The 143,081-nt window shown below is 43.6% G+C and overlaps 8 protein-coding genes across 13 annotated transcripts; 6 read left to right on the forward strand and 2 right to left on the reverse strand.

The window, feature by feature from the left end:
* Positions 1-17,553: 17,553 nt before the first annotated feature.
* mmp15b (matrix metallopeptidase 15b) lies at positions 17,554-40,095 on the reverse strand. The gene is made up of 10 exons (XM_034529505.1): positions 39,280-40,095; positions 32,195-32,343; positions 31,741-31,863; positions 31,266-31,573; positions 29,260-29,421; positions 28,223-28,419; positions 24,123-24,261; positions 21,075-21,225; positions 20,342-20,460; positions 17,554-19,364 (listed from the first exon to the last, which is right to left on the reverse strand). Exons 1-10 carry the CDS (start codon positions 39,388-39,390, stop codon positions 18,850-18,852), a joined length of 1,974 nt encoding a protein of 657 aa, XP_034385396.1. The 5' UTR covers positions 39,391-40,095; the 3' UTR covers positions 17,554-18,849.
* Positions 40,096-43,148: 3,053 nt separating this feature from the next.
* Positions 43,149-51,416, forward strand: LOC117728722 (adhesion G-protein coupled receptor G5-like). Of its 3 annotated transcripts, XM_034529521.1 has the most exons (15): positions 43,149-43,240; positions 43,344-43,456; positions 43,740-43,803; positions 43,892-43,967; positions 44,206-44,347; positions 45,350-45,472; positions 46,925-47,041; positions 47,145-47,190; positions 47,366-47,460; positions 48,031-48,152; positions 48,449-48,717; positions 49,299-49,395; positions 49,667-49,796; positions 50,903-51,059; positions 51,206-51,416. In XM_034529521.1, the coding sequence occupies exons 3-15, from the start codon at positions 43,740-43,742 to the stop codon at positions 51,298-51,300; spliced, it is 1,533 nt and encodes a 510-aa protein (XP_034385412.1). In that variant the 5' UTR covers positions 43,149-43,240; positions 43,344-43,456; the 3' UTR covers positions 51,301-51,416. The 3 variants fall into 3 exon arrangements, with proteins under 3 accessions (XP_034385412.1, XP_034385414.1, XP_034385415.1); XM_034529523.1 differs by lacking the exon at positions 51,206-51,416 and having other exon boundaries at positions 49,667-49,863; positions 50,903-51,031; XM_034529524.1 differs by lacking the exons at positions 43,149-43,240; positions 43,892-43,967 and having other exon boundaries at positions 43,403-43,456.
* A 7,348-nt stretch (positions 51,417-58,764) lies between these two features.
* On the forward strand, positions 58,765-60,444 carry LOC117725994 (adhesion G-protein coupled receptor G2-like). 3 transcript variants are annotated; one of them, XM_034525971.1, is made up of 3 exons: positions 58,765-58,821; positions 59,347-59,737; positions 59,838-60,444. In XM_034525971.1, the coding sequence occupies exons 1-2, from the start codon at positions 58,787-58,789 to the stop codon at positions 59,732-59,734; spliced, it is 423 nt and encodes a 140-aa protein (XP_034381862.1). In that variant the 5' UTR covers positions 58,765-58,786; the 3' UTR covers positions 59,735-59,737; positions 59,838-60,444. The 3 variants fall into 3 exon arrangements, with proteins under 3 accessions (XP_034381862.1, XP_034381842.1, XP_034381853.1); XM_034525951.1 differs by having other exon boundaries at positions 59,347-59,675; positions 59,805-60,444; XM_034525962.1 differs by having other exon boundaries at positions 59,347-59,675.
* A 14,844-nt stretch (positions 60,445-75,288) lies between these two features.
* LOC117728759 (arylamine N-acetyltransferase, pineal gland isozyme NAT-10-like) lies at positions 75,289-77,592 on the forward strand. The gene is made up of 2 exons (XM_034529593.1): positions 75,289-75,412; positions 76,014-77,592. Exons 1-2 carry the CDS (start codon positions 75,364-75,366, stop codon positions 76,886-76,888), a joined length of 924 nt encoding a protein of 307 aa, XP_034385484.1. The 5' UTR covers positions 75,289-75,363; the 3' UTR covers positions 76,889-77,592.
* Positions 77,593-79,401: 1,809 nt separating this feature from the next.
* On the forward strand, positions 79,402-90,522 carry scg3 (secretogranin III). Of its 2 annotated transcripts, none has more exons than XM_034526777.1 (12): positions 79,402-79,670; positions 80,729-80,781; positions 80,958-81,000; positions 81,116-81,316; positions 82,378-82,520; positions 82,788-82,946; positions 83,038-83,266; positions 83,506-83,622; positions 86,099-86,182; positions 86,906-87,016; positions 87,766-87,855; positions 89,623-90,522. In XM_034526777.1, the coding sequence occupies exons 1-12, from the start codon at positions 79,568-79,570 to the stop codon at positions 89,739-89,741; spliced, it is 1,452 nt and encodes a 483-aa protein (XP_034382668.1). In that variant the 5' UTR covers positions 79,402-79,567; the 3' UTR covers positions 89,742-90,522. The 2 variants fall into 2 exon arrangements, with proteins under 2 accessions (XP_034382668.1, XP_034382658.1); XM_034526767.1 differs by having other exon boundaries at positions 79,444-79,670; positions 81,116-81,328; positions 89,623-90,519.
* A 129-nt stretch (positions 90,523-90,651) lies between these two features.
* lysmd2 (LysM, putative peptidoglycan-binding, domain containing 2) lies at positions 90,652-95,448 on the reverse strand. Its single transcript, XM_034529455.1, has 3 exons — positions 94,970-95,448; positions 94,050-94,366; positions 90,652-91,423 (listed from the first exon to the last, which is right to left on the reverse strand). The coding sequence occupies exons 1-3, from the start codon at positions 95,213-95,215 to the stop codon at positions 91,372-91,374; spliced, it is 615 nt and encodes a 204-aa protein (XP_034385346.1). The 5' UTR covers positions 95,216-95,448; the 3' UTR covers positions 90,652-91,371.
* A 10,181-nt stretch (positions 95,449-105,629) lies between these two features.
* On the forward strand, positions 105,630-119,707 carry tmod2 (tropomodulin 2). The gene is made up of 10 exons (XM_034561127.1): positions 105,630-105,756; positions 109,655-109,873; positions 111,079-111,235; positions 114,372-114,494; positions 114,825-114,893; positions 115,599-115,729; positions 115,815-115,922; positions 116,012-116,155; positions 116,989-117,133; positions 117,762-119,707. The coding sequence occupies exons 2-10, from the start codon at positions 109,748-109,750 to the stop codon at positions 117,791-117,793; spliced, it is 1,035 nt and encodes a 344-aa protein (XP_034417018.1). The 5' UTR covers positions 105,630-105,756; positions 109,655-109,747; the 3' UTR covers positions 117,794-119,707.
* A 3,578-nt stretch (positions 119,708-123,285) lies between these two features.
* On the forward strand, positions 123,286-132,154 carry leo1 (LEO1 homolog, Paf1/RNA polymerase II complex component). The gene is made up of 14 exons (XM_034529446.1): positions 123,286-123,465; positions 124,251-124,399; positions 126,035-126,330; positions 126,492-126,703; positions 127,000-127,104; positions 127,233-127,327; positions 127,580-127,737; positions 127,846-127,930; positions 128,013-128,107; positions 128,233-128,367; positions 129,569-129,704; positions 131,088-131,280; positions 131,394-131,491; positions 131,762-132,154. Exons 1-14 carry the CDS (start codon positions 123,408-123,410, stop codon positions 131,957-131,959), a joined length of 2,013 nt encoding a protein of 670 aa, XP_034385337.1. The 5' UTR covers positions 123,286-123,407; the 3' UTR covers positions 131,960-132,154.
* The last annotated feature ends 10,927 nt before the right edge of the window (positions 132,155-143,081 follow it).

Genomic DNA, 143,081 nt, shown 5'->3' on the forward strand with positions numbered 1-143,081 from the left:
ACATCGTGACATTTTCTTTTCTTGGTTTTCCTGCTGCCTCCGCAGCAAAATTCGCCACACCTTTTTTTTTTTTGCGTGAGCCTTTGGGGCTCAAAGACTCCAACGTTGCTTTTCAGGGAATCACTGTTCCCACTGCATTCGATCGTACGCAGATGGAGAAATTACGCACGACCAGAGAAAAGGTCATGCGGCAGACAGTGCGGTGTGCCTCTTATAGCCCGCTGTGGCCCCCGGGGGATCCCGGCTGGAACACAATTTCCCATGAATTGTCTCCGGTTTTGTGCAGTGGTTACAGAACACGACCCCTCGGTTCACGATGTATCCGGCCGGGGTCTAGCCGCATAACATTTAAATGGAATCTGTTCCCATTAAGTGAAAAGTACTTGGGGTGTGCATCATCCAGGAAGTAATTAATCCGCACCTACGCAGCTGCATGAGGAGAATAGATGAGGAGCAGACAGTCGGACGACTTGCACCGTAAATGACCCAATAAATCTACCGAACTGCCTACTGTCTGTGTCTGTGTGTGTGTGTGTGTGTGTCTGCATGTAAGTTAGTGGACAAAAAAGAGGTGGTTGCAAACTTCCTATCTGTCTGCATTCCTGAGCCAGATGAAATAACGAGACAGCAGCAAACAAATAGCAAACACATTTCATGCACCAGAGCATAAACCGGGGTGGCAGAGATGTTCTGGCTGCTCTCTTCTGATTTTCACAGCTGGTGCCGATGCATCCCTCCTTTTGTTTTAATTGTTCTCCGCTACATCTGATCCTAACTCTATTTGACTATCTTGAATTGGAATACAATGACATTTTTGCTCGTTTTTTTTTTTCGGAGGAGTTAGAGTCGGATTTTTCCAAATAATACTAGAATCTAATAGCTGGTGATATTGTATTTTTTCCAGAGGCTCGTAACGTTGCCGCCGAATGTATTTCAGCTAAAATGTTTTATTCTTGAGCCAAAAGGAGCCGGTGGCAAAGGGACTTTCATTACTGCAGTATTATCAGTCTCAAACTTCTCTGCTGCAGTTCTTCTTGTTCCTGATAGATCTCTGCTCTTAGCATCCACCTCACCCTCTCTGTTATGAAGGCTTCACTGTGTTTCACGTTTAGCCTGCCTCATAATAAATGTAAGACTCTTAATGAGTTGTCGTTTTTTTTTGTAAAGTAAATTACATTTTACTCTTACATTTTGTGTTGCTGCAGTAACGGATATCTTTGGACATGAGTCAGGCTTAGAGTTTCTCTCTGTGCTGAACTAATCATAATAATATTCTTTATTGTCCACAAAGGCAGGAAAGCTTGGCAAGAGAGCGAAAAAGCTTATCTTTTTTTTAAAATGTAATACTTGATGATTAGTATAGGAGCTCAGGTCAATGGGTACAGCTAACCCGAGACCAAAGAAGAAGTCCACAATTAGTGTGATATCTAGTAAACAAGGGGACAATATAATAATTCCCAATAGAAGTGTTTAAAACACACAGCGGTATTCTTCTTCAAAGTTAAACTGTACATGGCATTGCCCCGACTTGTTAGTGTTCCAGCTGAACAAAACACATCTTATGGATCGGTATTGCCCTGTTCGTAGCTGTCCTCCTGCAACGTGGCCTCAAGCGGGTCGCAAGGGCCAAAGTACGTATGAAGACTGGATATTTGATGATTTCAATTCATTTCAATTCAGTTTATTTTGTATAGCCCAATGTCACAAATTACAAATTTGCCTCAGAGGGCTTTACAATCTGTACACATACGACATCACTGACCTTTGACCTCACATCGTATCAGGAAAAACTCCCAAAAAATAACCTTTCACAGGGAAAAAAGTGAAGAAACCTTCAGGAGAGCAACAGAGCAACCCTCTCCCCGGATGGACAGATGCAATAGATGTCATGTGTACAGAATGAACAGCATTTACAAAGTTACAACACATTCAATATGACATGATGCCTTTGCTGGTATATTAATTCCTTCGGTTATTTACAATCCAGGCTGCAGTATTTCCTGACAATTGTAAATGTATCCTGTAACTCCATGTACTGTTCATTTAAATATGAGCCCTAATTAAGACTCTGACTTTACTTTCCAATTATTATTAGCCAGAGGAGTGGAACATAGTGAAGTCACGCCTTCGTAATAGAGAGGGGTAAGATGGATTTATCAGAAATAATGAGCTCCAAATGAACGGTAGTGATAGGAACATTGTACAGCCTGAAACATGAGCCTAATGTTGTCCCCCTGACTCACAGATATAAATGTTTTCAGCTGTTGAAAACGGTGGAAGCAAAAGCAACACGACCCTTTGCCCCGCGGCAACTGATATGGCGTACCGTCGCCACGGTAACACAATGTGACGTCACTCGTTTCCGCCCCAAATGTTGAAGTTTAGACAGAAGCAAGAAGCAAGACGGACACATTATTAAAGTCTGAATCTAAATGTAATGACAGACTTTCTATTTGCCCACTTTTTTTTTTTTTTTGCTGAAGCCGCAATCACCCCGACACCCACACCTGGCCGGCCTGTTCAACAGTCGTGCAGTGAGCCTGCAGACGGACAAGCAGCCATGCACTCAGCCCACTCAGCCAGTCAGGAGTGCACGTAGACGAAGCCATTGCCCGGGGCTGAGATGAGACGGAGGCTGGAATGCATGTAGAGGTGAGAGTCGGGCCAGACAAGAATCCTTTATTCTGAGGCAGACATGAGAGCAAGGCGCAGTAGCTGTAGACCAACAGAGGGTGTGTGTGTGAGTGTGTGTGTGTGTGTGTGTGTGTGTGTGTGTGTGTGTGTGTGTGTGTGTGTGTGTGTGTGTGTGTGTGTGTGTGTGTGTGTTTGCGGGGGAAGGGGTGGGGCTGAGAGGGGACTGATAGAGAAAATGAGTTGCAGACATCAAAACCAGCGAGGGACTTCTCTGAAGCAGGGTTTGGCTCAATATGATTTTTGTTCAATTAAGAGCCGGCAAATGTGAATTCAAAAAGCAACCTCCATTAACTTTCATTTCCAGTCGACAGGAACATTCCTCCAAGAGAATACAGTTTTTTGGGGAGCTATAATGTAATTTGCCATCTTAGACTTAACAATTTAAATGAAGCAAATTGAAACCGAACTGCCAGCCGGGAGCTTCGGGTCTCTCGCTTGCTCCCTGTCTCTGCCGCTGACTCGCGGCCTCCCCTTCTCTGCCTTTCATGTGTCCGTATCTTAACTTTGAGGGCGCTATCACAGGAATCCTTCTGGCCCCCTGGCGGGATCTGACAAAACGAAGACAGAACAGACTCGCCTCGACAGTGCGATGAATGAGCGGGAGTGATAGCGGGAGATGAAGCGAGCTGAGAAATGATTCTGAAAATGGGAGATGTAGAGGGAAGACAGTGAGCGCTTGACTGTTGCGAATGTGAAAGACTAAAGAAGAAGGCATTCTTTTAGAAAGAGGCCAATGGAAAAGCAGCCATATTTAATTCGCTACCTGTGGTATTAAGCTTCCCTAATTAGTTTGGATAACTTGCTTCAATCAGCATTAAGCAACGAGGCCGTGCTCCATATAACTACCATGTTATGGCAAGCAGAACTGTTTATGCTAATGTCTCTCAAAATAGAACCGTGCTCTCTGGAAGCCATTGCTTCAGAGAACAGGATGTTGGTACTTGGATCTATTTATGCTGAAAGTGCAATACTTCTTCCTGTGTGGTGCCTTCGTCCTCTCTCGATACAATCCAACATTTAAAAGGACGAGCGCGGCGTGAGTTAGATTAGAGCTTAGAGCCCTCTTTGTGTTTGAGCTTTAAGTCAGGAGCTTGAGTCAGGGGTGTGTGTGCGTGTGTGTGTGTGTGTGTATGTGTGGATGGGGGGGGGGGGGGGGGGGGGGATACCAGGTCTCTAGGGCTCTCCACTCAGCCCTCACACATCTTGAAAAAAACAACACCTGTGTCAGAATGTTGTTTGTTGATTTCAGCCTTGAAAGTGATTACCAAACTCGGCACCGTGGGCTCCAGCTCACTCTGCAGCTGGTTATTAGACTTCCTCACAAACAGACCCCCTTTTGCAGCTCGGATCGGCGGCCACCCCTCCTCCACTCCAGTGTTGAACGGCGGAGCCCCCCAGGGCTGTGTGCTCAGCCGCCCCCCCCCCCCGTTCGCGCTGTACACACACCACTGCTATCCCAAACATGAAGAGAACTCTGTTGGGAAGTCTTCAGAGGACACCGCCGTAATCGGCCCGATTACAAGCAACAATGAGCCTTCATCTAGAGAGGAAGTCAACGACCTTACAGAGTGGTGCTCGGAGAACAACCGACTGATCAGCGTCAGGGAAAGAATGATGACGAATCGTAGGTTCCTAGGAACCAGCATCACAAACAACCTAACACGATGGCAGGTGACGACCAAGCAAAGTGCCACCTGCCCATCAGGACCAAGTAAGCATTCACACCGGGAGTACTTTGGGGATGAGTGTGAGGAGCCGGGGGGGATCAAACCACCGATCTTCTGAAAGAGGGACGACCCGCTCTACTTTCTGAGCCACAGTCGCCCCTTAGAAACTGACATGTGATGTGCACGTGTTAAAAAACGGGAGGGCTCTCCGGCGGGTGATGAAAGAACATCGCTGGTACCCGTCTGCCGAGCATCGGGGATACTGGTGACAAGAGAAGAGCTCAAAGGATGTTAAAAACAAAACCCGGCAGCCACAACCTGTTTTACAGCGGCGCCGCCGTCTGGGAACAGATACACAAGCATCAGCTGCCGTGCCACCATGACTTCAGAGCAGCTTTGTTCCTCAGGCTGTGAGGCTTCAGTCTGCGCCATCGAATGGAGTTTAGATTCTTCTGTGTTTTCCCTTTTTTCGTGTGGAGCAAAACGTGAAAACAACCTGCATTTGTTTTAGCACAATCAAAAGTGGGCGTAACTCAGCGAGCACAGTTGTACATGACTTCTATCCTCCACTGGCACGTCTCTTCCTTTCAGGAGGAAGAGAAGGAGGGAGACGTGTATAAATTACAGCACAATCACGTGCCCTTTTGGGAATGAACCGTTTTAGTCAACTGACATCCAAACATCCTCGATATGATGGGTGTGCTGAGTTAGACAGTCTTTTACATATTTAACTGAACTGAGCTGAATAACACTCTCTTTACCATAAAATAACTTCATTTTACATTTACATATTTTGAGGCAAACAAGAAGCCCACACTGTGTTGTTTGTACAGGTTTGTTGATTAAACCAGATGCATTTAGTGAACTCGGGATATTTACAGGTGCTAAGAGGCGTATTTGGCTTTTTAACTTCCTACTGAAGCCTCCAGGTGTAAATCTTCTTATCAAACTCTTGGTAAGCATATGAACGAGTGTATTCACCAACATGTTTGACTGCAATATTCCTTGAAGTAATAGTGGATAACTTAAAGGACTTAATAAGGACTTAAAGAGCCATGGGAACTTGTTTCCTGTCCAACAGGGTTGTTTAACTCAGCTGCAGCTATTTATCCCATTGGAGTGCTCTCCTCCAGAGTCCTCGTCCGAAATGTCCTCAATGATTATTGATGTTGTTGATTCTGGATATAAATTATTTATATGCCTTTTTTTTTCTAAAGATGCAATATGATTACATTTCTTCCCTCAGCAGAAAAGGGGCAAAGGGACTTGGGAATCCACCTGGTTCGTAAAACGGTTCCCATTTCCTCACACACACACAGACACCCACACACACATGCACTTTCATTCCCGTCCTCCATTTGGCATCTGTCTGTTTCCTGCTGGTGAGTAGCACGCCTCACCATTCCTACTCCAGCTGCCTGGAAAACATGACGGCATCTCCAGAGCTTCTCCAGGACCAGGGGCTCCCCTCCTGCTGTGAGGCCCACTCACGCTGCCTCTCGCTAGACTCAGCTCCAGATGGCCCCGCCCTGATGGAGGCAAAGCTTCTCCTGATGAAGTTACTGTGTGTGTGTGTTTGTGTGTGTTTTGACTGCAATAAATACACTTATCATAGACACCCTCACAACAAAGCAACCATATAGACCTTAATAAAAACACTATTTGACATTTGACAGTGACTATGTAAGAACAAAGAGTAATACAAAGAGAGGAATACGAGGTTCCTGAGCAGTTTATCTATAATAATTATTATGTCTGGTCCATAAGGAGCTCTCTCTTTAGTACTTTAGTACTTACTCAGCAGTAAAAAGGATACATTACTGAACCTGCATTGCCCAGTTGGTTACCCAGCCCCACACACCCAAGGGCCCCAGAAGTCACAACTTTAGCTTTCTTTTTGGTGGTTTATGTTCATAAGTATGTATTTTTTAAAGTGACACATTCTACTTTTAGTTTATATTATGTGTTTGATCAAAACACCACAATCTAACACAACCTCACTAGAGAGCTGCGCTCACTAAATGCGGGGCTACTTGTGGTTCCTAGAGTCCTAAAAAGTAGGATGGGAGCCAGAGCCTTCATTTATCAAGCTCCTCTTTTATGGAACCAGCTTCCACTTTCAGTCCGGGAGGCAGACACAGTCACCTCATTCAAGAATAGACTTAAGACTTTCCTCTTTAATAGTGCTTATAGTTAGGGCTGAATCAGGTTTGCCCTGGTCGAGCCCCTTGATATGCTGCTATAGGCTTATAGGCTGCTGGGGGATGTTTTAGGATACAATGAGCACCTATCTCCTCTTCTCTCTCTCCTTATGGATGAATTTACATCTCTCCATTGCACCTTATTAACTCTGCTTCCTCCCCGGAGTCGTTGTGAGAGTTTTTCCTGATCCGATGTGAGGTCCTGGGACAGGGATGTCGTATATGTACAGATTGTAAAGCCCTCTGAGGCAAATTTGTAATTTGTGATATTGGGCTATACAAAATAAACTGAATTGATTTGAATTGAACCTGGGGCCAAATTCAAATCAATTCAGTTTATTTGAATTGAACCTGGGGCCTTGCCCTCGATGGACTGGCGGCCTGTCCAGGGTGTCCCCTGCCTTCGCCCTATGTCAGCTGGGATAGGCTCCAGCGCCCCCGTGACCCTAATGAGGATAAGCGGTATTGAAAATGGATGGATGGATGGATGAACCTGGGGCCAGGTAGTCGGCTGTGTGTACTGTGGCGGTAGAAGGAGCAAGATAGTTCACACTGGAGACTTTCAGGTAGGAGACCGCTGTTCATGTCCTGTGCTAAACATCGATATTATGTCACGTCGGCCAGTTACACGGTAGTCACGCAGTCGAATAAACGTCGACCTTAACTTCCTGTGAAGATGTTTTGAAGAGACGCCATGCATGCAACAAGCATATTGATAACCCGCCACAGGGAGCATCGCAGTTTGAATACGTGAATAATCATTACGGTATAAGTTACTCTAATTGAATTACTGATTTGAAAATAGTGATCTACTATAGTAACAAAATGGTCAAAGTAATCACACCACAGTGAAGAAGTGGCGTACAGTAATGCATCACTGGCCCACACAGCTCACCGGTACTCCTCTGTGGTCTCTGACACAGAGTACATCTACAGGGCTTTCTCTCACTGCAGTCACACACACATACACGACACACACACACAGCTAAAGATACACAAACACACACGCACACACACACACACTGATACACACGCCATTTGTCCCTTGTGCTGTTTTCCTCATTAACTTTATTACATCCCATAATTTAACGAGCTTTTCTCGCCAGTTGTTATGATGATAGGTGTAGCATCCACGTGAAGGCGGACCGCGCGGGGTTCTTCATTCTAATGCAGATTGTAAAAAGACACCCGGTTTATTGCACCACGGGGGGAGCTACATATCATAATAGAATACACGCACACAGCAGGTCTGCATTAAATCTCACCACCTCATCTGGCGTATAGCCTCAGCTTTGTAGTGCACATCAAGGCGCAAGCGCTGCACGTCAGCCAGCGAGTTGACGTAGGATGCAATAAAAGTTTAGAGACGGCAATATAAAGTCAGGAGAACATGATGAGCAGGTAAGTCTCCCGATGACTGCGCTGCGATTTCCCCGTGGACGCTCACGTGTGAGATGGATGAGAGAGAGTCTTTATTAGGCTGCAAGTGTTTCCCACGCTGAGACGTGGGTTCTGAATAGTATGCTCTGATGTCAGGGTGTAATAATGGAAAAGGCCTGAGGGAAAGGCAATACGCCCCCCCCCCCTCCGACGCAACGGAAAATGTTACATGAGCGCGTGAATATTCTGCATCGGAGATCCTCGCGCCGGCTGAGAAGCTCGCTCGCCACAGTTTCGACGACACTTTCCCAAAAAGAAGGTTTTGAACGGATTCTCGCAGGCAGAGGATCCCATTGAGCCGGAGCAGCGTCCGGCAGTCTGTCTGAGGTCAAGTGTTCTCAAGTCTACGAGTCATTGAGTTTCCTTTACGTTCTCTGAGTGAATTAGAGTTTGGCTACATCCTCCAGCGACACCAGGGTCAATTGGCGCCCTGCTGCGCGCGTGTATGTCTTGAGTTCCTCGTGCACCTGCATCTGTACATGTTCATTCTTGCATTCCGTGCATTGCTTGCGTGTCCAGATGGAGCTTGTGAGTACATGCAGGTGGTGTTTGTGGGTCAACGCTTGGAGGCCAGCTGGGCTTCATTAGCAGCTGAGTAGGCTAGACGTCTCCACACAGGGTCAACTACACGGGGGGGGCGGGACCTAGAATTTCACTCAGATATAATCTAATAAAGTCTAGTAAAAGTCCAAATTTAGACTTAAAAGTCACACAAATGGCAAAATGACTACATGAAACATAACTGAGGAATGACAGAAGAACATGACTTAAAAATAAGTACTACTACTACTACTCAGCAATGTGTTATGGTAAGTCAGGTCCTTACGGTCCTTAAGGTAGATAAGGACAGGTTATGTCTTGGTTTCTTGGTGACAGAAGAACTGCTCGAGGACTCCTGATAGATTAATGAGGCCATGGTGTGTTTCCCAGAGAGAGGGCGAAGGACTGGAGTAGCATGATCACTGATGGCTGGACACACAAACGAAAAGAGAGGCCCTTACGGACACTGAAGCAACCAGAAATTCAACGGGGAAAAGAAGTTACAGGCCTGACAACAAAGTCTGATTGACACACGGTCTTTGCCTATCACCAAAGGAGGCAAAAGAATAAAAACAATGAAAAAACAGTGACATTTTGTCAGTCTCATAAGATTTGAGGCTTATTCCAAATGATGAAACCCAAAATGCAACAACTGCTTGACGTACACCCACTTGTTCCTCGGCACGATGACAGTACCTGCTTCTGCTTCCCACTTTCATGTCCTCCCTGATTGTTTGGTCCCGCCCACCTGGTCAAGGGCTCGGCCTCACCTGTTTGAGAGTCGCTCCAGGTCCACAACGGTGGGCTGGTGGCTTTCAGTCGTCACCCCATAATGAATAACATGAGTTCTGGCTGTGAGCCCTGCTTTGTTACAGCCTGAAGAAGCCGGGCATAACCAGTATTACTGAAGCTATGACCTACACAGCTTTTTACAAGCATTGGGAGTATCGTGGTATTAAAGAAACTACAGAACATCGATTATCTCCACCTGTAAACCTGTTGTGCCGTGCAGGAGCAGGTCCACGCCCTGTGCTGTGCCGACATGTGCCAAAGCTGTAGCACCGGAACACACTGGGCCGAGCTCCACCACAGCTCCAGATGTTACCTCCACATTACCTCACTGCGAAACAATAAAAGTGAAGCAGGGAAGGGGGGATGTGACCGAGAGGATGATGGAGAAAAAAAAATGGAAATTGTGATTTTTATGGAGAAGAATTTATACACTCGTGTATAGTAAACATTATGAGCCTGGTTTACTGAGCCGTGTTGTTCGGCCACAGTGGACAATCAACACTTCACGTTCCATTCATGTTTTCTATTTGTTGTCTTAGTACGGTGACATGATGTGATCGTATGTGTCTTCTCTTTCTTTCCTGCGTCCCATTATCTGCTGCCTCAGATCAGCCCCAGCTCTGATTAAAGTTTCATCTAATCTAATCGGCTCATCTAAATAAGTTATGCCACACCTACCGTAAAGGAGGTCGTTTGCATTAACAGCACATTTACTCTTGTCCAAAGTCTATTTTACAAGTCCCCAAATTGCTACGCAATGCATGCATGGAGACTTTTTGCTGCTCCTTCGTGTCCAAAAGAGCCAGTTGAGGTGGTTTGAGAAGCCACGCCCCCTGCCACGCCCCCTGCCACTGCGACCTGACCCTGGATAAGCTCAAGAAAACAGGCGGAATCGAGGGCAGAATTTATTTATTTTTTAAATTTGAAAGAAAAGTGAGACCATGGTCAAGGGATCGAGGATTTAAAGAGTCATGAACTCACTCCGTGGCCTGTTCTACGAGTTCAACATCCCTCGGGTGTCTTTTGGCTATCTGGCTCAAGAAGCTGACACACAATAAGTGAATATATGATGTGAATTTGTGATAAGCGAATGTGAATCGATTTTTTTTCTTCTTTTTTTCCCGGCATTGCAGCTGAAAGAATTCGGCTCAAATATTGTCATACATACCATAATAATCCATCTGCAACATATTATTCATTCAACAGAATCTGTCGTGCTCCAGATGGGCAGAGATATCAGGTGATAACAGTCAGCGATTTATTGCCAGCCGTACCTTCTCCAGTTATTTAGTTGTGTAGCTTTCAGTCTGGATTATGAATTGAACTTCTTCGTATTTGTGTAATATCTTCTATTGATCCATGAACTGAGCGTTGCCCCCTGAAAGAAGCCATCCTCCGTCGTAGGACTGAAAACTCAGCGCTCACCCTGAAGTCACCTCGCTCACCCCAGCCTCGTAGCCCAGGCAACAGGTGTCTCTGACGAGCTGCGTTTATTAAAACCGCACGCCGACATGCTCCTCACACCACGAAGGACGTCAAATGGAGCACAAAGTGCGTTTCGAGGTGCATTGTACGTGGGCTTGGTTAACTAGATTAGTAATAATGTCCCTGAGTAAGAGACAGGACCTCAACCATATATATTTAACACTCAAATATATCGCACTTGTAATTTGCCTTAAAATAGCACTGGAAAATATTAGCAGTGGCTATCTCACAGCAAGAAGGGCCCGGGTTCGATCCCCAATCATTGGATAATGTAATGTAATATTAAATTGAGGTCATGTTGTTTTTTGATAAACGATGTTAATGCAGCGGGCCCCTTGTGATGGATCACAGTCATGTGATGCAGGGAAGTGTTTACTTCAGTGAGAACCGTCTATGTCATAAAGAGCATTGCCGTTCTGCAACACAACCAGAGTCATTTTCATTGGGACTACTTTTCTGATTCAAAGTTCCAATGATCACAAAGAACATTTAAAATCTCAACTAAACCATTTAAACTCCCGCCCAACAGGTGCACTTCTGTCAAAGTGTTCGGAAACAGGTGGTTCAGCTTCGCCATTTTCAGACCTCTTGCAGCTGAGTCATTAGCTGTAGCTGCTAGTGATTAACTTCCTCTCCGTGTGTGTGTGTGTGTGTGTGTGTGTGTGTGCGTGTGCGTGTGTGTGCGTGCGTGTGTGTGTAGTAGTGGAGCTAAAAGTGAGTTCATGTTCTCCTCAGAGTAGAGAGATGACTGCCAGTAATTATGCTCCTCCACAGGGCGTACCTGGTGATAACTGTAGCAGATAGATTTAACGATGCACTGGTCCTGGCTCAGACTTCACACACACAGCAGGAAAGCATTAAGAGCATGTAAACACAAAGCGCAAAGCAAGCAGACGCACTCGAACCGAGCGCACAGACACGCGGCGCGCTCCATTAAAGTGGTTTGTTTACAGAGGTCAGTGCACAGAGGTACGGCTGCCTGTTGACGCCGCGCCTGAAGCCTAGGTCGTCTTTCAGGAGACGTCCTCCTTCAGTGTCGCAACAGGCCAGACTCTTTCCTTCAGCGATCAATGAAAGGTTCCGGCACTAAAAAAGAAAGGTTAAACTCTTTAAGGAGCGGTAATGGCCATTACGGATCTTTTTAATCAATACATCTTATTAACAACGGAGCATTTTAGCGTCTTTCAGCTTGGTTTCGCTTCCACGGGACTGTTTTGGTTGACTCTCATCGGAGTGACTGTTGACAGAGTGTGTGTCTGTGAACGCGATGCACAGCTTCTGAGCGAACGGGCCGGTGGACAATGGACATGGTTTCCAGTGGATTACTTCTGTTACCGTCGGAACAGGTGGAACTTTTGGCCTGCTGATGGCACCGGGTGGGAAGTCAGATTTGAGGAACAAGGCGAAGGGATATTCTGGATTCCTTTAATTCAGTTCAACTCATTGAAATAATTGATTGACGAAAACCAGCAATCAACTGATTCAAGTATTGCCTGTGGATTTAAATCTTCATAAATGTTAATCCTCGCAAGATTTCTTAAGCCAGTTCTAATTATTAGTACTCGATACCGTTAAAGGTACCCAATACCACGCAGTATTGAAATGTTTCCTTCCTGTGCCCAGATCTAGAAATGACTATCTGTGTGGTTCTGTGTCCTTCGTTTTGAAACAGCGGTGGGGTTGGCCTCAGCAGCTACAATCAGTCTCAGTATGGCTATACTACATGCAGCGTTTGTGAAGAATAAATGCGACGGTGGTGGCATTTTATACAAAGGAATGCATTATGGGTATCCAATGAAGTAGAAAAAAGGTATCAAATGAAGTCCTCTATTGGTATCAGTTCACGGGTGCTGGTACTGGCATCGTGATGTATTTTAACGATACATTCCGTGTGTTCATGTGTGTCCGTGAGTGAGTGTGCACCTCTGTGTCTGTCCACGGCTACGAGCTCAATCCAAGCTTATTACCTGTTTTATGCTGCCATTGACCTGCCAGTTGAGTCCTCGGCCCCACTATTCCTGACCAGCCCCCTGGGTTCCAGACGGTGTGTTTGGCTAACGGGTAACGGAAATACCAGCGCGCCCTCTGCTGAGTACCTCTCGGACACTTTCACTGAATTAAAAAGTGCGCAAACAAAAAAAGTTTCCTCACCGTGTCTCTGGCCGCCGAACAGAGGCCGAGAGGTACTGGTGGTTGAGCCACGCACTCAACCCAGTTTGTGATGGTTTGCACAATCGCTGTTTGAACAGGACATGCCCAAATTCAGCAATTTTGATTATGCAAATGCTTGAAATCATACAGAAATTACATTTATAGTAGAGAAATATACATTAGTATTTTTATTTTCTCTGCCTCACCCTTTACCCTGACCACATGTGTGCTTGACTAGCAGCTAACAGAACTGCCAGTCGGCTACACATACTGCTGAGTGCATTGCTGCCATTGCTGCTCATTGAGTTTGTTTTTGTTTTTTGATTGTGTGAACTGTTTTACCAGTCTGGACCAGACAAACACCGTCTATTTTTCTTTCTCTCGTCCCAGTGACAAATACATTTTTCTTCGGGAAAAGCGTGCAGCCCTCGGAAAAGCTGCTCCATCAATGGATCACGAGGACTCGAATGAAGACAAACGCACCATCAGTTGGTCCAGTTACGCCTTGCGACGGGATGAGAGTAGGTGTCGCTTTGTTTTTTTTAAATCTTTGCCACAAAAACAGCTCATAAAAAGCTGCCGTCAGTCTGTAATTTTGGTGTTTGGATCAAATCCATAAAAATAAAGCCTTGCTTGTGAACAATGAATTTCCTCTCAACGTGATGACACGGCGGCCCCGTCGGCTTCCAGCAGGCTCTACGGGCAGCTCGCTAACTTCCTCCCCCGCTCATGTGGCTTCCTGGCAATCAGCCAGAGTCCTCTCTCTCCCCCAACCCCCCTCCCATTGGTCCATAAAGCCACTTCTGCTGCCTGTCCCGTGTGAGACAGGAAAGCAAGGCCCTATGGACAGTGACCTCACCGCAGGAAGAGAGTGGAGGGCGTGTGGACTGTAATCCACGCCCTCTTCAGATGGTTCACAAAGCACCGCTGCAACAAAAAAAAACAAGACTACTTTTAATGTTTTCAGGGCAATTTTTTAATGTGTACATGTCCAGCATGGCTTGTTAACACACTCAACTCGAGGTGAACACACAACAACACAAATGTATAAAATCTTACATTTTCTACAGGTAATCAAAAACAAAACACTAACAACCAATAAAAAAATTAAAAAAACGAATTGGAATGTTATTAACAAAATAAAATGTCCTATCAAGTTTGGAGATAAGAAATGCACAACATCAAATAATAAAAAAAAAGACAATTATCAAAGACACAAAAACTGTTTTGATAGACGGCTGCTTTTTTCATTATTATTATTTTTTATCTCTCTCATCCCAGTCAGGGAGGATGGTAGAGCTCAGCAAGTCCCTGGACCATCACCGTGGTAGTAATGAGGAGAGGCCAAGTTCCACTACGGTCTTCTCTCGGCTGTAGCTGCAGTTCGTGGGTGAGAACAGACTTCATGAAAGTCTGAAGCCGACCCGCTGCTCTCGCCCCAGTGGGGCCGAGCGACGACACAGATGCTAACAGTCGTTTGTCGGCCATCTTTTTGCTTTCGTGAGTGGTTGAGTTAGCAGAGTGGCGATTTAGAATGAGTGCTGTCATGAATGGTTGGGGAGTGGTGGTGGTGGAGGAGGAGGGAGGAGGGAGGAGGGGGGCGGGGGGCGGGGGGGGAGCCACAGAGCTGATGGAACCCAGTCCCCGTCGGGACGGATCTTTTTATTTTTTGATCTGTTCAGTTTGTCATTTTGTCATTTTTATTGATCTGTTCAGACTTTGCACAGGGCTGCTGCAACGGCTTTTTGAAGCTGGTTACTAAGGGATACGCAGTGACGAGGGGGGGGGGGGGGGGGGGGGGTTGAAACACACACACACACACACATACAAAAAGAAAAGTGCACGATGCTTCTGGAGAAAAAATTAAAACACCTCCCGTTTTAAGTGATTGTGGAGATTTTAACAGAGATGCTCATTAAGGTAAAAAGACAAAGGTATGAACGCCCGTGTTTGGAGCACCTAGGCTGACGGAGGGACACTCACACGTGCAGTGTTTACAGAAACACATCCTGAGACAGATGAAAGCTCAGCGATAGCTTGACCTCACCTAAACTTTGCAACGCGGCCCTGAACTTCAAAAGGAACATAACGTTAAAAAATAAGAAAACCTGACATCCTGCTGTCACGTCTGTAAACCTGACATCTACAGTGTGTTTCAGTGAATCCCTCCAGTGTTTAAACGTTGCTGAATAAGGAGGTGGATCTAAGAAAAGAAAAGAATGAAATGAAAATACAGGCTCTGCTGTGTGGGGCTGGACCTCGGCCTGGACTAGTTCCCTTCAGGGGAGGGAGACAATAACGTGTTTGTGTGCGCACTAGGTAGAGAGAAAGTAAGGGGAGGAGACCGAGAGATAGTGTTTGTGTGAGAGAGAGAGAGAGAGAGAGAGAGAGAGAGAGAGAGAGAGAGAGAGAGAAGGCCATTGTTGTTATTGTGACCCCCAGAGGGCTGGGACGGCGGTAAAGAGAGAAAGAGAGCGTGGGAGATTTACAGTCAGAACAAAACAGGCCTCGCTTATGGAGAGTAGAGCTGATTAACTGAACACCTCCACACACACACACACACACACACACTACACACACACACACACACACACACATCAATCAGCCTGGGCAGCTCTCCCTCAGAAACCTCTCAATAGTTCTCCTCCGCTCGATGTCCTTTAAGACGATGGGTGTGTGCCCCCCCCCCCCCGCCTCAGAGAATCCCTCAAACTGCTGAATGGCAGAAACTGGTGATTTCAGGAGTAAAGGACACTCTAGCTGCAATAGACTTTGAAGTAGTTAGCTCCCCTATGGGCTGGCTTGTGTGGAGAACAAGAGGAGTTGATGAACCAGAGCTCCACACACACACACACGCACACACACACACACACACACACACACACACCATGGTGCCCGGTGGACATTTTACTGAGCCTGTCCAGACACTGGGATGCCTTCGGCATCGACGTGTCGATTGGAAGGAATAGGACAGGAGAGGGTGAAGCACAGAGGGGTGGGGGTGCTTTTAACGCGGATGAGCTTCATCCGCCTTCCCCCGATGGCGAGGAGGTGAACGATGCACACGACCGCTATTGACCGGCCGCAGCGATCAATCAGCGGTCTTCTGGTGACGGCTCATTTTGCTCTTCCCCTTTCTTTCTTTTCCCCTTTTCAGTGAGATCGTCCTGTCAGCTTCCCCACTGTCCACGTAGAGGTACAGCCAGGGTGCCGCGTAAAAAAGCTGCTCCTGCTTCTGAGGACCGGCTGGACCCGATCCTCAGGCTTCTCATATTGTTCTGTGTTCTACTACGTTCTGTCTCCTCCTGGGGGACGAAGCTTCCTCTTTGGCTCGGGGCTGAAAGGAGAATGTGGGTCACATGGGCGGCTGCCAGTGGGATAGAGCCATCAAAGTCCTCTTTCTGTGTGTCTGTCTCTCTCTTCCACCCCTCCTTAGGTCAGCGTCCCCTCCCCCCCTCCCCCTTGTCTCAGCTGCAAAAGAAACCACAGTCCCCCCCCTCCCACTACATCTGTAACCTGATCTGGGTGAGCTGAGCCCCCCTATCCCCCGGTCAGATTGGCTGCTCACTTTTAAATTCCACATCATAAGCCTCCCCCCCCCCGCCCCCCCTCTTGTCTTTAAACTCAATTATCTCGCCTTTGATGAATATTTTTTTTCAAAACACAACTCTATGGGACAGCTCTGTTGTTTCCCCTTTACTATTATCTAACGGTGAAAGGACCATCTCGCAAAACAATATCTTGCTAATTGCCATAAGTTTCCATTCATTTCTGTACAGTACGAAAACCAGTGAGGAAACTCTAACATCCCGTTTAAGTTGTATCATCCAAATAATGAATTTTGACATTTTAATAATCTGTGTGATTTTCATGCTGGACAAAAAAAATAAAACGGAAACCAGGAAACATCGTGCGACCACTGATCGTAAAGAACCCCCCCCCCCCTATTGCGAGATGGAAAGGGAGTGGGGAGTGTTCTGGTTCTGGGAGTTCAAGGTTTAGTTTAGGGCTCGCTGGGGGAGGTTAACAGCATTTGCACACACCTGCTGTTTTTTAATAAAGAGGATTAGTCCGTGTTCACGTGAGCCTGCATGGCCCGAGCCATCATAGTAACAACACATGGGCCGCGGGTCTTCTGGAGGGTCTCTCAAACTGTCCTTTGACAGAACACCAGCAGTAAAAAGTCCATTAAACACGGCGCGGCACATTAGCTGCACATTCGCGGTGTTACATCCTGAAGTTAAAGGCCCTGACTTTGCTTTGTTTGGCCCTGGTTTTATGTCACACACACAAACACACACACACACACACACACACAGATGCAACGGATGCTCCCTCTCCCTTGCTATTTCACAGCGAGCCGACTTGAACCATTAGTCCGGCTCCCCTCGAGCACAGAGAAGAGGTGTCACTGTCGACAGAAAGCAAGAATTAGCCAGGTGAATAACGAGATCCCCTTTAACGTCTGAACCCTTTCAGCCAAAGAGGCCTTTAAACGCTTTCCAAATAAGGAAGAGAAAGGAGGTGAACCTATTGTCCTACTGTGTGAGGAGGAGATGAAGACGGAAGACACGGCAGTAATCTGAATTTAAAGGATCATTACTATTTATTACAACATTGGGCCTATTTGTATAGCCACGAGTTCTACTGTTATTATAACGGCATTTTAGGACGGAAAGCTCCGCCCAATGCTGAAACATCTGCCTATCAGCAGCTAGTAATGAACAGATTTTGTACAGCAATTTTTCCTTTTCCCAATCGAGGGTCAAAGAGAGTGTTGTACAGATCCTTAAGCCATATGAATACAATTGACTGGACTTCATCTAACTGGTCAGAAAAAAGTGAACATTTGTATTTCCAAACATGTCAAACTATTTCTATAAACAGACCCCCATGTGAGACGGATGGTCTAAACCACTTTATTTGAAGGTGACACTGTGTGGCTACAACTACGGCAAGTACAATGGGTCAAACTAAAACCAGGAAGCTGGTCTGTAAACTGAATAGGTAAAAAGTATACGTTTGGCTAACCCCGGGTTTTGTTTATAGATTCGAGGATCCACATCTTTCTGGCAACGTCTTCCCATTCCCAGATTTCAGCAATTAACCCGATCAGAAGAGTGTTATTATTAAAAATGAGAACATTACTTGAAACAAATAAGACCTACGTTGTAATAAACTGGGACTATCCTTTAAAACCAAAGCAGTGCCTGAACGGCAACAAACTCCACGTGACCAAAACCCTCTTCCTCTCTCACCCCCCTCCCATGGCCACGACACACTGCGCTGCAGAGCAAAGGGAAGAGGTATAGAAGAAGACTTTTGCTTTGAGTGCCCCCCCCCCCCCCCTCTCTCTCTCTCTCTCTCTCGGGTGTCTTCTTTTTTTTCTTGTTCTTGCAACGGTGACAGCATGAGCAGATGTCAGGTTATCGGCGAGGACAAAAGCCCCGACTGAGATTAGGAAGGAGGAAGGCGGTGCAGAGAGAATAGAACGGCCTTCCTAGTTTAGAAATAATAATAATAATAATAATAACAACAAAAAGTCACACGAAAACAGGAAAAAACAATGTGCAAACTTCTCTCATATAAATAGACTACAGTCAACGCATTGTAGAGCACCAGGGAGACAGGAGGAGGTTTAGGGTGGTGTGTGTGTGTGTGTGTGTAAGTAAGACATCACGCTTGCTTTTAGTCTGTGTGTGTCTGTGTGTGCGTGTATCAGTACTGTATTGAATCTACTACCATGTGTACTAAGAGCTGTGGGAGCGGCTGAGACGGATGGATCACTGTGAGGAGGCCTGGATTGGAGGGTGGGGATGGGGGAGGTGTCTATGGTCCGATTTAAGTTCAAAGTTCAGAGTCCCCATGAGTTCAAGGGGTCAGACCCAGTCTTGCAGCGAGCGCTTGCAGTGCACCAGCAGCCGTGGCGCCCCCTTGCTCTGCAGCGTGTTGATGATGGCGTAGATCAGTCCCAGGATGCACAGCACCAGGACAAGCGGGATGGTCACCATCAGGATGTTCATGGTCCGCTCCTCGCTGTCGTCGACCTTCAGCACCACGTCCACCTCGTTGGTGTCCTCCTCGCGGCCCTCGCGGTGGTCTTCGTCTTTGCCGTTGTCCGACCCCTTGCCCGTGTCCTTGTCTGTTGCGCCGCCGTCCGTCCCCTCGCGCTCTCTGCCCTTGTCTACGTCCGCGTCCGGGTTCACCGGCGGGCGGTTCAAGTCCGGTTGCTTGCGTCCTGCGTCCGCGTCCGTCTCTCTGTCTCTGTCGGGGTCCAGGTCCACGCTGCAGCCCATGAAGTCTCTCAGGATGGACTTGGGGTAGCCCGGTTCGCTCTTCATGCGGTGGTTGTCAAACTTCCAGTACTTGGAACCCTTGTAGAAGAAGGTGTACGCTGGAGAAGGCAAGGGCAGAGGAAGATGTCAGCCAACACAACAATCAGAAGTCATACCATTTAAATGAAATGGTTCTCGTCAGAGGAGAATATTGATACCACTCTCATTATGAATGAGCATGAAGACAGGAAACAGCTAGGGGACTAGCTTGAAACAGCCTTTTGTTTGCCAACAAGTCTAGTAGAACTCAAGTAAACTTTAGAGGTTCAGGTAAGCAGTTTGTTAGCAGTTAACTGTCCACTTGGTTCCAGTCTTCATGCTAAGCTACACTAACCAATTGCTTGCAGTAGCTTAATATTTACCATATCGATATGAGAGTAAATGGACTGTACTTTTATCTTTCTCGTCTTCCGGCCACTCAAAAAGCTTTAACACTACATTTCATCATTCACCCATTCATATACCTGCCCATCAGGACTAGCTAACCCTTCACACATATTCACACACCACAGGCACTTTGGGGTTATGTGTCTTGCCAAGGAAGACACGTAGTGAAGCCGGGGATCGAACCGCCGACTAGTGGAGCCGGGGATCGAACCGCCGACCCTCTGAAGGATAACCCTGCCCCACTGACCCAGTCGCCCCGCAGCAATCTTCTTCGAATGAGTCTATTTCTCAAAATATCAAACTATTCCTTTATTAATCCTGAATATTTTACTCAAAATTGTTTATTTATCTCAAATAATTAGCTGTTGAAATGAAAAAAATGAAAACGTAAAGTGTGTTCTCTGCTTGGAGACTGGATCGCACTCTGACCGAGCACAGCAAAGCTAAAAGCATTTCACATGTCGACTCAAATTCATACATATGCCGTCCCCACTCTCCCCCGATGATTGTGTGACCACACCCTAATTCTTTGTTACAGGCATGTCTCTGTCCAACCCCCCAACCTCCCCAGCCCCTCCTTGCCCTTTTCCAAGCACACACACACACACACACGCACACACAGAAAACCCCTCTTCCTGTCTCAGCTCACCGCCATCATCACTGAGGAAGGCCCCCTTGGGAGAGGAGGGCACCGACGACCCCCAGACGTTGATTGGTTTCGGGTAGCCTCGGTCGGCCAAGCGCGACTGCTCGTTGAAGCGCCAGTACCTGCAGAGAGCAGCGGAGAAGAGCATCATCTCTGTTTCACAGCCCTCCAAACAAACTGGACATGACAGGTCTCTAGGGGTGTGTACGACTGTATGGTTTACACTCGACATTCAAATCTGTTCGATGTGTAAATGCACCAGGGAACCTGAAGCAAGTCAGGTCCATAGCGTAACACTCATGGGGCAGTATTCATATGAACAGAAACTCCATAAAATGTATTATTAAAAAATACACATGAACATTCTTTAAAGCTACAAACTCAATATGTTCGTATTTTAGCGCGTTAGCATGCTAACACAGCACAGCTGAAGTGCAGCTGAGGCTTATTGGAATGTCATTGACCTGATGATGGAGCTAGATGAAAAGTAAAGTAGTCACTAAAAGTAAATGGTAAAATGGTAAATGGACTTGTACTTGGATAGTCTTCCGACCACTCAAAGTGCTTTAACACTACATGTCATCGTTCACCCAGAGACACTCAAGCCACACCGCTAGCAATGCTAACAAAAGACTGACTCCAGGGATAGCCAGTCAAACTAATGACCCACTAATGCATATACTGGTAGCGGGTGAATTAGAGGGCTTTGATGCTGACGGGTTGCAGGCTACATTACCAGTCTCCTTGGAAGAAGTACGTGTAGCCGGATGGCTCCCACCAGATGGCTGTGTCAATCCGGTCGTAGGGAATATCTTGACCGTAATCAACCAGCTCCATTGGATAGCCCTGTTCCAGGTTAGCCTCCCGGAAAAGCCAGAATTTATTTCCTGAGGAGAGGAGAGGAGAGAGGAGAGAGGAGAGAAGAGAAATGCTTAATGGTGCTTACATGGGTACATTCCCTATCCACCCCCACTCATAATAACCCTTATGGACTCTGGAAAATATTAGCACACACCATCACACTGTATATGTCAAGTGCTTGCTGGCACAAAATATGTTCAATAATTTAAGCAGAATGAGGGATTTAAAAAAAAAAGAAAAAGAGAACAATAATAACAATTAGAGAGGCCAGAACAGCATTTGTGCACTTGTAAATGATGTGAACGCAATAATGATTTGTTGGCAGGCAATCATAAAAACAGAAAGGCAGAGAAGGAACACACCACGGGCTGGAGTTTAGGTTGAGCTTGTAATTATCCATTAGGAGCAGTTTGTCTCATGTCAGGCTGGAAGGAAGGGTTTATTGTTTCTTACTGTGTCAGACAGGGGGACTCTGTTCCTGCTGGCACCACTACATCTCTGCTCTTGGCTTCAATCCGCACCCACCCTAGCCCCCCACGTCCACCCACCTCCGGGCCCCTTGCTCCTTGTTTAAAATGAAAGCAATGCTTCCCAGGACTCCTGGCGTGGACGGGCTCCTAATGTAAAATCCCATGACTTATTCCATGACTTTCCCAAACTGCAGCGCTTCAGCGACCTAAAGAGTTCTCATTACTGTGTAACTGCTGCTTTTTTTCTCCTGGGATGAACCAGTATGAGTCCTATTGCTATGAGACCGCGGGGTAACACAACAGCAGTGTGAGAGGAAAGGATGAATTCATTTCGGTCTGGATTACATCTTACAAAATAGATATTCCATATATGTGATGTCCAATTTCCTCTCATTTATCCCTGATTTCCTACAGTATGTTTCCTTTAGGCCTCCCACAGTACATAGTATGCCACGTTCAAACTTGCTTTCTTGGCAGTGGTTAAAGTGAACTCGGCAGTATGGACACCAGTTCTTGGTGACATCACCAGATCAGTAGGACTGAGGTGTCACACGGAGATGAGTACATTGTCGGTTTCTTGTATTGGGGCTTTTTATTTTTGGGAGGGGGATTTTTATCATCGGATTTTGCTCTCATTTGGCTTGCTAGCTGGCCCTAAGAACGCCAGAAAGAAAAAATGATTTGGTATTATTTGTTATTATTAAGCGGAAGTTCAGTCAGGAAGACTCTCTCCATGTGTCTGATATAAGATTATTGAGAATAAAAATGTTATGTTTATGTTCATTGTCTCTATTAACACCAAATGAATACGGAAAGAGTTATTTATTTGGTGTGTTGGGATTCAAAAAATATATTTGTTTAGAAGAGCTCATAAAGTGTTGAAGGAAATGTAAGGTGTGACAAAATAAGGCAATGTGAACAAACGGTATCTTCCCCCATATTCCGGTAGATACATAGTCTGTGATATTTGTGGGTGTCTGATTCAATGCCAAATGCATGCTGTGACAGTGTCTCAAAATCCGCTCCCAGAGCCTCAGCACCATTCTTGGCTAAGTCAAATAAAAAAATAAAACCTCTGCTTGAGAAAAGACTGCTGTCTTCACGCCGACAGAAACTGTCTGATTCGATTGGTCCATTCAAAGGTCTGCGTTCCCCCCTCCCCGCTTCTCTCGTGCACTCAGGACTGCCAGTCCTTCCTTCCTTTTATCCTTTCCTTCCTCTTCCATTTCTCTTGTTCTTTCTTTGCTAATGGCCTACAGCCAAGTGTCACACTGAGAGGCTTGCCGATGACATCATCCTCCTCCTCCTCCTCCTCCTCTTCCTCCTCCTCATCCTCCTCCTCCTCATCATCAACAGCTGCCTTAAGTCTGTAGCTCCGAGAGTCGAGCTGCATGAAAGAGCCGGTTCGTTCAACAAACTTTATCCACCGTTGTAAAAGACAAGCTGCCCTCAGTGACTCATGGGGCAAATAATGAGCTGTGCTAAAAGAGATTTATACTCTGCATGTAGAATACATTATGTTCGTTCTCATGGAGGTGTGTGTGTGTGTGTGTGGAGGGAGGGTTATCCTCAGCATAACCTGAAGGAGATGAAAACAAGTTCCAGAATCTGTTTTACTGTTGCAATATGAACGCATTAGGATATGATGGGATGAAATGACCACGGAGCGTCTGAATGTATTCATGCTGTAAAGAAGAAACCAGACGGCGGATGCTTCTCCATGCGGTGGAGGATGTTATACTTATGTCCCACATACTCGTGATGCAAACTCTGCACTACCAGAACATTGCAATATCTCATCTGATGAAGAGAGAAGCATTTTTCCACCAGAGCGAGATGACACGCTGCTACATACTGTACATGAGACGGCCTGACGTATGACAAAACCTGGACCGTGTGTTCTACCACAGCTTCCAGTGAGTCCAGCTGGGATGGAGGGTTGTGGGGGTTGTTTATACAACAGTATCTTTGTGTTTCTATATTTGAGAATGAAAAACATTATGCAACCAGAATCACCACCTTGTGGTTGTACGTCTCCAGTTATGCGGACCAGTGAAGTTGCAATTTACACCCATGTCTGTCCGAACTGTCATCGCTTTAACATTTTTATCATATTAGACATTTGAGTGAAATTGTCTTAATGAGCATATGGATGACTGAGCCAAAAGCGATTATGTGTGTTCGTGTGTCAGTTGAGCACAAATAACATTTTGAGAAGCAAGCATTGTTTTGAGTTTTATTTCGCAGGACATTTGCGGAGTTTTGCCTTTTGAGCGTGTGCATTTTTTGGATTTGTGTGTATTTTATATCAATTCAGAAATATGACAATTGCAAACGATGCGATACTTCTTCCCTCACCGAGAGTATAAAAGCTAACAGGTAAAGGTGGTGATACACAATCATTTTATCTCTAAAACACGGCAGGGAATTGTTATTAAAATGTTGCTGCTTACCTTTAAAAAAGACGAACCTGCCGTCGTGTCTCTCGTAGGCAGCGTCGATGTCTCCGGGCAGACCCCTCCAGAAGTGGCCGATGGGCATGGGGTAGTTATCCAGAACCCTGTTCCTGCGCACCCGCCAGAACCAACGGCCCTGAGGGGAAGGAACCGTCTGTTGAACACAGCTTGAAAGACCCATTGGTTCCTTTGTCTTTGTCAAAAACCCTCTGAACCCCAAAACCCACCGGTGGGATTGAAATGCACGTTGTTGTTCTTTTCAAACCGACGACATTGTTTATCCTGCCCACAAGCTGTGAAAACCGTCATTATTGTCAGATTTCTTTTAACATGACCATGTGTGATGAACGCAACCAAAACAAAGTTTCTTTCCTACAATGGTAACACTGTAGACTCTTGAAACAATATTGTATATTGTATATAGATTCCAGTGTTTGAAGAAATCCAACTTTTATCTTTTTGATGGAGTATTTCATGGTGACTGTGCTGTGCTGCACAAAAGACATGTTTGAGTTCTCGCTACTTCCAGCCATGGCTGTGCTCCTTCTATAGAGGTGCAGGACTTTTATGTTCCAGTGAAAATCAAGACCACAGAGAGCAAACTCCGACGGGAGCAAATAAACAGATTTAGAGGGTTAACTCCCGGGGCTGGAAGCCAAAGTAAACCAAATTCCCTAACAAGTTCAACACGCATAGCTTCATATCTTATTCTCAGTATATTGCTCTGAGGTCCGACGCTCGATGGTCATCGTGCCAAGCAGACTGCGACCCGCAGGATATCTAGACCAGAACGTACAATGAAGTAACAACAGCGGATCACTGACGGGCTAATAATAGCCGAGTCTCCGCTCTGGTGGCTTTATTGCACCGGATACCAGATAACTTTCTCAAAAGAACTGTTTTCAGTGTCAAGAAACTGGGGAAATCACTGGTGGCGCATGTCAACCCGGGCACAGAGCTCCTAGATCTGCTTTATATGCTGCGCACACACACGCAGGCAGACAGATTTACACCAGCGGCCCTCAGACTCATTCATAAGTGGTGAGTCAGGAGCCCTGCTCGTCCTGGATAATGTAACGGTGAAGCCCTCCGTGCTGCTTCTTTCTGGCAAGCACAGCCAGTTTTGTCCTTCACGCAGGACACTCTGACAGACAGGGCCTCTGGCAGACAGGGCCTCTGGCAGAGAGGGCGGTGCGGCGCGGCGCGGTGCGGGGCGATGCCGTGCCGTGCCGTGCCGTGCCGTGCCGTGCGGAGGCAGCTGAGTGAGGACGCGGAGCACGGATGAGCCGAAGCGCACGCCCTCCGTTTGTGTGGTCTGACAGCCGGCTCCTTTTGCGTTGGCCAGATTAAGAGTGAGTTGACCATATTAGTCCTCGGCAGAACGGAGCGGATCTCCGTGTGGGAGGGTTAATATTGAGCCCTGCTGGCTGTGTCTGTGTCCAGCCCTCTGCTGGGAAGAACTACCCAGAGCGAAGAAAAGAAATGACAGCGCCATTCTTCTTATAATGGACAGGGCTTTGTGGAGAAGAGACAGTGGTACTGCTCCCACTCACACATTACGCTGGTAAGTCTTTCTGCCGATGCAGAGCGAGAGCCGAGTAGAGCCATGTCTACCATTATTAATAAGTGCGGTTTCACAACAGTGCAGGCCTTGCAAATCTATATGAGGACAATTTGAATATGAATAGCGCAGTGGGAAATGAAAGTCCAGTGCTGACTGACAATAAAACAAAGGAATTAATAGCACTCAATGCTGACTGACCACGGGACTATCAAGAAGCCTTTATTGGCACTGTGCAGGCGCCGATACACAGCCAGCTCAGAATCATCTGCCACACTGGCACCTTCATGAGGCCGTACTTCAGGCAAAGCTGTGCTAACTAAATATTAAAATCTGCGCACTGACAAGCTCGCAAATGCAACGCTAACATGTTGATGTTTGGCAGGTTTAACTCAGGCAGCAATCTCTGGACGTATCTTAAAAGTTGCATTCTCTCTACCGAACAGCAGGGGGCGACTTCTCTGGTTACAAAAAGAAGTCTATGAGAAAATTATGCTTTTTCTCTCTTAATTTATTCCCTCAGTAAACATTGCAAACATGAGTTTATGGTCTCAATCTCTAGTTTCAAGTATTCTACAATACAGCATTATGTTCATTTAGTAAATGATTGTCCATTTGGAGGCAAATAGACCATAAAGCACAGTATGCTTTAGGGCGGGGCTACAAGGTGATTGACAGGTCGCTGCCGCAATCAGAATTGTATACAGTGTTTCAACATCACTCCACCGTATTCCAAATATGGTAACTTCCACTCATAGATAGTAAAACAACAACAACAACAACAACAACAACATGGCAGTGGCTGTAACCCAAGAAACCACCGAACTCGAGGCTTCAAATGCCAGTCCACAAACCAATGGGTGACGTCATGATGACTACGTCCACTTTTTGTATACAGTCCGTGGTTTAACCACGCTCACTGTCGTGCGTTAGCATGCTCACATTTGCTGAAGCAAAGGCCATTGGAAGACACAAGGGGCCGATTGGTCTGCCGATTGGTCCGCCGATTGGTCCGCCGATTGGTCCGCCTTCCCTCTGACCGGGTGGTCAGAGGGAAGGCGGACCAATCGGCCCCTTGCATCTGTATCCGTTTAAAAACCACCAGAGGGCAAGGAACTTTGGACACTGATTAACAATATCCAGACTCGCTTCATGACTGTGGACGAAACCCAAGAACATAGACATTACTGGCTGGGATACAACCCCAGAGCACAAATATAACTATTTGACAACATGCAGCACTTGTCCAGGCAGCCGTACGCCAAGTCTTATTACTACTGGCCAGAGTCAGAGACACTTCCAGTCCCAGATAGTAGATATTCATAGGCTGATCTCTGTGTGTCTCGACGGTCGGGCTCCGTTATATTTCACTCTTCGATAATACTAATGCAAACAGAAGCACCTGCATCAGATTGTTCATCAGCTCAAAGTAGTTTCATATTTCACTGCAGACACAGGCACGTCAGACTGGGATCCAGTTCAAGATGTGGCTGATAGCTTGATACTTGTGTTGTCTTCAGCTGTTTGAATCCCTACTGCTGCTGTTCCCTGTGAAATGTCCGATATCATGACAGCGTTTTATTTTCCTTTCCTTTCCTGGGTGTTCTTTGTCCAGCTCCGTCCAATAACTGCGCACCTCTTCAGCGGCCAGCGCTGCTGCCAACACTGGACACCTCCTCTGACCCTGAAACACGTCCTCACTTATCTCTGTGGAGCTGCACTATGTATAGAGCGTCGCCGCACCGATCCCGAAGAGGAGGAAGCACACAGGGAGTCAGGTGCTGCTGAACTTTCAGTTAATTCAACTTTTCGTATGACCACATTAACGTCTTGCATTATCGGCACCGCAGTCAGACAGGTAAGTCGCTAGAGCAGCCGGTTACAAAAAAAACAACAGCTTTTGGTGGTCCGGTCTGAGTCTAAAAGCCCGGGGCCATTTTCACTCCTAATCCATCCTTGATCGACACTGACTAGAAACCATTACCTACATGATAGGTGAAAGCACTTAGCATGTGAATAACAACATGTGACCACTTGACTGAGTTGCATAATATCAGAAGACCGTAAAGATTAAATAATGAATAGAAAACAGCTGAGAGCAACTTCAGCCAGCAGCAAATTTACTTGTACTGGCAAATGCCAACTAATGGCTCTGCTTCGGGCCTCATGAATGCCTTTGCGTGCGTCCAGGGGCTCTTTAATGCAAACACCTGACCACACTCCACCCTTTTAACAGCGTTCCGCCTCATAAAAGACACTGGCCCTGTTGGTTTACAATCCTCGAGGACCTGATTGAAAACAGGCCCCTTGTTGTGCACACGCCATTTGTTTCAAACTGGTTGTACAGAAAAGGATGACTAATTTATTGACACAGTTAAGCTGTCAGGACAGCTCCTCTGCTGGAAGCACCCTGAATTTCCAAGCAAAGACATGTAATAAACCACTGTGGAGGTCAACATACCTCTTCCAAAGTGTTATGCTTATAACTTAGAAGCTAGCAGGCGATGGCTAAAGTTAAAATCATGAAACCATTTACCTTGAAGACGAACATCTCTCCCCGGAGCACGGCGACCGTGTCAAAGTTCCCTTCACAGATGTTGGGTCCGTAGTGATCTGGTCTTTCGGTGGTCCTGGGGCGGTCAGGGTGCCGAGGAGGTGTCTGAGGCGGCCTGGGCTCCGGTCGACGGGGTGTCACGGTGGGCAGTGCCTGGGTGGGGCCGCCGCCTGGTTGACCTGCAGGGACAAAGGAACAAGAGCGGGGTTAACATGTTTCATCACATTACGCATAATGACAAGACATAATACTGGCTGAGGGAAAGAAGAGAGAAAATCGCACTAAAGCTTGCATGAATGAATAGCAAATTAATAATTCATGAAATTAACTTACGCTGTGGTTAGTATCAAAGTGTCAAAACTGCTTGAAGGAATAGTTAAACACTACATAAACAAATCTGTTTGTTTTCTTGCCAGGAGTGAGCTGAGAAGATTGAAACCACTCTCATATACAGTACATCTGGATACGGAGAGATACACACATGTGACGTTTAGCTTAGCTTTTTTAGGGCAAATGAAAAACACTCAATATACGAGTGTATGGAGATGGAGAGAGAGTCTGTAACCATAACAGTATAAAAGGCGTGATTTAGGAGGCGCTGGAACATTTACACAATCAAATTAATATTAATTTATGTACAGATTAAACGAGTAGGAAATACATGTGTAATTTAGTGAGCCTTAGAGGTATTGGTAAAAAAACACAATCCCCTGCTTTCAGTCTTTATGCTAAGCTAACTGTCTCCTTTCTGTAACTTCATATCTAACTGATTTGAGAAAGTTAAAACACGTTCTCGAGGCGTCCTACTATTGCTTTAATATTTCTGAAATACTCATATAAAATGGATTCCAAGATAAACCAAGTCAACCTATTGGTATTGGGATTTAGATCAAAATTAAAAGAAAAATGGTCTTTGACAGAGTGGTCATTTTGTTGTTGGAAAAAGTGCATGAAAAAAAGGTTTCCACACCACAGAGAGAGTAAAACACCTTTTAATGTCCATCCACTAAACACCCTACCATAAATCTGCTGTATGCCTCGATGGTCGTCCTCGGGCAACTGGAAGTTCTCCGTCTCCATCCATTGGTAAAAGGGAGCCATGATGGCCAGCGGGTTGTCGGAGTGCTCTAAACCCAGGGCGTGACCCAGCTCGTGGACCGCCACCAGGAAGAGGTCATTACCTGTGTGGACGAAGAAAAAAGACACATTTCTTTTACCCTTAATCTCTAAGAAAGGGGATAGCTCAAGTTTATTCAGAAGAAGAGAAAGAGAATACTTGTATCCCTCTGCATTAATACAGGTGTGTCTTATGAAAATCACTCATGGGACCACAGGGGAAGCAGGAAGTCCTAATAAATCCAATGTATAAGAATGGCTGCTCATTGTTCTCTCCCAGTTATGGTGCCAATACAACGATTACACTAACTGATATCAATCATTGTACTTTTCTAACACTGCCTACAAATCAAAAGATGCCGTTGTCCGCTACAACAACTGACAATGACAAGTCTGACACACAGCTGACAAACATATTCCCATGACTTCATCTCTGAAGTGACTTTGGGTTACTTCCCCTCAGTCAACACCTCTTTGTTGCCAAGCCCTGATCTCTGTGAACTTTGAACCTGCAACTTGTCACCTTGTCTGGCACGACGATCCGACCGGATCGGTCAGATTTGCGCTCGTGACATCAAGCTGTCAGGGGAACTGGGACCTGGTGATGTCACTGCTGTGTGTGCGAGGGGAAGTGGGGACGCTCTGGATGCCTGTCCTTGTGCATCTTCTCATTTGCAAAACACACACACACACACACACACACACACACATCTCCGCAGCCATCTGTAATTTCAGAGTCACATGAACGTCTCCGTGGCGTCCTGAGCCGCAGCCAACGCTCAAGGGGAGAAAACAGCAGAGGGCGAGGCAGAGTGCTGGAGATGGCCGAGGATGGGGGAGGAGAGGAGATAAAGAGTCCTTTGTAAAGGTAGCTGTGACAACCGCTCAGTTTAATGAACAAAAGCAGGCTTCAAAAGTCCCGGCGAAGTCAGAAGTTCAACCAGTGCAACTATTGTCATTTCTGACACACACACACACGCTTTGTCATTCAAGTCCCATTTTCAACTTCTAAAGGCATTGTTTGCTTGTTTACCACGTCTCCCCTCTCGTCCATCAGGGAACAATAATTTCCCAACCGGATTTTGTGATTGAAAGAAAGTAAAAATGCAGTTAAAACGAGGACGTCATTTGTGAAAAGATTGACTAATTAGATGTGTGTCCGACTCAGGATGCTGCTTTGCTTTGCTTTTGAGCTGTTTAAAGTAGCGCGGGGGCAACAAAGGGAGCGCTCTAAAAGGTCCCCCCAAGTGGAACACACTCCCACTTACTGTGGCATTCCTCCATCCCTGTGATCTGTCCTGCTACACATCCCACACAGCTGATCAAAGAGACACACACACACACACAGTTAATCTGTCTGTCCATGTCCGATGTGTGTGTGTGTAGAGATAACAGGGCAAGAAAGCCCATTGTTGCAACAAAATAAAAATCCCTCAGCGGGGTTGATGGGTGCACAGCAAGAGGAGGAACTCTGAAGACTTGATAAAAATGAAGATATTTTCTTAATCCTCACTGCTGCATATGATTAGCTTTGTGCTAGATATTGGTGTGAAGAGTTGTGATTGGGTTTTGTTCAGATGGGTTTGGGCAATGACTTCAGCAAACTGAAAACCTCAAAAGTATAAACATGTGCCAGGGCCGCTTGACGGATGGATCACAGAGTTAATGGATTAGTGCACGATTGAGAACCATAAAGAGGGTGGCTTTGAACCTGCACAGAGGTAAATGGGAGCCTGACAAATGGGAGATGATGTAGCTTTGGAACAACATGTTCTTCCCACTCGTTATGGTCTGCTTTCAGTGATTTTCCTTTGAAGCATTTGGCCGAGACAAAAGAAGAATGCCAATGTCTCAGAACAAATCCACAACGCGACAGGCTTTCCCAATCCCACCGACGGTGAGCGTTTACCTTGTATGTTCTGGTTTCCTATGGTCCATGGTTCATCCGAGTCAAAGTGGGTGTCCCCGCCCATTCCGGGTCCGGGGAAGTAGGCGTGAGCTAGGAAGCCTCCCTCCCCATCAAAAGGAGAGCTGTCTCCATGGAAACCCGAGGCGAAGAAGATCATGATGTCGGGCTCCTTCCGGCGTCCGTATTTGATCTCTTGGTAGGGAATCTCGTCGAAGGTCAATGGGGTCACCTTCGCCCAAATGTTGAATGCCCGACGGATGGCTTCGTATGAGTTGTACTCCCCGATCTTGGGAGTGTAGTTCTGGATGCTACGGGAACAAATAAGGGCAGAGGGTTGTTTTGCATGTTGTTTTGTGGATTCATAGACATCGAAGGAAATGAAAAACAAAAAAGCTGAATTTAATCAAATGATTACCAATTCTTCTTACAGTAGCTTCCTACAACTAGTAAGACCAGTAAAACGTATTTCTGTTACCTGTAAGTGAGGTGGCTCTTGTTCCATTTATGTCCCGTGAGGGCGTAGCGCTTCCGCCGCACGTTGGTTTTGATCTGGCCCCCAAACTTGTCGGGCACGCCACATCGGGGTCTCTTCATGGCGCTGAAGGAGTTAAAAGGAAATCAGCAGCGGGAAGGAGAAGAGATGAAGGGGGAACATGATGTTAAAAGCTCCCGTTGTGTTCTTTGTGCTGTTTAATTCAAAGCCGTGAGCCGCCTGGTGCCGCTAGCTCTCTTGATCCTGTTCCTCTGAAGGAACCCATCCCGTCCTAGTTGCTGCCACATTCTAGGCCAAATCATGCCGTGTGCTTTGCAAAAGTATCAATTTAACCAAAGTGTGTCGCCCAAAATGTGTTGCAGGACAGCGGTCCATAGTCCATGTTTTGATTTGTGTTTGTCTCATGAGTGGATGTAAGTGTTTAATTCATGCTAACCTGATGGTCTGAGGGTCCATCTGTCCAGTGACCTCCAGGCTGTAGAACTGCTGCATGTCGCTGATCGCATTGGACAGAATCTGAGCCGATCGCATGGTGGACATCTGTCTGCTGGCCTGGGGCAGGTAACCGTACATCCTCAGCCATGACTGGAGACGGGAGGGAAATCAGAGTCTGTTACAGAGTGCTCGTTAAAATATAATAAATAAATGTGATACTGAATCAGAGCTCACTATTATATTACTGAGGTTGACGGCATACAGACAGAAAGAATCCTCAATAAGCCTTTAATCCCACACAGATGTGATCAACTCTCAGAAGAAAGACACTTTTCACATGATCTAAAAGTTAATTATGACAAGAAAGCTGAAATAGGAATTATGGGAAATAGCGAATTGTTTTGTTGTTCCTTTAGTTTTTTACAGCTGAAATAAAATGTTCATGACGTGCCCTGGTGCTCAGAAGGACATCCGTTTCACTCCGAGGCCTTCTTTATCTCACTGTGTTCTGGGAGTGTGTAACTGGGGGGGGGGGGGGGGGGGGGCTAATGACAGACTTTAGGGAGAAAACGTGAAATCTAACCCAATCACAGATGATGCAAAGTACACCCCACCTGTTATGTGGAAACCTAATAGGACTCGAGCACGCACGCACGCACACACACACACACACACACACACACACACACACACACACACACACACACACACACACACACACACACACACACACACACACACACACAGGCCGAGCGCTTGCACATTGGGTAGTCTGAGACACTAGATAGGCCGACACATAGACACACGCCCTGAGACGCGCAACAGGGCGTGTGTCTGTGTGTGCAAGTGTGCTCACGCACATCCGTGTGTGCACTTCTCAAGTCTACGCCTGTCTTTCACAACGCAAAACACAGCTTGATAAGCTGTTTACCTATCACTCCTTAAACCCCATACTCAGGTCTGCTCAGTCCTTATTTCTTTCTCTCTCTATCTCACACACACACACACACACACACACACACACACACACACAAAGGGAGCTCATTTGCTATATGTGTGTCCCACACAAACAAAACGTCCCTACAGTCCAATGAAGATAACAAAGAGTGTCCCAGACCTTCGCCTCTCCTCTCTGAGTCCTCTGCGCTGTCTGCACTCCTTCAATAGGGCCGCATGTAATAAAACCCACAGATGAGAGAAAGGAACGTTAACGACACAGAGCTGCCGGCACAAAGTGACCCTCCCAGTTCGGTGATGTCAAACCTCTCCGCGTGTCCTACCTCTGCCATTCGAGCAGATTAGCGCACGTAACGCCTGATCAATCAATCACTGTCGATTGCTGAGCTCAGTCCGACAGACCCCTGACGGCGTCTCATCCATCATCATGATCATTGGGATCAATTACGGCAGGAGATGACTACTGTCAGCAATTAAATGTAAGGGCCTCTGTTGGAGGAGGTTGAGGATTTACATCAAAAGTTCTTCAGAGGACAGCGAAAAGTCGTACACATGCGCTAAAATAAAGCAAGTCTTGATATTCGTCTTCGCTTCTCGTTAAGTTAGAAAACATATTCCATCAAAATGCATCTTTCAAATAGCGAATAAATAAACGAAGCCGATGCAGAAATATATTTGTGTGCAGTGAAAACACGGCTAACTCAAAAGGCAGCGAGCAGGTGAGCCAAAACTCTTCACGTGAGAACCTCGTGTCTTTAGAGTCTCTCTCTTTCCGGCTGCTGGCCAACCGGGAGGTCGATGGTGCACGCAGAGCATCTGAGCCCCTCAGGCTGCGGAGAACTGAACACGTCTCCTCTGCAAAGACTGCTGCTGTGTGGTGTGCTCTCTGGGTCTGCTGCTCTCTGTGAGGCTTATTTCTAGATAGTAGCATGTGTTAATGTGCATATTGTACAGTGCAGAGCTCAAACACAACTCTTTGTACTATAACATGTGTTATGACATCACTATACCGTCCCATTATACTTCATGCTGTCCTTTTTGTACACACAAATACTTCACTTGGGTCACTTTAACCGCTGCTGGTCAATTTATATTAGAAGTCTTCTGCTGCTGCTGTCACATCTAGTTTTGCCCTGGGGACCAATTAAGAGTTATCTCATGTTGTTTGCATGTGATTAACAACCCTATTATTTCCTTATTTAGACGTTAGAGCGTTTAAAAAAACAACAAAAACTTCCGGATAGCATTTTAGCATTTTCTCCCTCGTCCCGCTCTCTCTCCCTTTCTGGCAGGGCCTGTGTCCGCTCTGTGAGGGAGTTTGTAGCAGGAGGAAGAGGAGGACAGACGGCTGAACTGGACGTGACTCTGACCCACCTCTGCCTTTAGGATAAGGAAGCACACACACACACATACACACACACAAACTGTCCAATGCAAACATACACTTTCTGACACACTATGTAAATAATCTCTCTCTCACACACACACACACACACACACACACACAGAGACGCACACAGGCAGGGGAAACAGGTGGCAGGGTTCACGAAACACTCTTCATCTTGAATAACTACTCTTTGGAAGCAGTATCGACCGCAAAAGACAAAACGTCTAAGCAGTATTTTTACGTCAGTTAGCGGTTCATGTTTAATCCTGCCTAAAGATTAAAAAAAACTAAAAACATCCAACCTCGTTAGACACTTAGGGACAAACAAGGGAGTTACATTGCAAATCCCATCAAAAGACCCTCTCCACATTGCAGCAGTGATAGCACTTGATGGAAAAGGGAAATGCCTTCATGTCCGTGTCCGTGGGCATACCCAAGGGGTTTGATGTTGTCTCTGCATACGTTGGGACAAGTATAACGAGTAACGCGCTGCATGCTGGGGTTAAGACGTATGACCGGCACACAAGCAGCAAAGCGCTTCAGTCTGGACACTCGCCTTCCCTCCTCGGCCGGCTGAATACAAAACAAGTCTCAGACAACAGCGGGAACAGGGGCCTCCTCTATTAAATCTTTCAAAGAGTCCTTGAGCTTACCTGCCAAGACCAGGCCCAGCAATATACAAGGAGTTGTAAAACCTGCCAGCAGTGTGTGTGTGTGTGTGTGTGTGTGTGTGTGTGTGTGTGTGTGTGTGTGTGTGTGTGTGTGTGTTTGTGTGTGTGTGTGTCCACCGCAATGTCAGCCAAGATACTAACAGAGCTTTTATTCCGAGGCTTGGTCTGCTGCCATCTCTCACCCCCCAAAAGTCCAACCAAGGAGGACAAATCAGTCAGGGGAGCAGCGCGAAAGACAGACAGGGGGAAGAGAAATGAATTTGTTCAGTTTGAATATTTCGTGAAGCATGCGCAGAGTTAGAGAGGCCCCCTGTCTTCTGCACGCAAAGGCAATACAGAGAGGGGGGGGGGGGGGGGGGGGGGGGGCACTTAGACGTCATTCTGCAGAAGCGTTTGAATTGACCAAAGCATATCACTAAATTCCCGATCACCCTTAATGCCACTAACCGCCCTCGCGGCATTCCCCTGCCCCATCCCGTTGGAGGCTGGAATGCGAAGGGACAGCACGCTGCAGATTACATGGATACAAAGAGGATAGGAGATTAAGAAAGTTTGCCCTGCTATGTGCAGCAGGAAGCTGCAGATGTGCCCCTCACCTCTCTGATACCATTCTGCTTTAGCTACTAATTGCTGTTGTACACTTTTTAAGATTCTTCTCCAGGTGCAGCCGGTCGTATCGCGACCACGTTTATTATCCAGTCGTCTTCCTCTCACAGCTCTCTCTCTCTCTCTCTTCTCGGACAAAAGGCTTCATTGTATTTCCTGGGTTGCCTTGGAGTCCCAGTGCACCAGCATGCCTGTGCACTGTCTGTGCAGTGTGTGTGTGTGTGTGTGTGTGTGCGTGTGTGTGTGTGTGACCCAACGAGAGAACAGCTGTCACATTCAGCTATCACATGCTGCACAGCTGAGACCAAACGCTGCCGTCCCCCCCCGCCCTGTCAGCTTCCTCCCTCCATCTCTGTCTCCCTTTTTCGCCACAGGTCTCTCTCTCTCTCTCTCTCTCTCTCTCTCTCCTTGGCCTCCTGCCTCGCCCCCGCCCCCCCTCATCCTTTTTATCCAGACAGAATGGGAGTCGAGCTCTAGGGCCGAGCCCTTCACACATGGCTTGAACTACATCTGAAGAACGGGGATCCGACTGAAAACTAGGCGTGACGACCTGTTTCCATATCGTCCAGTCGTGATTACAATTTCATTACGGGTGGGGAAGAGGGAATGGAGGGAGTTACGTCACAGCACGCCAGTGAGATGCCAGCATGGACGACTTTAGTCCTTGTGTGAAACATCTTGAACTTTTGGTAGCCGAAAACCACCTTGTATTAATGAAAATATGACATAAAAGAATAACATCATTACCACGGTAGCCAAACAAACCCCCACAGTGTCACATATTTTCTTCACCGCTGTCTCTAAAATAGATGCTTGAGCACATAACAATGTCGAACGGATATGAAAAATGTAGAATTCAAGGGTGCACTTTTGATGCTTGCTGTCCCAATTTTGAACAAGTTGCCGATTCCTCAAAATGGTTGCCATTGGCAACCCTTGCTGTTGAGCCCTATTTTTGGATGCTATGGTTGTTACCCAGAAGCTATAAGGTGAGCATACGTCACACAGCTTTTGTGCTAGCCATGCCAACGATGTGAGCCGGAGCTTTGGCGTGATCAAACCTTGAAGCTTTCTGCAAGCAATACAGTTTAAGATACGAGAACAAACGTTCAAAAACTGTCAACATTTTATTTAAAATATATAATTCAAGTAACGTCTCCCTTTTAAAAGTTGATGTGTCGGTGCGAACCATTTCACTGCATCATGCCCCTTTTTGACATTATTGTTATATCATTAAGATCACAATCCAAATCATATATAACGATAACTACTCCAAGGTAGCGCAGAGCGAAAAGAGACGGCAGGACAGTTTTGAAAAAAATTCACTGGTGTTGACTAAGGGGGGGGGGCTCAGCAGGCGTCTGCCAGAAGCCGCTTTAAATGCACAGTAGATTCTAGAGATTATGTTTATCGAACATCTGATGGCAAGTTAATTCAAATCATAATGCCTAATATTCGCTTATTCTCCGCTAAAATCAACAATATACAAGCCTCACACAGCTGTGAGCAAATGTTTCTCTCAAGACTCGAGGGACTTAATAAAAGCCGGGTCTCGCCCCTCGTAAAGATTAGTGGGCAGGTCGTGGAGATTCAATTAAATTCAGTTTATTTTGTACAGCCCAAAATCACAAATTACAAATTTGCCTCAGAGGGCTTTACAATCTGTACACATACCTGTCCCAGGACCTCACATCGGATCAGGAAAAACTCCCCCAAAAAAACAGAAAAAACCCTTTCAGATGAGCGGCCCGTCACACAGACGAGCAGTACGTACCTCTGGCAGCTGCTCGTGTCAACGCCATCGCTGTCTGTTGCTACTACACATTCAGATCAGCTGAACTTGTCAGATGGGAAGCGACAGGTGCTCAATACAATTTCCCACGAGGCAACACAACCACTACATCAACAACAACAACTCAGGTATAATAAAGTGACAGCTCGTGCAAACATGTACATTAGGCTTTTTAAAGGGAATAGTGTGCGGTGCCCTCTTTATGTGTTCCAGGCTTTGCAATTATGTTGGTTATTAAATAAATAGCTGTACAGTAAAGGTGGTGGGGGGGGACAATGTTTGTTATTGGCTTGATTTTAATGCAAGAATAGTCTTTAAAAAAGCTATACTGCACTGTGTGTCCAGGATGCAGTGCACTTGCAGAGATCCATGCTTGTAAGGAGTGTTTTGAATGTTTAATAGACAACATGGGCAATGCAACTGTTTCAGCTGACTCACACACCTTTAACAACAAGTGCTGAGGAATTTCTCAGCAGTCAACGCGTTGTGTAAACCCCCTTTTGTCTGACTAAGACATACACACACACACACACACACACACACACACACACTGCCCCTAACTACGATGTTGCAACCTGGCTGACAAGCAGGTCACCCCACCCCGGTCACTGGGTTAGAAGCAAGCACACCTCTAATGACCAGGTGGTCTGTATGTCTGTCTGTCGGTCTGTCTGTCAACGATCAGAAGCTCCACCAACAATTACCTTGTAGGCATAAATTCACCTCTCAACTTTCTTGAAACACAAACAAGTGTGCTGGATAATTGCTGGACGGGCGAACAAAAACATAAAAATGATGAGACGGGCTGGTAGAACTTGTTTGCTACTTTGGCACACTTGTGCAACTGTGTGCAGGTGTCCCTAATGGTCAGCGGGTCAGAGAAAAAGACATTCAACATAATTTTTGTCTGACAGGCCTTACTGTGTATTCTGATTCTGCTCTGTATTACGATGATCACTGAAAAGAAACCAGTTTGAGTCCAACTAGTTCACTGAAAACAGGTGCAATGAGTATGACAGGGTTTTTCTTTTTCACCAAAAAAGTTTGATAAACAAAACTATAATTTCTAGGACAAATTATCTATTATTTTTTAATGATGTGACAGGGGTGCCCAGCAGAAGGAAAACAAAACATATTCAATCAAACATATCAGATTACTGTGTAGTCAAATGAGTTTTTAAGGCTTGGATAAGGTCATATTATTACAGACGGTACACCTGCCAGTTGACTTTGCTCAACAACGTTTTGTGTTGTGTGTTCGGGGTCTCATAATAATAATAATAATAATAATAATGCATTAATAGTAGCATCATACATCGGATATTGATGGTCCTGCGTTAATTCTAATTGGACAGATCGACTCTGAAGCTGTGACACAGGTTTAAGCACCACCACTCCGTGTTTACCCGATTTCAAACGAGCCACGTGAAAAGAACCACGCGACTCTAAATAAACACAGCCGTAGCCTACCGGCCTATAGAATCATGTCTACAGTATAACACCAACCAGACGAATACCATAGGAGGTATGAACCCGGCCACCCGCTGCTTGGCACCGGGCTCTCGGCTCAATTCCGAAGCATTCCGGTGCATTTACGTTCCTGTTAAAGTCAGCGGGTCTGGGTTTAACTCAACATTAAGCAACAAGGTTGTGTTCTTGTTTTTTTGTTTTACCTCTGAGTTGAAGGTGCCGCCATCCTCCGCTCCCCGCGCCACGAGCGCGCACAGCCACAGCACGAGGAAAGTCCGTCTCCAGACGCAGCTGTTCCGCGAGGCGGACTCCATGGTCCCGGGGCGGAGGGGTTTGTTGGAGGGGGGGGGGCAGTTGGAGGGTGCCGTAAGATGTCTTCGAGGAGTTTTACTACTTTGTATGCGGTAAAAGCCCTAATTTTAAAAAAAGCTATACAAAAAACTACTATAATAGCACTCCCTAGCAAGAATGCTACGACAAGTGTTCAAAGGTGCGCGAGCGTCCTGGAAAAGAGCTCCATGCCGGTGTTACGGTCCGAGTTCGCTCATGTGTGAGCCCTCCGAGCGCGCGCGGTCTCACTTGTCTTCGCGTAGCCTGCCGTTATCCAGCGGGCCACCCAACAGTGGGTCATTTACTAACATGTTCGAGTCCCGTGAACAACGCCTGATGGTGTGCAGTTAAGATTCCACCCTGAGAAAGTTGTGAACTTCCGCCTAAAAACACTTGACAAAATGATGAGCCTAAAGTTGACCGAGTCCTTCTGGCAGAAGCTCCGTGCAGTGTCGTTGCTGTAAGCGAACGCGGCTGTTTTAGCTCGCGACCTCTCTTGTAAAAAACTAAATGTAAATATAAATATATTTGATGTGCCCTCTACGTCCAGTTGTACCTTTCCCCAGAGGAAGCTGATACTTAGCTCTAGTTGCTATCAGTCATGTCCCGGTTCAGCTCCGTGGTGTCGTCTCCCCTACCGGAGCAGGGCGGACTGCGGCTCCGCTGCTCCTGGTGTTTCGGCACCTTTTACGCTCCAACGTTGAGACGCTCGAGCGTCAAGTGTGACGGCACGACAACAAGGTGTCGGTGTCGGGACTTTCACAATAAAAGAGGCAGAGTACTCGTTCTGTGGGGGTCTGCAAATGGGAAACATAACGAATACAGCGCAGGTTTTTTTCCTCCCTAAAAAAAAATAGACATTTCCCTTTTTCAAATATTGTAGAGGTTCGAGGGGACAGCTCATGGAGCAAATAACCCGTTATGGATAAATGAATCAGTGGGGTAATATTTGACATAGTCAGTCACTGTGACTGCAAACCACATCTTTGTTTTTGGTTGAATTATAAAGTTTCTTTGCAGGTGCGATTACGTTTTGGCTCTTACTTTGAAGGCAACTCGTTTCCGGCATTGTGTTATCTTTCTTTGTCCGAGATGATGGAGCTGACCAACTACAATGCGCTATCAACTGGACGGATGGAGGTGGAAGTGGTGAGGGAGCACAAAGAAAGAGCCCGAGGCGGATGTCAGTCCCAGTTCCTCAGGCAGTGTCCTTTGCTCCCTCTCCGAGACCGGGGACATGTCTGTACAATGAGATCCCTATCAAGGGATCCGATCCACGTCAAAAAAGGGAAGTATTTGCCAAAGGGGCATGTTAATGGCTTCTAGAACCACGAATCGTATCCAGTCATCAACAAAAGGAGAAGGCTAGAGAGAGGGTCATGCATAATGGGTCAATGTGGTCTTAAGCCATCGCGATAGCGGGAGAAGTCATTATTTTCTAATCGTTCACTATTTATGCACTGACTGTTTCTTAGTATAGCAGGGAGGTGTGTGTTTTAAAGGGCTTCCTTATCTTTGTGGCCTGGGGTCAATACACAGTCTCCCTAACACACACACACACACACACACACACACACACACACACACACACACACAGAGGTCTCTGCTCAGCTCCTTGTTTTTAGAAGTTTGTACAAATGAACTTTTCTTTTAAGCAGTTCCACTTGGAATAGAGGAAAAAGAAATATATAGAAAATAAAAAGCTACAATAACTGACAAAGAAAGCGTGTGTTTTATCACCAATGGGTTTTCCAGTTAGTCACGAGGATCAGCACCTGCTGCGTGTGAGTCATGTTGCTTCAGCGCTCTCCTTGTATCCAGGTGAGCGGTGCGATGTGTTTGTCTCAGGTAGAATCAACCCCCCGGAGGCTAACATCAGTCAGCCCTTTCCCCCACACCGGTGACCTCAACTGTCTTGGCAACCAAGCAAACGTGGGGAAATGGGAAAAAACCATCCTGCTAGACTTCTGTAGCGTTTGTACCTGCATTTCATTGTTTTCCTGAGTAAGTAAACTAATATTTGTCCCTCATCATAACACAATAACCTAAAAAGACACCGACCAAGTAAGCGTTCCAGTAAGTATCACCGTTGGTTTTAATGCATGGATTACCTTACACTATTATGTTACAGATATGCTGCAATGTGCTTTAGTCGGACATATTTTCCCAAACTAACCGAATTCAATAATGCGATACATGACATTTGTAGTGTTAAAGTTAGGTATCTGCAATAGTGTTTGTCAACCCTGTCTTTTGCATTTGGCCACAAGTTCTCATCCATATCACACCTCACATCCTCCGTATGTTCTCTCTCGTGTCAGATGTCACACAGGAATGAGAAGAGTTTGAGGGAGAAAAAAAAAGATTCATGAAATTTGAAGGATGTGTGGTCAATGAAAAGTTATTCACTGTGTAACATTTTTTAGAAAAGTGAACGTCAGCGGACTGTTGATACATGTGTGGAACCGGTGTGCAACGTGATCTGTCATGCTCCGTCTTGTTTCGTTCTACTCTGTTCTGTTTTGTTCTGATCAAGTCTAGTCTTCTGTTTTGGCCACCTGGTAGGAAGGCCACCTGCATGCCAAACCAGTAAACCTGCTGATGGATAAAGCATAATGTGTAATACACACACACACACACACACACACATATGGAAGACATGCACAGCCCCGTAAACACATACGGGTCTGGACGAGAACCAAACAGGTGGCCTGAGGTTATATGATGAGAAAACCAGCTCCTAACACCAACCACCATCACTTCCTCATCAAATGAAATGTTCCTGACAGCGATGGAGCTCCAAAGTCTTCGATATAAATAATCACATGAATACATTGTGGGAAACACACAAGTGGAACAAATGAACTGTGAAATAATAATCAGCTTATTTCACAATAACGTCACCTTTTATTTAATCGTGTCAATGATAGTGTCAAAGACATTTTGACTCAACTAACTAGCTGCTGCTGTAGTTAAACACGCACAAACAAACACACACACACACAGACATGGAAATTAATCTTTCACAAACCACACGTGGCTGATTTAGAAAAGCTTTAGCATGGTTGTTGCTGGAGCTAACAGGAGCTAACAGGCTACATTTGGTAGCACTTCCTTCCAGGCTTTCAGGAAAAGAGGCCGGTGGCACTGATTGGCTGGAGGGTGGCGGTGACAACACCACTGTCATGAGAGGTGAGATAAAAAATAACATGTATCATTATGTAAACATTTGATAGTAATGAATTGAATATTAATGGTAGATGATCAATAATTGTTCATTCATTTATATATATTTATTTATTTATTTTTAACACAAATGAATCATATGATTATTTATTTAATCATTTCTTTTTGATTTATTACATTTTCAATATATCATTTTGGGATTTCTCTTGGTGCAAATAAAGTTAATGCATCGTTTTGGGTTGTGTTTATTTCTTCATGTGCTCCGTTATATAAAAGAGATAAAAAAAAGTATGGCAGTGAGAGCATGACTTGCAAAACAGATGCAGGTTTTCATTTGAAATGCAAACTTCTTGATCAGGCTGCCAGGAAAGACTACATTCAAATATGTGTTCCAGTTAGACATGTTTTGCAATTCACAACGTATCCAAATTGCAGAATGTAAGGCTTTTTTCCCCCAACTCTCGAGGCCTCGTTTCTCTTGTTTCTTGATGTGCTACTCCCCCCTTCTGGCGAGAGGAGTGACATGCAACCATAAACCAAGTGAAGTGCCAATCAACTGCAACGTTCACGATAAAGCAGCTTCTAAACAATTCTACGAGTTGGTGCTTCAAGTGCAGTGTTCAATGCCCATGTTCACAGGCTACAGAAGTGAGCGAGACAATCCGTATTTTTACCTTTCTGACTGCTACTTCCTCTTTTTTATTTCAATATGTCATTTACATGTTGTGTTTTTTCTCCACTTCCCATGAAGCTCTATAACTTCAGCAGGTTTCCTCACTTGCATTTGTGCTGTTGTCACAGCAGCTGTACGCTGCGTCTTCAGAAAAAAAATCATATGTACACAGACTCAGCGACATATAAAAGGTAGGCTTTGTTTCGATTCTCATATTGATGCTGATATTAGGACAAAGGAATATCTGTCGGTTGCTTAACTGTATGGAAATAAATGTAAACATACTTGTTGTAGTACCAGTTAAGATCAATGGTTGTGGTGGAAGAGTGTTTTTGTACTTCCCTCTGTGTCTGTGTGTAAGGCTTGAATACATGATATCAGAGAAGTTAAAGGTCATGTTTATTTATTTACCAGGCATTTATGGCAGGGATTTTTTTCTTATTTTTTCTAAATGAATTATCTTCCCTTCACAAGATGGAGTGGTGGCTACTCTGTTGGCTGGCCCTCTTCACTCGTGCTAATCCCAATAGAAAAAACGGTGAGATGCTACATTACGAGGTTTTTTTAATTCAATATGCTATTTTTGTATATCTTGAATATCAATACACCATTATTTTACTCTACAGATTTTTCGCAAACCACAAAATGTATGAAGGAAGTCAACGAAATTTTAAAAAATGGAAACGACAACGACGCTATTGAGTAAACATTTTCATTGTGTATGAAAGAATGCGTGTTGTGATTTTTGTTATGGGAGCATCTGTGTTTGTTTTAGTATTTCACCAGATACGTATACGTGGGTGTAAGAACCAAGGCAATGTGAAGCATTTGCCAAGGGTTTGGGTTAAGGCAACAGAATGAATTATTATATTGGTTTCAGGAAAAGAGTTGTAAATCAGAATGATGTACATGTTTGTAATTTCTTGTCCTTGTCCACAAGAGCCCTGAAGACCCTAGAAAAGACTCTAGAGGAAACGAATGTGTCCATGACTACAGACATGTCCCAGAGCCGTTTTGTGGTCCTCCTGCACAAACCCAATGGCCCCTCCAAAAGCTTTGACATTCATGCTAGTGGGAACAAGGTAAGGATGCAAGTAGCATGGCCCTATCGATGGCAATGTCCAGACTGACTGAAATATCTCCACAGCTCCTTGATGCCATGACATTTTGTCCAGACATGCACGCTTCCCAGATGAGGAACTCGAGTGAGTCTGCTGACCCCCTGATCTTTTCTCTAGCACCACCATCAAGTTGAAATGTTGGGCTTTTAGTTAAATATGCAGGCGCCAACCTCCGGTTCTGAAAAATGAATCCAATCCTTAAGTGCCTTAAACCTCCATTATTTCTGATAGCCAGCGGGGGGCGACTGCTCTGATTGTATAGACGTCAATGAGAAAATGACTCCACTTCTCTCTTGATTTATTTCCCTCAGAAAGCATTGTTTATGGTCTCAATCTCTAGTTTCAAGTCTTCTTCAATACAGCATGATGTTCATTTAGTAAATAATGTTCCATTGAGTCACACAGACCATAAAGCAGGGTATGCTTTAGGGCGGGGCTACAAGGTGATTGACAGGTTCGCTACCACAACATTTTAATTGTAACCTTAAAACAAAAGAACTGTTGTCCAGCATTGGTGATACTTAAAGCTCCACCCTCTCGTGTCACTACTGGCTGTAAACAAGCAAGATGGCAACGGCCAGATAACAAGATGGCGGCGGCCACGATGCAGAATGCAAACCAGTAGTCTACGCTGGTCGAGATCTATTGAAAACGTTTGCAATCAGCATTAAGTTGCCCATCCAAAAGAAAGACATCATCTCACGCAGTGTGCTTTTTTTCATGATAATTACAAGATCCCTCAAAAGCTCTCTGCGTCGACCGCTCCAAAGCAAGGTCAGGGGTCAGTGTCAGCTTTAGAAACCCAGATTGGTAGTGAGCATGTCTGCTGTGTTGAGCCAGCATTGTTGGACAATTGTAACTCTGTCTCTGCTTGTATCAATGTATCTGTGGGAGTTGCATTGTTCTGTTACAACTATTGACATGGAGGGTTTCCCTGTTTTTGTTTCTATGCCTCTGATGTAGGTAAAAGAAGGCAGTGCTTTCACCAACAGCAGCGTGAGGGTCCAAGTGCCGAGAGAGTTGGTCACAAACGACACCATTGTGTTCTCCATGATTACCTGGCCTGAAGCAAGGAGGGGCAATTTAGTAAGACAATCTGAGGACATATTCATTTTGCATTTTATTTACATTCTGAACTTAAATTAAAGGGCCACTCCTGGTGTTTGCACATTTTAGCCCACATGAGATGATTGGTTTAATGAATAAAGTGCAGGGTAACACTTTTTAAGTGAAAACCAAGGGACCCAAATTATCGATACTCCCTTGGTTCAACTTTAACCAGCAGTTTGTGCCATATATGTGAGTGCATGAACATGTCATGCACGTCCGTCATCGTTTTCATGCTCATATTAAGAAATGGTTGATTACTGGGTTTTTATTAGGATTTATTAAGAAGCAGCAGCCTGATCTCTTGTGTAAGCTAGATAACACACACAGTGTACAAACTCAAGTTATTGACTAAAATGTCATCATAACAAATAGCAATAATGGCTTCAAGTATTGTAATACTAGACTTGAGGTTGTAAAGAAATACAAAATGTTTTGCTGCATTCGAGGCAGCCATTGGTACTCAGGTATATATTGTTGTGAACATGTCCTTGTCTTCTTTAAAAAAAAGAAATCAACATTCAAATTCTAACTTTAATTTACTGCAAGGCCGTTTTTGTGGTTAAAGAAAAATAAATCCACCCGTTAGCACAGTTTTTAGGAATACGTTTCGCTGCCGTTGCGAGCTCCTCCTACGAGGCTGCGTGATTCAGGAAGTGGAGTGTGTGTGCCTCAAGGAGGGATGAACAAGGTCTGGGATCAGTTGACATAAAGAGGAACATTTGATGCAACGTAGCAAAACTTCCTTCATAGCCGCCATGTGTTATATTAAATGACTGAATGTGTTGGAATGACATCATACCTTCTTCTCCAACAGACCCCCAGCAACTCATTTTAACCCCAGAAGGACAAACTGTGTCACGTTAAGTGAGATGTATTTGTATTTGTTCATTCTGATAACATGACCGGCCTTGTTGTATTTCAATAATCTAATTCTATCAAATAGTGCTACGCTAGTAAAGCTACTACAACAGCATTACGTCACGGATCTGGAAACATTTGCATAAGCCGTTTTTCAAAGGCCGTGTCTACAAACACATTGTCGTGTGCACTGGGGTTTGACTTTCAAAAAGGTCTGTTTAACACGCTGGCAGGAATCCTACACAAAAGAGGAAGAGATGTGCATTGCTGACAAAATACAATATTCTCAAAGGCAATTTGACAGCAAATCACACGAGGGTAATGAACGGCCGTCACTTTTCTTTTCTTTTAAGGAGAAGTAGTTGCTCTCTTGCTATTCACCATTGCTCTGTGCCGTAACACCATAATTGGTTTTAGTAAGCATTTATGAAGCAAAGTGGGTCCACCGATAGATATTACGAAGCAGTAAGAGGATCACAGGGTGGTCTTTTTTTCCCTTCATACGGATCCCAATACACACAATAATAGTCGTGCATAAACTAACTGCCTGACTGTATGTTGCCCATGTAGACAACGGGAGGGGCAGGTGTGTTATATGAGAGCAAACTGTTTGGCCTGAGTGTGCAGGGCAAGAAGGTTTCCTCACTTCAGGAGTCCGTCAACATCACAGTGACTTTTCCTGCAAACGTAACTACATCTTCCTTCCATTTGTATCTATTGCCCAACAAAAAGTAAAAGACACAAACCATGTAAACCCTGATGTGAAACCCAGTATATTGTTGTGTCACAGGAGACCCAAAACCCCATATGTGTGTTCTTCAACTTCTCGACAAAGAGTGAGTACAAATAAATGAGCTTTTGTGTGTGTGTGTGCGTGTGTGTGTGTGTGTGGATTATGAGTTGGATTCAATGTGACCGGTTAGCTTGATGTTATCACGACGAGTCAGGATTATTTGCATAATGGATCTGTCGCTGTGTGCTTGTTGTTTGTCTTTTCTTTTTCATCACCAGAATATAGCAGCGATGGCTGCAAAACAAAGTGGGAGGTTGGTGAGAGCAGCCTCACCTGCTGCTGCCATCACCTCACATACTTCAGCGTGCTCCTGGTAGGCTTGACCTCCTCCGCCTCACAAGGTAGTATTTGCAGAGAGACAGGACCCAACCGAGTTAACTGAGACGTGCGTGTTCACAGCACATTAGTGAACGGCCATGGCGCCCGTTAAAGACGCGTGCCGCTGGAGGAAACCCCGCATGTTAGTGGACAGCCTGCACCTGAACCTTCACACCCCCGGAGAGTCATTCCTGATGCTCAAAAGTAAAAAAAAATAAAAAAACTCGACACATCCAGGTTTGATTAAAAATGGCAAGAGCATATTATATATATCAAACTATTATCAGCAAAGTGTCCTGCTGTATTGACGTATTTTCTTTAAATAATCAGTTATTAGATTATTATCACTGATATATGAACACACAGTGATGAAATAACACGAGGGGCCGTTCATAAAGCTGGTGAGAATGGAGGTCATTTACATTGCGTGCGTATGAGTACTTTAATTTATCCCAGTGCGTCATCATTCATAAAACTGTCATGCTGTATGAAAATCCTTATCTTCTCTATCAAATCAATGTAATGAAGTGGAAAAGACAAAATGTCCCATGCCTCCTCTCCTCAGGTGTCTCCTTCTTCCACCGTCTCAGCCAAAGACCAGGAGATTCTGTCATACATCACTCTGATTGGCTGCAGTCTGTCTCTTTTTGCCCTGGTCATCACCGTTCTGCTCTTCATCACGAATAGGTCATTTGTTCTTCCCAGATCTACCTTCAATCCATCCTCTCACATATTTTTGAGAACGGCACCATCCTTCTGTCCTTGCTTCCTTTCACTTGCTCTCTTCCTCCTCCCTTGTTTGACTTTTGTCTTAACGCATCTCTCCATGTGTTGCCTGATTTGTTTCCTCTTTCTGTTCTTCCTTCTATTGGTTTAAAATGCAACGTGCTTTCCCTTTGCTATGGTCACATTCAGTCTCTCCTTTAGTGAAATCTGCACATGATGTTACGCTCACCGCGGATCGATTCTCCTCTGTCTGACAGAAAGGTCAGAGAAGATGTCTCCATGAAGGTTCACATCAACCTGGCCATCGCCCTGATCCTTCTCAACCTGCACTTCCTCCCCAGCCAGTGGGTGGCAGCACAGTCCCCCACTGGGCTTTGCCTCTACCTGGCCCTCTCTCTTCACTACTCCCTGCTGGCCACCTTCACCTGGATGGCCCTGGAGGGGTTCCACCTCTACCTTCTCCTCGTCCGAGTCTTCAACATCTACGTCAGGAGATACCTGCTCAAGCTCAGCGTGATGGGATGGGGTGAGTGGATATATATATATATAGTCCAAAAGAAATATCAAAATGTACTCAAAGTATCAAAAGTAAAGGTATTCATTATGCAGAATGGCCTATTTCAGAATATTTAAAGAACATTATATAGAGACATCGATATATTACAAAAATATATAAATATATATATGTATCTTTTTAAAATATTATATATATACATATACATATATATATGTATCTTTTTAAAATATTATATATATATGTATCTTTTTAAAATATTATAAAGAACAGTATATATATATATATATATATAGATCTTTTTTGTTAACTAACCATTTACAATCCATCAAGTCTTATCTTTATCCTGTGTTTATAACTGTGTTTGTTGACTTTGTTTTGCACCATGAATCTGATTCTGCAAAGTTAAAAGTTAGGAGTTAAAAGTAGAATACTTGCCTCTCTAATGTGGTGCAGTAGAAGAATAGAGTATCATGGAATGGAAACACTCAAGTAAAGTACAAGGACCTCAAGATTGCACTCGAGTCCAGTACTCATTAATTATGGGTTCTTAGTTACTGTCCTCGCTGCCTGGATTCCTCCTTGTGTTTCAGGGGCCCCTGCAGTCATCGTGTCCCTGGTGGCCGCCATCGACAGACACTCGTATGGACGCGTCCTCCTGGACTCGTCTGTCCCCAACAGCACCGAAGTGTAAGGGAGAGGCAGCTGGAAATACATTTCCAAGCATGTACAATCTAGACTAATGATTAACTATTTATTAGGTGTTTCTTTGCATGTGCGTTGGCCATCCTGTGTATTTGAATGTATTTGGCAAATGGTGCACAAAACCGCATTCACAGCAACAACTGCTATTATAAATGAAAAGGAAGGAATATCTGGGGTGCATATTTACATACTGAATTAACATTTCTTTTTTCATCACATGAGATGACATCCTTATCCATACTATGTCTCTTTGCAGATGCTACATAGTCAACCCCACGGTGAAGATGGTGACCACGGTGGGAGTGTTTGGCCTGGTGTTCGTCTTCAACATGATCATGCTGGTGGTGGCAGTCAGACGCATCGTGGCTCTCTCCCCGAGCGGAGAGGTTCGAGTCCGTCTGCCCTCTCTGCATTCTGCCATTGTTGTCTTTAACAACAAAATGGATCTTCAGAGTATGGAGATGCTCTTCCTACTTTAGCTGTCAAAATACAACATGAAGCCAAAACCAACAAGAAGGGATCCTGCTAGCGAGTATTGTCCATGTATATTTATATCTATATATCTATATGGATACATCTATCTATATATCTATAGGGATCCTGCTAGCGAGTATTGTCCATGTATATTTATATCTATATATCTATATGGATACATCTATCTATATATCTATAGGGATCCTGCTAGCGAGTATTGTCCGTGTATATCTATATCTATATATCTATATGGATACATCTATATATATATATATATATATATATATATATATATATATATATATATATATGCATATATATATATATTTTAATATATATTTATATATATATATCTATATATAAATATATATAGATATATAGATATATGTAGATATATATCTAGATATATATGTATATCTAGATATAGATATAGATATACATAGATATATTTATATATATATATCTATATATAAATATATATAGATATATGTATATATATATACAGATATAGATATATATATCTATATATAGATATAGATATATATATATATATATATATATATATATATATAGATATATCTATATATATAAATATATATTAAAATATATATATGTTTATATATTTATAGAGCTCCACTGTCGTCCGACGGGTTGGAAAGTATCGACTGATAGACTTACGCGTTGTTTGTTTTGGTCTTTTTATGGGATTTGTTGACAGGAAGGAAATGGAGAACATCATCGGTTTTATTCTTTATCGTTTATTCATCAAATTGATTAATACTTATTCTCGCAAGTGAACTGCGACGTCTCGTGGAAAGCACTCAAAGTGGTGATGACGTAATAGGACACCTGAGAGCAAAGCATTCCAATGAACTGAAGATAAGTCTGCCTGCGTTCAGGGCGAGTTATCTACCCTGCTGTCGTTGTCAGGATAGCAGGCAGCATACATGTCCCGCTCTGGTGGTTTATGAATGTCTATGACCTGCTGATGTGTCATTTGACACAATGCCTTTTGCAGTTTGGGCAGAGCGACCGTAACAGAGGCAAGCGGGGCGCCTGCACCCTGCTGGGAGTCACCACCCTGCTCGGCTTGTCCTGGGGCCTGGTCTTCTTCTCGTTTGGCTCCCTCACCACTCCGGGCCTCTACCTCTTCTGCATCCTGAACCCGCTGCAAGGTCTGCAGCGGGCATTAACACAAGCAAAATCAATACAATAAAACTAACAGGGTCATGCCACAGCTAGAATGTTGATTTAGCAGTATTTGCATGATTTGCATGATGCTGCAGTCTCTAACAGTTCTTTTGTCACTCCTTTGACTCAGGTTTCTTCATCTTCTTGTGGTTTGTGATGTCATGGAGAAAGACCGGAAACTCAACGACTAACAAGAGTAGTGTAACAACCAGCACCAACAGCTGAGCCTCACCCCAACACACCGATATATGTTCAATTCAATTCAATTCAGTTTATTTTGTAGAGCCCAACATCACACATTACAAACCCCCCTCAGAGGGCTTTGCAATCTGTACACATACGACTTCCCTGACCTTTGACCTCACATCGGATCAGGAAAAACTCCCCAAAAATAACCTTTCACGGGGAAAAAAGAAACCGAGGAGGATCCCTCTCCCCGGATGGACAGAAGCAATAGATGTCATGTGTACAGATGAACAGCGTTACAGAGTTACAACACATTCAATGAAAATGACAGAAATCTATGAATAATTAGTAGGCATGGACCATGATCCAGACCGCCACAATCCATAAAACAGAAGGAGGAAGAGAGGGTGTAGGGATGTGTGTGTGTGTGTGTGTGTGTGTGTGTGTGTGTGTGTGTGTGTGTGTGTGTGTGTGTGTGTGTGTGTGTGTGTGTGTGTGTGTGTGTTGGGGAACATGTATGAGGAAACACTACTGTTGCATTATCCTTTCTGTTTTCCATAGAGAAGCAAGCTAACTCCAGCAGGTGACTCTCATATTAAATGTAAAGCATCATTAACTCACAGTGAGAGTGATATGTTGGTAGTGTTGTCATTCCGTGGTGTTGAAATAAAAACATTGTGGTGAAGGGTTTATCTATATGGAGCAGTAGATCTGTTATGTGGATGCCAGTCATCACCATCCTTAAAGGGATAGTACGGATTTTATTTAAGGGCACGTATGAGGTACTTTTCCATAGTCAGTGTATAACCTACATTAATTAGATGGTGGTTATGAGAGACAGAGAGTAAAGCACTGCTGTGGACGGGGTCAGCAGCAAAATGTATTTTAGCCATCCCAAAACAAAAAATATCAGTTTAAGTGTACGCTACATTTAGAATACGTTCACTACTTTTCCGGAGTTGCTGGTCTACCGCTTACCCTCCAATAGGTTAGTTAGTTTTATTTGTTTTGATTTTGTGTTTTTATGGGCGACCATCTTGGTAAAACACTAACTATGGACCTCATACTTCAAAAGATCCAAACAATCCCTTTAAGGCACATTCCAATGCAGTGCAGATACGATGGTTATACTGTTTAACTTTTTTCTATTTAGGGGGGCAGTGTGACACACGGGTCTTTACCGTCTCACTCCTTTTAGTGAAAGTTTTCCAGAATGTCTTTTCTGGTAGAGAAGAGGGAGCATCAAGGACTGCTCTGCATCGGGGATACACGTACTCCAGATCTGATCTGGGTCTATTCCATATTGTATGTTGGCATATTAAACCTGGTTCATGTTTGTAATGCGGTTGTAGTGCATCATGTGTTGTTCTACCTTTTATTAAATCACCTGGACCCTTTACAGTCTTCAGTGGTTATTACCGTACGTGATGGCACATCCCTGTTGACGGACCTGCTTTCCTGCGGCAGTGGAATTTAGACTGTGACATCAGTTCCCAACATACAAACAGGAAACAAACCATTTATTGCTCTGATAAAAAAACATATATTTGCGTGAAGTGAATACATCCAGGCAGACCGAACACAAGCGCCTTTGTGTTGTGATTGAAGCTCCTGATCGTGAGATAACCCGACCAGATCAGTGCTGCTCCGGTTCCTCCTGTTCACTTCAGGAGAAAGAGGAGGACGACTCTGCGACCGCGGCGAGATGATGTATGTATGTGTTGCAATAGAACAGTCATTCTGGGGATTCGTTTTAAAGCTACAGAAATCTCGGCGACGGACTTCTAATGTAGGTGGAACTGTATGACAGATTGTCCTCTATTTGGCCAACAATATAAACCACAGTCTTGTCGAATTGTCCACTCTTTTAATTTAAATGTCTTTGAGTTTTGAATTTGAGATTCTTGTTGTGCCCCCCAGTCCAGTCGTGGAATGGACTGGACTGGTATGGGAGGGCGATATGTGTCATTCATTGCAGTAATGAGTTCAAATCCTTTCTGAATTGAACTATATTCAAGTTAAAATCAAGTGCAGTTCTTTGATTAAAGGGGCGATCTGCTTCACCATTGTGGGAATCTGGAGGGTAAGTTTATATTTGTGGGTATTTGAGGGCGTTTACGTGCAGCACTGCTTTGTTTTGCTTCCATTCTGTCTGCCCGTATGGTAACACTTTATAATAACCATCATTAACAAGGAGTATATTATTAGTACATTTTAGTTAGGAATTATCATCAATAATGTTGACAATTATTGTTATCATTAGTTTGGGTAATATTAAATGGTTATATCGTATCAAAGCTGATAAGAGACGATATTAATTACATTCTGATTACATGTTATATATTATAATGAGTATTTCTTAATGATCACCAAATGATTTGTTGACCGGTAAAACATGTTTAAACAGTACATGGAAAGATGAACCATAAACCAATTAGCATTGAAAAAGTATAGCTATCTGTCCAAATAATGTTGCTAGATGCTTTACATGTATGTATTGACCATTTAACAACAACATTTTTGAATTTTCAGCTGCAACTTTAGCCATCCAAATAATGTGTATCTAACAATGATTAACCATTAACAAAGTGTTACAAGTCTCTTTTATAAAATGTTGATGTTCATAGAAGTTTTACAAGCGATTTCTTAAAAGGTTTAAAAATCATTTTCTAATAATTTACAACTGTTACAATGTGGCCAACAATAATTCATTTATAAAATAATTGTAATTTCGTTGTTTGTTAACAGTAATATATTAATATAAATGAACTATAAATGTACCATTCATGAATGATGGTTATCATAAAGTGTTATTCTGCTTTTTATTCCTTCCATCAGACACATATTCAGAGGAAGTGCGATGGTCCCCTTGCTGCTGTTACTGCTGCTCCCTGAAGCGCTGGCTGACCAGGGTATGGATTTTATCCTCCATTTGGTATTTCATGGACCAATGACGGAGTAATGCTTCAGTTCGAGTTATGTGTGTCTCTTTTTGCTCTTTATTTTGGACTTATCACAGCCTTAAAAGAGCGAAGTGTACCGGAAGATAAAAACGTGTTGAAACGAGTGTTGAAAGTCAAGGGATTGCTCAAAGGGGTCTAATAAAATGCCACTGTAGCTCAACGTCTTTGAATCTCTTCTGGGAAAAGGCCATTTTTCTTTCTTGTACATTAAATGTAAATATATGTGTTTTTTCTAATAATAATATTTCCATTCGTTGAAACGTCTACAAAACCATTGAAAAAAATAAGGACAATAAGTCTGTTTTCCGTGTCCTTGTTACTGAATATGTGTGAGACACAGTGAGTGGTTCCTCATCTCCTGTCTCGCTGTGTTCAGTTTGTCTCAACATCTCAGAGAGCAGCATCGCCATCAAACTTCAGATTACTTTGACTAACATGGAGGCTGTTTCCATCGTTGATACGCGGTCTGGTAAGGATTGCTGGGTAGAGGGTATTCCCTGCATCTTTCTGTGCTCCTCCATCAAAAAGTTGGACTTTGAAGAAGGATCGTTTTTCTGCTGGACGGTTAGCAGGCGCGACGAAGGAGCGCCGCAGCTTGTGATCACCATAGAACAACGTGAGTACGCTGAATCTTACACTCTGACTCAAAGAGGAGCTGGGCCTGATTCATATCCATCCCCGTTGGCCCTGTCTCCACAAAAACAGCCCGATTATATATCTGCACATTAAGTCTGATTCCTCTCTCACTTGGCAGGTTACAATTGCATGCTAATTCTATGCATGAACTCCGCCATCCTGCCGCTGATTTCTTCCCTGAACGACAGCTCTGACCTGAGGAACATCAGTAAACTCCTCTACTTAAGGGACAAGTGTCCAGGGCTCTTCAGCGAAGACTTGAATGTCAAGTCCGCCTTCATACGGTCAGTGTCAGACCAGGAGGCCGCTATGGTCCAGACTGGGTTATCTCAACAGTCATTGATGGTTCCCAGAGGATGAATAGAGAATGTGAATTATTTTTTTTATTTTTTTTAAAAACATTACCCTATGAGTTTACAGTCTTGCTGTCAGAAATCATCAAGCAAAAAGCTTAACAAATGTAGCAGTGTCAGTGGTGGTATTATCCTAAACATGTTTCTCAACAATTAGAACATATGATTTGTACAGCTAGTAGCAGTAGAGTGGTGGATGCTGTCGTTCCCGTTTCCACAGGTTTGGCTTTAATCTGCAGCTTAAAGATCTTTCAAAGCTATTCATACGACAGTATTGCTGGTTTCACAACAGCCCGGCCATCAGATCAGCTGACCAAGCAATAAACAGATTGCGATCGCATGGCCGTCTCCTCTCCTCTCCTCCATGACGACAGGCCTTGATGAATTTCCGGGTTAATGCGAGGGTGATGGGGGAAAGCCAGGGTTTCTCTGAGAAATTGCACGTGCAGCTTAAGAACACATCTGTTTGAGGTCCGTTGTCTTTCTGCAGCACGGAGAGACAGATAATCCATAACATCATGAAGACGACCAAGCTCGACAATGGCGGTTCCATGAACTACAACCTGAAGGACTTGTCTCTGCACGTGGTCAACGTCAGTGAGGCTGACTTCGCCTCCGCCGGCTCCAGGATCCAGATGAAAGCCCCGCAGGTACGTGAGGCGCGGTGGTGTCGCGGTGCACAGAATGGTGCTCCACATTTATTCAAAGTGTTCTGCAAAATACCAAAATGGGACTTTAGGTACACATTCGCTCCACAGTGCTTAATGCCTCTTACAGAGATGCTCAAGCTCTCCCTCATTCAACACTGATCTACTCTGCTCATGTAGCAACACTGACACCTGCTGGCAATGCACTGGCACTGGTGTTACATACTTGGTTATGTCAGGAGTTTGGGCAGAGCCCAGCTAGAGCTCACCTTGTCGACCAAGATTAACCTTGATGACCACGAGCCGCCCTCTGTAACCTCACCTCCTTCTCTCCACGGGCAGCTGCTGCCTGAGCAGGAGCCGTTCATCCCTGATGTTTGGCTGCCTGTCGATGCCCTGAAGAGCATCCCTCAGGAGAGAAGGGTTGTTGGTTTGGTCAGCTACACACACAGCAATCAGTTCCAAGTATGTCCTTCTTCCTATTTACTCCTGCATTGTCCACACACATTATATATTCACTATTTAAATAATTATTGTTATTTAAATTGTCATTTAGTTTAGACGGGAGGAAATCACATCATTGGTTCTCAGGATAGAGCTACTGGACAAACATTCCTTTCATGATCTGAGGACGCCCATCAAGATGACTTTCCGAGAAGTTCAACCCACACATTTGGATGTAAGTCTGTCGGCGCCTGCTTTCATGTTTTTAGCATCGATCTGTTTCCATTGATAGTCAGTGCTGGACGCTACTCAGATTGTACGGATGTAAGGAGTGGACAAACGTTGGGCTGGACGTCTATAATATTGACTTGACGCTATTTTGATGATTGCATGTGGGAAGCCATGTTTTCATGCTTTAGTATTTCAAGAGCTCTGTTTTCTTTTGTATTTTCACAGAATGGCTCCTGGTTACAGTGTCACTATTTTGATGATAATGGTAGGTTGTAGTTTCTTGTTTACATCAAGCGAAACAGCAAAACAATATTAATAATACGAATAATAACAATTCATTGTAATAATATTGAAAACATATTCATGTATAAATATAATATATAAATAATAACATCAATAATAATAATAATTATTATTGTTGTTATGCCTTAGCATCTATTTTAACTGCTTAAAGTCTTGTGTCTTTTTTTGTGTTTCAGACTACAAAAACAATTTAGCGCACACACACACACTTTTTATTTATTTTTTCATGCAATGATAAGTGATGTAAGGTGGAATGTTTATTGTTCATGTTGCACTAAATGTGAAAGAATTATTATTTCTGCATGAAAAGCTTAACGTGTAAATCTGCCCATTTTTACAGAATCAGGTTTTATGGCAGCAGACTTTGGCCGGACGGAATTAACCAAGTTATCGTGTTCATGTTTCCAGATTTAAAGTGGGAAACAGGTGGATGCGAGACCACTGTCAATGAAACAGAAATCACTTGCAACTGTAACCATTCAACACCCTTTGCCGTCCTATTGGTGAGAAGACAGATTTGACCCACTTTCTCCTCATGATACATTAAGTTAGTCAACCCTTCATTCATTCGGCTCCACGCTGAAACCAAAGCACAGCAGACGACAGTCATCTGTGAGCCTCTTTATTTAGTACTGTACCGCTCCCTGACTTGTCCCCAGACGTTTGATAAAAGTCAACCTGTTAATCGGAAATAATATTCACCGGCCCATATTTTTCTGCAGATGAGAGAACCAATTTCAGGGGTCCACTGGCAAATCCTGTCCTCCATCAGTTACATTGGCTGCGGCCTGTCAGCGTTCTTCACCGCGTTGTCCCTCGTAATATTTGTCTTCAGTCGGTAGGTCCACGTGCATGTTGCTCAGCAGGTGTCCGAGGGCCTGCCAGTGACTCGTTCTCCTCCCATCTCTTCCTCAGAAACCAGAGAATGGATTTCTCCATCTCCATCCACGTATCTCTGAGCGGGGCCTTGTTCCTGCTCAATACCACCTTCCTGCTGAGCGAGTGGGGGGCCACGGTGGAGCCCGCCTGGGTGTGTGTGTTTGTCGCGGCCGCCATGCATTACTCCCTGCTCAGCTGTTTCACCTGGATGGCCATAGAGGCCCTTCACCTCTATCTGCTGCTGATAAAGGTGGTCCACACCTACTTCAAACACTACCTGGTCAAACTGTCCCTCGCTGGATGGGGTGAGTGCTGCAAGAGCGCCGACACTGCGTTTTACTAACGACGCCAGTTTTACTCAGCAGAAGCTTCTCCACATCTCATTTCCTTTTCCAGATGTTTAGCCGATGAACTTCAGAAGGATGTGGCTCAGCATAGAGAGCCAAACGTGCAGGACATGTCCCTGAAACACACCCTTGAAGGTGTCGACCGCTAGAGGGCGCTTCAAATGCAAATATTAAATAAATAAAATGAGCCAAGCGCAACACAAATCAGACTATTTATCAGAAATAGTTTATCAAATCAATAAAAGAACTCGGAGGTCGTGTTTCATGGCGAAGTTCAGATTCGTTCCAATCCCGTGCCGGGCCCTGGGTTTGTCCAAACATCACCAAACGCCAAACCATATGTTGAATTAATCTGCTTGAAACACGACCGTTGGAACTTTGAGTGTGCAAACACTGAACGGCTCGTGACGATGATCATCTCACTGCTCCTTTGGACAGAAGTAAGAGCATCCAAAGAGACTTTGCTCAGACCAAAACACGCTCTCCGGCTGTTGAGCTGCCTCCTTCATGTGTGTTTTTGTTTGTTTGCCATCAAACTGCGTGCGCACAAAAAGGCCATCAGGAGCAGATTGTGCCTTTAAACACAGCTTCCACCCCAACGCATGAATTAGCACCGCGTTAAGCCTTGGCGTGTGTTTGTGTGATTCTCAGGGATCCCTGGCATCATCGTGGCGGTCTCTTTGGGAGTGAAGGACTTTAAACTGTTTTATGGACTCACACAAATGAGCGTGGCTGATACCAACCAAACCAACGCCATGTAAGTGATTACTACCTGCTGCTGGCAAGCTGACGGAAATAATACATTCCAACTATAATAACTTATAGTAAATCGCTTTGGACAAAAGCGTCAGCTAAATGAAATGTAATGTATAACAATCCAAACCCGTCCCAAAATGAAGAATATCCACAATCCATAATTTGTGCACTTTGTATGCTCACGCCGTGTTTGCTCATTTGTGTTACAGGGTTTTTGTCCTTTCCTTTGTCATTTTCACACGTCGTTTATCACATGTGTGCTAATTTCTATATGCATGTTTATGGACTCGATTGTGCTGCATGACAAACACATCATAATCATCTCCTGTATATCACATAGAAAACATAATCGATCAACAACTGTACGAACACAGACTAGTCATAAATAGTATCAAAGACTGTTTTCAATTTCATGAAAAAAAAGAAGAATTGTAGCATTTCAGATCACGTTATTTTATTTGTTCATATGCACTGTACTGCATCATCAGTGAAACTATATTCTGAAGGTCCACCGTCTGTCCCACAGCTGCTGGATCACGGATGACTCCTTCTTCTACTCCTTGAACCTGGTGTATTTCACCCTCATATTCATCTTCAACACTGGCATACTGATAGCGGTGGCCTCGAACATCTGCAAGATGAAGCAGGTGTTCAGGAGCAGCTCGAGGCCCGGCGCAGGGGCCGAGGGAGCGACCCAGGGGGACCCCATGAAGTTCGGCGAGAGCTGCAGGAGCAGCCTCACCGTGATGGGTCTCACCTGCCTGATGGGGATCACCTGGGGCCTGGCATTCCTGGGCTCAGGATACGTCAACTACACCATCCTCTACCTCTTCTGCATCCTCAACTCCACACAAGGTCTGCTGCCCGTTCTGCTCCTCTCTGTTCAAATGTTCTTCCACCTGATACCGTGTTGACAGGTGTGTCCTCGCCAGATATCTTCTCTTGTACCTCTACTCATGGTGTTAATGCGTCTCTTTGTCCAAGGTTTCTTTATTTTCCTGTGGATCTGTCTGACAGCCAAGAAGCAGAGGACAAGAGACATGGAGGAGACACTGACTTCCACCGCTGTGAAGACTTCAGGAGTCAAATATGATTAGACTGCTGTCGATCCAAGGCCCGGTCCCAATCTTCTCACTCACGGACTCTCGGACTTTGTCCGTGAGGGTTTAATTCTGTCCCGTGGTCAAATCATCGATCATGGTTGAGGGCTCAGTCGCAGACATTTTGAGCCCCTTGTAGACTTTTGCATGAGGAATTGCCCCAATTCATAGCAATCAAACATGTGGTAACCAGTGGAAGCATAAGAAAAGAAAAAAAGGTAAACAAAGAAGACAGCACATGGACAGCCTGGACAAAGATGGGACATGAAAACACATGAACTCATAGATTTTAAATCACACAACTTTATTCATCAAACCATTTTGTTTTTCATGTTGTCATTGAAGCTGAGTAAAAATATTTGACAAATAACTCAGTTCTTGAGCCTGGGAGACGTTCAAATCAAGAAATAAAAAGTATGAAATAAATAGCCAGAATTGTACATAACATAACTTTTGATGTAAACATTTTTTTCTGTAACTCCCTCACATAAACATACTGATTTAAATAAAGCTTTTTTTCTTAATGTGTTTCTGAATAAAATCTAAATACATCAGAATAGAGAAGCGGTCGCATTTTGAAATTTGCGAGTGGTTTACAGTCCTCAAAATCATTATGTATTGCTTTGAATTGTTTAGAAAAACTTATTAAAGCCTTTATTTAATTCAATTCAATTTATTTTGTACAAATTACAAATTAGTAGCCCCACACACAAGTAGCAATGGGGCAATATGGTACTACACGCTCCTTAAGATATGATGCTGCAGTAGGTGAGGAGAAGAATTTTAAATGTGATTCTTGATTTTACAGGGAGCCAGTGCAGAGCAGCTAATACAGGAGTCATGTGATCTCTTTTCTTAGTTTTTTTGATTACACGAGCTGCAGCATTCTGGATCAACTGGAGGGATTTAAAAGACTTACTTATTATATATATTGCAAGACATTGATTTGTCAATGTGTGGTGCGCTATTTGGCCATGTTTCATCACAAGTTTGAATATTAGGAAATGATGAATATCATTATTTCTTTTTAGCTGACTTTGCCTTTTTCTCAACAACTGAACAGTAAAATCTCATGGAAATAACCAGACATAGCAGAGGTTCTCATGGACAACACACCAGTGTCATTTGTATATACACCTTTAAGGATCTGCTTAAAAAAATTTAAAAATATTGGGAAAATATAATTTTCTCTTTTTAGCTGACTTTGCCTTTTGATTTACTCAAACTGTACAGTAAACTCTCATGGAAATAACCAGACATTGCAGAGGTCCTCGTGAACAACAATCCAGTGTCTTTTTTTTTTTTTTTTAAAGGATCTGCTTTAAATAAAGTTCCAATATTGTGAAATTATGAATATCATTATTTCTTGTTACCTAACTTTGTCTTCAGTTTTCTCAAAGACTGTACAGTAAAATATCATGTAAATAGACATGGACATAGCAGGCGTCCTCGTGAACAATATCACTCCCTCCAGGAATTACACGACACCTAAGTTCTTCAGTTCCTGATGGATTTATTCGTCTCGGAATACTTAAGTCAACACCACCGCCATCAATCCACCGTCGAACTGTATAAATACATGTCAACATTCACAAAATAAGTTGGCGTTCACATTACACAAAAACAGTTTGCACGTAAATATGCGCAACGAAACATGAACATAAAGAACGAACCTCGCTGGCTGCACACAACCGAGAGGGAAATGGTTCCACTTCGTTGTCACTTTAACTTCTTTACCTTAAATCTTTTAGCGGAGTACAAAACTTCTACCGCTGGACGTGTCTTCAAGAGCTGGTCGCAACTAAATGCGTCCCAGCACAACATAGGACGTAAAAATAGTTCCTATCAAGTGTAAATACAAACAGAATCAATAGTCAAGAAACAAGTTGTACAAATAATATGTAAACAAGCCTATTAAATAATGACATCAATAATATGTATGGAAGTTAAAAACAATATACCAGTGTCATTTGTATATACACGGCATCTGCATCTGTGAAATTATGAATATCATCATTGAAATTGAGCTGACTTTACAAGTAGTGTAATGTGATATGTTATCCGCGGATGCCGGATTACATGACCAAGGATCAGCGGATGCCGGATTACATGACCAAGGATCCGCGGATGCCGGATCACATGACCGAGGATCTGCGGATGCCGGATTACATGACCGAGGATCTGCGGATGCCGGATTACATGACCGAGGATCTGCGGATGCCGGATCACATGACCGAGGATCTGCGGATGCCGGATAACATGACCGAGGATCTGCGGATGCCGGATTACATGACCGAGGATCAGCGGATGCCGGCTCACATGATAGAGGATCCGCGGATGCCGGATCACATGATAGAGGATCTGCGGATGCCGGATCACATGATAGAGGATCTGCGGATGCCGGCTCACATGATAGAGGATCTGCGGATGCCGGATCACATGATAGAGGATCCGCGGATGCCGGATTACATGACCGAGGATGAAGTGTGGGTGACAATGTCGGAGATGAGATGTTCTGTAGAGCCGTGTGCAGCAATACTTTCTTGAAAACACGCAGCCGATTTAATAGAGGTTCACAAACGTGCCATAGAAGAGCAGAATAACTCAATAAAGCAGTATTCTTTTTACCTCAGCGCGGAGACCGTATGCGAGTCACCGCCAGCAGCCGGAGGATGCAGGTCTGCAGGGTCAGCAACAACGCATCCTCCAAGTGTTTGTTATTTACGATGTTTGACACAGGAAAACCAACAAATTAAATCCTTTAATAGGCTCAGAGTTGCGCTCATCTCCAGCGGACACTTATCAAATCAATCATAGATGAGTCACTCCGAGGGAAACCTTTCACCGACCTCCTGTCTACCTGGAGGCTGAGTGCACCTCTACGCACAGCAGCGCCGCAGCGTGCCCAAACGGCTCCGCGTCAAGCTGGAGAGGACTTCCTGTGTGTTCTTTTTAACAGCTCGAGTGATGAACTATTTATGCAGCAGCAAGGTCGACATGGTGATAAACGGCGGCTAAAATAGTCAATGTGCATTATTGCTTTATTAGAATAATATAATTTATATTTGAGGGTTTGTATTCACACTGAAAGTAATATTAGAAAATCTAAAATTCAGTTAATTTGATTTTAAATTATTATTGCACCTGTTTCGAATGCTACACAAATGCTGAACAAATGGTGCTCCAAAACATTACGGTGGGTTGACCCAGCAATGACCTTCTGGGTCTAATCAGCCTCTCACCAAACACCTGCATGAGCGATGGCCTCTAAGACTTAGAGCATGCGCAGTAGAGAGGGAGACGTGGGGCATGACCGCCTCTGGAATTATGAATGAACTCCTGTAGATATAATGATTTGATCTCTGCCAGTTGTTTTACGATCTCATAAAGACAGTTTCAAAATGCTTGTGTAAGAGAGCGCGAGCACGAGAGAGAGTGAGAGCGCGAGCGCGCGCGAGAGAGAGCGAGAGAGACCGCGTGAGTGAGCGAGAGCGAGCCAATAGAATGCTTTGTTTCTGCATGTGACCTCAGATTCTGTGGCTTCGATGTGACGTCACATTCTTTGGCTTCGATGTGACGTCACATTCTTTGGCTTTGATGCCACATCACATTCCCCCTGTACTGAAACTATAACAGGAGGTATCATTTTGAAACCTTACAGCTTTCAGTCACTACTTTCCAGAATACTTTCCTGCATCACAGAGAACACTGTCCTTACAAAAGACACGTGGAAAACACAGAAAGTTATACGTTTTCAAATGGAGAAAATAAATAACGACGACAGCAAGAAAGGCATGAATGAGGAGAAGGAGACAAAGGAGTTAACGATCCCTTTCACTCACTGGGACAACAGGATTTCCACTCCTCTCAGGAAGAACTGGATTCATCAGCCTGCAGAGGTCAATTCTTCCCAGACAAAAAATAACAACACATATCTGAGGAAACAGTGCCCGGCACAGGGACCGCGCACACAACAAGTGGCTCAGAGAGCTCCTGAGGGTGAACAAGTAGGTACATGGGCTACCCAGCAAAGAATTGAGCCCACTAAACCTAAAGATGCTCCTTGGAAGGTAACAACACAGTTGAAAATGCTGCCACGCTGCATCGCCCTACAACAACTAAAAGAGCAGAGAGAACGGCAGCAGCTCGGGCACAACGTTATAGAGGTGGCCAACAAGCAGGAAGAGAAGGAGGCTGCTGCACCTGAGCCGGTTCAATTGAAGGTCACAGAACCCATAATGGACCTTGAGGAGAAGATAGACGAGGAAAAATATACTAAATATCCCTCCTTTTTCGAATCTTATCCAAATGGGAAACCGCGCAACTTCTTGCAAGAAGACGATCCAATTGAAAGGATGGTATTAAATGTACTCGACGATTTTTTGAACTGTAGTAAACCTCTAACCGCGCGGACCGGTTTTAAAGAACGAAAAAGCATACCTCGCCATTACACAGGAATGCACAACAACAATCATGAAGAGGAAGACGAAGACGAAGAGGAAGAGGAAGAGGTCCCAGAACCCATAAAGGACGTTAAAGAGAAGGCAGGAGGAGGCAACATCCTGCTCACCTTCGAACATCCAAATGCAAATCTAAGAAGTCAAAAGGACATTTTAGAAGAGAAGGCCAAACTAAATGAGGCTCTCCAGAAGGAATCTCGTCTCAAGCACATGAAAGAGATCACTGACCTAGAGCTTCAAATATCGTTAAAAAAAGTCTCTGAAACTGTGACCGGCAACAAAATAAAGCAGTTGGAGGAGGCCCTTCAGGTACAAAAGGAGAGCCAGAGGGAGGCTGAAATGAACCTGGCCCAGACCCTTCAATTGCTAAAGAAGTGCCAGGAAGACGCAGAAATGAACCTGGCTCACCAAAGAGAGTTGAGCAATCAACTACAGGCTGCACTGACCGAGACACTGACTGAATCCAACAGTCAACAGCTCCAGTGGCAAGAAGAAAAGAGCCATCTCCTCCAGGACATGAGCGAAATTAAACGCACCCTTGAGGAGATAAGAGTTCAAAGGCCTGAAAGACTGTCTTTTAGGAAAAGATTCCTTCAATTCTTCAGGCGAGCTAGACAATAAACACGCTAGAGAAAAGTCCCGGCCACGACCTTTCTCTATAGCTTTCCTGTGAGGTGTGGAGTTTGCATATTCCATGCTTCAGTTGGGTGTTTTCTCCGGGTGATCCGGTTGTCCCAACATAATTCAAATTTAAAAATGTAAAATCAAAATTAAATTAAATTAAAGCTGCGAGAAGCAATGAACGGGTCCTTGCTCATCTGAGCCAGTCGGGGGCGCCGGCTAGACGCCGGTCCGCTCGACTGAGAACGCATCCGCAGGTTCAACGTTATAGAGGAGGCCAACAAGCAGGAAGAGAAAGAGGCTGATGCACAGCTATCATTAAAAACGCTCCATGCTTCAGTTGGGTTTTTTCTCCGGGTGATCCGGTTGTCCCAACATAATTTAAATTTAAAAATGTAAAATCAAAATCAAATCAAATTAAAGCTGCGAGCATCGATGAACGGGTCCTTGCTCATCTGAGCCAGTCGGGGGCGCCGGCGAGACGCCGGTCCGCTCGACTGAGAACGCATCCGCCGGTCGGACGTTTTACCATTTGTCACCTAAAGCTGATTTATTTTTGACAATAGGTGGCGAAAACCTAAAGATGCTCCTTTGCCGACAACTTCACCGTGGAAAATACTGCCACGCTACTGCATTCTACAACAACTAAGAGAGCAGACAGCTGAACGGCAGGTAGGGCTTCAGCAGCTCAGGCCCAACGTTATAGAGGAGGCCAACAAGCAGGTGCAAAAGAAGAGCCAGGAAGACGCAGAAATGAACCTGGCTTACCAAAGAGATCAAATCAAATCAAAGCTGCGAGCAGCGATGAGCGGGTCCTTGCTCATCTGAGCCAGTCGGGGGCGCCGGCGAGACGCCGGTCCGCTCGACTGAGAACGCAGTGCCGCCGGTCGGACGTGTTACCGTTTGTCACCTAACGCTGATTTATTTTTGCAGGTGTAAAGTAGATGAAACGTTTACTACAGCACATTGTGAATGCCAGAAAGAGGGGTGGCAACAAACTGAGAGTGAGAAAAAAGAGAGGCTATCAAAGATTCTTACAGGTCGCTCTAGAGTTTTGGAGAGGAAGGGAAGGAGAGAGACAGGTCTGTAGTTGTTGAACGGCAGGTAGGGCTTCAGTGATGCATCTCTGGGTTGAGAGTGGGTTTCTTCAGGAGACGGTTAACTCTTGCCTCCTTCAAAGAGGAAGCAGCCAGTAGAGAGGGAGGTGTTAATAAGATGGGTGAGAAAGGGAAGAAGGTCGGGAGCAATAGACTGGAGAATGTGAGATGGGATGGGGTCAAGGGGGCAGGTGGGCCGAGGTTACCAAGGTAAGAACTTGATTGGGAGACGGGGGTGAAAGAGGAAAGCGTAGGGGAAGAAGATGAAGTTAATGGAGGTGTAGTTCTAGAAGATGGATTAGTAAATGAGGAGTTATTATATATATTATTATAGTTATATATATGTCATCTATATTTTTTGTAAAGTAGTCACCAAAGTGGCTTGGTAGAAGGGGGGGGTTTGGGGGGGGGGGGGGGGGGGGGGTTCTCAAAAAAGCAAAAGGCACTGGTAATGGTACTCCTGGTTTACTGAGATGGGGTTCGATTCCCTGCAGTGTCCTGCAACTTCATTGGCATTGACATGAAAGACCATATTATGTTCACTCAATAATTTCTCTGTTTCATTGTCAGTTTCTGAAATAGCTTGTAGTACCATATTGCCCCACTAGAGAGCTAAAAAGTAGGATGGGAGCCAGAGCCTTCAGTTATCAAGCTCCTCTTTTATGGAAAGTGGAAGCTGGTTCCACTTTCAGTCCGGGAGGCAGACACAGTCACCTCATTCAAGAATAGACTTAAGACTTTCCTCTTTAATAGTGCTTATAGTTAGGGCTGAATCAGGTTTGCCCTGGCCTAAGGTTTTTTCTCTATTTTTTGGGAGTTTTTCCTGATCCGATGTGCGCTGGGGCTGCGTAAATTAATATTTGTAGGGGGCGCTATCGAGCCATATTGCCATTCTGAAGCATTACAATCATATCAGGTAACTACATCTTTGACTTTAAATGTGTGTGCTAAGTTAAGTTACGTTTCGAGCATGTTACATTGGTTTTGTTCGGTCACGGCAAAGGATCAAACTTCGCCTATTAAACTTCGCCGATGCTCCAACTCGTCTATTCTGACACATTCTGAGAGGGATCTGATTAATCTGTGAGGAGATGGGTATGAAAATAGAAAACATGTAACTTACTGTTAACACTAGGTGGCGCTATGACTAGAATTCAAAATGGTCTTGAGGGTCAGTGTGTCATGATATGAGAAATATGGAGCAGATTACATAATGTGTAGGCGTCGGGCCTAACAACACCCTTTAACAGGATATTATTGACGATACAGTACTGCCTCTTGAACCTTATTGCTTAATTCTCATCCTCTTCTTCATAGACTGAATATTCAGAATTCTGAAACCTCTTTGTCTGCATCATCATCAAAATGACAAGAGAAGATATCTGGCACACGGTATCAGGTGGAAGAACCTTTGAACAGAGAGGAGCAGAACGGACAGCAGACCTTGTGTGGAGTTGAGGATGCAGAAGAGGTAGAGGATGGTGTAGTTGACGTATCCTGAGCCCAGGAATGCCAGGCCCCAGGTGATCCCCATCAGGCAGGTGAGACCCATCACGGTGAGGCTGCTCCTGCAGCTCTCGCCGAACTTCATGGGGTCCCCCTGGGTCGCTCCCTCGGCCCCTGCGCCGGGCCTCGAGCTGCTCCTGAACACCTGCTTCATCTTGCAGATGTTCGAGGCCACCGCTATCAGTATGCCAGTGTTGAAGATGAATATGAGGGTGAAATACACCAGGTTCAAGGAGTAGAAGAAGGAGTCATCCGTGATCCAGCAGCTGTGGGACAGACGGTGGACCGTCAGAATATAGTTTCACTGATGATGCAGTACAGCGCATATGAACAAATAAAATAACGTGATCTGAAATGCTACAATTCTTCTTTTTTTTCATGAAATTGAAAACAGTCTTTGATACTATTTATGACTAGTCTGTGTTCGTACAGTTGTTGATCAATTATGTTTTCTATGTGATATACAGGAGATGATTATGATGTGTTTGTCATGCAGCACAATCGAGTACATAAACATGCATATAGAAATTAGCACAAATGTGATAAACGACGTGTGAAAATAAAAAGTGTGTGTGTGTGTGTGTGTGTGCGCGCTAAATTGTTTTTGTAGTCTGAAACACAAAAAAAGACACAAGACTTTAAGCAGTTAAAATGGATGCTAAGGCATAACAACAATAATAATTATTATTATTGATGTTATTATTTATATATTATATTTATACATGAATATGTTTTCAATATTATTACAATGAATTGTTATTATTCGTATTATTAATATTGTTTTGCTGTTTCGCTTGATGTAAACAAGAAACTACAACCTACCATTATCATCGAAATAGTGACACTGTAACCAGGAGCCATTCTGTGAAAATACAAAAGAAAACAGAGCTCTTGAAATACTAAAGCATGAAAACATGGCTTCCCACATGCAATCATCAAAATAGCGTCAAGTCAATATTATAGACGTCCAGCCCAACGTTTGTCCACTCCTTACATCCGTACAATCTGAGTAGCGTCCAGCACTGACTATCAATGGAAACAGATCGATGCTAAAAACATGAAAGCAGGCGCCGACAGACTTACATCCAAATCTGTGGGTTGAACTTCTCGGAAAGTCATCTTGATGGGCGTCCTCAGATCATGAAAGGAATGTTTGTCCGGTAGCTCTATCCTGAGAACCAATGATGTGATTTCCTCCTGTCTAAACTAAATGACAATTTAAAAAACAATAATTATTTAAATAGTGAATATATAATGTGTGTGGACAATGCAGGAATAAATAGGAAGAAGGACATACTTGGAACTGATTGCTGTGTGTGTAGCTGACCAAACCAACAACCCTTCTCTCCTGAGGGATGCTCTTCAGGGCATCGACAGGCAGCCAAACATCAGGGATGAACGGCTCCTGCTCAGGCAGCAGCTGCCCGTGGAGAGAAGGAGGTGAGGTTACAGAGGGCGGCTCGTGGTCATCAAGGTTAATCTTGGTCGACAAGGTGAGCTCTAGCTGGGCTCTGCCCAAACTCCTGACATAACCAAGTATGTAACACCAGTGCCAGTGCATTGCCAGCAGGTGTCAGTGTTGCTACATGAGCAGAGTAGATCAGTGTTGAATGAGGGAGAGCTTGAGCATCTCTGTAAGAGGCATTAAGCACTGTGGAGCGAATGTGTACCTAAAGTCCCATTTTTGGTATTTTGCAGAACACTTTGAATAAATGTGGAGCACCATTCTGTGCACCGCGACACCACCGCGCCTCGCGTACCTGCGGGGCTTTCATCTGGATCCTGGAGCCGGCGGAGGCGAAGTCAGCCTCACTGACGTTGACCACGTGCAGAGACAAGTCCTTCAGGTTGTAGTTCATGGAACCGCCATTGTCGAGCTTGGTCGTCTTCATGATGTTATGGATTATCTGTCTCTCCGTGCTGCAGAAAGACAACGGACCTCAAACAGATGTGTTCTTAAGCTGCACGTGCAATTTCTCAGAGAAACCAGCCTGTATTTTGCTGCCTCCATTATGTTTGTTTTTACTTCTGTTTTGCATGGTTTGGCCGTTGTAAATGAGTTCTGCATGTTTGGGCTTTTATTTGTTTTGTTTTAGATTATTTTCGTTGTAATAAACTTCTGGTTAGTTTTGCTAAACACGTCTCTGGCCAAATATCAGTAATGAATCTGTGTCCTTAACAATTCTCAAACTATATATTTGGGTTGTTAAACTTATATTTATTGGGTCTTAAGTCCCCAGGTGGCCCTGCCACATTAAGTAAAGTCAATCTTACAGTTTTCAGATATATAGCGTGGCAAACAGGCTCCCGACAAGCAAACAATATTGTGTTTTTGAAATGTTATCTACTTCAACTTAATAATTTTGTTATTCTGAAGAAAATTATAGGTAAACCGGTTCACAGGACCGCAGCGCTGAAGGCAAGATGGGGTTTTGAATCCGGGGGGGGGCAGGAAGTAGAAAGTTACTTTATCATAATCTTTATCCATGGTCCACTTCCTGCGCTGAATTGTTCATAAAATGTAAAAAACTTAATTTTTTTATTTAACCAGGAAAAGCCTCATTGAGATTAAACATCTCCTTTTGTCCTGGCCAAGACAGCAGTAGCACATTTAACAAAGTTTCCGACATACAACATAAAACAGTGACAGACAATAAAAGAAATTAGTAAAACTAAGACTCAAGTCATTATATCCCAGTTCATACAGGTGCACATACCTCAGTCAGAAAAACATCTACAACCAGATGAACCTTCCTCCAACTCTTTCAATCTCTTTTTAAAACCATCTGAAGAGACCGGCTCCCGTAGACCCAAATCAGTCTGCAGCAAATTCCAAACCGCAGGAGCAGCAAAGCTAAAAGCCCTTTTTCCCATTTCCAGGCGGACGTTAGGGACAGATAGCAAGAGGAGGCCTTGCTCATGGGTCAGAGCGAAGACGGTAGCTTCCAGCATTTTTCTGATGAATTAACATGCATAGATAAGATGGAAGTACGTTAAGAATTGCCTTATAAATAAAGACATGCCAATGATTTATTCTACGGATGCACAATGCAGTCCAACCAGCCCTAGCATACAGGGAGCAATGGTGAGTAAGGGCCTTAAGATTGGTTATGAACCTCAATGCTCCATGATAGACAGTATCTAAGGAGACATTGAGAAGATGTATGCATATGTCATCAATTAAGAATCCCAAGTATTTATATGACGATACAGACTCAATCACATTGCCCTGAAATGTAATTATAGCTGGAAGGTTCAGCGGCTTTTTCTTTGAGTTTGTAAACATCATCAGCTTTGTTTTGTCAGGATTCAAAATTAATTTCAAACACGTCTCTCAGTATCAAGGTTATGCATTTGTCACTTGCATACGTCCACATCTGTGTGCTTTGTAATTACTGCACATCTGGATTGCAAAAAAAAAAGCCAAAGCATGGCCGGTAATGCCATCAAATGTGTTTGTATTATTGTTTGGATGCTGCGGCATAAATCCGCCCTCTGGTAATTGGCTTCACATAAGAAGCGTGTCGTGATCAAACCTTTGCGTTTACATATGGCCGTCGCCTTATTGCCAGAGGTCAAGGTGGTGGAACCAGCCTGTTTCTGACCAAGTCATTATTTACTGTTGATTCAACACGGGGGTAGTCGACACTTTCACATTAAAGCCCAGCAGAGGAAATGATGACCTGTGTCAGCTGTGTTTCTTTTCTTCTTTTTTTCTTCTTGTACTCCAAAGCTGCATGCCCTCCAGCTGAACCTTCATCTATTACTGATGGTCAGGACCGGGAGGAGTTGGACTCTGCTGTGAGTCCAGCTCCACTGACCCCTCCTGCTGGACCTGCGATATCATTGCTGCAGTGCAGGACGACTTGACCGCTGGCCTGGACCTAACGGAGCAGTCCACCTTCAGTCCAGAGACAAACTCTGCTGAGGTGTCCCCTCCACCAGATCCCCTGAGATCCTTTCTTTCATTACCGATGTCCAAGACAGGCAAGATGTCAAAGCCAATTATTGAGAAGGATGGGCCCACACCACCAGAGAACCAGCATCTGCTGCTGTTCCAGTGTCAGAAGACACAAGAACAAGAAGCAGGCTCTTACAGACATTCTGCTGTTTTAAATGTCTTTCAATACAAAATGTACTTATTGTACATACAAGTGATGAAAGCATTAAAAGTAAATTCAAGTTTAAAATATATATATATTTGTTGCCACGTGTCAAATTGTTCAAAAGCTCTACAGTATGAATACAGTTTTATAATTTTTTTCAATCACAATATATTGGTCAGACATAAATTAAAAATGTTGTTGTAGTTTTTATTATTGTTTCACTTCTTTAACACAATCTACTACATTTTTATTAAATGCAAAAGTATAAGATAAGATAAGATAAGATAATCCTTTATTAGTCCCTCAGTGGGGAAATTACAGGATGACAGCAGCATTGCTCACAGTAATAAGTAAAAAACAAGTAGTATAATAACAGAATTAACTTTCACTTCTTTAACACAATCTACTACATTTTTATTAAATGCAAAAGTATGATTCAATCATTACCCACAATGAGTTAGTAATAAGAGACGGACTGTGTCCAAGTATGAAAAGTGTGCACAATGCCTCCATGCTTTTTGGAAACCTATTTAGAGCCTTTCCTTCAGTGAATATAGTGACGTTACATTCAAGTGAGCTACATTAAATATGTTGCTTTAGTAAAAGCATGGAAGTATTCTCTGCAAAATGTACATCAGTATCAATAAGTAAAAGCACTCATTGTGCAGAACAGCCTCCTTTATATTATTGCACATGGACAGATAGGCTAACTGTTTCCCAAAGCCTCCAGACCAGTGCCGTAACGGAAACACATGAGGCCCCCCTGCAGAATAACCCTGAGAGGGCCCCCCCCCCCATATGTAAGGGATAATGTATTGTCCAGCGGTCATTATCCAAAGATAAACGAACAGGACCCAAGCTTTTCTTTTGAGGGAAATTTATTCAATCAGAAAAAACAGCTCAAACAGAGAACAAATGTATTCCAACAGAAACAAAACATATGCTAGGGCCTATCAAACAGCTCAAACAGAACATATGTTACAACAACATAACAAATATGCCTACATATAGTCGATACACCGGTAGGCTACTTTCTACAGGTTTGCATTTGAATACACATGTGCGCGTCTTTTAGCAAATCTGTGTGCAAAGTCTTTAACCACGCTCTTTACATCTGAACTGCGCGCACGTTTATTCTCTATGCTAAGGATGGCCAGACCGGACAGCCTCTCTTGTGACATGGAGCTTCTGAGATATGTTTTGATCAGTTTTAGCTTGGAAAATGACCTTTCTTACTTAACGGTTACTTTTATTATTTTGTACAGAGCCGCTGTCTTCTCAAAAGGGTTGCAGTGTTGTACAACGTGAAATGAAGTTAAACAACGATGTGGTTGTGGAGATAATTAAGGAAACGTGTCCGATAATGGGCGCATGGGGTATAGTGAGCGCATAGGTTTAATAAGGTTAATGCATTTTTAAGCACAACACATAGACAGTACAGCTGTCAAAGTATAACGTTAGCTATGTGGTAATGTTAGCTATAGCAAACAGTACAATACCTGTCTCTTCTGGCAAATGAGTGCATCCTTCACCAGCTGGTCGAAAAAGACTTGTAAATTTGGGAAGTTTGGCATTTAATTCAGAAATGTTCTGTTTTGAATGCCGCTTTTGGGCACCACTTTTAAATGTGCGTTTCATTTTTCCTCAAGAGAAATTTCCTCGTAGTTCTCCCAGAATACACCGCGGCCCAACAATAACACCAGTCCGCGTAGCAGGAGTTCCTAGTGGTTGCCTGTTACGATTGCCTTTACAACTATTATTTAAAACTTATAAAGCCAGTTTAAAATACTTTTTTTTATTGTGTAGCTTTATATGAGAGATACAACTTTGAGGGATATCTTAATGTTATTACGTAATGTAATATTATTTATTTATTACATTATTCGGCCCAGACACGGCAGCCGATAAACCGGTTGCCATGTCTCAGACAGAATCTGCCCATATCCGTAACAGCTACACCTGGGCCAGACATGGCAACAGTGAAATGTGCCAAAGGTGACTCACATTTGGCCGCATCGAGCCGGAACACAGCCGAGTCAGCCGCAATACGGCCGAGTGCGCTGGCTAGTGTTGGATTAAAAAAAAAAATTGCCATGCGAGGCCCCCTGTCCCTGCGAGGCCCCCCCCCCCCCCCCCCCCCCCCCCGCAGTGCGGGGGCTGCGGGGGTGATCTCTACGGGCCTGAGTATTAACAGGAGAACATTACTGTATGGACTTACCTTTCAGACAGGAAAATCCTGTCTTGCCTAACAATCGTTGAGGAAGCACTACAAATGATCAAGGAATTGAACGCTCTTTGTCATAAAGGAGGGTTCAATCTTTCAGGATGGATCAGCAAAAGGCTGCACAGTACTGCGGTCATTCGCATGAGACAAAAGACCAAAAGAAATGGTGGAACTGGATCTGGATACAGACCAACTTCCAATGGAGCAAGCACTGAGGAGCATTGCAACTGACACATTCAAGTTCAGGACTTCATTACGAGAACAGCCACAGACCAGAAGAGGCATTTTGTCAGTGGTCAGCTCACTTTATGACCCTTTGGGATTTCCATCCCCAATTAGTATGCCAGCCAAGCTGTTGCTGCAGGAGCTTTGTAAGAGAAACCTGGGATGGGATGACGCTATTCCCCACTCCTTCTCTGAGCAATGGTCTAATTGGCTTGAGGACCTCCGAAGGATGTCTGAGTTCAAAGTGGACCGCTGTGATAAATCCATCAGTTCTCAGCAAAAGGTCTACAAATGTAGTCAGATGAACGACACAGTTTAGGTCAATTTCTATACCACTGGACGGTCCATGCGAAAAACTGCCTCTGTGACCTGATAAATGACATCAACAACCCCTCCTCCAGCCTTCGAACCACACCACAAACTCAGTTGTGTGTCAGAAGAAACATATATGTGCAAGCATACTATTTAATTATGGTGATATGAGAACGTACCCAGAGTACAGATGAGCCTAAGTCGAGCACATCCAAGCACAGCATAATACATTGTTACATAACGTTAAGCTTGAAGTCGAGCACAGCACAGCGGTCAACATCAGGAGGCACTAATAGGTGAACCGCAGTCCGGGTCCGGACCTGGATCTATAACCATAGACAATTAACTTATTTTAACTGGCGCAGCTTTTCTACCCTTTACGGCACTTGTTCAACGTCCGGGAAACATAGCGGGTAGGAAACGAGGGAATGTCCGCTGAGTATCGCTGTTCAACAATTCTGCTATAGCACCGGCGAGATGGTAACTCGCGTGCACTTCCGTGGTCCGAGCGTGCGTGCTGTGTGTTACGTAATTTACGCGAAAACAGTCGGCCAACTCAGATGCGTCAAGCGTGCGTACAGAGAGGCAGAATGACACCGGAAGCAGGAAAATGTAGCGATATATTGATTGGCAACTAATTTAATTTTCAATCCACAGTTATCACATTTATGTTGAAACTTATAAAACCGTAGAATTACCAAATAAGCGTATGATTTTATGCGTATGGTTTTAAAGTCTCATTGCATGCGTTTTAATGTTCGCCATAACGCTTTTATTTTGAAAGGTGTATTCGGATGTCCGCTGGAAACATTGTAACTTCTGTCAAAATGTACTCTGTCAAGTGTTGGTTGATGGTGCCTCTAGTGGCGATAAGCCATTCCAAGTAACTGCAATGGCTTGTCAGCAGCAGCAACAACAACAACCCTCCGCCCAAAGTTTAGGTAAGAGTGTTTTTTTAAGCCTGCTCCAGGGTGATTTAACATTGGATCGATCTAATAATGGATCGGGTCAGTTCAGTACTGGTTAAAGTATATATTTCTGATGGAGGCTACATTTCTCTTACAACTCTGGAGGAAATAGCCAGGTGGCACTTCTTTCAAGCGTTTCCTCTCCTTGCTCAAATACTCATACGAACATAGAACATAGATGGACAGTTCAAGTCAGTAAATACTACTTATACACCCTTCATTTCTAAAGATGTTTAGTTATTATGTTCAGTGGGACACTAGGATCCAAACCAGCCGTCTCTAAATTACAGGTGTCAGCCAATGTTTACTTTCGTTTTTGAATTCCAGAAATGGTATTCATTTTTGTGATATTTGGACAAAACAGCTGGGGTTAGATTGTTCACACTTAAAAATCTGTTTGCTAAAAGAGAACTTGACAAAACTCTATAAAACGCTCCTATCTGAGTAACTTGTAGCTTACTTACTTTTTCAGAATTATTCAGTGGTGCTATTTTAAGCGCTTTTCCCTTCTTAATAGACGTAAGTTAAGGGCTTTTTAGGAAGTTATATAATGTGTTTTATTTTTATTTTACAGGCAAGATGAATTTGGAGGAATACTTTGAAAGAATTGGTTTCCACGACTCTTTTGATAAACTGGATCTCGCAACACTGAAGTTGATCCACAAACAGCACGTCATGTCAATCCCATTTGAAAACCTCAGCATGCACAGTGGTGGGAGGAACGTCATGGACCTTGATGCCACTTTCAACAAGATCGTGAGGAGCAGACGTGGAGGCTGGTGCCTGGAGAACAACTTCCTGTTTGGCTGGGTGCTGAGAGAAATGGGCTACGACACCACATCGTTGGGCTCCAGAGTTTTCAACAGTGTCCTCAATGATTTTGGCCCCCTTGATTCTCATTTCCTCAACAAGGTTGTCATTGATGGAAAGGTTTATATAACAGATGTAAGCTTTGGGGTATCTTTCCAAATATGGGAGCCCCTGGAGCTCATCTCTGGAAAGGACCAGCCTCAGGCAGCAGGTGTCTTTCGCCTCACAGACAAGGGGGACATCTGGGTGCTGGAGAAAACTGGTAGAAAGCCAGAGGTTCTCAATCCAGAGTTTGCAAAATCAGGTCTGGTGAACAGGAAAGAAAATAATCTGATCTTCTGCTTCTCCTTGGTGCCTCGAGAGGCCGAACATTTCCTTGAGATAAACAACAAACTCCAGACGGAGACTTCACTGTTCACCAATAAGTCCATCTGCTCTTTGCAAACACCAACAGGATTCAGAGCCCTGATTGGCTGGACATACGGTGAAGCCACCTACAAACCCGACGAAGGCGTTGACGTCTTAGACATAAGAAACATAGCGGATGATGAGATTGAGCAAATTCTTTTTGAAAAGTTCAACCTCAAGCTGCAGAACAAATTGCAGCCTCTCAACAACAAGTCATTTTACACATTCTGAAATCCTTCACGCGTCATGTTATGAAATTCACCTGGAAAGATCTCACAACCTGTTTTGATCAACCACTAGAGCAGCTTGTTATAGAATGATCTATTTTAATCAAGAGGTGCTTTGAATTTAATATTTCGTACAATGAAATTTGTGCAGTTGCATTAGGCCTGCTTTTTGTATATGTGTATTCTGAGTTAATGCAAGGAGCAGACATGGCGTCCTTAATGACCAAAAAAAAGTAGATTTAAATGCATTTTCAAATCTACCAAAAAACTTAACGTGCTGTTTGCCAAAAATATATATTTGATAACTTTTTTATACCAATGTACCCTGCTAAGCTTCAAGTTATGTAACAATGTATTATTCTGTGCTTGGATGTGCTCGACTTCGTCTCATCTGTACTCTGGGTGCTTTCTCATATCAACATTATTAAATATTTTGCTTGCACATATATTCTTCTTCTGACACACGACTGAGCTTGTGGTTCGAAGGCTGGAGGAGGGGTTGTTGATGTCGGAGTATTATCAGGTCTGGATCAGAGCCTCTGCATTCACCTTCGCCTTTATATTCCTGAAGGGTCCAGCTGAGGGAGTTTATGGGCCATGTATTGTTTTATTTTATGACTATCTTTATTGTTATGCACTTTTCACCCAGTCAAATACCTTGTCTGTGCAATGTACTTGGCAAATAAAGGATTCTGATTCTGATTCTGAGCATGACAAATTACAAATGTTTAATTTGACGGAGTTAATGCCAGACGAATACTGTAAATCATTGCCACATATTCTGGTTAACCACTCATTGGAAGAGTACACTACAGACTTCAGATGTCATATTCAGAACTTAAAGCCCCTTTAGATTGGATGTTCTGTACCAATTTAATATCTTATAGTGACAAACTGAAGCTAGAAACATTAGACATTCACACATATCTGGTTGAGCTGGACTGAGTACGTTTGACCCAAAGACAAGACTTAATATGAAACACAATTATAACTTGTGCATTTTACCATTCCACACCGTTGTTGTATTCCTGTTCCTCACAAATATTATTTAATTTTTTGTATTTACATTTCAAGGGTGAGAAATGTAAGGTAAGACTTTGAGTTAACACTAATTGTATAGTAATGCAACTTTGGAGCAACAATTATAGCGCAGATTAACACAAGGCCCATTAAAATCTTTAACTTTCACAAACACAGTCTGGTGTTATACTCTTAAAAGACATAAGATGCCCCTCCTTTGTGGCTGCGATGGACACACTGCATCCATAGAACACACCATTCTGACAGCTCGCACAATCAGACTTCATGAAAGGTATGGGGAAACCCCTTGGCTGCATATTCTCAAATGGTATACATCTGCAACTATATAATGTCATATATTTTACAGGCAAGATGAATTTGGAGGAATACTTTGAAAGAATTGGTTTCCACGGCTCTTTTGATAAACTGGATCTTGCGACACTGAAGTTGATCCACAAACAGCACGTCATGTCAATCCCATTTGAAAACCTCAGCATGCACAGTGGTGGGAGGAACGTCATGGACCTTGATGCCACTTTCAACAAGATCGTGAGGAGCGTGGAATCTTCTATACAACGTTGATGATGCTGTCTAATAATGGCAAACAGATATAACAAATAAACAGTACTTGTGTTCTTCCATTTGGTTCATTGCGTGTTTGCAGGTCCAGAGTTGGGAAGTAATCTAAATTGGATACTCAAGTATGCCTCAACAATATGAAGGCCAATTTACAGTTTGCAGAAAAGTATAAGGAAATCTGCATGTAATAAAACTCTCTGTACAGATGAGACCAAGAGTAATCTGATCTATATGATGGACAGGTGAAAAATGTGGAGAATATTCCCTTGAAACACCATAATGCAATATTGATCGGTAAAGAACTTGAATGAATCCATGCCCAAACATAAAATCAAAAACTAAACTCAAAAAAGTTCAGAAGGTCTTATTGAGTAACTATATCTGCATCAATAATTCATTAAAATAGCAACATACTGAATTGTGAAGTGACTTTAAATCTACATTAATAAATACACCTTTTTGAACTGTATAATTGTACCTGCATTGTTAAGCCACATTAGGCCTATGTAATTATTATTTTATTTCTTCTCAAATACTTAAGACATTATTAAGTCTGTCCTTTTTTAATATTTTGGTTTTCTGTTATATTCGATATATTGTGATATTGGAAAATGCTGTGTGCTTTCTGGTATTATGGAGAGGAGTGTACGTTTGGGTAACTGTCACTGGAAAAACAGCGCCACCTAGAGTTCCTGGGCCCGTGTGCGTGCTCTGCGTGGGCCCCCCTAGAGGAGCACACTTTAGCTAGCACGTTCACAGCTAGCATGGGAGCCACCTGCAAACCTACGCAAGTACCCAGAGGGCGAAGGCGGGACTTAAACTATTAGTTCCGCCCTGTATTTTGGGTTACAACCAATCACGTTAGAGCTCTGGACCCAGGCTATTTGGATTGGCTCAGGAGGCCCGTCCTTCAGCTGACGGGAAGCAGGGGCAACAACACACACTTGGTACTCCAGGGCGCAGCATCCGAGGTAGTTTCAGCACCAGAGACCGGGCGAAGCGGAGCGGAGCTGTCCATACATTCAGCACTTTGACGGCCAGGATTTATCTTCCTCCCGGACACTCTGAGACAGCTTATTTTAGGATGGCGTCTAAATACGTCGGCCTGTTTTTCCTTTTCCAGCTTCTAGCCCTGAATGTAGTGAGCCAGATATCTGCCTTCCCCACACCTACAGCCTCAGCGGATGGTGAGTTGGCCATCGCCTCTAACCGTGCGGTAGACATATAATCTTGACCTGTAAAGATTGTTTTGCAATAGGCTAATGTGTTTAATAATGTAGATATGCTATTTAAACATGTTTTTTAGGAAAGCAATGATTACAAATGAAGATTTGTAAAAACGCCACAAAGTGCAATACGATCCTAGTGTTCAGCACACATGGTGCCTGACATTAAAATAGAGAAAATACTACAATGTTCTCTTGAATATATTAGTGTACTGATCTAATCATTAAAAAACATTATAGATATAAGAATATCTGCAGAGAAAAAAAATAAGTCGACTAAACCTTCTACACCTTGTATCATACAGGTCATTTAAAGGGGTTATTAGCTTATTGGTATTTTTATTTTCTCCTATCTTTGTGTGTGTATAGGTTTTATATAGGGCTGAAACTAACGTCATGGTTTATTAATGTGTCAATTGTGTTCTCGATAAATCAAATAGGTGTCTGGTGCATCAGAAAATAGTTAAACATGTTGATCGGGGTTTCGCAAAGCCACGACGACGTCCTCAAACGTCTTGTTTGGTCCACAACTCAAATATGTAGCCTATATTCAGTTAGCTGTCACAGAGTAGTGAAACCACAACATATTCTCATTCCATTCTCATTATAATCAGATCATTTCGCTTAGTTTTGTTCCCCTATGAACCCGTTTGACAACCCAGAATAGAGCAAAAAGCGATGCCTTTAAAGTTCAGCTGCAGCTCAGCAGTGACTGGCGGTGCGTTCAATGACGCCCGCTCGCATGGTATGGCCGCTTGTGGTCTATTTTCGCCGCAGTTTAATCTTTTGTTTGATAATCCGATTAAGCTCATGCCTCTGCATGGTGAGTTGGGAGCGCAGAAACGATCACACAAGTCTGAAAGATACAAATGTATTTAAATGACCAGAAGAAGAACAAAAGTGACACCTTTTATAGAAGTATAATATCTTAAGAGTTTTGTTGAAAAGCAGATTTATCTAGAGCAATTCACATTTATGACCTAAAAAAACTAAGTTATTACAATTTGTTGTTGTTCCAGATAAAACTGTGTACAACAGACAGTTGACAGAAGAAAGGCCACTACAACAGCAGGTAAGCTCTCGTTCTCCATGTCTCACAGCTAATTTTATCATCCAATATCCGGCCAAATGGGCTTTATGGTCACTTGTCAAACAAAGGAAAAGCGGGGAATTAGCCCCACAAACATTATTAATCAGAGCTTATATCCTGAGTGGAAATTATTTGTGTAATGTTTGCCATTTCCCCAGATGGCTGAGGCGGACATCGTGAAGGCTGCAGTACAGTCAGCGGGTAAGAGGAAACCACGCTGCCAATCAATTATTGCCGGGTTCATGTTTCAGCGCTTCACATTCATGTGAGAGGAGTTCATCTCCAGTTTGGTCATTCCGTCCCTGCTGTCTTTCAGAGAGCAAGCGCCCCGCAGAGTCAGAGAAGGACCTCGACGACTTCACTGCGCTGAAGTCGCTGGCGGACGAACAGAAATCCAAGGAGACCACGGAGGTGCCACCAAAGAAGGAGGACCAGCACGTCCCAGATGAATCAGACTCGACCAAGAGCCGGCGTCTGGCTGAGGACTACGACTCCACCAAGAACGGGATGGACTACGGCAAGTACCAGGGTACGCACACCTGTCACCGCGTCCATGGGATCGTTGGGAAAAGGGGCAGTGGGTCAGATTCCCCTTTTTCGTGTGTGACCTTTGCCCCCGTCGCCAAGGGCAGGCGTCATGCCGAGGCGAGCTTCTGTCTGTCGCTGACAGGCCACCGGGCAGACATTTTAAGAAAGAGTAGGCAGAGGAAACATGTGTGTGTGTGTGTGTGTGATGGGGATAAGCAGAGACAGAGAGAAAGCGTCAAAGGCGGGACACGTGCACGCGAGAGAGGAAGATTATCCTCTCCCCCTCAGACACTGCAGTTGTGTAAAGCTTCTGCGCCAGCTTCTTCTCTTCACAGGAGACTTTTAAATACACGTAGAGACCGACCGTACATCTTGAATTCGCTCGAAATCGAATCATTTGCAGGTATCTCTGCGTGGACTTTGAGCCTCAATAGATCTCATTAGATCAGCACACATTTCACTGTGTACGCATGTAATTCAATCCAAATCATCAGCATAAAGCAGAGTGGGTGAGGCGAGGTGACTCAGACACAAAGTGCTGAGTGCTACACTTCATCGATTCATGCGGCCGGCCCGGCAATAACAAGCAGCTCGTCAGGTTACGCTACATCTAGATTTGGCAAGTGCAGGCGGGATTTCATTTCTTATTTCCTGGAGTGAGACAGAAATAGGTAAAATTCAACACCGGTGATTCTCGCCAATACGGGCAAAAAGTATTCCGGCACTGCTTATTTTGGTTGTGCGTGGACGCAGAGAAGCAGCCGGGACTGTTATGTAAAAGTCAAGCTGTAACAATTGCACATTCCTTATTCCGTAACGCCGATATGAAGAAGTGGAATATTAGGGTTAGAGAATCATTTATTACTGGCAACTCTTGTTGTTTTCTAGGGTACAATAGAGACACAGAGAAGAAGATGGAGTAAAGTACAGAGTGCAGAAGGGAGAAAGCAAACATATTTAAGAATATATGGAGGAATAAACACCTGCTTTATAACCACACACAGCTATTAGACAGTTACAAATGATAACATATGTGTCGTCTCCTCTCAGATGACCCAGAGAGTTTCCGCCAGGTCGACGGCACCCCGCTGACCGCAGAGGACATCGTCGAGAAAATCGCAAACAAGATCTACGAGGAAGACGACAGAGGGGTGTTCGACAGGATCGTGACCAAACTGCTCAAACTGGGGCTGGTGAGTTTTTTTCACAGCGTGTGGTTTGGCATTTACCCGGCAGGAACTCCCTATCTCTCGCTGCACCCCCGGGAAGATATGTGCGAATTGTGCTTTGTCCAAATCGATCCCCTTGATGGTTCTCTCGGTGACAGCAATCAATAATGTGACACATGGAGGTTTACGGTCGGCGCACCCTGTTCGGTTTTACCACGCCTCACAGCTCATTTCTTATGAGACACAATTCTCATCTGTCTGTCTCTTTGCTTTTCTTTTCTGCCTCTGTAGATCACGGACAGCCAGGCAGATACTCTGGAGTACCAGGTGGCCGAGGCTCTCCAGGACCTCATCACCAAAAACGCCAAGAACAACGAGATTGAGGACGTTGACAGCAACGACCAAGAAACCAAGGGGGAGCAGGACGCCCAGGGCTCAGACGCTGACAAGGTAAAGTACCTGTGAATAAGTGACAGCGATAAAAAGGGTGTTCACAATACGAATGACGACCATAACAACAATGGCCCCCTGGATTCCCCAGGACACGTGGGTGCCTCCCAGGCGCCTCTACAATGACAACGACGAAGAAGAAAACGGCGATGGGGTCGAGGACGAGGTGGACAGGGATGCAGAAGAAGAAGGGGGCGACACAGCCACTAAGACCTGGGACAAAGACACGGAGGAGGGCAACGAGGTGAGCCCCGAAGACGGGCTCCAGGATCTGCAGTACTTCCCCAACTTCTACCGTCTGCTCAGGAGCCTCGACTCAGGTAACGGCAGTTTAGAAATGAATGTTCCACAGCATCCAAAGAGAGAAGCTCTTGTTGTCATGGCGATATTGTTCTCAGAGGATGAGTACACGCTTGTTTTGTCCTCCTAACTAATTATTTATAATCCCATCTTCACGACCCCCACAGTCGAACGCCATGTGGTGGCATTAACGCCACGGTGGCCAATTAATGTGAACAGAGCACTGATGCCAGATCTGTTCTCTGGTTTGCCGTTGCAGATCAAGACGCCCAGGAGAGAGAGACATTGATCACCATCATGAAGACGCTTATCGACTTTGTGAAGATGATGGTGAAGTACGGCACCATCACGCCGGAGGAGGGCGTGTCCTATCTGGGTAAGACACAATACCAGCACTGTTTATCGATAGCTCGGTGCAGTTCAGTGCCGGAACGGGAGAATCGTGTAGTGGGTGCCGCAGTCATTGAAGACCGCAGTGCATTTGTTGTCAATAATATTTTTCTTCATTCTTGACCTTGGAGATTTTAGTTTGACAAAAGAATCTTGATTTATTAGCCTTTTTCAGTCGTGACGTGGTTGAAAGGTCCCATAACAAGTTCCGTAATAGCTCACCCTGATTTAAGATGACTTCAAACAAATGATTGTACCTCATTTACATGCATTTATTTATGATCACATAATGTTATTGTTTTTACGAAAATGCTGTTGTCTCAAGGAATTATCCTTCGCAAATGTTAACTAAACAAAAGAGAGGCCGCAGGCGACTGTTTTCAAGGAGCTAATTTTGCAGACATTTGCCATATTAATGATAATGCGATATTGACTCCAATCGTGTTGAAAGCTCGCAAATCCAAGCTTCAAGCCATCCATTGCGTTAGCCGACGAGTGCATATGCATTTCTCTGTCTGTGTGTTTATAGATGTGCTTTTTTCCTCGTCTTCCAAGCGTGACAAGCTCATTTCCCCTCTCAGCCGGTGCGTTGCAGTGTGAAGCCTGCGTGGACAGATTAGTGTCAGGGGCGCTCTATAAGAACAGGCATGTTTTTTATGGCTGGCCATCACGTCAGTAGCCATTGGTAAGGTCAGCCACCTGTAAGGGACAGCTGTCATCTCTCTGAGTGAGCCTCGGGAAACCCAAGACACAACATCACTCTCAGTCTCTCTCAGTCGTACGTAAAACATGAAACATGGGAGAGGATTAAAATCAGCTCGGCATATGTGGTTTCATCGAGGGCAGCAAGATTATTGTTTTTTTCCTTTGTCTTCCAATCATTTGACCTGAAGTTTTAAAGAGTCCTATGTGATATCTTCAAACTGCATTTTTTTTTAAAACTTATTCAACAGTTTACAGTTCTATAACATAAAAAAAGGAGCAGATCCTTATATTTGAGAAGCTTAAAAACAAAGAATGACTTTAAAGACTAATCAGACACTGTTTCACCACTCATCTTAAGGCAGAGGAGAAATATAATTTGTGGCGAACCAGTCTACATTGTGTGCCGCGATAAGAGCAGTGATTAACTATTGAAGTCTGACGTCATGCGGATGAATCAATAACCTTTCAGATGACCTTCAGCAGCTGTCTGTCTCTCACAGCGGAACAAATGACCACTGCTGACGTTACACACCAGTATAAAACAGAGACGGGTTTCCCAGGCAACCCTTTATGTCGTATAGATTGTGGGGAGATAATAGGACGGAACTCCTCCATCGCCTAGCAACCCCCCGCCACCCCCCCTCCATCCTCCACCCTCCACCCTTCACCCTCCTACTGGCTGTGATGCTCCAAAGAGTCAACTGACTACACACGGGCCTGTCCATTTACGCTAATCGAGTGAAACAGGCCCCGAGACAGATAGAAAGAGAGATAGGGGGAGGAAGAAAGATGCGTGCGTGTGCGTGCCCTTGTGTGTGTGTGTGTGCGTGTGTGTGTGTGTGTGTGTGCGTGTGTGTGTGTGTGTGCGTGTGCGTGGGCGTGGGCGTGGGTTTGTGTGGGCAGAGGGAATAGGATCACATGATGGGCTTCCACTGTGGTACAGGTGGGAGGCAGCTTGAATGCACAACGGGTGCAAGTGAGATGCTTAGATAATAAGAAATTAAAAAGAAGCATGAGCAGAAGAGAGAGCTCCTCGATGCTCAGTTACGCCGCTAAAACCCAGCCTTTCTGTTTCCCCTGTCTCTCTACTGCATCATAATATCCACATCTCTAATAACCTCTTCTTTAAGTAAATTACCACAACTTGATATAGAGGATGGAGTTCCAGCTGACCTCTGGAACAGAACATCTGCTTCCTCTGTTTTTGAGCGTAATGTTCACCACTTTGTTATTCCAGAGAGGATCAGTTGACACTTATCTTCAGCCATATGATCTGTTTTTGTTATTCCCCGGTGATTTTGGGGTCTTTTATGTTCTCTAATATTGTTGGGAAAGCTTATAAGCCACTGTAATAGTTGTGGTAACGCACACTGATGACATATAATAACTCCCAAAAAAATAAATGTGCTTGTTTGGATAAAATTGTGGATAAATTATTCCTGTAACAGCTGTTCGTATACAGAAAACACAGGATAAGAACAGCCGTCACAGGAATAATGTATCCAGTATTCAGTCAATGCATAACTGAATTATTAAATGATGGTGGAAAAGAACAAGACTTTCTGACTACCGTCACACTCTTGAACTTCCATTTAACTAAAAGCTTTTTTCTAATGTTAATTGCCCTCTGAGTCACACAGGAACAGCGTGGGACTTTGAAACGGTTAAGAGGTTTTCATTCATTGTCCGTAGAGTGAACCGACGTCAATGATAATCAAATCTTAAGTAAATGTTTGGCCTGTTTCATCCGCCTGCAGAGAACCTGGATGCAATGATAGCCATGCAGACCAAGAACAAGCTGGGCAAGGCTCTCGGGCTTCCTGACTTCACCGGACCCAACGGTACACAAGTTATCCTCCAATCATGTCCAACATATGTAGAATCATGTCAATTTATTGTTATATTATTAGTTAGTATATTAGGCTCTATGAAGCTACATAGGTTGAACGCAAGTGTAGGCACATTTATTTGTGTTATATATGGTTTAAAATATAGTTTGATAGTTATAGTTATTTAATAAAACAAAAACACTTTGGGACCCACTCAAAGTGTTTTTAAATGTTCAAGTTTTACAAACTATCCGAGAAAGATGTGGAACTAAACTTTATGAGCAGATTCTTGGAGTTTAAATTGACTTTCAAAGGAATAGTTTAGCCTTTTGGGGAAATATATGCTGGTTTGCTCATTGGCAGAGAATTTGTTGAGAACATTAATACCATTCTCAAATCTGCATATGTAAAGCTACTGCCAGTTAGCTTCGCTTAGCATTACGACTGTAAACAGGAGCAAACAGCTAGCCTGGCTCAGTCAGAATATAAGACTACCAACATCTCTAAAGGCAACAAAAAAAAACATGAATTTGAGTCAGCTCACAGCGTTTTTATTATCATTTTTAAACTTCAGTTTGTGTTCAGAAAACACAGAAAATATTCAGCATGTTAATTAGTCTCTGCAGGAAAGCTAACAAGCATATTTCCTAAAAAAGTTGAACTATTGCTGTAAGTATCTCTAGCAGCAACTGGGCAACGCGATGTCATGCTCCATGTACCGTTTGTTTGCCGCAGGAAAGAATTTGGACGAGGAAGACAACACCAAGGCCGAGGCCGCCAAGATGCAGAAGGAGTATGAGAACCTGAAAGACTCAACCAAGGAGGAGCAGCCATCCACTGAGACCAGTCAGTCCACTACCCAATCCTGATGACAGAGGAAACATGAATAGCTTTTCTTTTGTTTAGTCGTTTGATAATTCTCCAAAAAATTATTTGATACAATTTTGCCCCTAAACAATGCTAAACTATATGCCTTGTAAATTCCATGACTCCTTTTTTTTTTTTTTGCATTACGATTTTATTGTTGCTTTTGTGTCAAATGTGCCAAATAAATGCAGAATTCTCAAATCTAGCAGATTCCCGATTGTCTCCAAAAATGAGTGTAAACGTAACGGCAGAGATCATTCCAGACCTCTTGTTTGGACTCAGCAGGGCTGACAGGAAGTCAACAGCACGGTGTAGTCAATGCCAATCATCGTTAAGTCCCTGAACTAGGCCAGTCCGATAACACTTACAGGGCAGCTCGTGACAGCTGCCATTATTCTCTCACTGTACACGCTCATCAGTCTAATCCACACACACTCACCAGGCATAAAAAAGGAAATCCAAACGGGACACAGAGCACGATTATCACCAGGACATTTTTTTCAGCAGGAAATTATATGAATCTTGCGCAATGTCAACTAAAATCGGTGGTAGATTGAGTTGCATAATGTAATGGGAAAATTAGGGGCATGTTTTATAATCCAACTATGATCTGATGATTTCGATTGGTGTGTAATATCTATTTAAATCCCAAACTGTAGATATGGTACACCTATCGCAGCTGAGAGTTTCACGTCTCATTTTCTTCTTTTCTCTCCATCTCCCACCAGATCATCCTGGCAAGTCAGAGACTTATCTGGAGGCCATCAGGAAGAACATCGAGTGGTTGAAGAAACACGACAAAGAAGAGGGCAAAGATGGTGAGACGCACACTCCAATTTATGCTTTATGAGTTTTAGAAACCAGACTCAGGGGAAACAAACCCTGGTCCCGTCACTAGACGGTGCACTGACGTGCAGAAAATGTGAAGTCTCTTTTGTTCGCCTCAAATTTGCAAGTAAAATGAGATTGGGCAACCAGGGTTGATGCTTCACTCCAGATCCCATGAATATGGATCATTCTGGATGAGTCCGTTCTAATTACTCAGAGACAAATGTCTATTCATGTATTCCCTTTGCCCTGTTCCTCAATATTTGTCTGTCCAATTTGAACCTAGTTCACGATCATGACTATCAGCAACAACACCCAAACAAAAACAAAAAAGCCATGAAGAGACCCCCACCTCTTTGTCATTAATGCCCATGTCTATGGATTCATAGTGTTGGTGAGCCACTGGTGAGTCAGAGAAACAGTCAAAAGACAGAGGAGCAAGCAAAGTTTGACCTAGATTCTTGTGAGCGTCTTTAAAAAAAACCCAAAAAACAGAAGAAGACAACAACGTGCTGAGTTTATAGTGCTGCAGTGAAGTTTTGTTCAGTGCTCATCTCCCACCAGGCTCCATATAGGACGCTTCATTAGCATTCTGGTGCGTGGACTGGTTGTCTGGGACAACAGGGCCCGCCTGCCACAGAGGAGACGGACAGATAGCACACAAGCTCACACTGAACAAACGTAGAATGATACACTCCGGTGTACCACATTAAACCTAATCCTTATTCATTCATTACTTCTCTTTCTCTCTCTCTCTATGGAGAAAGTACAGCTGGAGGACAACAAAAGCCTTTTCAACCAATACGCAGTGTCATAGAAACAGAGTGGGCGACGGGCCGTTTATTGTGTTTACTCGATACCAGAAGCACCCATTAGGACAATCTCAGCGGACTCTCTGTGTGGGTGCCTGTGTCAACACGTGGTGTGTGTGCGTGTGTGTGTGTGTGTGTGTGTGTGTGTGTGTGTGTGTGTGTGTGTGTGTGTGTGTGTGTGTGTGTGTGTGTGTGTGTGTTTACGCCCACACGCCACACAGATTAGCCAGGGGAGCAGACGGACACCGAGTCAACATCCTGGCGTTGGCTCTCGGCTCCTCGCGGCCAAGATTGAGAGAAGCGGCGCTCTGCGTCTCTAATCACTTTCAGTTAATCCCGCGCACGCGTCATGTGTGTCGTCCGCCTGGGCAACTGTGTCTTTTGAGAGCGACGCAATAAAATTGCGACTGTTGGGAATGTCACTAGGAGGATGTTGTGTTGACTTCTTGGCTGCTGAGTCAGTGAGAGCAGGGAGAAGCGGTGCAGCAGCTGTTTGCCTGCTTTCTGAGACTCATGTTACCATGATGGATAACACAGTGTTCATTTCTAAATATAGCCACAGCCTTGTGGTGCTCTGACAAGGACTGGTTGAGAGCAAGGTGGATTACAAAGGGTGCTTCAAAAACCTATTTGCTATTTAGTATTTGAGTGAGTTTGTTTGAAACTAATCACATTGAATTTGAATTGAATACCACAACTTGGCAATTACGTTCCGCAGGCGTGATCTTCCGACCTACTTATTATGTATGTGGTATCTTCTCAACCGCAGGCAAACTCAATCTGACCTTAATCCTCCTCGATAATGAACCGCGGCACCAGATTATGATTTGTTTGGGTGTGCCGTCTTAAAAAGTGTATCTACCCCGCCAACAGCCGTGGCCTCACGATCTTCCTCTTGGAATCTCAGATTATGAACCCATCCTTTGTTTCTGTCTCTCCTTCCAGATTATGACCTGTCTAAACTGAAGGACTTCATGGACCAGCAGGTTGACTCCTACATTCAGAAGGGCATCATCGCCAAGGATGAGGGCGACACCATCAAGAGGATCTACAGCAGCCTGTAACGCCGACGCCCATCACCCTAACCCTCTGGCCTACAACACAGGACTGAATCGGACATTAACATCTCAAACAAAACCCTGACTCCTTACATTTATTTCCCATGGCATGGTAAAGTATGTACTGTGTATTCAAAACTACCTGCTTAGGGGAACTTGTTAACCCTCCCAGACATTCCCAAAATGTATTGCGAGAAGGGAATTAATGAAACCATCAACGCAACAGTTTAGTGATTCTTTATAGCTGCCCGATTATATTTGCACGCCAAAATCGCAGAGTAATAATTCCTAGAATATTATTGAGAGAGAAATCAGAGTATTTTATGTAACCACCTCACATGTCCAACTAAACGCCAGCGTTTACTCCAACCTGGGAAATGAATGTCTTGAGAGTATGATGCCATAGCGTTGTCATCAACCTTTTCCAATATACTTTTTGCAGCAAAATGCACATATATCAAAGTGTACTCATTCAGTGTAACCCGACTTAGCCTATTATATTTCCTTTATCCAGTGTTCATGTAAGGTCTTTATGTAATCTTGCTTTTTATTTCATCCAAAAAAATATGTGTTGTGCATCATGTCAGTGATCTATGTATTTGTTATCTTCTGCTGTAATTCTTCTAGGGCCCACTAGGGGCCACCGTTTATTCCATTAATGCTCTCTGCATGTCTCTGAGTTCAACATTTCAATCTCTGTAGAGCCTCAAGATAAGTATTTTTAAATGTAAATATTTGTGATTCTTTCCTAAAGTTTAAAAACAATTAAAACTTTGCCTTTTCTTTACCTGTGTACGTTAAATGTGACAACGAAGCAGCACTGGGGGAAAACAACAACAACCCCCCCCTCCCCCCACACACACACACACACACACACACACACACACAAACAAAAGAACACAAATCTGCATCGTCATTAAAACACACGGGAGCTTCCCGTTTCGTTTGCTTACACGTTTATTCTCTCCAAATAAAACCAAATGAATGTTAAAAAGGACAATAAAACAGCTGTAACAGACAGTTCTCCACACACATAAATAATGCATTTACACTTAAAAAGAAATAGAGCAGTCCATTCTGTTTCCCCCCCAAAGACCAACGCTTGTATGAGGCAAAAGGGAACGCGTTCAAAGGCTCGAGTCCATCCGCCGCTTCGGTTTGGGGTGAGCTCGTACGGGGTAAACATTGATGAGGAAGGCCTGCATATACTCTCCGGTGATACTATTATAGGAGGGGAGGGGATTTTGCACATCTGAAGCAGTTAGCAACTTTAACAAGCTAATCCCTCTGGAGTTGCTTAGCGCTCTGTGTGTGTGTGTGTGTGTGTGTGTGTGTGTGTGTGTGTGTGTGTGTGTGAGAACATATGCAGCAGGTGGGTTCTGTACAGTAGCTTCAGCAGCATATGATGAGTTAATGGGCACGTGTCCTTGGACGGTATTTATATCAAACGCTCCTCCGAGCTGTAAACCATCATGTACATCCAATAGTTGCATATCAATAAATAAAAAAGGCAAACATCACACTTTTTGTTTAACGTGGTATGGTAAAAGCAAAACGGTAAAGAGTAAAGTAAAAGAAAGCGTCGTGGTACTGTTTGTATGTTTGAGCGTGTGCCTGCGGAAAACGCCCGGGTCCTTTATATCTCCTGATATGACGTCGTGGGGGCCGTGTAGTCCTCCATATCGTTCCTGCCAATGAGAAGAAGAAAAGACAACGTTGAACTTTTTGGGAGGACGCACATACGAGGAGATAGAACAGTGAAAGTACCAGGCTAAAGAAATGTGTCTCTAGACCTATACATTTTATTATTATTCGTGACAACATCCTGAGGGATGACGGGATCAGTCTTTTAAAAACAGGGTTGCATAATAATAATAATAATAATAATAATAATAATAATAATGTGGAAAAACTAAATGAGAAAACGCACCATGATAACGGCAGTACTATTTGCTGCTTTCATTATAATGCAGCAAATTGCTTGTGGGATTTTAAAAAAATGAAAAAAGATAATTATTTAACAAATTGAACATTAGACTGATCACAAAAGGCACCAATTGAAATAGAGGAAAATATAGTTATATTTATAAGTGCAGTTTTCTACAGATAGTCTCTTTCAATGTACTTAAAAGGAATCCCTGAGCGTCTGGATGTTCACAATAAACATTTGATTAGCCAAAGAGTTCAAAAGAACTCTGTATCGATTGGTCCATCTTCTATTATAGTATGGCTATTTTGTGGATATGTATACACATATTCAACAACATAACATTTTAATTCACTACTTTACTATAAACTTGTTCCGACTCATATCTTGTTTCCTTCATTGAATCTGGCCCAACCAGTTTTATGTGTCTCTTTTCTCACCCTATTTCCCATACCACCCTTTCTCTTCATGAGCCCAATGATTCCGTAAAGTTGTCGAATGAGGAAAATGAACTTAAGTGACAGGAAAGACGTCTTTGGAAGCTTGGAAGCAAGTGAATGCGGCCTAATCTTCATAATGTAAAGGCCGTGCAGCGATATCGTAGCTCCTGATCATACACGTGACGACATAGCGTCCTCTCAAAGGAAATGTGGCGAGCAGCCAGTGTGCTCTTTTCCAAACGGACGTGCGGCCTGTGTTTGCTCTGGAAACAAGGCAGTGAGCCCGTGTTTGTCTGAACACACAGCAGCTCCACAGGCGACCTCTGATGTGGCTGGAAACAAGCCTCACCACAAAGCTCGGCTTTGGTAGCTACGTAAGCACTTCCGAGAAACTGATGGCTAAACTCTGCACAGAGAAATTAAAAAAGTCTTTGTCTTGCGCATTTACTCAGGCTTGTGTCTTTGTAAAAAAAAAAACACAAAAAACACAGGTCTAGGGTTGCTGGCACATCGTGAGTACATTTTTATAGGAAATGTTGCAGTCATTGGTCACATAATACTGAAATACTACAAAATACTACAAATACTACAATATCTGACCTGACGGATAGTATGTAGAGAACTGACTTAGTAGATTTTCAAACATGGACCAACTAACGACGGTTTATCACACAATGTTAATAAATAGTCCTTTAATTCAGTCAAATCCTTATTAATAAGTCTATAAAATATATTCCATTGAGGATTTCTTCTGGCTCTTTCACGTGAAAAAAAATGAAGAAGTTACTACTCCATTCTAGATCACCAAATCAAAATTAAATTGACAGGGATGTTGGAAAACATTGAAATCCTACATGCTATTATTATTCTGCGGGCGGATTATATTGAGACTATTTGGTATGAACCGTTTCGCAGACGACTAGGATGAGACCCTCCTTAGTCGTTCAGGAGGAATCAGAGGTCTATTAGAGCTCTGGTACATGGTGTCAGACTGGCAGTGATAATAGAAATCGGAGACAAAAGAACAGCTGAGGCCGGAGCAGCTGCCACAACAGGAAGGGAATTTACATAACGGCTGCTACAGGAGCCACTGCAGTGTGAGCAAAATGCTTTTAGAGAGCCCGACGTGGTGAAAAAAAAAGTCATTCACCTGCCGTGGTGCGACTAAACCGATAGTGGCAACAACGCCCGTTTGTCCATGAATGAATGGGGGTACGCCAGACATCCGCTACCACCTCAGTGCTGAGCAGACCTACAGAGAGTTCTCTGTCTCGACGTGCAGAGTCGAGGAGACACGTTCTGGCCCGATTCGGCAAGCCGCGTCTTCTCCTTCTACACATCCGATTGTGACAGAACGTGGCATCTGACTAGTGCAGCAGGTTCGGCAAAAAAAAAAAAGAAAAAGAAAAGATTCCCCATCTTCGATCCTCCTTCCGTGAGACCGCCTGCACTTTCCCGTCTCGACGATCGCGGATTTCTGACAATCACCACACGTATCTGAGGGGTGAGAGTCGAGGCCCTCGTTTCTTACAAGCACTTCCCCGCACTAAGGGGATCTTTAGTCCAAGTGTAACGACATCCGGTCCTTTTGAGGGAAAAGGGGGCTGTGAACAGTAACGCAGTGACAAAAAACAACAACAAAAATAGGCTTACTGATGCTGGACTTCACCAAACTTACAAATGTGTCCCGTCTGTTAAACACTAGAAATGTTCCACAGACAGGGATCCATCATATGTTCATTAAGCAACAGTCAGCCCTCACAGTCACAATAAATACCAGCTGATTGACGCTACTTTTCTAACTTTGCTAAATTCAGAAAGACAATAACTGTCAATGAGCGTTACCAGCCCGGTCTGAAAGCGTGCACTTGTCAACAGCACAGAGAACCATAAGCAGAACATAAGCAGTGGAATTGGTCGGGGGGGGCGGGTTGCTCGTCACCTCACCTTACTTCCTCTTCCTTCAGCCTGCGTGCTGCCTGCTTGGATTGTTTGATTTGCAAGTCCAGTCTGTGTAAGAAGTCTTTGGCAGACAGCTCCTCTGGCTGGGGGGGTTTTGAGTTCTCAGGGCGCGGGGAAGGGGGCGGCGAGGGCCCCTCGATGTCTGCACCCTGGCACGGGGCCTCGCCGTCCCCGTCGGGAGACTCCAGGGACAGTCCGTTAAATATGGAGCGCTTCTCCGACGCCACGGGGATGCTGAGGCTGTTCTTCAGAAAGATGCAGTCGTTGCTGAACAGCTTGTTGGCCCTCTTGATTTGCTCCATCTGGCATGTGAGAGCAAACAGACGGTGTTAAAGAATGTCGGTGACTCAGCCATCACCTTCCTTGAGTACAAGTTTGGACCCGAAGACCAGCTTTACATATTGTAAGGAGTTGCTTTTTAAGTCACGCATTCAATCTTTTTGATTGCTTTCAAGTGAACAAAAAGTACTTTATAGTCTACATGCATTTTAACTCGGGAGGGTGATGTAAACGGCAAAGAAAACATCTTTGAACACAAACTCTACATTAAAAACTACATTAGGATTAGGGTTAGATATTTGGTTTGTTAGCATGCTACATTCAAAGAAGAATCAAACAACTCATTAGATGCTGTTTCGACTGTTCTCAGGTATGTTTCTCTTAAAAAAAAAAAAAAAAAAGAAGAACAAAAAAGTTGAATATTTAAAAAAAAAAAAATGTAACAATGCAGGACCTGTTTTAATACATATTGGTGCAAACAAGCATGCATGCAATTCAATGTGTGGCTCCTCTGGTCTGCTAGTGAGGACCTGAACACATCAACACATGGTCCATCACGTCTCCTCGTCCAGGTGAACGTCAACGCACACACACACTAACGTGGCAGTGGTCGCGTGCCACCTTACCGTCACGCCGTATTTGAGAGCGATCCCTTGCAGGGTATCACTGTCCGTCACCCGATGCTCGATGTATCGCTCCCCAAGCGAGGCCGTGACGCTCGCGGTGCTCCCGTACGAGCGGATCTTGGTCCGGGCCAGGCTCTGGGACAGCTCGCTCTCGGACTCGGAACCGGACATGGACCGAGGGAAGATGGGCTGGCTAAAACGTCCTCCTCCATCCCGCATCGGCAGGACGGGCGAAAACTCCGCCATCTTCTCTCGACTAGATAGACTGAGAGCCCCGGTTTCTTCCGCGTGGTTTAAAGCTCCGGTTGACCCGCGGCAGTGAAGTAAATCGCTGGTTCAGGCGGCGGGGGGACTCCCATCCCCGGTAGTACTCGGCGCGTCAACCCGGGGGATAAAAGACATGTTTCGGGGACCACTACCACCACCTCACGGGTAGCTTTTCTCATAGATGCTCACGTCGACGTGCCGAACGTCCGGGAGGAACAATGACCCCGTTTCCGGTTAAACTTTCAAAATAATTCATAATAACAAACAATGTGATGATGACTAACAATTGTTGAAAGGCTTTACAATAATTAATAATATCATAGACAAATCTGATGATTGAGAACATTTGTTTAAAAGTTATAGATAGATAGATAGATATATAGACCAATTTATAGATAGACAGAGAGATGGACGTTAATAGCATGACTTAAAATCGTCCAATAGTCCCTCATTGTAAGGTGTTTAGAGACACAACTTAGATGGTTACCTCTCTTTTCTTATACAACATCAAACATTCAGCAGGTCTCTGTGATCACTTAGTGCTGCATGTGACAACTGGAGCTAAAGCTGTTAAGTGCAGGATCACTTTGGATGGCCTCTGAATGAGGAACCTGTTTATCAACCGTTCATAAAACTGTTTTCGACCTAGACCACACGGTAAAAGCTTTAAAAAGATATTAAATGGATTTTTCCCAAATGGATTTTCCCCAAGCTGGGATATCAGTGCTATCACTGTGAAACACTTGTTTCATTGGCTTTGTACTGTCAGATTTGAATGTTGCATAACATTAAACTTTTTTTGTTAATTATCCACTTCTAGAAATCAGATGTGAGACACGCCCTTGTACTCAGAGGCCTCCCTGTTCTACCACACCTGCTTAATAAGTTCTTATAATTACATCTTATCCTCGACGCGATTTGTGGGAAATTGTCATAACTAGCATATGAATTCTTGAGTTATGGCCAGAGTTTTGTGTTTTGTGAGGTCACAGTGACCTTTGAGCACCAAATTTCAACCTTAAGTCCAAGTGGACCTTTGCTTGACTAAATTAAGGCACTCAAATTGCCATCCCATGGGTTCATCGGCAGGTGACGTCTAGAGGCTGCCCGTGTATGTTCAAAATACACGTGTGAGATCCATTATTGGAGTCATTTAGCTTTCATATTGTTATGCTTATTGAATGAAGCCTGTTTGTTCTTAACCAAGTTTGGGCGATAAACTGCTAGTTGTTGTTAATGCAGAATTAAAGTATAGCTGGCATTTATGTAGGCAAAACAAGACTCCATTGTTCACAATATTCTTATATAAGTAAATTGGCAAAGCAGTGTAACATAACTGCATTTGGTGTTTTAAATTGTTATTGTAAAGAAGTTCCTCTGTAAATTATAAAACTTCCAGGACATGTCTATTTGATTAGCAAATTATACGTTTTACTAAATGTTTTTATTCAAACTAAAATAATATCAGGCAGTATATTGTTATTGGATATTTTTGTTGTTGTAATTGTTGGTACGGGCCGTAAAAGTCAGTAATGCTAGGGCATATTTGTTAAACTGTCATGCCAGTATTTGCCATGACAAGCTGCACACAGTCTCAATTGTTTTGAACCAACACAATACGATTTTAAACACTAAAGTGTGCTTTGTGACCTTTTGAGATGGAGTGATATATATACCAATGCCATTGCTCACCAATCCTGTTTTCAGCACTTTGTTCCTCTTTTTCTAAATGGGTCACCAACAACTGCGCTCCACTGAAGCTTTTTCTTTTCTTTAAGGCAATCGGTTTGCATGCTTTTTTTGAGTAAGGTTAACTTTTACAATGTACATTTTTAAAGTCTATATATCCTGCAACTGGAATGTTTTATAACAACAATCAACAATTCTACAATTGGCTGTACTGTTTAAGACTAACTCATTTTGATTTTATTTGTGTGGTTGAACTGACAATAAAATGTTGAATATCAATTTTCCAGTATTTACATTGTACAACACTGACGATAGCACAAATCAATTAGTTTATAGACAATTTGGCATGCAATAAAATCCCCATTATCTAATCTAATGTGTATTTTGTCGCAATGAGATATCAACCTGCACCGGTTAATTATTGTAGAATGGCAGATGAACAGGAAAGAAAACAGTTGAATAACCAAAGTCACATGGCATACATATGAACACGGACATATCCAATAATAATCATTACTGGATGGTATCCAATGGAAATTGTCATCTGTGACGCTTACTTTAGTTCACTATTGTTCAGATCCAGGGGCGTCGTTAGGCCTATTTTAGGGGGGCTTTAGCCCCTCCCAAATGTTCTTCAGACCCCCCAAATAATTTGGCATTATTGGCTTTAAAAGTTTTTTGTTTTTTTTTGTGATGTCATTAAATTAAACTATTATTTCTGACATGGACACGTTATTTATAACTCTAACATGCGACATATGTGCGTCCGTTCTGGTTTGTATGTTTTCTCCCCCTTCAAATTACAATCCAATAGCCCATCATCATACTTAATGGCATAATCCCCAGGCACTAGGGATTATTATTATTATTATTATTACTTGGGATTATTATTACAGCAGCACCTTGGGGAGGCTGCTGCGCTGGCTTTCTCACTCTGCCAAGTAACTTCTCTCGTCAATGACAGACAGGAGTTTAGCTCAAAGTAAATGATGCACGGAGTGACCTGTAAGTCCAGGTAGTTACAGAATGTGTCTGTCTGTAGTTGTTAACGAGTGTTACCTGCTTACATTCAGGTTTACCTGTAAGTCCAGGTAGTTACAGAATGTGTCTGTCTGTAGTTGTTAACGAGTGTTACCTGCTTACATTCAGGTTTACCTGTAAGTCCAGGTAGTTACAGAATGTGTCTGTCTGTAGTTGTTAACGAGTGTTACCTGTAAGTCCAGGTAGTTACAGAATGTGTCTGTCTGTAGTTGTTAACGAGTGTTACCTGCTTACATTCAGGTTTACCTGTAAGTCCAGGTAGTTACAGAATGTGTCTGTCTGTAGTTGTTAACGAGTGTTACCTGTAAGTCCAGGTAGTTACAGAATGTGTCTGTCTGTAGTTGTTAACGAGTGTTACCTGCTTACATTCAGGTTTACCTGTAAGTCCAGGTAGTTACAGAATGTGTCTGTCTGTAGTTGTTAACGAGTGTTACCTGCTTACATTCAGGTTCACCTGTAAGTCCAGGTAGTTACAGAATGTGGCTGTCGGTAGTTGTTAACGAGTGTTACCTGTAAGTCCAGGTAGTTACAGAATGTGTCTGTCTGTAGTTGTTAACGAGTGTTACCTGCTTACATTCAGGTTTACCTGTAAGTCCAGGTAGTTACAGAATGTGGCTGTCGGTAGTTGTTAACGAGTGTTACCTGTAAGTCCAGGTAGTTACAGAAGTGTCTGTCTGTAGTTGTTAACGAGTGTTACCTGCTTACATTCAGGTTTAATTGAAGCAAATGAAAGGGAAGTTAGAAACTGTCTCCAGTGAGTGATTGAGTGAATTCGAAATACAAGAAATAACTATCGACATCTCTCTATTCTTTGCATTAATATATATTATTATTATATTTGTTCCATTGAATGGTGTATTTGACACTGAACTAGTTCATCTTTATCTCAGTGATAGTGTCCAAATTAGCATAAAATATGACTATGACCCTGAAATGCTGTCTCTTGTGTTATCGCACTCCTTCTGATTGAACCAATCTATGAACTGTCGGAAACAATGGATATCAATCAAATGTGCACACATTCACGAAAGTGATGCTCCCCTTGGAGCTTAGCCCCCCCTTTCTTTGAATCCTACAAACGCCCCTGTTCAGATCCCCCCCCCCCCTCCCCCCCCCCAATGGTGCTGAATAACTGAAGTTGTTTTTTCCTTTTTGAATTGCTGTGTTAGAAAGTTAAAGCCACGGGATTACTTACTAGAAACAAGGAGCTGGAAACGGAAAGCAATAATGGTACAAATATGATAACCATACTAAGTCATTTGAATGTTTGTGAAAAGGTATGTAATATGTGATTTAATGGGGGCACAAAGACAGCAGGTGCTACTTTGGGAGGCACAGGATGTACGTCCATGAAATCTCACTCTGCGACTGACAAATACTGAGAAGCAGATTCATGATCTCTGAATGATTCATTTATTTAATTATAGTCTCTCCTGGTTATAAATGATCTCACAGTGGAAATCAGGTCATTAAACTTATGTAAGAGTATAACAGGGCCGTTTTTAGGATTTGTCATTTAAAGGGGGAGAAAACATACAAACCAGAACGCATGCACATAGCATGTTAGAGTATATATATATACGTGTATGTGCATTAGGGTATCCATCAAACACAGGAATATTTCGTACAGGAAGGACAGAGCACAGATTTTGCTGAACCAGCAGAACAGCGATGTCATTTTGTCTTTGCATAACATTTACAATATCATTCTGATAGTTCTCAGTGAGTTTGGGTTTGAGGCTGCACACGTCCTGATTGGTTTTCATTCACAGTTTGTGTGGCTGGCCTTTGTTTAGGCCTTACAACTTGTGGTTGAGTTATGGGATCAGAAACAGAAAACACATGATCTCTTTCATCCATATCAACTGGAACAAAGGTGTGGGCACCGACTTGATTGGATTGCTTTTTGAAAAGTGTTCCTTTCAAAATAAGAGTTCATGCCATCTGAACATTTTGAACCACACTGTGATGAATTAATTTCCAAGACATGAAGCTTTGCATTTGTTACTGCCAATTCTGTTTCCATCTCCAATTGTTCCTTTTCTTTCCTCAAACGTTCCTCTTGATCCTCTATTAAATGTTTCCTTTTTAGAGCAGCAACCCGCTCCATCAGAGCTGCCCTGTCGGCTTTAGCTTCAATGCGTGCAGATGATGTTGATGAAATCCGTGATAGCTGGGAGTGTGTCCTCACAGAGTTTACCTTTACCCTTGACACGTTAGAAGCACTATCTTCAGGGTTTATATCATCTGCAACACGCTGGTCGTTGAGGTCTTCATTTGGCTGCACATACGGTTGACCCATTTCAGAGAGCCAGCCTTTTACTTTTTCAGTGAAATCATAGAACATTGTCATTTTTTCTTTGTGGTTCTTATTTTGCCTTGCAACTTCATCTTGTGGTAAAGGTAAGTTCACAACAGATTCATGCATTTCATTTGTGTAACACTTGATGAACTTAGCAAGCTCAGCAGTCACTGCATTGACATTTTAATTTGATGCCATTGTAGTGGAGAACGCTCCCCAGAGAAGGAAGGGTAGGGTTTTGAACACAGCCCTCAGACTGGCTACTCCCCCAATCAGCGCCAGCATATAAAAGGCACCTGTTGTCATTGTCACCCCCTTTTGGCCCCTGTCCTCGCCCTGTGGTGGCTCTTGGTGAGATTCAGACAGTCTTTTATTGTCATGCCATCTGACTACTTACTCCATATGGGAGGTGGTAAATAGTCACAATCTTTGTATTATTTTGCAGCATGGATTTACCTTTTAATCTCTGTTTATCATTTGTAGGTTCACCTGCTGCTGTTTTGCAGCCCCTATTTTGCCTGTTTTGCTGCCTCCATTATGCTTGTTGTTACTTCTGTTTTGCATGGTTTGGCCATTGTAAATGAGTTCTGCATGTTTTGGCTTTTATTTGTTTTTTTACTATTATTTTCGTTGACTCCTGTAATAAACTTTTTTTTTACTAAACACGTCTCTGCCAAATATCAGTAATAAATCTGTGTCCTTAACAATTCTCAAACTATATCTTGGGTTTTCATTTCCTTCAATTTCCCCCTCCCCTCCCCCCTTTCTACAGCACTCGGCCCCCCTTCACACCTCTCATACTCATACTCATACTCAGCACTCTACGACCGGCAACCCACCCCCACTCCAACACCTCACAGCACCACACCCCCCAGCGTGTCCCGTCACCAGGTGAGGAAGGAACTGAGGAGGATCAAGGTGAGGAAGGCCACGGGTCCAGATGGAATCAGCTCAAGGCTCCTCAAATCCTGCGCAGACCAACTGTGCGGGATAGCGGAGCACATCTTCAACTTGAGCTTGAGGCTGGGGAAAGTACCACAGCTATGGAAGACATCCTGCGTGGTACCGGTACCAAAGACCCCGCGGCCCAAAGACCTCAACAGCTATAGGCCGGTGGCGTTGACATCCCACCTGATGAAGACCCTGGAGAGGCTGGTCCTTGTCCATCTCCGCCCCCTGGTGAGCTCATCCCTGGACCCACTTCAGTTTGCCTACCAATCTGGCATCGGGGTGGATGACGCCGTCATCTTCCTACTGCAGAGATGCCTCTCTCACCTGGAAAAGGCTGGAAGCACTGTGAGAGTCATGTTCTACGACTTCTCCAGTGCCTTCAACACCATTCAGCCTTTGCTCCTGAGGGACAAGCCGAAGCAGACCGGGGTGGAACACCACCTCACTGCATGGATCCTGGACTACCTCACCAATCGTCCACAGTATGTGTGGATACGGGAGTGTGAGTCAGATCGGGTGTACTGCAGCACAGGGGCTCCACAGGGAACCGTTCTGGCTCCATTCCTCTTCTCCATCTACACATCGGACTTCAAACACAACTCTGCCAACTGCCACCTGCAAAAGTTCTCTGACAACTCTGTGATCGTCGGCCTCATCTCGGCCGATGATGACAGGGAGTACAGGGAACTGAACCAGGACTTCTTAGGATGGTGCCAGCGGAACCGCCTCCAGATCAACTCCAGCAAGACCAAGGAGCTAGTGGTGGACTTCCGCCGGGGTAAACACTCTCCTCCAACACCAGTGAGCATCCAGGGACTGGACATTGAGATTGTGAAGTCTTATAAGTACCTGGGTGTTCACTTGAACAATAAACTGGACTGGTCTGACCACGCTCATGCACTCTACAAGAAGGGACAGAGCAGACTCTTTCTGCTGAGGAGACTGAGGTCCTTTGGGGTGCAGGGAGCACTCCTGAAGACCTTCTTCGACTCGGTGGTGGCATCAGCCATCTTTTATGGAGTGGTCTTCTGGTGCAGCGGCATCACAGCAGCTGACAGGAGGAGACTGGACAAACTGGTGGGGAAGGCCAGCAGCGTGCTGGGGTGTCCTCTGGATACTGTGGAGGTGGTGGGAGACAGGAGGATGATGGCCAAGCTATCGTCCCTGATGGACAACACCTCCCACCCCATGCAGGGTACTCTGGCAGCGCTGCACAGCTCCTTCAGCCACCGGCTGATTCATCCCCGGTGTCTGGGGGAGAGGTACCGCAGGTCCTTTCTCCCCGCTGCTGTCAGGCTACACAACAAGCTGAGCTCCCAGTAGGCCACAAACACTTGAACACTTTGGACTTCGCACTGAACAGCACTTTAGCCCAGTTACCCAGTTGTGCAATACTAATACGTTTAAGTACTTTTTAAATTTTTTATTTTATACACTTTATCCACTTTATTCTATTTCTACTCCGTCTATATATATATAATATTCTTCTTGTTTTTTTACTCTTTTATCTTAATTCTGTTATACTACTTGTTTTACTTATTACTGTGAGCAATGCTGCTGTAATCCTGTAATTTCCCCACTGAGGGACTAATAAAGGATTATCTTATCTATCTTATCTTATCTTATCTTATCTTATAAGTTCATAATGTATGTATTTGCATCACACTCGTTCATTTATTCAATTCATAGAATTGGATACATTGCTAGCTATGTGGAAATTGGGATTTGATAACTTCACACTGGTTATTAAAGAATATCTGTGTAGATTATTGTTTAATGATTTACTATATTATTGAAGGATATCTCTGTTTAGATTATTTGATGTACCCCCCCCCCCCCCCCCCCCCCCCCCCATGCCCCCCATGAAGGCAGCTGACAACCTGCTCAATGAACACCGTGGGATGAAGGACGTGCTTAAGCTTGTGGACCAGGACGATGCTGCTCTCCTTCTCAACTCCTGTACAGACCCACACAGCATGCTGCACCCAACAACAACACATCAGATCTCACAATATGTCAAATGTATGTATATATCTTTTCTCATTTTTATTATATTAATTATTATATTGGTTTTAGATATTTGTGTTTGCTTGACCTTGCACTATAAGCTCTGTGTTCAATATTTACTGTCCCTGTTGTGGTTAATACATATATTTCATGGACTAATATCTACATGTCTCATTAATATGTGAATCATTATAGTGAACAGTAAAGACATATTTAATTTAATTAGTTGCTAGACTCACAGGGTTTTGACCGTGTGAGAGCAGACAGTGTCACAACGAATGTTTTGATTTCTTTCATTTTTTGGGACAGACAAATGGGTTTTGTAAGGGAACGTATCTTTTGGTTTGTGTTGGAAAACATACAACATTAGAAATAAATGACCTTTCGCGTTAAAACCTGGACATTGCATCTGTTTATTGCACACATCTAAACTAGTCTACAAGCAACCATAGTGGCCTTTTCTTTGATAAGCAATGGGGTCACTACAGTAGTAATTGCAATTAAAATGTTCATAAGAAGGAAAACTGAAATATAATATGTTAATAGCCATAAATAATTCAAGTACTTATATAATCTGTCTGCCACTATGATATAGTGACAATCCGTAAACAGCAGTAGGATCCACTTTTCTTGACTGATAAATAGCTCTTCTTCATTGGCCCAACTGAAACTTGAACCTGTGTCCAGCAGGATATTTGAGGCCAAGGCTTTTCAGCGCCTTGGACAGTGTTAATAATGCTGCAATTGTAAATTGTTTTAACTCGGCCATACGTTATGTAATCTGCTCCATATTTCTCATATGTCATGACATACTGACACTGAAGACATCCATATGATCATTTTGAATTCTAGTCATAAAGCCACCTAAAAGTTGTTAGCACAAAAGTGCTACCCTGCTATGGATTGCAATGCAATTGATTTTAATGTCGGGATGATGTGTTTGGTTAGAGGTTATCTATCAGCACCCTGCCATAGGACATAGGATCTCAGTCAATATTTTCTCCAATGATGAGTCAGTCAGTTATGTTCTGACCCCTACTGGACTCACTTTCGTATTGCATATGTTCAAGTCCCTCACATTATCAACCACCAGATGGTGGCATTCAATCACCAGTAACCCCACACAACCTTTTTATACATACATGAAGTGGAACATGCAATAACATGCAAGATACATATATAATGTATGTGTTTCAAAAATATTTAGAAACTTCATATATACATATATATATATATATATATATATATATATATATATATATATATATATATTTGTAATTATTTGTAATTATTTACACAGATGGAGCCACACTGAAGAGGTTGACCAATGTCTCAGAAGACAATTTCTGACAACACAGATAGTAAAGTACATTCATCTCTTGCATAACACTATTTTAAAAAGTCTGTAAAGAATTCTTCATCTCAGTATATTTCAACCCATTTAGCCGATTAGGATACTATCGTTCATCTGATTTAAGCACCCATATCTCTTCCCAAAGTTTCAGTGTCAAGGCATCTCGTTACAGTGAACATATTGTGTGAAGCGAGAAGGTACATGAAATTCTATCTCCACCATTGTGCAACACAGTCTAGTACAGAGAGGATGTGCTCCCCTTGATCTTTACAATCAAGGCTACGGTAAGGTTTTTAGTGTGTGTATTTGTGTGAGAGAGGGAGAGAAATACAGATGGAGAGAGATATAGAATTAAGGTTTCCATGCGTGTATGTATGTAGTCTGTCTTTCCAGGTCTGTTATATATATTTTGGAGTCGGCTTGGCGTCACATTAAAGTTGCTTGATCCCCAGACTATGCTATTGTAGTTTTACCACTTTTCTACAGGTCTGTCTACTCTGTATGTATGACACGCATCCCCTTTCACCCTGAAAGAGGGATCCTTGCTCTGTTGATATATTTCTCTCTCTCTGTGTGTGTGTGTGTGTGTGTGTGTGTGTGTGTGTGTGTGTGTGTGTGTGTGTGTGTGTGTGTGTGTGTGTGTGTGTGTGTGTGTGTGTGTGTGTGTGTGTGTGTGTGTGTGTGTGTGTGTGTGTGTCAGGATAGATGGGGTCCTATGTCTATTGTTTTCTGTACGAAGTTTCCCCACTGGGGATTAATAAAGTTTTCTAATCTAATCTAATGTAATGTAGATTGCAATTGCCTATGAATGTGATTTAAATTACTCATCTCAGCTCACAATAGTGTAACTGTGATTACTCTGTATGGTCACTGACAACAAACTACCTCAAGTATATATAAAATAAACGATATTGTTATTAAACCAGTTCCAGTAGCTCACTTTATTTTACTATATTTAATTGTATTATCTGATTGGTTCTTCCAGATCAAAGGGCGGGCTAATGTACACCATTGGTTTATGTGTGGCAGACTCTCTGTCTATTGGTTCAGTCACACGTCACTCTCATGCTCTGGCTCACCCTTCCTGTGTTACCGCCCTTGGGCTGAGCGAGTGAGAAATCAACCGCAGAAGACATCGCATTATTTGGAGACACCTTAGTCAGGTCCCATTAGCAGGTAAGGACATATACAGTTAGGGGTTTGAGATTCAGGAGGTGAATTCAGGAAACTTGCTATCCATAGAGTTTTACATGGTGGTTTAGCTAACGTTAAACGGCTAGCAACTTGAGTCAACTGTTAGCTGCTAGCTGCTAACTGTTAACCTACATGTTATTTCGCCTGGTGTTGCTGCAGCAGACAAATGAGACGCGAGCTCAGTTACCAAAGTGAGTGTCTCATGAAGCGCCTGGTCTGGCTTTCACTCCGCTAACGTGTGGCATCTTCCTCCAACCACTCCGTGTTTACTGTCAGCGTGATACCCGTAAACATGTCAGGAGCGAGAGTTAGCGTCCCGTTTGCGCAAAAGATGGGTGAAACTACTTCAGTTAGCTGCAGCTAAAGTATCACCGAAGGAACACTACTGTATTGGTCTAGCTCGGTTATATAATATCGTGTGCGGTGTCATTTTATGGCAGTATTAATTATCCTCTAATGATCACGGTATCTGTATCGGTTCAAAGTTGTTGTTTTATTGTGTATGATTGTTGGTGTGTGTGCGTGTGTGTGTATTGTTGCAAAGTAGGACACATTTAATCTCCGCTGCCCATCCCTATGAGCCTGACAATGCATTTTCAGACGGGGCATCAGTACAGTGGTTGTCTGTCTGACTAAGACGAGCGATCCAGTGTTTTTTAGGACATACTTTTAGCATGATGACTCACACAGTGAGAGGAAGGACGTGGCTTCAGCAGCCCGTTGACTGGTTTGATAGGTGCTAGGTCACTGTACCTGTTTCAATGAGTCCACTGACACACTCCTTGTTCAAGGGCTAATGTGAGGGTGTGTGTGGGTGAGTGTGTTTGTGTTTCCAAAGCTAGTTTTGCCAGCAGGGCTCAATGGTGAAGAAAGGGTGTAGTCCAAGTGGGCTTTACCCTCAAAGTCTGAAGGCAGGTGGCCGTCCTGAAGGTGTGCAGCAGGTAACTGAGTTGAATGTCATGGTGACTGCAGCTGACAAGGCATTTTTGGTGATCCCACCTAGGTACCACCCTCTTTCTGCAGTGCCGTATTGCAGATAAGCAGACTCCTCAGATAGGATTAGTTGGACCTGGATACTTTTCACTGGGAAGTGAAAACCCTGCCAGAGAGCCTGGTTTTACCCCTCGGGGTAATGCAGTGAACAGCAACTTTTTATTTATATTTTTTAAAAGGCTTGGAAAGTGGCAACCTTTCCTTAACCTGCGTCATTCATACTCCAGCCCTCGCAAGTGGGTGTTGAGCTGAAAGGCAAGGCACAACTTGAAATCAGTTTAATCAGTGAGTCTGAAAGGTGTGTGTGTGTGGTGAAAGCGGGGGGAAATCATGTGTGTTTGTTTGAGATACACACCACTTCCTGTATGGCCAGTTGTATGGACATACACTGCCAATTTGAGTCTCCTGACACCCATATCTTCTTATTGTTTTTACTTGTTAATGTGTTGCAGTAAACATACCTTCTATCGCTCCGTCCATCTGTTTTCTATCATTTCTGACACTTCCAGGCCCCTAGGGAGGTGTAAGATAAAGAAAAACTGAGTAACTACAAGGTGGAGAGACGGAAGAGTAGAGAATAAGACTGTGGAGAGTAGGTGGGAGGAAGTGCACACTCCTGTCCCATGGGTTGCAGAGCTGGGCCATTCTAACTATAGTCTTGCTTTGTGTTGATGGGGCGGGGCTCTATAATAATGTAATAACCAGTCAGTGCTTCCTGTTCATCTCTTTTTCTTCCAGCTTCCGCCCCGTAGCTAAAATAGTGACTTGGATATTGATTTGAACAGTTAGCCAAACATCTTTGGGACATTCTTAAATCTGCCAGGTTGTTATCATTTTAACTTTATCACTAAACATCTAGCCTGTCTGGCTTTGTCCTTCGTGCAGTCCTCAGTGATTTGTTTGTATTCAAAAGGTAGCGTGAGTGTACTGGTCAGTGTACAGGACTGCAGTATTATTGGCTCTCAGCCATCTGTTGTTGTCGTGAAGGATTAGTGGAGAGCAGAGGGAGAAAGGAATCATTCAGATTGGACTAATGGATCCTCTCAGTGTCTCTACTTCGGCCTGAGCCCACCTATTATTCATTATCCATGTCTGCATGCTCCATTATTCTTCTGTCCGCTCGCCCAAACCTGTTGTTTTAAATGTGTTGAATTACATGTCAGTGAAGTGTGAAATTGTTGTTGAGAAGAAGAAGAAGAAGGGCCATCTGGGAAATGGTGTTATTCTGTGCTGATCTTGTCATAAGAGCATTATGTGTGTTTGTGTATGTGCAAGTGTGTGACTTAACTTTATCCAAAGCTTATGTCTCCGCCTTTTCCAGATCTTGGCTAGATATGTCATCTCATCATTGCCTTAGAATTAGTCTGGGTAATTTATCCAAAATAGGGAGGAAAGAAAAGTCATAAAATCAAACTCCTTATGCAAGACCAATCTTTTTATACGTTTTCACTGGCTTGCACATATTTGACTAGTGTGGACGAAAATGAAAGCTGTGGGACCTGGACGTGAGGGCTTTTTGGCAGAATACATCAAAGCCTTTATTTTCACACAATCACAGTAAAGCCTCCATGTGTTTTTCATGCCCCTGGATGTCTCAATATTTATTGTGAAAGATTACCAAAAACTCCCATTTCAGCATTGTAACGACCAGACGTCATGCGAATCAAACCCTGCTGTTGTAGATTCAACGCGCTAGTGCTGTGGTCATCGTTCAGAATACAAATATTGATTATTTAACTTTTTATTTATGTCATTATATTTGGTATGTATTATGCATTTTTCTTCTTTCTAAGTTGTATTCACATTTTTTTCACAGCCGGGCATTTTTTATTTGGGCCCGATTTTTATTAGCCATTTATATTGTTTCACTAACGCATTAGCTTAGCTTTATTGAACCTTGAATGTAGCTCATTATATTCATACGCTTTTATTAAAGTCGTTGGCTGCTGACATTTGAGCCCCTGCTTCTTCTCTCAGGCGTGCAAATGTCCCTGCTACGACTCTCATAATAATCAGAAGTCAATGCGAGTGGTTGTGGTGGTGTAATGGAGGATTTGAGGGGAAGAATTAGCCCAGGACAGAGCCTGGGTTGTGGAGAACTGAACATTGGGAGAGACACAGAAAGTGTCAGACTGAGGGAATTCCTTTAAACGGGAGAAATCACTCAGGCAGCTCCGGGGAAATGGCACTAAAAGTTTAAAGTATCCTTGGTTAAAACAGAGTTGGAGTTGTTTGTTCCCCCCTGCTGTAATGCGTTTAGATTTGTAGCTGTATTTCACAATTTACATGAATTAGTGAGACTTGTGCCATATTCCTGCAAGTAAATAATAATTATACTTGTATTGTCTGTATATATTTTCACAATAGCTTGAGCTAGCCATTTGGGAAAATAGAGTCTTGAGTTTAAGTGTGTTTACAGCTTCAGTGTGTGAGAGTGATTAGGAATAAGGCCTGTGGAGTCCTGCAGGGAATCTGGAAATCATGAGGTCATTTAGTGGCCATCCATGGCGTGAGAGAGGGAACCAAAGGCTCTTCATTTTGTTTGACAGGGTACTTCACTCCCTCACTCATTCACTTATCTGAGCTGTATTTAATCTTCACTGTAGTGCATCTACTCAGAGTTTACTCCTGTATTTAAAAAAAAAAAAATGTTCCTTTACTTTCTGGCCCGTAGTCCCTAGAAGGAAATGCAAACATGCATTTTCATATCCACAGGGAATGTTTGCTCCAGCTGTGTATGTTTGTGTGGCATGATTTCAAGGCGCCATTATCCAGCTTAGCTGTCATCAACTATTGTTTCACAGAGAAAAGATAAATGATGGATATTTCAATTGTGATACATTGGTATTACATTGATTTGTGTGTGTGTGTGTGTGTGTGTCCTCAGGAAGCCTCTCCCTGGTCTGGAGCAGTGAGCCTGAGGGAACGTTGTGGCATTGGTCTGCTGTTCAGTGTTGCTTAGCAAGCCATAGCTAGCACCATGGCGTTGTCATTCAAGAAGGACCTGGAGAAGTACAAGGACCTCGACGAAGATGAAATCCTCAACAAGCTGTCGGCGGAGGAGCTCAAGCAGCTGGAGACGGCACTGGAAGAGATGGACCCCGAGGTCAGGACTCAGTGGGAGGGAGTTCTGTGGCTGGGGGATTTATTGGCAAATGGACAATTTTAAGAATAATTTAAAACAACATATTACTTAAAGTATTATCAACTCAAGTATAATCTTTGCAGCCATAATACATGTTCTCAATTGGGGGACACAACTACAATGTTAGACATGCTCCAGTTTTCACAAAAGAAAATACTATACCACATAATCATACCTAATGATTAATTTCCTGGGATATATTGAACATCACCCATTCAAATATGTGGGTGGATTTTTTCCTTTGCACCCTCCAACAACACCTCCCTGTCCACCGGCCTCCATGGCTGGGAACATAGTTTAAAGAGGGAGTCTCGGCTGCAACAGCTCTGTCAGCAGGCTGCCAAGTGTTGGTGTGTTTATTTGTGAGTAGAACTCGGGAGTACAATGAAATCCCTCCCAGGCGCCTGGGCGTTTTTATTTAATTTCCATCCAAACCGAGTAAGATAAATCACCCCACTAGGGGCCCACAGGAAACAGTGGGGAAATATACATTTTTAGATCTCATGTCATTAAATAGACAAAGTAGAATTTGCCATGTTCTCAAAAACACGCACTGCATTTAGTTTAGGTTAAACACAGGCTGGCTAGACCCATTTAGCAGAACTTTCACAGCTTTGTTTCACGTCCCTCAAGTCACAATTTGTTGCCATTTTGTTGCCATTTTGTGGTGGGTGGAGGTGTTTTGAAGCCGCGTGTTTCTGGTTCACATGCATCAAGTTCAACAGGTTCATAGTATGTTTACTTCCTCTTTCGAGAAACTCGTAATTCATGTCCATATCCCACGTGACTCTTAAACTCTCCACCTGTCATTGATGCTAACTACCACACAGACCGGTAGATGCGCCGTAAAGTTAAAGACATTCCAGACCTGTCCCCCAGTACATAATTATGAAAGATTATGTCTGTTTAAATACATTTTGCTAACATGATGCCAAAGTACATTTACCTTAAAACATCCGGATTGGGCAGCATTAATTTATTGTTGCATGAGATTGTTTTAGGAGTGTTCAAATAATTATATGAATGGATATTTTGTTCATCATGTAAAGGGTGCAGACATATGCTTTAACAGCTTAAAAAAACAACTTTATCTATGTCTATAGTGAGTGTATTGAAGTCTTCACTAGTTGCCAGGTCTAATGTGTCTCCTCGTCTCCTCTCCTCAGAATGCTCTTCTCCCAGCGGGCTTACGTCAGAAGGACCAGACGGTTAAGCAAGACACAGGGTCATTTAACAGGGACGGCCTTCTGAAATACCTGGAGAAGGAAGCCATGGAGTACAAGGACAGAGAGGACATACTGTCCTTCACTGGGGAGAGGAAAGGTGTGTGTTTGTCTACACAGTCTTTCCAACCAAAGTATTTACACCTCCTCTTGACTGAAAATGAAAACAGAGAAAGTCAATTTAAAGTACTTTAAATGAACTTCAATCCATAGGTCATGTAAAAGTCAATATAGCCACGGTTGAGTGTTTCCCTTCAGCGAGGGCGGGTCTTTGCAGTCGGGATGTTATACCTAGTGCACCACGCTCAATAAGAACGTCATTAGTGCGCCACCGTCCCCTGTTGGTGATGTGTGTGTCCTCGTGGGACCAAGTGTCTGTTTGTGCCTGCTGGACAAACACACAGCAGTAATTACTATTCTGCTGTGTTAGGCAGGTATTATTTATGCCTGGCTGCTCTTATGCAACATACAGCTGTGTGGGGGAGGTGTGTTTGTACCAGGGGACTGGAGGTAGAGAGTGTCAAAGAAGTGAGTCCCTCTGTATATTGAGGTTAGTCCACTTCAGTCTGTACACTAGACATTACTAAAGTTTGACTTGTTATGCTCAGGCTGAGGTTTTCATCGGACAAATCTATGCAAACCAGAGCCAAAAGCCTTATTTGAATGTCCGGGATGCGTCCAGCGGTGCATACTGTCCCGCTGTGGAACTTTGTCCTCATGCCACATAACTCATCTTTTCTGTAACAGCAGTTGAATGTGGTTGTGATACTCACAGTTAAATAATCAGGCATTTATTAGTTTTGCAATTGAAGTAGTGAAAAGACCCATGGCCTTGGAACAGCCTGCGATGCCCACGCGGGGAATGAAATTGTCTTTTGTCACAACTCGGTAGATGTAATGTGGCAGAAAGGTGAAATAAACACCCGCTGCTCATCCGGGTGGGATCGATGCTGCTGTAACCAAAATAACCCGATCTTCTCTAGAGAAACCAGTTGTGTTCAAACGGGTTGTAAGACATAGTTGTGGTAACCGTAGTCATTTTTTAGAAGACAGAAGAAGGAAGATGTTTTGTGACAGCGTGACACAGGGGGGAAAAAAATAGGTCAACATTACTGGGTGGAAATTATTGTCCAGAGGAATTCCTTTTGTTGGATCTCAAGAGATCTGAAAGTTACTCCCTCACTGGAGAGGAACTATGGAGCTGACATCTTCCCCGTGGCCTGTTAGGAATTATACTTCGGCTGTGTGTGCATGAGTGTGTGCACACCCTATGACAACATGGAAAACGCACAGAATCACTGCGGTGGTTCTGTGGAATGTAGCTGATTCGCTTCCCCTTGTTAAACTCAACCCCCCTGTGTGTGTGTGTGTGTGTGGGTGTGTGTGTGTGTGTGTGTGTGTGTGTGCGTGCTTGCTTTCAATTACACACATTTCAGAGAAAAACAGCCTGCTTAAACCATTGCAGACTTTTAACCACTGGGTCTGTTCTTATTGTTTTCTATAATCCATTGTTTGTTCCTTCTGTTAGTCCTTGACTTCCTTAGAGGTTTGGGAACGTTATTCAAATGAAGAAGTTCTGGCTGGAAGGAAGACGTATACATTGTATTTTTCAGTTGAGGTTTTAAATGGGCACAGTTGACTTGACTCGTCATGTGTCGGCACATATTTATTACTAAATTAGAGCATTCCCGGCTTGCTTCTGTTCAAGTCTGTTAAACATTGTGTTTGAGGTTGTTGTCGTTGGGTAGCCATGTGTAACTGGTACAGCAAAGGCAATACATCAGCTAATGTACTGCTCAAGGTGTAATATAGTTTAAAGGATTACTCTGTGTCATTTTGACCTCATTTTGAAGTTTATTATAAACGCAAATCAGAGTATGGAGACAATTTTCTGGGTTCATGAACTGATTTTTTTTGTATGATTTTTCTGGTTACTCTTATTCGTAGACTTGGTTTTAGCCAGTTACTGTGTTCCCAGACTTGAGCCTTTGTTGAGTATACCGTTATCATAACCCATAAAAAGTATATCCAAACCTACAAAAGTAACACCCAAGGTTTGTGCGGTTATCTTTTGTAAAAGAAAACTTCACAGTGCTGCTTTCGGCATGCAAAGCACCGTGGTGATGTATTACTATTATGTGTCTGATTTTGACGGACATGGTAAATGCGCCTTTGGAATCATACAGATGACTTTAGGGCCGTCAGTCTTTTGGCGCCGTCTTGTTCTTGTCCTCTGACGGGCTAAATGACGCTCCATAGGGACTGGCACAGGATGCTGCCTAATGACTGTACTTTACTGTTTACTGGCTTTCAGGAAGTGCCAGAGCCCCCACTCGGGACCGGTTCGAAGAATTTGACTAGCTTGACTGACTTGTAAGGAGGGGGGAGGGGGGGCTGTTCTCGGGGTGTTTTTGTTTCAGGAGACAGGCACATCGAAGTCCATCAAGTGCAAGTGTGTGTTGCCCCGACAGCGCAGTTTAGATTAGACTACAGTCATTGTTCCATAACTTCCTTCTTTCTTTCCGTTCCTTCTCTCAGATAGGTTACTATGGCCATACCAAAGTTGTCAGACTGTCATGCTGTGTAAAGAAGCAGGAGGCCTGGACTTATTTTAAACAGCATATTTCTGTTGCGCCAACTTTACTTCCTTGTCAGACACATTACCGATATTATAAACTGGCCCAAACAACAATATTCTGTTGTTATTACGTAACATTCAATCACTTTGGATATAATTAGGATGTTGTCAAATTTACCAACAGAAATAAATAAGTATACGACTAAATTCTCTGTGCAATGCAAGAAAGCATAACCCATTTAATGGTTTTAAATAAACAAGCCAAGAAACACACATTCTAGTAATAACTTAAAATGAGGTTAAAGCTCAAGAGCAAATGAGAGCGATGAACATTTCAAGGTCCTGCTCTGTGAAGTGTTACCTGCAGGCACACGCACAAACTTACACAGCACCTTTTAGTCATGCAGTCTCATAATTGTTGCTCAAGCCAAGAGGATGGGAATGGCTGAAGAAAAATATCGAGGCACAATAACCGACAAGTTGGACTTTTTTTTTTAATAGAAATTGGAGGTTGTGTAACGTCTCATAAAACCTTCACCCGTGCACCTGTTCCCTCTGTCTGTTTTGACATTCAAGTAATTTATTGCCTGCCCATTTCTATGAGGGCTGAATCATCTTCTTTGACTAAAGAAATCCTCTATTCCTTCTTTCTCCATAGGTAAAGCATTTGTTCCGAAGCTGAAACCGATAGAAACACGCCAGGAAGAAGTCACAACCCTGGATCCAGAATTAGAGGAAGCCCTATCCAGTGCCACAGATACAGAACTGTGTGATCTAGCAGGTAAGAATGAATTTCTTTGCGAAAGCTTAAAAGTCTTAAAAACACATTACTCGGTATGAAGGTTTCCTTGAAGAGGAAGACATTGTAGTTGTGGAACAACAGTCTGCTCGGACAGTAAACACAAGTTCCTTTCACTCCCACTGTCCTACGCAAGGCTGCGTCTTTTACTGTGTGTTGATGGGGGAATAAAACGGCTTACTGAGCAAAATAACATGTCCGCTATGGAGTCTAGAGTTGGATCTTTCATTCACTGATCCCTGAAGAACACATGCGTTCACACGGATTCCTCACCACAGCTGCTGAGTCGATGGTTTGCTCTTTGTTTTGCAGCGATCCTGGGTGTTCACACGCTGGTCACCAGCAGCCAGACCTACGATGCATCGAAAGACGGTTTCAACAGTGAGTACATTCATCAAAGTTATCCTTAGAAATCATTTGACTTGTAAAAAAAAAAAGAATGGCAATTGTGTGTTGTCTTGGTGACAACATACGCCAGTGATGTAAAGTTGTCGCAGCTCTGGACACGGATGGCTGGCTGGTGAGTTGGGTAGCTTGCCTGACCTGGGCGGCAGTGGGCAGTGAAGCGGAGGGACTGTTGGACACAAAGCTGCCGCTGACCACCAGCCAACTGTTCTGATATGTTTTGTGTTACCGTTGTAGCATTTAAGCACGGCGCGATTAGCAACCTGGCTAACTAAGTAGGCGACAGCTGGCTAGTTAGCTAGCTTGCTAATTCCACAATGCTACATTTACATTGTTTGCGCTGACAAAAGCATATGGATAAAGCACTAACTTAAGATTTAGAATCGCTCCCTATGCGTTGTAAAGTTACTACGCCACTGCTCCTTTTTAGACGTCAGTCCACAACGTGCCGAAAGTCGGTTTAGTTGATACGACTGGATACGGTTTGTTCATTCCTTAGAAAGTTGCTCTTTGGTGCGTGAGAAAATAATTTGACTTCAGAGTATAGAGTTCCGGTGAAATTACCCCAATCTTTGGTCAATCCTCCAGATCCAGACTCGTTCTCGGGCTCATTTGGCATGAATGGAAGAAGGCAAATAACTGGATTTGGATCAGTATTTGTACCTCTGCGTCTTTTTCTAGATGTGATCAAAGGGGAGAAGATGAACCCAGTGTTTGATGAGCCTCCCAATCCCACCAATGTAGAAGACACACTGCAGCGAATAAGGAGCAATGACAGCTCCCTAACAGAGGTCAACCTCAACAACATCAAGGTACACAGAAACCCAAGCATCAGAGCATCAGAGTGTGCATATGCTTGTCTATTCTGATGACGGTGTGTCTTTGTTGTTTCTCCAGAACATCCCAATACCCACGCTGAAGGACTTCGCTAAAGCCATGGAGAAGAACACAACCGTCAAGAAGTTCAGCCTGGCGGCAACCCGGAGTAACGACCCAATTGCTGTGGTGAGAGGGAGTGGCTTGTGGGCTTTTGTCGGCTTTGTTGACACCTGACAACTCCATATTTACGTCCTTGCTTTATTTCCTCCTCTCAGGTGTTCAGTGAAATGCTACGAGAGAACAAGATGTTGCAAAGTTTGAACTTGGAGTCCAACTTCATCACCGGGACAGGCGTGCAGGCTTTGGTTGATGCGTTGCGAGACAATGACACCCTCACAGAGATCAAGATAGACAACCAGGTACCAGTTGCTCTTCTAAAGATATTCATATAGTGCACTTATTTCCTGTGGAATGAAAGATTATGATGATAAAATATCTTTTGTATTATTATTTTTTCATCCAAGGTCAGGGTAGCTGATTGATTACTGGGAACCTATGACTAAAGAAGTGGTTTCACAGAGCCTAAAGTAGTTGAACATGTTTGTGTTGTGTAACGTGCAGTTGGAGAACATGCCAACCAACACAAACCACTGCCTGAATAAAACACAGGTTGATTGTTTCCACTGGAAAATAAGTTAAACCATTTCCCTGTGGGACAAGTCCTGGTCATAATAACTTGATTTGTATCACACCTTTCATACATAAAATGCAGCTTGGCATTAAAAAAAACAACACGCATCGGAAACAAAGTCCAGAGAATGAATAATAGAATAAATAATCCAATAAAATGTTTTGTGAGCTACTTTTGGAGCAGTTAAAGTACCAGCTTCAGAGGACTTGTTGGCTGATGAAGAGTTAAAATGAAGAAGGTGCTTTATGATTCAGAGCTTTGTATGTCAGCGTAAAATCAATTCTTTGTGCTTTCTTCCCCTAGTTGTTTAAAGTCTGGTGGCAGAGTTTTCAACTAGCGGATGTTTTCCTATCAGCCTATTTTGCTAGGCCAGTGAAGATGGCATCGCAATAGTCCAACCCTCTAGGAGTGAACAGATGAATCAATTTCTTGGCCTCCTGCGTTGTTAAGAAGGGCCTTACTTTGGTCACCTTTCTCATGGCTTAAATCAGTCTAGTTAGACTGTTATTGTCTTTAACCCAAAGTGAAGTTATAATATGTGTGTGTGCTTGTGTGTGTCAGAGGCAGCAGCTGGGTACTACCGTGGAGATGGAGATTGCTAAGATGTTGGAAGAGAACCACAGCATAGTGAGGTTTGGCTACCACTTTACCCAGCAAGGACCTCGCTCCAGAGCTGGCGCAGCTATCACCAAGAACAACGACCTGGGTATGACACACACACACACACACGCACACACGCACACACACACACGATCATTAGAGATGTGTTTCGACTTGCAAAAGCCGGGCGAACTTGTCGCCCATTACGTTATCTTTCCACCGGTATCGCTCTCTCTTTGGAAGAATGAGTCATAACTATTGCAACATCTCTGCAGTTCAACCTGTCTCTACAATATTGTTGTTTTTCCCACAAGACGTCGGTCCACAGTGATGACCCTTTGCTCTCTTTTAGTTCCCCGTCCTGTCAGAGTCGAGGTAGCACAGGTCTGATGCATGAGTGTGACTCAACGTGTGCCAGTGCATCAAAGTGTTGGAATGAACTAACAGTGCGGACATCGACACGGTGTGATCACGCAGTTTTGAGAGTGACGACATCTCACTTCCTGTTTTTCTGCACACGCTGACACACGCTGTTGAAATGAGTGCAAACTTGGACCGCTTAGCTCATGAGGATTCACTTGCTGTTTTCCTGATAAACTAACAGGCCTGTGTAGGTTGTGTCGCATGTTGGCAGTGGTTCGTTCTTTTCTCTGTCAATCAGTTGATTTTTGTGGAGAATAGGAAAACAAGAAATCATGCTTTTTGCTCTTGTTCATTGTGCTTTTCCTCTTCAGTCCGCAAGAGGCGAGTGGAAGGGGACCTGTAGGGACGGAGCCCGACCTGCCTCCCAGCCAATCCTCTCGTTTCATCTCACCATGTGGAATACTTTCAGCCAATGCCCTGGTCTCATCTCACTGTGTGGAAACTTAAGTCTTGTGCCAAACTGTGGGGCAAGGCACCCTCAACCGGAACATACATCTGAGAAGAAGGGAAATAACTGGAATTGCCCTCCCCCATTCACATGTCCATACTTATGTTTATTATTGTATTGTTATTGAAGGTGTAAATCTGATTAGCCTTTAGTCATTTTGTTTTTTTGGAGCCTTTTATGTGATCTGTCCAGACTTTTCACTTTTTTATTTGCTTTTCTACTACGCTATAATCATGTGGAATAAACATGCACATTACCAAGTAACGCACACATGGATAACAGCTCTGTTGAAACAATAACTCACATTGAAGGAGCCCTGTATACAGTGTAGTTTGAGGTCTAAGCTCCCAGTGGAATACCTGTAGTGAAGAAGCAGAATTTGACATAAGGGACGTGAAGGCAAAGTCAGACCAGTCTGTTAGAACCACAGCTTACTGGCAGAATGGTGACAGTCCATCAGTCGTACGGTAACATCAGTCACCATGTGATCAGACCACCATTTATTGGGGTTGCCTTGTAAAGCCAGCTTGACCGGTGTGTTTAACAGTCAGACGATCAGATGCTGGCTGACCCTCTTATGGGAAATTATGTTAATACAACTAAAACTAACAGCTTGTTTTCATACAGTTAAAATGCTGATGTTGGTTCTTCTGATCACTTTTGTCCCTTTTTAAATTATAACTAGGTCTGGATATTTCGGATCAAGTAAAATTGGGATTGTACTGTAAAAGTAACAGGATATGAACTCTCGTCTAGACTGACGAGGCTTTGACCTGCTGATCCGAAGGATGTTGTAAATGTGCTCAGCGGAACCATGCCAAAGACTAACGCATGCAGTGCTTACAGCATCACTATGTAACCAGACGGTTCAGGTGTCAGTCGTGTCCTCGCAGTAAACGCGGCAACAGCGATCTCGATCACATCATGCCACATCTCATTTTGTGTCGTTTCCGTTTTTTGGGGGCCATTTACAGCCCAATGTTCAGCAAGTAGTTCACTGAGATGCGAGGTGGAGTCGGCGAACACTTTTTCTGTTTTGCTTCCCAGGACTACTAATGTTTCTATGAGCCACGTCTCCCAGATAGAAAGGCTTCCTCCACGTCACCTCTCGCACCCTGCGTCACACTCTGTCGCAATCCGCTGCATCGTAGCAGTAGCATGTCCTTCATCATGTAACGGATAACAACATGCTCTGAGCTTCCTGAGGTACACTGACCTGCTTGTGGTGGGTTTAACAGGACTAATTCAGAATTACTTGAAACTTGTGGATACTGTTTTATGTGTAATAGGAACAATAAGCGGGCATGAAATCACTCGTGAACATCGTGTTTCTATCGACCAAAACGTTTTCTTTCATCCTAACGGCCTCACATTCCTTGGACAAGAGTTGTCACGGCTTCAGTATACGTTGGGTTTTTATATCTGTACTTTGTCCACGGTCATATCTGCTAGTATTTCTTCTTGGACCTTTTTGTTTTCACATTACTGTGCTTTGCCGGGGGGACAGTCAGCTAAAGTGGAAAAGTGTTGCTTTGCCTGGGCTTGATACAAATATTGTGTCATTCATAGTATGTATATTCATTGTAAAATGCCATCTCAAAATACAAAGTGAACACACATGCACACATTTTGAAGTTTTGACAAAACTTAAACTTATTTTCTTTTCCTTTTTTTTTCTTTTTTTCATGGAATCAAAACCCGGGTTTAGACTCAACATAAGGAATATGTACTATTATGAAACCACACGACTGGTAAAACGCACTGCTGAATATACGATATCCTCAACAATAAATGTTTTTACATACTCAACGTTGCCTTTTTTGCATTTCTTAAAAAAAAAGAAATCTCAACACAGCATAGATTATCATCCCGTTTTAAATTGCATAAATGGTTTATGAACTTGAAAAAATAACACTATTCTGGGTTAGCAGAGGCTGATGGGGAAGTCATTAGTTTAGCAGGTTGTCTGAGCAACAGGCGCTAGCATGAGTAAAACCTAAAGTGTGTGTGTGTGTGTGCTGAAGATTTAAAGCTGGTTGTGGGCAAACCTCAAGTTCAGACGGTCCATTTATACATAATGACTGATAGACGGGCCTTTTGGTTTGGGAGGTACTCTGGACGCTGTACATGTGCGCACCCTTTAATCAGATCCAGTTTGTCAGATTGTTTGCACGGGCCGGAGAGATGATGTCATGTGGATGACGCCATCCCTCTCTGGGCTTCAGTGCCTGTGCGGCGAGCTGCTGTCAGAGGGAAACTCTGCACTGCTGGCAGTGAACTGTGGCTGCAGTGAATGACTCCAGTGTTTCCACTGTGGGAGAAGAGAGGAGGACGAGGAACAGCAGCTTTATGCCAAACCCAGAGTCTCACAGGGCAATGACTATTAATAAGTGCTGCTCCTCTAACTAACAGCTTCTAGTCCGTGTCTTTATTTGAGGCTGATGTTCAGAGAGCACCGCCATGAACAGGATGCCATGGTTAATTTGAAGTCAATTCAATCCATGAAGATGAAGCCTTAAAGAAGATGTTAACGGGTCACCTGACAACAAGCTTGCCAGTCAAACAATCCACCAGCTTATTATGAGAGTATCGGTACGTGAGTGAGAAGTAGATGATATTCTCCTCGACAGTCAGTGGAGATGTGATGTTATTACAGCTGCAGGTCAGGAGGTTGGATTAGTTATACCCCAGGCAAGGATTCTGACGAGGATTAAAGATCAATGGACTGGACTGAGTCCAACTCCAGGGACGACTTGCTCCCCCACCAAGCGCTGCCCCATCTGGCCTTCCCCTCCTTCTCTTCCTCTGCCAGCTTTCACACAGGGGCTCTGTTCTCGAACAGGTATGTTCACCTGCATACGCTGTTGACTTTCCCTCAGATTGAGTGCTCTGTGGTGAGTCAGCCCTGAACAAAGCTCTCAGCAGTCCCTCTCTATCATGACCTCATGCGCTCGGCAAACAGGCTCTCCCTATTATAAGGCAGAGGAGACAATGGCGACTGTATTCCCAAACAGCCGAGACACAATGGCTCAGTGAATAAACTACGACACCACTGGTAATATATTTATTTTACAGGAAAGCAAACTGAACTTACTGACTCATTTCAGGTTAAACAGAGAGAGAAAGAAGAAGAAAAATGACCAGCTCCTATCTGATTTCATTAATGAGCTGACGGGAGCAAGAGAGCAGTGATGGCGTCCTCATGGCCGACACGGTTACGTCATAGCCCTGACTGAAAACCCCTGGAGGAGAAGTCAGCAACATCTGTGAGCGTGTGTTTGATCTAATCCTTCCAAGCCTGAACCGACGCAGCTGTTTGGCTAAAAGGGTCTAATTATCAGGAAATGCAGACAGATCTCTGTTTATATCAGGAGTGATGGCGGACTGGAAGAAGTATAATGAGCCGTGCCTAGCCTCAATTAATACAAGAACAGCCATCTACATTACAAGGCAGCCAAAGCGACGCTCTTGTATTGGATTTCTTTCCTTTTGTGTTAAAAATAGTACGTTATTTCAGCCTCATAATGTGCCCGTACAGAGTGGGAAAATAAAAGAAAGAACGACTACGACATCACAATAGCACTGCTATAATAGTCCTATTGTGAACCATAGCATCGCACTGCTACTACTGATGCACACAAAGATCGTTCATGCCAACACATAGTTGCTTACGAGCATAGAGCATTCTAACAAATGACTGTAATACTGCATACAAAAACAATCTATTTAAATGCTAAAAAGAGTTTTTCATAAATGGATGTTCTATATTGGATGAAATGCTCCCTCATGGGTGAAGAGTATTCCACAAAATAAGCTATTTAAAAGCCCTTGCGTCATACTCGCAAATTAAAAGTGACTTTTGAGATAAAAGTCATATTAATCTTGCAACCATTCAGCGAAGCATTAAAGCCCTTATTTAAACTGTTCTAACATTGTAGAAATTGAACACTGGTGGATTTAAACGATTTGAGAAAAAACCTGATAACCTGTTTTCAAGAATGAAGATGTCCTTTCAATGAGACACACGTGGGGTCACTATTCTGGGGTCAACCCTCTTGTGGTGACCTCTAACCTCCAGTCTGTGACCACTTCCTCCCCATCTACAGTGCAGCTTGTCAGAGTGACGAGAAACAACGTCACAGGACTTCACTCTGCAGGATCACAGCATCAGTGATCGACAAAGACGACAAGACTTTCTGGTTAAAGCTCATCTAAAAACGTGAAACAAAGCCAAAGCCAGAGGGCATGGGGGATATGTTCAACCCCGAGACCGGTTCAGTAATCAATATACTAATGAGGTGTTTTACTCATAGACATATGGCATTCCTAAATCCCCAAACTGCATTGAATTAATTTCATGTAAATAGTGTGAATTGAAATATGTGGTTGAAACCGGCAACACCATGTTGTTGCATCCTAACCTCAACATCTCCTCTCCTCGCCTAACCCCATCCATCCCAGGCCCTCGCTGTATTCACCATCTGGAACTCGTGCCTCACCCTAACCGGGTGTGACCTTTGACCTCAGTTAATTTTCCACTAATAACAGTGGGCTGCACTCAGATCACACACGGACAGTTAATAATGTTCACGTAGCATGCTTTGTACAGGCATCCAGCTCCATAGAAAACGGTATAATTAACCCTTTAGATGACACATGATGGCATTTTAAATCAACATGATTTCATTCAACATTTCATGATTTTAATTAATTAATTAATTAATGAGACAAACAAATACAACAAATAAATAAGTCAATTTGTCAAAGAAAAAACAATTTAAAAAAAACATTCATGATTAGGCCATAGTCAATTTATCGGAGCTCGCAAATTAAAATAGAACGACTGTGTTTTTAAAAATGTTTTCTTACCATTTGCAGGATTTTGTTTGAATCTGCTTTGTTATTAAATAATATTATAAAGATAACATTGCTTCCTTCTTTGCTCCAACAGTTCTTCCAACTGTATTCAGATACTTGTAAGAACAGGCCAATGCCAATTAAATGATCCCTTCTGTCCTGTTAATTAAGTGACTGGAGACACAAGACACTGTTATACTTTTTTTTAAAATGTGTATGTAAATACTTTTATAGTGTGTTCTTTTATAGTGTGTGCTGTACTAGTACAGTACACTATACACACTCACGGTACCAGTATTTTACTGGACTATTTTACATTAGATGCTACTTTATACAGGCTAATCCTGCACATTTTTTATTGTTTTACTCAGCTGGACTAGTTACTGATTAGATTACACAGATAAAGATTAATCTTCCTGCCAGGGAAAGCTACCTATCTCCATAAACTATGGGACGTTCAATGTTTGCGATGAACGAAACGGTTATTACACCCGCGACGTCACCTTGGCACGTGCCGCCCCCTCGTGGCCGTCCACGCAAACGACACCAACATGTCCGCCTCATCGTGAACTCGGAAACAAAACCTTCCGGGCTCGAGAAGCCCCGCTGATCGTTTCCTGTAGGTCGCATTTTTACTACAGTTCGTGGAGAAATGGCGGACATGGATGAATTGTTCGGCAGTGATGGGGACAGCGACAACGACCAGCGAGGTAACCGACGTCTCTCCCCCGTTGAACGTCTTCGTTGTGGAGGAAGTTATTAGCGGTATCCAGCTAGCGTTGGTTGTAAACAGTGGAACCTGAACGTTACATGAATACGTCTCGTTAGTACTGCATTGCTAATTGTATAAAAGCTAGCTTCGTTATAAACCGGGATAAACGCAGTTTTCGTGTTTTCTTTCCTTAACGAGCTAGCAGCGTGTTAATGAGTTAACGGTGGTCGTTAGCGGAGCTCTCCGGTGTTAACGGTGGTCGTTAGCGGAGCTCTCCGGTGTTAACGGTGGTCGTTAGCGGAGCTCTCCGGTGTTAACGGTGATTCAGACGCTACATGTGTGTAACGTTATAATACATTAGGTTGGGCCACATCGAAATGATGCTTTCTCACTGTGTAGTTAATTTATGTAATGTTTTTTTAAATTTAAAGTTGCAATACAACAGCTCAGCATTAAAGTGGGTCGGATAAGTATTAATTTAACTGTGTGTTTACTATGGAGGTTGCACTTTGCAGTGGAGTTGTCATATATTAATACGTTAAATACAACCTGAACCACCTCCACCGATCATGTAAACCCTGCTTCGTGTCCGCCCACATAACTTTATGTGATATGTTATTGTTGCATTACAGGAGTGAAGTGGACCTGTATCCTCATGATCCATCCATGTAGAGTGTGTCATGCACTGTTTTTAAGAATAATCATTGATATAGATATTGATGTGCCACCTATCAACCTGCTGTAAACGCGTCAGAAGAAAAACTGTCTGCTTTGTTGTTTTAGAGTCTGGTTCTGGATCCGGTTCAGACTCTGAGCCGGAGAGACCCCGATCTGCAAGCAACGCCTCGGGAAGCGGCAGCGACAGTGAGAGGGAACGGAATGATGATGATGAAGAGGAAGGCCAGGAGGCAGGAAAACCCAGTATCAATAAGGTGATTTGACTATGATTACATCTGTGTATTCCATTAAATGAATGCGTTGTAGATGTTTTCTTATGGCCTTTGGGACAATATTTTAGCTTTTTTTATTTTTTCAGCCGCAACCCCGGCGGTGTGAAATGGACATGGGAACAAAACACAAATCACTCCAAATTGTGTTAATATCCAAAAGTCAATATTAATTGAAAAAAGTGAGATGAAATCATTTCCAAAATGTACTAACACAATGGTGTTTAGCCTTTCTAAAACTACATTTTGACTGGGGTAAAAATAGAAATGCAACACACACTCGTATCAACAGGGTCTAGCATCAATCCAGCGGTATAAATAACATTCATATAACCACAATCCAGCTAAATGTTGAGCCGTGTGTTAGTGTGTCGGAGTCGTACCTTAGAGCAGACTGGATGCATTGCGTTACTTTGCCATCATTACTTTTACGTATACTATGAGTGATTTATAAGTTATGGAAGTAAGTCTTCTCACAGCTTTGAATGATAATTGTATATACATGCAATTTTTTCTATTTTCACTAAATCTGTTTCACACTGCCGGAGTTGAAGCTGACGGAATAAGACTTAAATCGTCACACAGGCCATAATAAGGAGATGAATAAAGTGTCTTCTTTTTCTTAATTCTATTCCATCAGAGCAACGTTCACAGTGATTTTAAGCCAGCTGTCTTCCTGCAACAGTGTTGCTTTCATCTTGGATAATATGTTTAACGTTTTTGTATTTTTGTCTTAAATTACAATTTTGTTTGTAAAATATGCCGTACTCACTGTGGGTTTGTGTATATCGCGTTCATTCATTCAGTTTATTTTGTATAGCCCAATATCACAAATTACAAATTTGCCTCAGAGGGCTTTACAATCTGTACACATACGACATCCCTGTCCCAGGACCTCACATCGGATCAGGAAAGCGTCAGATTTAACAAACGCTACCAACCACAGATCAAAGTAAATGGCCGACGTGATCATGATCATTGTAAATTAGCATAAGCAACGCTACAATAATACCATATCCTGCCTCATCTGACCTATATATCGAAGTCCTGCTTTTGTAGACTCATATTGGAAAGTCTATAGTTTTTACCAGCGTCGGCAGCCATAAAAAGCCAAGGTATGGGGAAAACAATAAGGAGTGCAGTTAATGCCGTGGCACCCGAGGGTCGTACCGAACTAAAGAAAAAATGGTTCCATATGAAAAATCACCACAGCAGGGTGAGCTATGACCGCAATGGGAGAGGGTCAAATAATTGAAGTCGTTTTGCAGTTTGAGATGTTCCTTTTGATGTTGTACTGTTCTACAATAGCATCCATAGCCAATTTAAAGGGATGGTGATTGGTCTACGTGTATACAGATAATTATATCAGCCTATAATTCAGTCAAACAGTTCAATGTCACCATAACTATGAGGTGTAATTTATATCGGTGTTAAAACTCAAAGTAAAGAAATAGAGAAAATTCTAAATACGCGAAAACCGGTTGAAGGTCGCAGGTTCTCCTAAATAACTCGCGCATACGACTGAAGCATGGAAGCGTTGGTTTGGAGTGGCTCTTGCACGAGGCCCGTTGGTCTTGCGCCTCTCTCACAAACTTGCTCTCTTTTCCTGCTCCCTGATAGGAGCTGTTTGGAGACGACAGTGAGGACGAGCAACACAGTCAACGCAGCGGCAGCAACAACGACAACCAGTCCGAGAGGTCGGGGAACCAGTCGGACGCCAGCATGCACTCGGACCAGGCGGACAACGATCACTCCGACGCGGAGCAGCACAGCGGCTCAGAGCGCGGCCATCGGCATGAGGACGACGACGAAGAGGACGGGGGCCAGCGGTCGGATGCAGGCAGCCCGGCCGGCAGCGGGGTGTCTGGAGGAAGGAGCCCCCGCTCCGACAGTCGCAGTGTCCGTTCGGACAGAAGGTCCGCCATCACACTCTGGAGGCCCCTCAACGCCAACAAATACACGGCCATTTCTTAGACATAAAACACATGTTATAACTTTCTAATGGGGCACTTTCCTTTGTTGACCAGATTTTAATTTATTTCTATTTGTTTGTTCCAATGCGTTGGTTTGAATCCAGCATGCACAGTGCTCCTGGGACTCCGCAGTCGGGGCCGGGCACCCCTCAATCCGACGCAGAAGCGTCTGGCAGGGAGAACCAGTCCGACAATGAGAAGTGGGAGGGAGGTGCTAAGAGCGACCAGTCGGAGGATGAGGAGGAGGAGAAACGCCGTTACTCTGATGAAGAAAGGGAGAACTCTGACGACGAAGGGTCGAGGAACAGAAAGCCAGGTACTCCGAGGGTCTGGGGTCAAAGGTAGAGGGAATGTTGGCCGTGAACTGGATCAGGAGCCGGCCGGCCGTGATAATCCTGACACATTGGATTTTGTGCGAGAGGATTAGGGCCATATGTGAACATTTTACCCTGAGTGCCGAGGTTAATCTCAGCACTCTGATATTAATAGGAGATTCGTTTTTTGATGCTTTTTCAGTAAAAAGTCTTCATGTCGCCTGTAACCTCAATTTATGCCACACTGTCATGTGGACATTACAGTGCTTCATCACCTTGTTGTGATTGTACCTTTTAGAGTCTGCAAAGGGCAGTGATAGTGAAGACGACTTCCTCAGACAGAAAACCAAAGCGAAAGCTGCATACGATTCCGATTCAGACAGCGACGTCGGAACAAAGAAAGGTAAAAACTAGCCTCACCCCGTTGGTTCACAGTAGTATCTACAATTCAAATCTGAGCGTTAATGTTATTAGTTGCAGCAGACCGCTCTCATGTACTTTAAAGTAGTCCTCCTTCTGTACCGTTCACAGTAAAGAAGACGGCAGCAGACGATCTGTTCGGAGAGGCCGACGACATCTCGTCAGACAGCGATGCAGAGAAGCCTCCGACCCCGGGGCAGCCCCTGGTAGGTGTCTGTCCTCCTGCTCCCCGTCTTCCACTGACCCCCAAGCCTCTTTAATTGCGCCCAATCCTTTTATGATAAAACTTTTTTTGACATTTTTCTCAAATCTCTTTTTCTCAGAGCCTCTTGCTAAGCCTCTCTGAGCTGATCCCTATTATCATGGGTCATTGAATCATACCGTGCTTTTTGAACTGATCTCTTCCTCTCTCGTGTGTGTGTGTGTGTGTGTCTGTGTGTGTCTGTGTCCATGTCCAGGATACAGAGGACGGGATGGAGGGGGATCACCCAGATGAGGAGCCTGCAGAAGGTTCAGCCGAAACCCGTATTGAAGTAGAGATCCCAAAAGTCAGCACAGATTTGGGATCTGACCTTTATTTTGTCAAGCTGCCCAACTTCTTGTCTGTGGAGCCCAGGTCAGAACCACGGCATTGTCAATAAGCACATACTGTACTTGATGAGCTCCAAAGTCCTTTCTAAATGTAGGGGAAAGATCATTTAGATGTTCTGCAACCCTTTTACAGGCCCTTTGATCCTCAGTACTATGAGGATGAATTTGAGGATGAAGAGATGCTGGATGAAGAGGGACGGACCAGGCTCAAGCTGAAGGTGTGTAGTCCACGCCCTGTGTGTATGTGTCTGTGGACTGTTCTCAAGAGAGTGACCAGAGTTTACTATTTGTCTCCCACAGGTTGAGAATACCATTCGCTGGCGAGCCAAGAGAGACGAGGAGGGAAACGAAGCACGGGAGAGCAACGCGCGCATTGTCAAATGGTCTGACGGCAGGTGTGTACTATGTCGAGTTGTGTGTGTGTGTGGGGGGGGGGGGGGGGGGGTTACTGCACTGTGTTCGGAACATGTCGCTCTACTTTGTGTGGTTCTAAATGTCTGTTTCTTTTTTATTGCCACAGCATGTCCCTCCACCTGGGGAATGAAGTGTTTGATGTTTACAAAGCTCCTCTCCAGGGAGACCACAACCACCTGTTCATCCGACAGGGCACTGGACTGCAGGGACAGGCTGTGTTCAAAACCAAACTCACATTCAGGTAATGGTGACATGCCATTGTTGTTGCTGCAATTAAGACGCGAGTCTCACGCGGAGACGCATGTTTTTGTGCTTGCGGCAAAAGCTGGTTGCTAGGGATACTCCCCCTCTGTCCGGCTCCCTGACATCCATACGTGCACTAAATCAGCCCCATGCGGCTTCTGATTCCAAATAACAACAACAATAGCAGCCTTGTTTCATTCAGATATGTACACTATGCTGGATCACCTCGTGCAAGCTCCCCAGGTTTCTGCCAATAAGAAGTGTGTAAGCCTGCTGGATGTCTCCTCGCACCACATGGGACAAGCCGGACACTGGGCCTTCCACGCTGCCAGGCAGGACATTACCGTTGGTTCTGGTTGTGTAATATTACACAACTGTCAGAGCATGGTTGATCATAGCAGAGCTAAAGAGGGTACACATTGTTAGGACACAGCGTTTTTCTTTTCAGGAGGCAACATCGTAAATTAATAGAACAAAAGCATTCAAGCAGGATTGCTACACAGTGTCGGCTGTTTTTTTTTTAATTTTATTTTTATGTAACAGCTAGTTAATTAATAAGGCTCATAATGCCAATGTTGATCTTAATAAAAAGTATCACTGCGATATGTTCATGCTTTTCAATTGACTTCCAGTGGTCCCGGAGCAGGATCGTGAGTTAGTTGTAGGTTAAACTAAAAAAACAGTTAAGAATCATATTGCATCGTGACAAAAGAGCTGATTATTAAGGATGTTTAGTTCTTTCTTGTTCATTTAATTAGAAATGACTAAGCTGAGGCAGCATTACATGTCAGTCAAATCTATGCAGGCAGAAAATAGTGCTGAGACGACTGTGATACCCAGATATTAAATGGACAATGTCATAAACGACAGTGAGTTTGAGGATGTACACTTGTGTTTGCATTTCAGTATTTCTCAGCACAGCGTTTTGTGTGTATCATTGAGTAAACAAATATGTTGACTTGATTTCCTTCCTCATAAAACATTTAAATCAGGTCTGGCAGCATACGTTGATGTTTTTTTTTGCCAGTTTGCATTGCGACGGTAGTGCTTTTATGGTTAAATCAGCTTTTCCCTAAAAATGTTTAACAAAAAAAAAAAAAAAAAGATGGATATCAAAGAAGGGTTGAAACTTCCCTAATTTGACCCTTTTTCTTTGTGTACATCTTAAATCCGACATTGTCTTTCCTCTGTATTTCCAGGCCCCACTCCACGGACAGCGCCACCCACAGGAAGATGACGCTGTCTCTGGCCGACCGCTGCTCCAAGACGCAGAAGATCAGAATCCTTCCCATGGCGGGACGAGATCCTGAGTCGCATCGCAATGAAATGATCAAGGTAGCTCTCTCTGGGCCATTCTGCTCGTCTCACCTCATTCCTGTTTGAGAATGATTTGGTTGCCTCGAGTCATGAGGCCAGTTGTTGACAACCATCATGTACGGATACAGAAGATAAGATAATCCTTTATTCGTCCCACAGCGGGGACATTTTCAGGATTATATATGCTTGCATAATGGTGTCAGCAAACTGGAGGGGGGGGGGGGGCGGGGCGCGCTGGTTATGTATCTACTGTCAACCATAACAAGTACTGCTGATAGCATCATATATAGTTTTGCTGTGCTCAGCGCTCATGTGGCAGCATGACTGTACACGCGCGTTGGGCTGCTGCGGTTGTTTTAACCTTAAAAACTCAACTTTGGTACCGAGTGTTCTCACGTGTCCGATTTTGCCGACATGCGTTGTAACTCCGTATCAGCATCATCGGTAACTGAATGGTGCGAATTTCCACGTCATTTGCTATCGTTCTTGCCCGTTGCATTCGTACTGGCATTAATCTACAACACAAGGTTGAACAATTTGTTGTTGTTTATGTTTGTTTTCCAATGGCTTTCTTAATTACCATTGGAAATAGCCAACAAACAGCCTATACTTCAAAGTACAGCTTATGCAGCCAAAACCGGCTGGTAGAGGACTGCAAATATTGATAAACAAAACCCCGATGCCGGAAGTACACGTGTCAAAAGATTGTAGATATTGTGTTTTACATGACGAGGGAATGTATTATTGCTTTTGTGCTTCTGTAAACTGATGATACATCTGCCCGACCAGTATGACAGTCGTGCTTGTATTCCATATTTTGACACTGTTTTTTTAATATCTTTTGGGTTGCACTGAATAACATGGCAGCTGTTCAGTTGCACAAGCCTCAGACCTTTACATTTAATCCCACTCTCCATTTTCCTTCCTTTCACTGCCTTGAGCTGTCCATTTAAGATACTTTATTAATCCCAGGAGGGAATGGCTTTGTTACAGCAGCCATCTTATCAATCACAAAACAATACGCAGGACATGGGTACTCAAGGACGTAGATATGAAACAAAGTCTAGAAAAAAATCTGAAATAACAGACTTAACTCTGACAAGAAACTGAACTGAGCCGTACTTTAAATGTATTCAGAATATGTACTGGTTAATGTTTAAGTAACAAATACCTGAAACTTATATTTCAACTGTAGCTAAAAAACCTTATCATATATAATCTGTTTTTAGCTATTTGATAATTAATACAAACATTACAGCCTAAATTGATGCAGTGAGCCTTCTGAATACATAACTGACAAGGCGAAATCGCATCAGATATGCTCTAAGATTACCTGCTAGAAACCAAATGTCACACTGAAAGCCAGGCCTTCAAGTCATGCCCACTGGTGTCTCCTGGCAGAAAGAAGAGGAGCGGCTACGAGCGTCCATCCGCAGAGAGTCCCAGCAGAGGAGGATGAGGGAGAAGCAGCACCAGAGAGGCCTGAGCAGCAGTTACCTGGAGCCCGACCGCTACGATGACGAGGAGGAGGGCGAGGAAGCCATCAGCCTGGCGGCCATCAAGAGCAAATACAAGGGGGGAGGAGGCCTGAGGGGTGAGGACGGAGAGACAGTCACATTCTCTTTCTATTGTTTCTCACGAAGGTTTTACGAAGTTGTAGTGAACATCCTCCTTTTTTATCTTTGTCCCCCTCTCGACCCAATCCAGAGGAGCGAGCGAGGATCTACTCATCCGACAGTGATGAGGGCTCTGATGATGACAAGGCCCAGAGGCTGATGAAGGCCAAGAAGCTGGACAGCGATGAGGTGGGTGTAGTATCCTGTTGGACAGACAGGGGGCAGTGTGACGCAGTTCATTGATGAGCTTTTTTTTAAAAAGGACACCTCGTAACCTTGTTCATGTGAACTGGACAGGACAAGAAATGCTAGTCCTTTTAATGAGCATGCACCTAATTCTGCACCGGCGGCACTGCCAGAAAACAAAATGCAACTGTAACGAGACAAACTGAAAAGCTGAACACAATGTCTGCTGCCGTCAGCATCTGAGCATCTTCTGTTCTGTTCTGTTCTGTGCAGGAGGGCGAGGGATCAGGCAAGAGAAAGGCAGAGGACGACGAGGAAATCGCCACCAAGAAGGCCAAGAAATATGTCATCAGTGACGAGGACGAGGATGATGAGGAGGACGAGGAGGAGGAGGTGGTGGAAGAGGTGGAAGAGGTGGAAGAAGTAGAGGAAGCAGAGGAAGTAGAGGAGGAGGAAGAGGATGATGAATAATTGACTTTGTTTCTTCTTTTTTTTTTTACATTTCACTGTATTATCAGTGCTCAGCCCACATGGCATATAAACAGCCATATCTTGTTTTGTATATTTTCTTAAGACATGAGTGTGGGTGAGTGTGATTGTTTTGTTTTGTTTATGTTGTGTACAGAAAAGGTGAGAAATAAAGAAATGGTTGTCTTATGTAACAAAAGTTATATATATTTATTTTAAATATCTTTATCAGCGTTATGATTCATATGCATGACTCACGCTGTTGTAAGTCCATGAAAAAATACTGCTTAGTCCAGTTTACAAACAAAACGCAGGTTAAAGGGATAAGTGCAGTAGATTGATTTGAGAATAAATTGGGTAAATAGGGTAACAGCAACTGCCGCTTACTCACTTGGTTCATGCAGTCCATGTGGATGAGAACGTGCACCTTGGGGGAAGAACTGGAGGGGGTAGTTTGGGGGACAAATCTCAACTGGTGTTAAAACAACCAACTAAACCCACCTGACCGGAGAGGACAGAGCAGTAATACTGTGAGAGAAGATCCTCCTCCAGCCGGGGCGGGACACAGAAGGAGGAGAAGAGCCCTAGCTGGGAGTTATGGCTCTTTATAGATACAACTTGGCATTGGTGCCCACTCCATTGTCTACCTTCCACAGTCGGACAGCTGCAACTAGAAGACGCAGCTAATGATATTGGTCAGTTGTCCAACCAATCCTTTATTGGAATTGACAGTTTGGGCAATAGCTTTATAGCTTTCCAATAAGAAGTACAATACAAAATAACCATATCTTTATTTACAGGTAAATATATCGAGCACTAATTGCCTGTCTGTGACATTAAAGCCAAAAGTGAAACACAAAATCCAAAAGCTATCTTGGTTTAGCTCGTGATCTTATTGGCATTTTAGAGTCTTCTCACACACAACAGCACTGGTCGTTGCAGACTGAGTGCACGTTCCAGTTTATTCCTTTATAATTTGCGAACGTTATGTTTAAAAAGTAAATGCTGTCACTGGCTTTTTGTATTTCAGCCAAAACCTGCATCAAAAGAAAAAAGAAAAGAAACAATAGTGTAATACAAAATGTACCGTGTGACATGATTGTCAAATAATCAAAAGGAGAAATTGGAGGAATGTGTAGGTGCGTCAGTGCTCCAGTTGTTAGTATGAAGTGAGGTCGGCGAGGTATTGTGACTTGATCCCTTTTGAGCCACAGAGTAAGAGGGGAATGTAGAGAGCAACAGTCCCGGTTACTGATTCAAGTTCATCAAGCCAGAATGACGCACAGTGTGTCACTCTCACTCTCTCTCTCTCTCTCCCACGCACACACACACACACACACATGTGACTGAGCATTTAATTGGGGTCCCTGAGATAGATAACAACCCTTGTATCTGACCTCCCCCAGCCCTGTCCAATCAGAGCTAGCTGAAGCTACCCCAAATATAAAACTGGTAAAAAAAAATGTTTTAAAAAACACAAAGTGAAGTAAGAGTTACATAAAATGGCAGCATTCTCTCTCTTGACAATGACCTCTCTGTGCCGCACACACACTGCATTGCCGTGACCACAGACTACTGTTAGTACAGGGGGATCCGAGACTCCTCCAATACGGTGGTACGTGGAAGAGGCTCGTTATGGGAGAGGTTCTGTCACAGCATTGTTTAAAAAAAAAGAGCCTTTCGGTGTTTTCTGAGTGCGTGGAATCAGAGACCAGTTCCCTGAAGCTGCTTGTCTGTAATGAGGTTGCTGAGGGCGAGTTGTACCACACAGCATTAGCTTTTTGGGCCTGTGTGTGTGTGTGTGTGTGTGTGTGTGTGTGCACGTGCTTGTGCGTGTACGTTTTTGTGGCCCACCGCAGTGAGCAGTGGCTCATAGAGAGCATGCTAAGCTACATGAAGCAGCTGCTGTGAATGTTTTAAATGTTGTGCATCTTTGTTGCCTTGAAAGAGAAGGTGTCGTCAGTAGTGGTGTGCTGCGTTATCTCAGACTGCAGTGGGTTATGTAAACCCAATTCCACACAGTAAGGAGTGGGGAAGGGAGGGGACGGGAGGAGAGGAGAGGAGAGGGAGAAGGAGAGGCACTGCTACACACAGCCAGCACTGACTGACGGGGGGGGGGTGAGGCAGCGGGGAGGGCTGCAGCATTTCACCCTCTTTTTTTGTTCTCTCCTCCGCCCGCTTCATTTCTGTTCCTTCTCTCTGTGTCCCTTCTTTCTCCCAGATACCCCGTTTCCCCACCGTACAGTCTGCACCTGAACTCCGTGACACACACGCACACACACACACACACGCCGAAACACGCGCTTGGATAGACTCTGGTGTTGTTCAGGGGTGACTTGGCCACAGTGTTCTGCCTTTGAGGCCCGAGGGGAGACGAGCGGCCGGGTCAGTTTTAGGCCAGGTGCCTGTGGAAGTAAACAGTCACAGCCTCCTCTTTGTTGGCCTGCACTGAAGTTCTGGTGCATCCAGATACTACACGTGTACACCTGATCTTCAGGTAATACGATATAATATATTCTGTCCTTGACTCATTCCTTGGTTTCAATTCTGGGATTCCTCATATCTACAACATCGCTTTGTGAGTCAGTTTGATGCTGAAGACATTTATTGAATCAGAACATCAAACTTTACTAATACTCTCACACGCCACATGAAATTAGTTTATTAATGGGGTTTATTCAACAACAATAAAATCTTTTCCCATCATTTTTCTTATACCCTATCTATGTTAGATATTTTGTATTATATTTTCAATTTAATTTTTTCTCAATGGAGCAATATTTTTTTTATTCTGTGTTAAAATGCGATACAATAGAAATGGAGCACGTTTTAGTGCCCGCAGGCCCTCTTCAGAGAGAAAGTGGCATTAACTGAAAATGAATGCTGTCTGTTTGGAAAGTTATTGTACAGCTTTATTAGATGGTCAGATGAACACACTTGTAACCGTAAAAAAACGTCAAATAAAAGAGATACAGTGCAGCCATTACGTTTTTTTTCTTCCTTTGCTGAAAAGGTGGAATTACAATCTGTTTGCAATAAACATACAACATCGTGTTTTTTCTTCAGTTTCTTGTGCGTAGCTCCCATTTAATTTCAAGGACTTGTTTCTTTTTTCTGTCTGGTTACTTTCTTTTGTTCACCTGATTTATTCTAACTTTCTGTCTAACTCTGTGTACCCTGACTGTATTTCATAGCTCGGTGCCCTTTACCCCTGTCTCAGTGTGTCCCTTCCCCCTGCTGCTGCTTATATAAGAGGCTAATAAATAAAATAGAAACACAATACTCTACTCTCTCCACAGGATCTTCCAACACTCACACATGACACTGACCCTGAGGCTGCAGCGAGGGCCTTAGCAGGAACATGTTCCCGTACGCACAAGCAGGTGTGCGTTATTCACACGCAAATCCACATAAACATGGCTGCAACAATACAGTATGATGTGTTTTCTCTTATGCCTCCTCCTGACCTTAACGATTTGGGTCAGCTTGTTCTGCCGTAAGAATGGACTTAATCTGTAAACAATGGGTTACCTTCAGCGGTGAGCTGCAGATTATACTCAAGCTTTTCCAAAAACAGACAAAAACACAAAACAAGCAAGGTGACCCTCTGTGGCCCAGCTTCTCCAAAGCCACTTACCTCATTAAACAGGTTTGTCCTGCAAATGCACCAATAATAACTGCATCGTTATTGACAGCATCTACCCTTCTGATGTCCTTCTATTACAAAGCATGAATAAAAAACACCATTTTGGTAAAAGATGCTAATAACATTTTAAAAGGTTTCGTTTTTCCTCAGTGGCCCATATGGATATTTTAATTCAAGTTCAGGTTCGCTCGATCAACGGTTGAAAGTCACGAAGCAAATTGACTCAGTACTTGTTAAGATATTTGTACTTATTGTGTTACTTTCAACCTCCACTACACTTCAGTTGGAGATACTGTACCTTTTACCCCACGCCATTTATTTGACAGCTTAGTTACTTTATACTTTTCAGATTAGGTTTCCTCTTTCTTTCACATGAACTAGTGAAACGCACTGTTAAAGATTAAACTCCAAACCTTGTTGGCTTCGTCCCAGACAAGAGAAGCAGTTTCTTGATGGGGCCTGTTGTTGTTTGCACATCCTTTTAGATGGTTTCATTGAAATAACAGCTTTAAGGCCAAAGAGGTACAAAATATGAATTCTAATTTGTGTATAAGAACTTGTTCTCCTCTTTTACCTCATTAGATGTATGTTGTGACAAACTGGAGGGGCCCCGACCCCTAGGTTGGGTACCACTGGACTGAATTCAACTTTGTATAAAGTAAATCAATGTTATCAATCTAATAATGCCATATATAGTAATGGAATCAGATCTGGATACGTCCTCCATCGCTGGTTGCTCCGTGAGAAATGGTCAACACGAGTTGGTGAGTTCACACAGAGTAGACATGGAGACCCAGGGGTTATGCATGCATCTTGTGTCAACATGGAGGATATCACGGGGCATCAGGTGCGGCATGAACGGGCCCCAAATGGGTCAGTAATGTTGACGTCATATCTTCAGTGCAGATGGGCCTTATTATGACTGCGCTATTACATGAAATAGAAATGTTATAGGTGTCTTGGATATGTATCATTTTATGCACAGTTTTTCAAATATTAGTCGGACATAATAATAAAGAAAAATGTGTTTTGGGATCTCCACAATAAAGTTCTATGACAGCGAACAGCCTGCGTTATAATAGAGTCACTATCTAGAAGCCGTTAGACGGGTGTCCAAGGCAACAAAGTAGCTCTCAAAGTTTGCTCACTGGGCCATCGTCAGGTCAGCGGGGTTAAAGGGGTTAAAATGAGAAAGGGGAGGATACACACCAGCCATATGTCACGGACGCAGGGCGAATGGGGAAAAACCACGAGGTTGTGAAATGAGAAGAGAAGAGCGTTGAGGACGGGAGATAGGTGCTGAGCTGAGGTGTGGGCCGAGAGCTCGCCCAGTCCCCCCGGGCCTGTGGTATTTCAGAGCCCGGTGTGACTAACAGTACATTACACCCTCCTTCTGACCTTCAGGTGTCTACCCGACCGGACAGCACCAAGACGAGCAAACTCTTTCTCTTTTACATCTTCATTCTCTGTCGTCTACACCCCGGTCTCACCTCCCAAGCAGTCAGAGCAGCATAATAGACAACCTAATGTACAACCTTTGCATTGAGTGATCGGTTCATTGATCCCTGGATGCCTGGAAACCAGCTACGCTTTGCTGCCTGATTTGGGAAACAGAAAGGTTGATCTATCTGAACTGGTGCCCCGCCTGAGTTCATAACTCTTAGGAGACCTGGATGTCAGAGAAAGACCGACACAAATCTGAAGACGTCTGAAATAGCGAGGCAGGAAGTTGTCAGCATCGGATTTGACGGCTTCCATTTGATGCCACATTGGCACGATGTCCTCAATCGTCCAGAATAAAAGTGCAACTCTAAAGCATCAGAGTGACGTTTTATTTCTTCGTCCCTGGTCACGGGACAGCAGTGAGATAACATGTGTATCCCCTTTGGGACTCTTTCATCTTGACATCTGCTTTGATTGGTTGGCGATAGATGTTCTGGTCTGGTCTCTGGTCTCTGTTATCTTCTCTGGACTGCGGTTACTGAATCGCCCCGCAGTGGAGAGTGCTGGTGCTATCGAGAGCGAGAGGGGCAGGTCTGTGCTGAAGCTAACACCTTTTCCCCAGCTGAGAGGGCATTATACAATCTGGTTATGATTTTAAATGTGTTTGTGTATTGTGTATCTGCGGTCTCCAACAATTGCTTTCAGTTCAGTTTGTTGTTGTCCCCCCTTCCCCCTCCCTCTCTCACTTTCAGAAGTCCCTTTATGTCTGCTGCTGCAGTGCACAATCAATCGTACAGTACACATGGAGAAACACTCTTGACATTGTGTTTGCTGTGTGTCTCTGGTGTGCAGGTACTGTTTTCTTTAATGTTGTTGTTTTTCGTAAATGTATCATTAGTGCTTGATGTGGAATGGCCTCTACTGCAGAACAGCAAGGGAAGCAAGCGGGAGCAGCTATCGCCATGTTAGGGGAGCTCTGTGTCAGCCCTCTGGTCTCCCATTTCCTTCTTTCCTTCCTTTATTTTCTGTGGTTTTCTGGAACTTTTTTCCTCGTCCTTATCCTCTGGCCCCTATCAATGTTTAACCCACACACCCCGGCCAACTCCTGTTTGAATGGGTAAATAAACTGGGTCTGGGGGAGTGGAGATCTCACCCATGTGTGCCAAATAGGCCCATCCACTTGTCCATCCGCCTCTTTCCCATGACTGCAAATCATTATCACCATGGATACTTCCACAAATAGAGCATCAGCTGAATGAGAACGCCCCGCCATTAGAGGGAGGCCAAAAGCGCACACAGACACACATTTCACACATTTCACACCTGGAGTGAGGGGACAATGATTCAGCCTTGTGGTTAGCCTCTTTTTTCAGGGCCCCTCCAATTCTCAGTCTGACCCAAAGTCAGACTCCCTACCTGTGACATGGCAGAGGAGTGCAGACATGGAGGAAAGTAGCTGGATGAAAAAGGGGTCCTCGTCGAAGACAAAAAAAAGTTTTTTCTGTTCATATTTCTTGTTGGAAGGGAATTAATCTGTTATATAAATGGACCAACGTCATCATCTTTGTAAGTGTCATTCTGACGTGGTCTAAAGCAAATAATCTGTTTGATTCATCTGAGCATTGATGCACTCAAACAAATGTGTAACACCGCATGCTTTATGATGTCTGTTCCTTTACGTTAACATTATACCTGTGTTGATAGCGACAGGTGACATGGCCCTAATCATGGTCGAACCCCAGATTGTTCCATAACGACAGGCAGCTGACCTGTGAGTGCAACCTCTGGTAAAGCTAAAGCTCAGCTAAGAGGATTGATCTGTGAGGTTACATACCTTTGTGGGGGGATTTTCTCTTTCAACATCATATTAGCAAGCGCAGCCGGGCACATTAAGACACACACGCATGTACGCACACGCACACACGCACACACGCACACACACACACACAATTTCTGGTGATAAGGTGTTCTGTTCACATATACACACACATATATATATATATATATGTATATATATATATATATATATATACATATATATATATATATACACACGTACACCCTCCAGAGTACCTCCCAAACCAAAAGGCCCGTCTATCAGTCATTATGTATAAATGTACTGTCTGAACTTGAGGTTTAGCCACAACCAGCTTTAAATCTTCATCTCTCACACACACACACTCACACACACACACAGACACACGCGCACACACACACACACACACACACACACGCTGCAGTGCAGACATTCCACTGGGAACAAAATCTATATGGCACATTAGGAAAGAAGGGAAGGAGAAATTCACTTATAGATGTTCAAAGGTAGCATGAGACGTCAACACATCAACAGAAAAGACTTTAAATATAAGTAGTTCAATCTCCTTTATAAATGCTGCTTCAAATGTAGTTCACATTAGAGGGAAAGAAACCAAATGACAGGTTTGGAAAAATCCTCAAAGACAGTCAACAAAGAAGATCACAGTTTCCACATTTAACAACGGGAATATGTCAGATACAATTTGAGACAAATGTATTGCAATGGACAAGGTTTCAATTGCAGTAAATGTAAAAAAATCTATTTCAATAATGTGGATGTGCTTTGTATCTTATACAACTTTTCATTCGTATAGATTTAATATTTCTTTAGACCTAAGCTAAACAGGCTCGCTTCATATATTTCTACTTCAGAAGACTTTCTTATTTTCCTCCACATTTAATTACTTCTATGTTTTAAGATGTTCATTATCTAAAAGAGCAATCTACGACAACTATTAAAAACATGTTGGAGTAATGTCTACCTGAGCCGATAAGGAGGTCCCTCTTCCTCTTTGTGTGTTGCAGTCACAGTGTCTCCTTCGTTCGCATATCTGTGCGTTCATTTAGTGCATGCATGTGCACGTGAACTTGCCCCACTGGTTAGCCCACGGCTGTCGCTCTGCACTGCGCTAGTCATAGGCAAGGCAAGGCACGTTTATTTGTAGAGCACATTTCAACAACAAGGCAATTCAAAGTGCTTCACATCAAACCATTAAAAGCAGCAGAACACAATGCAAAAGAAAACAAGATTAAAAAAGAATTAAGAACATTCATTAAAACATTTAAAACTTTCGTAAAGCAAGAAATTGTTGGCAAAAATCTGCATGCACTCGTGTTGAATGCTTTTACTTGCAATGGAATTTGTCCTACTATGCCACTGTTATAGAGCACATACCCCACCTCTGAGTTATTGACTGACTAAATTAACAAATGTCAGCAGGCACTGTTGCATGCTGGGAGAGGCTTAGTCTGTTTTAGTGAGGAATCCCCACGACAGACCTGAAGGGGAGCAGCACATTCTGTTGAGGACTCGGATTCCTCACCAGAGCCGACGACCTCCTCAGACTGTCTCAACTAGACGCACTGAACTGAACCTTGCGCCTCCACCTCACTCACTGCGCAGGCATTTCTATGACGCCTTCTTTCTTTCAGTACGAGGATCATTTGAGGAGCAGGTTTGTTCACTCAATATGCTGCGAACCGCTTCTATCATCGATAGTTCATCGCAAACATTGAACGTCCCACACTTTATAGAGATAGATGGCTTTCCCTGACAGGAAGAGTAATCTGTATCTGTGTAATCTGATCAGTAACTAGTCCAGCTGAGTAAAACAATAACAAATGTGCAGGATTAGCCTGTATAAAGTAGCATCTAATGTAAAATAGTCCAGTAAAATGCTGGTACTGTGAGTGTGTATTTAAGTACAGTACACACTATAAAAGTACACACTATAAGTACAAACTATGACTATGGCCTGTACAATGAACTGTTTTTTAATTGTTTCTTTTGGTTTTAATTGTTTTTTCTTTGACATTTTGTTTGACAAATTGACTTATTTATTTGTTGTATTTGTTTGTCTCCACCACATTAATGAATGAATTAAAATCATGAAATGTTGAATGAAATCATGTTGATTTAAAATGCCATCATGTGTCATCTAAAGGGTTAATTATACCGTTTTCTGTGGAGCTGGATGCCTGTACAAAGCATGCTACATGAACATTATTAACTGGCCGTGTGTGATCTGAGTGCAGCCCACTGTTAGTAGTGGAAAATTAACTGAGGTCAAAGGTCACACCCGGTTAGGGTGAGGCACGAGTTCCAGATGGTGAATACAGCGAGGGCCTGGGATGGATGGGGTTAGGCGAGGAGAGGAGATGTTGAGGTTAGGATGCAACAACATGGTGTTGCCGGTTTCAACCACATATTTCAATTCACACTATTTACATGAAATTAATTAAATGCAGTTTGGGGATTTAGGAATGCCATATGTCTATGAGTAAAACACCTCATTAGTATATTGATTACTGAACCGGTCTCGGGGTTGAACATATCCCCCATGCCCTCTGGCTTTGGCTTTGTTTCACGTTTTTAGATGAGCTTTAACCAGAAAGTCTTGTCGTCTTTGTCGATCACTGATGCTGTGATCCTGCAGAGTGAAGTCCTGCGACGTTGTTTCTCGTCACTGACAAGCTGCACTGTAGATGGGGAGGAAGTGGTCACAGACTGGAGGTTAGAGGTCACCACAAGAGGGTTGACCCCAGAATAGTGACCCCACGTGTGTCTCATTGAAAGGACATCTTCATTCTTGAAAACAGGTTATCAGGTTTTTTCTCAAATCGTTTAAATCCACCAGTATTCAATTTATATAATGTTAGAACAGTATAAATAAGGGCTTTAATGCTTCGCTGAATGGTTGCAAGATTAATATGACTTATATATAAAAAAATGAGCAAAGTTGAACGGTGGCGGGAAAAAATAAATATATTATAGATAAATATATATATTAATAATGCACTTCACTGCACTGTGACTGGAAATATTTGTGTTGTATTATTGTTTTCTTTTTGCTGTATAGCACATGCAGACCGTGCCATGTCAAACCTGAGTTTGCAAATCTTAAAGCTCCGATCCCAACGCTTCCTTTGCTTGGTTACCAGATTAATCAGATAGGCCGCATTCGTGTTGGCCACTGCATGTCTCTTTGGCTCCTCTCTCATGAAAACCCCTCATTAGTCGTCGTCCCCCCCCCTCCACAGCCTTTCTTTTCATCTTATCTGTTTCACCATATTACTATCTGGATTTCTTTTGTGTCAATCGGTCTGTAATTCTGATACACTTTATTTCCCGGGAATAACGCCCAGTTCTTATGGTATGTAGGCTAAAGGTTGCCAAGCGCCAAGTCTCCTAGTAAAGCAGTGGTGTAGTAGCCCATATAAGAGCTGGGGGCACGTAGCGGTGGAAGAGAAGGGCTGAAAGTGTGTGTGCTGTGTCAGCATTCGTGGGAACATATACGTTCAGAGGAGAGAGGGAAATGATTCTCACAGATGTATAGATCTATATTTCACCGCTACTGTTACACTTGTCTCGTTGTTTTATTGTCGGCCTGATAGAGCTGAGAGGATTACTGCGGGTCTCCACTTAAAATATATAGTGTTCCACATTCAAAGAACAGTGTTGGACACAAAGTGAACCTACTATGTGTTGGGTGTGAACATGTGTTGAATCTTTTTTTACCTCTGTCCTGTGACATATTTCCAAATGGTTTACCTTTCATTAGATAAGAGAAACAGCCATGACTTTTCAGATAATTAAACCAATTTTAAATTCATAAAGAAGAACCTAATCCTTGAGCTCAAATTTGGAGATACATGTTTTTTTTCCCAGGACAGTGACGATTATGTAAACCTATGTGTGCGGCCCTTCTTTGTCTATAATGAATCCACACATTGAAATAATAATTTGTGTAATTTGCATTGATTTTAATTCGCAAACTGTGGGTTACCAATGCAATGTATTGTATTTGCTCAATTTGACGAGATTACATAAAACATCAAATATGATGTTGCAACAATAAAACAAGAATTGTTCCGGTAAAAAAGGTTGACCCCATAACTAAAGGCAGAAACCCTCTTTGTGGGAGTCAAACACGTTGACCATTCTTAGAAAATACTTTTATTACAAGTGTACAAAGTTACCTGCTCTTAAATAAACCTCCT

Source organism: Cyclopterus lumpus, chromosome 3, assembly GCF_009769545.1.
Source record: "Cyclopterus lumpus isolate fCycLum1 chromosome 3, fCycLum1.pri, whole genome shotgun sequence".
NCBI classification, from domain to species: Eukaryota; Metazoa; Chordata; class Actinopteri; order Perciformes; family Cyclopteridae; genus Cyclopterus; species Cyclopterus lumpus.

Bases quoted from the DNA above. Each gene is read 5' to 3' on its own strand.
- LOC117725994 (XM_034525951.1), top strand. From the start codon at position 58,787: ATGAGCGTGGCTGATACCAACCAAACCAACGCCAT. The intron at 58,822-59,346 runs GTAAGTGATTAC...TCTGTCCCACAG, and splicing joins ACCAACCAAACCAACGCCAT to CTGCTGGATCACGGATGACT. The intron at 59,676-59,804 runs GTCTGCTGCCCG...TCTTTGTCCAAG, and splicing joins CATCCTCAACTCCACACAAG to GTTTCTTTATTTTCCTGTGG.
- LOC117728722 (XM_034529521.1), top strand. From the start codon at position 43,740: ATGGAGTGGTGGCTACTCTGTTGGCTGGCCCTCTTCACTCGTGCTAAT. The intron at 43,804-43,891 runs GTGAGATGCTAC...TTTACTCTACAG, and splicing joins TAATCCCAATAGAAAAAACG to ATTTTTCGCAAACCACAAAA. The intron at 49,396-49,666 runs GTAAGGGAGAGG...GTCTCTTTGCAG, and splicing joins GTCCCCAACAGCACCGAAGT to ATGCTACATAGTCAACCCCA.
- lysmd2 (XM_034529455.1), bottom strand. From the start codon at position 95,215: ATGGCGGAGTTTTCGCCCGTCCTGCCGATGCGGGATGGAGGAGGACGT. The intron at 94,367-94,969 runs GTAAGGTGGCAC...CTCACATGCCAG, and splicing joins CTCTCAAATACGGCGTGACG to ATGGAGCAAATCAAGAGGGC. The intron at 91,424-94,049 runs GTGAGGTGACGA...TCTCATTGGCAG, and splicing joins CTGAAGGAAGAGGAAGTAAG to GAACGATATGGAGGACTACA.
- leo1 (XM_034529446.1), top strand. From the start codon at position 123,408: ATGGCGGACATGGATGAATTGTTCGGCAGTGATGGGGACAGCGACAAC. The intron at 123,466-124,250 runs GTAACCGACGTC...TTGTTGTTTTAG, and splicing joins CAGCGACAACGACCAGCGAG to AGTCTGGTTCTGGATCCGGT. The intron at 127,738-127,845 runs GTCAGAACCACG...ACCCTTTTACAG, and splicing joins TTCTTGTCTGTGGAGCCCAG to GCCCTTTGATCCTCAGTACT.
- scg3 (XM_034526767.1), top strand. From the start codon at position 79,568: ATGGCGTCTAAATACGTCGGCCTGTTTTTCCTTTTCCAGCTTCTAGCC. The intron at 83,267-83,505 runs GTAACGGCAGTT...TTGCCGTTGCAG, and splicing joins GCTCAGGAGCCTCGACTCAG to ATCAAGACGCCCAGGAGAGA. The intron at 86,183-86,905 runs GTACACAAGTTA...TGTTTGCCGCAG, and splicing joins TGACTTCACCGGACCCAACG to GAAAGAATTTGGACGAGGAA.
- tmod2 (XM_034561127.1), top strand. From the start codon at position 109,748: ATGGCGTTGTCATTCAAGAAGGACCTGGAGAAGTACAAGGACCTCGAC. The intron at 109,874-111,078 runs GTCAGGACTCAG...TCCTCTCCTCAG, and splicing joins TGGAAGAGATGGACCCCGAG to AATGCTCTTCTCCCAGCGGG. The intron at 114,495-114,824 runs GTAAGAATGAAT...TTTGTTTTGCAG, and splicing joins AGAACTGTGTGATCTAGCAG to CGATCCTGGGTGTTCACACG.
- LOC117728759 (XM_034529593.1), top strand. From the start codon at position 75,364: ATGGCTTGTCAGCAGCAGCAACAACAACAACCCTCCGCCCAAAGTTTA. The intron at 75,413-76,013 runs GTAAGAGTGTTT...TTTATTTTACAG, and splicing joins ACCCTCCGCCCAAAGTTTAG to GCAAGATGAATTTGGAGGAA.
- mmp15b (XM_034529505.1), bottom strand. From the start codon at position 39,390: ATGGAGTCCGCCTCGCGGAACAGCTGCGTCTGGAGACGGACTTTCCTC. The intron at 29,422-31,265 runs GTAAACGCTCAC...TCGTCCACACAG, and splicing joins AGGAAACCAGAACATACAAG to GTAATGACCTCTTCCTGGTG. The intron at 19,365-20,341 runs GTGAGCTGAGAC...TGCCTTCTCCAG, and splicing joins CTTCCTCAGTGATGATGGCG to CGTACACCTTCTTCTACAAG.